Genomic DNA, 144,179 nt, shown 5'->3' on the forward strand with positions numbered 1-144,179 from the left:
GATAGATGATGTGGCGGCGTCCCGCAATTTGTACAACTTACCTACCGGTAGGTGCCTGTGTAGGCGTTGCGATTTGGGGGTGGTGGTCGGCAGTCTCTGATGGTATACAGCGGCAGGTTAGATGGCCGTTCTTGTTGTGCTGCAGCTACTGGTGCGGCTGTGCCCCGTGATGGTGGCACAGTTGGTCTTGTTTGTGCTGGCAGGGTGGGTCAGCGTGGTGGATGGAGCCTGGCTGGATGCGCAGGCTGCGGCAGGTCGGCGTCTCCGTGTTTGGGATGCGGGCCGGTACCTGCGTGTGTGCCACGTCGTGCAGCGGGACGGCCGGGTGAGGCTGTTCGGATGAGGGATGCCGTGTGTGCAGTGAACGCCGGCTCCTCGTGGTTCCTGCGGCTGTTGGCGCCCAATGTGGGGCGGGGACGGGGAGGCTGAGAGCCGGGCGTGTCACGGTCACAAGGCGGGGGTGCCGCTCGCCGGAGGTGCTGGCAGCTCCTTGTGATCAGCGGTCGCTGGGACAGCAGGGGGGTTCTTCAGCAGGAAAGGTTTCCAGGACGTGATGGTGGGTGTGTGTCTCCAACGCGTTTCGGCTGTGCCTTAATCATGGAGGTTACTGTTACATGGTGCAGCAGTGTTTTAAAGGTTGGTGTGGAGGTGGGTGTGTACGGAATTGGCCAATGGGGGGGAGGTGTGTGTGCACTGGGCGTGGTCAGGAGTTGATGGCAATCTGGAGGTGTTCTGTTGTTGGAGGCCAATGGGATATTGCCGGATGGAAAAGGGTAATGACAGGTGTGTGGGCGGGCTTAATGACGAGTGTGCAGGTCTGAGCGTCACCTCCCACAGACCTGCACACTCGTCATTAAGCCCGCCCACACACCTGTCATTACCCTTTTCCATCCGGCAATATCCCATTGGCCTCCAACAACAGAACACCTCCAGATTGCCATCAACTCCTGACCACGCCCAGTGCACACACACCTCCCCCCCCATTGGCCAATTCCGTACACACCCACCTCCACACCAACCTTTAAAACACTGCTGCACCATGTAACAGTAACCTCCATGATTAAGGCACAGCCAAAACGCGTTGGAGACACACACCCACCATCACGTCCTGGAAACCTTCTTTCCTGCTGAAGAACCCCCCTGCTGTCCCAGCGACCGCTGATCACAAGGAGCTGCCAGCACCTCCGACGAGCGGCACCCCCGCCTTGTGACCGTGACACGCCCGGCTCTCAGCCTCCCCGCCCCACATTGGGCGCCAACAGCCGCAGGAACCACGAGGAGCCGGCGTTCACTGCACACACACGGCATCCCTCATCCGAACAGCCTCACCCGGCCGTCCCGCTGCACGACGTGGCACACACGCAGGTACCGGCCCGCATCCCAAACACGGAGACGCCGACCTGCCGCAGCCTGCGCATCCAGCCAGGCTCCATCCACCACGCTGACCCACCCTGCCAGCGCAAACAAGACCAACTGTGCCACCATCACGGGGCACAGCCGCACCAGTAGCTGCAGCACAACAAGAACGGCCATCTAACCTGCCGCTGTATACCATCAGAGACTGCCGACCACCACCCCCAAATCGCAACGCCTACACAGGCACCTACCGGTAGGTAAGTTGTACAAATTGCGGGACGCCGCCACATCATCTATCCTTACCAGACTTCCACCTACACTGTGCCGGGCGTTAAGACTGTCGACCAAAGGTCCAGCAGGGACAACGTGCTGGTCCAGAACTGCACGGAAAAGGAGCCCCCTAAAAGGGTCTACCCACCTTCCCCCCCGTGCACCCATCCTGCTCTTCCCCCCCACTGCTCCTGGGTCAATTACCCTCTAGTAGCATTGTGCCTCCCTACCTTAAACCAATAAAATTACCTTGACCCAACACCACCGTCTACGTCTCTCTGTCATACAGATCACTCTTACCCAAGCACTTTACACACTGCCCCACCATATAGAGAGCGCGCCTTACCCAGCTTTTACCAGTTTTATAGCTTCTCTAACGAGCAAACCTGTTTTCAGCTGTGCTAACATAATTGCACAAGGGTTTTCTAATCATCCATTAGTCTTCTAACACGCTTAGCAAACACAGTGTACCATTAGAACACCGGAGTGATGATTGCTGGAAATGGGCCTCTATACACCTATGTAGATATTCCTTTAAAAACCAGATGTTTGCAGCTAGTATAGACATTTACCACATTAACAATGTATATAGTGTATTTCTGATTAATTTAATGTTATCTTCATTGAAAAAAAAGTGATTTTCTTTCAAAAATAAGGAAATTTCTAAGTGACCCCAAACTTTTGAACGGTAGTGTACATCAGATCGCATATGAGGCCACCAATAGGATCTTTTTGATAAGTTCCAAAGTCTTTTTGATGCCTGTATGGCCGGAGAACTTGGAGGCATGAGCCCATAGTAGTAGTGGTTTGCGAAGTTCTAAAGGAGTAGCAGCACACACAGTAGGGTTTAACATAGGATATATTTCGGGAACTTCAGATTAGTCCTCGGGATTCATGGACCGAGATAAGGCATCTGTCTTACAATTGGGAGAGCCAGGACGGAAAGAAATTTTAAAATCAAATCTGGAGAAGGACAATGCCCATCGGGCTTGTCTGGGCATGAGGTGTTGGGCAGTCTTTAGGAACAGAAGATTTTTGTGGTCGGTGAATACCGATATTGGGAAACGGACACCTTCGAGCAGGTAACTCCATTCTTCAAAGGCTAATTTGATGGCTAAAAGTTTTCTCACCAATGGGGTAATTTTTTCGGCAGGCAAGAATTATTTGGAGAAAAATCCATACGGCTGTAGTTTTTCTTCAGCTCTCTGTGATAACACTGCACCTACTCCTTCAGCGGATGCATTAGCCTCAAGAATTAAAGGTTGAGTGATGTCAGATTGGCAGAGTACTGGAGCAGAAATGAAAGACTGTTTTAATAGCTGGAAGGCTGACTTTGCTTCTGGAGACCATTGCGTTGGGTTGGCACCCTTACGGGTTAATGCAGAGATAGGAGCTGCCAAGGTAGAAAATCTTTTAATAAATTTCCTGTAGTAGTTTGCGAAACCCAGGAATCTTTGAATGGTTTTTAAGGAATTGGGTTCAGCCCAGGAAAGTACTGCATGAACCTTTTCAGGATCAATCTTGAGGCTGATACCTGAAATGATGTACCCTAGAAAACGAATGTCGGGTACTTCAAACACACATTTTTTTATCTTACAATAAAGCTGGTTAGTACGAAGTATTCGCTTTCACTTGGTCACGATGAGTAGCGAGGGCACTGGAAAATATAAGGATATCATCCAGGTATACAACCATTAAATGGTACAAGAGGTCACAAAAAATTAGATCACAAAATGTTGAAATACGGCTGGGGTGTGCTCAGACCAAAGGGCATGACGAGGTGTTCATAGTGCCCATCTCTAGTGTTGAATGCCGTTTTCCATTCGTCACCCAAGTGAATATGGATTAAATTGAAGGCACCCCTTATTCAATTTCATGAAGACAGTAGACCCCTTCATCTTATGAAAGAGCTCTGTGATCAGTGGTAATGGGTAGAGATTCTTGATGGTGATTTCATTAAGTCCTCTCTAATAAATACAGGGACTAAGTCCGCCATATTTTTTTCTTAATGAAGAAAAACCCTGCACCAGCAGGAGAAGATGATGGTCGAATAAATCCTTTGGCAAGATTCTCTTGGATGTACATGGTCATTGATTTTGTCTCTGCCACAGATAATGGATAAGTCTGACCCCAGGGAGGTGTTTTTCCAGGTAGTAACTCTATTGGACAATCCCATTCCCTATGGGGAGGCAGAATGTCAGCCCCCTGTTTGCTGAAAACGTCCAGATAAGAATGGTATTAGGACTGTAGTCTCCCAGCCAGGGTGGTATCATAGACCCGGATGGGGACCGCTTTCTCTTTATCCAGACATGCTTTAGCACAATTCTTACCCCAAAACAGGATATGTATGGTAGACCACTCGACCTGGGGGTTGTGCTTTCGTAGCCAAGGAAGTCCGAGTACAATAGCATGGGTAGCCTTAGAAACAATGAGAAATTACATTTCTTCAGAGTGAAATGCTCCTACCTGGAGTTTAACAGTTGATGTGCAGTCAGTGATGGAACCATGAAGAATCAGACTGCCATCCACAGCCGACAGTGAAATTGTATGGGACAAAGTCACAGTGGGAATATGATGCTTGATGACATAGCTTTGTGTTATAAAACTCTCAGCAGAACCAGAATCCAGGAAAGCAGAAAGAGAAGACGTTTATTGGCAAGAATAAGAGTCACAGGAATCAGAGTCAAGTGGTTGAGAAGAGGGATGTATTCCTCATAAACTTTTCCCTCTTTAAAAGATTAGGAGCGACCACTTCATATGTCCAACTTCACCACAATATAAACATAAATTCAACTGACATCGCCTTTGACGTTCTTCAGGCGAGAGACGGGACCTACCAATTTGCATGGGTTTTTGTATCAGATGTGGAATTTTTAACAGGAGGCGAAGAAAAACCCTTGTTTTTGCTTCTTACACCAGAACGCTCTTGGAGGTGTAAGTCAGTTTTGATGCACAAGGAAATAAGGCCCTCCGATTTAGATGGAAGATCGTGGGTTGCCAATTCATCCTTAATTCGGTCAGAAACTCCGTTCCAGAATGTGGCTTTAAGAGCTTCCTCGTTCCATTGCAATTCAGATGCCAAAGTCTGAAACTGAATCACATATTGACCCATAGATTTACTGCCCTGGTGTAGCTGCAATATGTCTCTAGATGCTGACGTAGATCTTCCAGGCTCGTCAAATATCTTGCAGAAGGTGATAGTAAAGTCAGTATAAACAGACAGTAGTGGGTCAGCTCGTTCCCATAATGAGGATACCCAATCCAGAGCTGGACCCAGGAGCAGGGATATGATATAAGCAATCTTGGCTTTGTCAGATGGAAATTTGGCAGGTTGCAAGGTAAAGTGCACATCACATTGGTTTAAGAACCCGCGACATAACTTGGGGTTTCCGTCAAATTTATTAGAAGTTGGTAGGTGAAGTCTGGGTGCAGGAGGTATAGTAGATGCAGGAGGGGCAGTAACTCCAGGTCCTGCAGTAGAATTTAGGATCATATCCTGACGAGTGGAGAGTTTCTGAAGACATTGCGCCAGCTGGCGACTTGTTACTTCCAGACCCTCCAGACGTCCCGCAATATTGCTAAGGAGGTCCGGTGTAAGACTAATTCCTTTGGCCGGATCCATGTGGCCAGTACAAACTGTTAGACTAGTACTTGTTTGTGAACCCAGTGTCTGATATTCGTCTATGTTGGTGTCTGGAGGTGTGTAATGAAAACTTGCCAGCCCAAGGAGACCTCCTGGCATGTAATGAAGAACTCTTCCCTGACCGGGAATCAAACCCGGGTACCGGCAGAGAGATGCCGGATCGTACCCACTAGACCACCAGGGATGTCGGTGTTGAAGACAAGTTATGTGCAAACAGAGGAGAGTGTGGCAGTAGACTGACCAGGCTGATACTGGATTAATACTGTAGATATATAATAAAACACTCTTCTTACTGTAACCGGAATGCTGGAGTGGTAGATCTTGGCAACGTATTCACCAGGCTGAAACTGGGTTGTCGCTGTAGTCCAGGTGTACTCAGATGGTAGCAGGACCGGATGCAGACAAAACACCAGAATGGGTAGTAGGTGATGATACCAGGAACCCTCACCATGTAGTGAGTATGGTATACACAGGTGAGTTGTAGGTTCAAATAACAGGAACAGGTAGGTATTCTCTGTGCAACTAGTGGGATAATTGCTTCAGGCATAGACAGAATCGGATTCAGACTGGACACCAGAATGAATAGTGGCTGATGACACCAGGAACGCTCACCATGCAATGAGAACGGTATACACAGGCGAGTGGCAGGTTCAGATATCAGGAACAGGTTGAGATTCTCTGTGCAACCAATGGGATAGCTGCCCCAGGTGTAGATCACTTGCAGGAATCCGTATAGCAGAAGGAAGCAAAACTGCACAAACTGGATACAAGTAAGCAACAAGAACTCTGTATAACTCAGTAGGAACTGATGTTAGACATACTGGAATTAGGTAGAGTCAGCAGCTGGGATATATACCCCCTGGGATAGGCTGAGCAGAGACAGGTGGTATGGAGAGGCTCAGGCTATCACTCGATTGGCCGCTACAGTCAGGTGATCGGGACTTGTCAATACAGTACTCTGTAAAAGGCTTGGATCTTGCTTGGGGCCTAGCAGGCCGAGAAACACTGAAGCCTGTGCATCTGGAATGTGACCGAGAACGCTGGCAGAATCTGTAAGTGACCCAGCGACAGGGGAAACAGACCCGGGTTGTGACACCCTGAAGCCAATCACGTCCAATTGGACAATCTATAGGGTACCTGTAATTTAAAAAAATCCATACTCCCCTCATCCTATGCATGGATCACGTCTTCGTTCCATGTAGCATCCCTGGGCTTGGCAAAAAAAAACCTGCAAATACACAGACCCATGACCATTAGTACTGTCCTCGAAGGACAGTACTACCCGAATGATGGCTTCGCAGCTGGATTGCACTATAGAAATCCCGGTGCGGAGCGCTCTTCGGCTGAGAGAAGCGAGCCTTCCGCCTCTCAGCCAATGAGCAGTTCTCATCATTGACTTCAATGGTGAGAACTGCGAAAGTAACTTAAGGTTACTTTCGTGCCCATTTCAAAAATTAGCATACAATTCTGTGAATTGGCAGCTCTACCATTTTGTGAGTGACAGCATTCTCACTCTGTGAGAGTGCTGAATCTGCTGTTAACCACAGGGTGTGATGGTATACCATATCTGTAGTGCGCAAGGAACAAGTTCGTTAAGGCGTCAGCAATCGGAATTGTTTTTTTTTTAAGATTGGCAGAAATTCAATAGGTTTGTGAAATTTCAGATCATGTCTAAGAATCCTTAATGGGACATGTGAAATCTTAACGTTTTTTGTCTATGGAAAATATATAACACACACACACACACACACACACACACACACACTTCAATAATTAAGGTAACGAGACCTCTCGCATTTACTGTTCTCTATTTCATTCTAATTTCCCGCCAGAGCAGGTAGCCCACTGCTTCCCCTCACGGCCATTAGCTGCGCCTCATATCAGTCATACTGTCCCCACATCGGCTGTGAGATTGCGGGGCTGGCGGATACATGGTCATACATTGAGGTGCGTAGTGTGATCAGATTTCTGTGTCTAAAGGACACATCAGTAGCTGAAATTCATCGGCAGCTTGTCCAGGTGTACGGCGGTGATAGCGTCATGTTACGGAAACAGGTTTTGGGCATTTCCTTTGATAACGACAGGACAGACGTACGTCCACCGCAGATGGCAATTTGTGCCTGTGGCCGGGTCCCAGTCCCGCCGCCAGCACCCCCCACCCTCCCCTCGTGGTAATGGCCGCCGTGGCACTGAAGGGGTTAAACCCCGTGCCCGGCACCATCTTGCTTTGTTGTAGGCGCTAGGCACCATGTGTTTGATGTTGCCGGCGCTACTGCCGGGTAGTTCTATGTAGCCGCCGCGGTCCAGGGACCACGGCAGCCTAGGCCTAGTGTGTGCCCTCTGCCCGCTGGGGGCCGGCTCTTAGCACCGCTGCTGCCAGAAACTGGCTCCGGCAGCCGTGGCGCTTAGCGTTAACCCCTGGTGTGCCACACCGGGGGGAGAACAAGGGAGCCACTCAGTGCTCCCAGCCGGAGACTGGGAGCTCCACTCCCGGTGCTCCGACTATATACGGGGGGGGGTTGGCCGCTGACTGCTGGGAATGGGAGCAGAGCTCCCGGCCCGCCAGCACTCCAGAGTGGCAGGACGCCTCTGCAGCCGGGTCAAGCTTCTCCTGGACTGCAAAGGTACCAGCCGTTGTGGCGGCACAGGGGCGCTTAACCCCTGGTGTGCCACACCGGGGAAGGGCAGGGGCATGGGAGATGCTCTGTGGCTCCAAGCTGGAGACCAGAAGCAGAGGCTCCTGGTGCTCCAGCCTCCCGGACAGATGCGGTGCGCTGACCCCTGGAGGCAGGGAACCTAGCTCCCGGCTCTCCAGCGACATCGGGCAGCGTGGCCAGCAGTTTAACCCTCGGTGCGCTGCACCGAGGGGGCGACTGAGGTAGCCGTGCACTGGGGGTCAGGAGCGCTGGGTCCTGGTGCCCAAGGGCGGCAAGAAGGGAGCAGCAGCTGAGCGCTGCTGAAATAGGTACAGCTGCATGGTCCCAGGCTGCAGAGCTAAGAGCTTTATTATATACATCATATATACCATGGGTGATGTATGTATAATACAGGCGGTGTAGTGTGATGTATATAATACAGGCGGTGTAGTATATATCATATATACCATGGGTGATGTATATATAATACAGGTGGTGTAGTGTGATGTATATAATGAAGACGGTGTAGTATATATCATATATACCATGGGTGATGTATATATAATACAGGCGGTGTAGTGTGATGTATATAATGAAGACGGTGTAGTATATATCATATATACCATGGGTGATGTATATATAATACAGGCGGTGTAGTGTGATGTATATAATGAAGACGGTGTAGTATATATCATATATACCATGGGTGATGTATATATATATATATAATACAGGCGGTGTAGTGTGTGATGTATATAATAGTGTGTAGTATGTATCATATATACCATGGGTGATGTATATATATATATATATATATATATATATATAATACAGGCGGTGTAGTGTGATGTATACAATGAAGACTGTGTAGTATATATCATATATGCCATGGGTGATGTATATATAATACAGGCGGTGTAGTGTATGATGTATATAATAAAGACTGTGTAGTATATATCATATATACCATGGGTGATGTATGTATAATACAGGCGGTGTAGTGTGTGATGTATATAATAAAGGCGGTGTAGTATATATCATATATACCATGGGTGATGTATATATAATACAGGCGGTGTAATGTATATAATAGAGTGTGTAGTATATATCATATATACCATGGGTGATGTATATATAATACAGGCGGTGTAATGTATATAATAGAGTGTGTAGTATGTATCATATATACCATGGGTGATGTGTGTGTGTGTGTGTGTGTATATATATATATATATATATATATATATATATATATATATATATATATATATATAGTCCAAATAGGTCCACACTCTCGTCTTCAATAATAAATTGCTGGGGTGACAGACCCATATGGGATCACAATAATCCTCTTCATGCAAAAGTAGAAATAAAGGGGGGGGGGGGTAGCACTCACCAGTCTTCTTAAAAACATTTCTTTATTACATCTCAGTAAAAATTTTACAGCATATCAAAATCCGATGTTTCGGTCCTGTGCATGGACCTTGACAAAGGTCCATGCACAGGACCGAAACATCGGATTTTGATATGCTGTAAAATTTTTACTGAGATGTAATAAAGAAATGTTTTTAAGAAGACTGGTGAGTGCTACCCCCCCCTTTTTTTCTGCTTATATATATATATAATACAGGCGGTGTAGTGTGATGTATACAATGAAGACTGTGTAGTATATATCATATATACCATGGGTGATGTATATATACAGGGGCGGATTGGGCCACCGGGACTGCGGGAAAGTTCCCGCTGGGCCGCTTTACACACACTGACTGGCCGGTGGCTCTAACTGCCGCTACCGCGATCGGAGCTCAGCTCCAAAAGCGCAGCGGTCATGAATGAGCTTCTGAGCATGTGCAGAAGCTCATTCAGTAGTGAGATGGTAGAGGGAGGGCTGCTGTGTACGCCATGCCGCAGCAGCTCCTCCCGTGGGGCATTGCGGAGCACGTGAGTGACACCTCACGGCTCCACCTCCAGCAGCCACCAGTCCAGCGCAGGAGCCAGGAAGAGGAGAAGGGGCAGCAGGAGTGGCTGGGTTGTTTGGACTGGAGCGAGCGGCCACGACTGGCAGTGACACTGTGAGTCTCTATTTATTCACATGATGTGACATATGGCTCCTTAACCACTTAACTGACAAATTCTTTTTCCAAAAACCGCTCCAAAATTGTCGGTTTCTTTTATGATTGAATTAGGTCACGAACATCATTTTAGACTTATCCATCACTATTTTATTTGAAAAAAATATTTTTTTAAAACACAGTATACCATAAAAATATAAATTTTTATATTATACTGTAGTGATGGCCATTGACGGCTGTACCTTCGATGGTTCAACCATCGTTAGAAGCCATCAATTGTTTTGCGATTGGTCGAGGAGATCTGTGTACACCACAACTGCCGATGTTTCCTAAACATCGATTGAGGGTTGCCATTGATGGTGCAACATTGATGGCCACCAGCCACGGCACACCACTTGTTTTCAGTCAGACCATCGATGGTTTACAAACCATCGATGGACAGTTGCCATCCCTAATCAGAGGCTGTGCGATATCCATCGATTGATTATATATATATATATATATATATTCTATATATAATCAATCGAACGAACATTATATATATATTTTATAATTGTTCAATAATATATTGCCCGATCACTGTGGCCAGCAGTGATCGGGCACATGGGGACGGGGAGGTGGAGCTGAGGCCGGAAAAGAGTGGGCGGGAGGGCCGAGGGAACATGGCAGCAGCCGCGGCTACCAGAGCGGCCGCTGCTGCGGCTCCTACACAGTGATCCCTGTAGTGCCGGAGCCGCAGCGGGACCGTCTCCCGCTGGCGGCCCGGATACATAGCGGCGGCGGCTGCCAGAGCCGCCGCTACTGCTGTTTGCTGAAGGTGGTGGAGATGGCTGCCCGATCACTGCTGCTTCTATGGGAGGGGGGCTGCCGATGGTGCCCGATCACTGCTGCTTCTATGGGGGGGGGGCTGCCGACGGTGCCCGATCACTGCTGCTTCTATGGGAGGGGGGCTGCCGACGGTGCCCGATCACTGCTGCTTCTATGGGAGGGGGGCTGCCGACGGTGCACGATCACTGCTGCTTCTATGGGAGGGGGGCTGCCGACGGTGCCCGATCACTGCTGCTTCTATGGGAGGGGGGCTGCTGACGGTGCCCGATCACTGCTGCTTCTATGGGAGGGGGGCTGCCGACGGTGCCCGATCACTGCTGCTTCTATGGGAGGGGGCTGCCGACGGTGCCCGATCACTGCTGCTTCTATGGGAGGGGGCTGCCGGTGGTGCCCGATCACTGCTGCTTCTATGGGAGGGGGCTGCCGGTGGTGCCCGATCACTGCTGCTTCTATGGGGGGGGGGGCTGCCGACGGTGCCCGATCACTGCTGCTTCTATGGGGGGGCTGCCGACGGTGCCCGATCACTGCTGCTTCTATGGGGGGGGGGCTGCCGACGGTGCCCGATCACTGCTGCTTCTATGGGAGGGGGGCTGCCGACGGTGCCCGATCACTGCTGCTTCTATGGGGGGGGCCTGCCGACTGTGCCCGATCACTGCTGCTTCTATGGGGGGGGCTGCCGACGGTGCCCGATCACTGTGGCCAGCAGTGATCGGTAAACACTGGAGAGGCGGCCATTCTTGCTGGGTGACCAGAAGGTCCCTCTGATGTAGGCGGCTGCGGGAAGATTAGCTTCCCACAGCCGCCTAGTGGCCATTTCTGACTGGTCGTATCAGATACCACCGCGCCAGGCAAGTGGTTAAATATATATATAATCACATGCTACAAGTTGTCATGATAGTTATTTAGGTGATGCCTAGGATGTGATATGATTATAATATTATGATCACAACATCCCAGGCATCACCTAAATAACTATCATAACTTGTGGGTTGGGATGTGAAATATATGTATTTAAGGTGTCCTATGTGTTTGTGTTACTTCAATATCATGCACTGACATTTATGTAGGTTGCACATGTAGTTAGTAATTAGTTATTTAGAGGTGATTATGCTATTTATAGAAAATGTGTGTGTGTAACTGTGTATAGATCTATCTGTCTATCTCATATCTATCTATCTATAGCCTATCTATCTCATATCATATCTATCTATCTCATATCTATCTAATATCATATCTATCTATCTAATATCATATCTATCTATCTAATATCATATCTATCTATCTCATATCATATCTATCTATCTCATATCTATCTAATATCATATCTATCTATCTAATATCATATCTATCTAATATCATATCTATCTAATATCATATCTATCTCATATTAGATCTATCTCATATCATATCTATCTAATTATCTATCTATCTCATATTAGATCTATCTAATATATCATATCATATCTATATCATATCATATCTATCTCATATATCTATCTATCTAATATCATATCTATCTATCTATCTATCTCATATCATATCTATCTCATATCATATCTATCTCATATTAGAACTATCTAATATCATATCATATCTATCTCATATTAGAACTATCTAATATCTATCTAATATCATATCTATCTATCTAATATCATATCTATCTAATATATCTATCTATCTCATATAATATCTATCTATCTCATATCATATCTATCTAATATCATCTATCTATCTCATATAATATCTATCTATCTAATATCATCTATCTATCTCATATCTATCTATCTCATATCATATCTATCTATCTAATATCATCTATCTATCTCATATCATATCATATCTATCTCATATATCTTTCTATATCATATCATATCTATATCATATCTATCTGTCTCTATCTATCTATCTATCTCATATCTATCTCATATATCATATCTCATATCATATCTATCTAATATCATCTATCTATCTCATATCATATCTATCTATCTCTATCTCATATCTATCTCATATATCATATCTCATATCATATCTATCTATCTAATATCATCTATCTATCTCATATCATATCTATCTATCTATCTTTCTCATCATATCTATCTAATATCATCTATCTCATATCTATCTAATATCATATCTGTCTATCTAATATCATATCTATCTATCTTTCTCATCATATCTATCTATCTAATATCATCTATCTCATATCTATCTAATATCATATCTGTCTATCTAATATCATATCTATATCTATCTATCTATCTATCTATCTATCTAATATAATATCTATCTATCTAATATAATATCTATCTATCTAATATCATATCTATCTCATATTAGATCTATCTAATATCATATCATATCTATCTCATATCATATCTATCTATCTCATATCATATCTATCTCATATCTATCTATCTAATATCATATCTATCTAATATCATATCTATCTCATATCTATCTATCTCATATCATATCTATCTATCTCATATCATATCTATCTATCTCATATCATATCTATCTATCTCATATCATATCTATCTATCTCATATATCTATCTATCTCATATATCTATCTATCTATCTCATATCATATCTATCTATCTCATATCATATCTATCTATCTCATATCATCTATCTATCTATCTCATATCATATCTATCTATCTATCTCATATCATATCTATCTATCTAATGTCATATCTATCTCATATCATATCTATCTATCTAATATATCTATCTATCTATCTCATATCATATCTATCTATCTCATATCATATCTATCTATCTAATATATCTATCTATCTCATATCTATCTCTGCCAAACAAATAGTGCGCTAATTTAGATCTGTAGCACCCTGGCTAACTATGGTAGAACTGTGGTGTAGAATGTTCAGCAGTCACCTGAATTCCGACTTAATTTCGAGGAAGTGCTGGTAGACAAGTACAGTATACGGGTTTATATTTGAATGGCAAAAAGGAAATTTATTCAGTATACTCTCCCTTGGGAATCAATTAATATTATGCAACAACAGTTCAGCAATTAATCACACCATTAAATACATCTATACAATACAGATACAATACAGATACAATACAGATACAATACAGATACAATACAGATACAATACAGATGCAATACAATGCAATACAGATGCAATACAATGCAATACAGATACAATACAGATACAATACAGATGCAATACAGATACAATACAGATGCAATACAGATGCAATACAGATGCAATACAGATACAATACAGATGCAATACAGATGCAATACAGATGCAATACAGATGCAATACAGATGCAATACAATGCAATACAGATACACACAGTAAAAGTACACGCAGGTCCCGGGGTAATTTTATTATATCTGGAACACTGGATTAACTTTGCACCCGACTAGAACTATGAAGGGAAAAGTTAGTGCATAGTCACAACATAACACAATACACAAAAGTAAAACACAAGTCCACTGTCCCTTTCTGGTCAATTGTTCTATATTACTGCATGGAAGTAATTGTTTTTAGGATTGCGCAATCTGGTACCGATGCCCGGGTTTAGTCAGAAGTACTAACGTTTAGACTTAGTAATAAGGCAAACGGAGGGAGAGTCTCCTTTCCTTAATGTTAAGGTCCCTGTGTCCTGCCACTTGTGTGGGTATTAGAGGTAAATGTAATTATTGTTATTGCGGAAGCTCCTGGATAGGGTAATCCTGAGTTCTTTCCTAACTCGAGCGATGGCTGATTTATTCCAGATAGGGAATTCGCTGATAACTTTCATAGCTTTCACTAATGACCTGGATAGCTGAAGGAACCTTACTGCAGCTAATGGGGTGGCTTCAGTCCCTGAGATGGCTGCAGATTATTCACTGTTTAGTCCTATACTTCCAGCACCGAGGACAGCGTTCCTCTTTCCAGACCAGCCCCCGGCTGTCAGTCACTCCGAAGGGGATGGCTTGTGGGCGGCCCCTGCTGACGCTGCTTCTCCCGACTGGGTCTCACAGCTTCCCGGCTGCACAGGTCCTGATGACGCCACCTCCTGCCAGGCTCTGGGCAGCTTATTCACTGCTCCGGTCCCAGCGTTCACTTCACCACAGCGGCTTCTCTCAGAGCGCAGGTCAATCCCGTCACTTTCTCCCTCAGACAGCTCTCTCCCAGCAGCCCCGGCGTGAGTCCTTTTTATAACAGTAGCGGTCGCGTGCGGGTCCGCTTCCCGCCGGCCGCACATACCGCTCCAGCCACTGGTCACCAATGCCTTCTTATCTGGGGATAGTTTTCCCCTCCATAGCAGCCGCTTAGTTCTGTCCTGTCCGTGCGCCCACCCGCCGGCACAGTCCTGGGACAGGCTACTCCACTTTCCCCTCTGTGAGGGGGTAGTACACAGCTCCCCCAACCCATGTTGTACATATATTAACTTAAGTAACATTTTTTTTTAACTATTTAAGCAGGGTAACCATATGGATGAATAAGTAAAACAATAAGATATATATGCAACAGGCCTCTAATACAGCATCAATGTAGAAATCAGTTTATCTGTATATAACATATCTGGATTGAAATAATCAACACTCTCTTTAGGGGTACTACAGATCCTTAACATGTAAGAATGGAGCAGGTCCCAGAAATGATTGCTTTAGGTGTGAACAACTCTCTACTTCAGTTGAAACCACCGTATCAGTCCTAGCATGGACCAAAGAATTTTGTGGCTGGCATCTTTCCCAGTAATTTATCCGAATCCAGTCGCCTCACGGGAACGTCGCTGCTCCAAGCGTGGCTTGGCGTTGTTGTGACGATCTCGTGAAGTGTTTGCCTGGAGAAGCCTGTTGATTTGACGGTGGTATCTCTGGTTGCCTACCCCTGACCCTAACCCTCCCACTAACACAGATTTCCCGCAGCCTAAACCTAACCCTACGTAGCCCCCTCCCCCAGTAGCATAACCCTAGCCCTCCCCCCGCAGCCTAACCCTTCCCCTAGTGCCTAACCCTTAAACCTAATACTTACCAATAGCAATACACAGGTAAACCTTGCGCAGAACCTTCAATGGGGAAATCACTAATGGTATGGTGATATATTTGTAACCACCACAGTAGTCAATAGGTCAAGTCTGAAAAAATGGATATTACTGTATGTTCATATCAACATAAAATTCATGCTTCTAAATCCTCTTAAAAATAAAACTGGTCTGCCCAAATCGTCGCACACGTCTCTTGTTGATTTCCTCACACCCACCGTGGTACCTCCTTGTTCCTCAAAGAAAAAAAGGGAGACAAAGGAGGGCCACAATAGTGTGATACAATTTATTCACTGACAATGTGTTTAAAATAATGATGCTGCGTACCAGACTTTGGGGTGTATAATAACACCATCAAGCATATAGAGTTGTTACAACCAGGTACCTCCTGGGCTCCACCCTCTCAGCTGAGGTCTGGAACAGCACTTCCTCGGAATAGTCACCAACGCGTTTCAGCTAGCAAAGCCTTTCTCAAGGTGTGTCTGGGCTAGACCACAAATCTCCCTTATATCCCCCCCAAAATGATTTGATTGGCTGGTTCTATTTTTCCATATCAGGTGGGGATATATTCTCCATTATAAATGTATTGTAGCGTAAATCGCTTCTTATATAAGGGTTCCTATATTTTATGTCTCCCACCTTTATTTATTGGATGTAGATAGCGCCTGCATGTTATTAAAAAGCAGGTCTGAGTCCGCGTGCGTTCCACCGCAATCTCTGCGTGGAACGCATACGCTCCCGGTTTTTACTTCCGGAAGTGCGCATGACTTCCTTGTTATGCGTTCCAGCGGCACTACTAGGTGGAACGCATATACTTCCGGCTTTCGCCGGGCGCGGTTTCTATGGTGACCGCCTTAGGGGAATGCTTGCTGTTTACATAGCTTCCACTTTTTTGTTATGTAGAGCGCATAATCAGTATTTACTTTCTTGAATTGTTATATTTATAGGATCCTTTCATAATCAAGGTTAGGAACCAAAAGACTGTAAAAATAATTCTGTTCATTTAAAAAATATAAGTTATATGGAGTCTAAAAAATGCTTGTCTATTATATCCAATTTAAAAGGGGACACATAATTACAAAAGATTAGGAATGCTTAATATAAATAGGTATCATTATTAGTTAAAATGTGCTGAGTTCATTAAAATTGAGGAACTTAAAAGGTACAGTGGGTTTGTGAATGTTAAAAACATGCATAAAACGCATTCTCTGATGAAATAATACAAATAAAATATGCCACTCATTACAATTGATACACAATAAATTAGGATAATCATCCTGTGATCTGAATAATCTCTGATGATATAAATCCTTATAAAATACACCATAGAGTTAAAAAGTACATCATGAAATTAAAGAAACCACTTCAATTCAAAATCCATATTCATCCCTTTTGGGTGAAGGGTTCCCATCTCGTAAATCATTCTCATTTCCGTTCTAGCTAGACTGTTGTCAATTTTCTTTTTCCTCCAGTGCCTTTCTACTATTTTTATACCTATCACTTTATTAATTCCCTGGATAGAGCTATTGTGATGTTCTTTAAAGTGATTGGATACTGAGTGTTTTTCAAACCCTTTTTTGATATTTCTTACATGCTCAGACCATCTTTCCTTTAGAGAACGGGTAGTGCGGCCTATGTACTGAAGGCCACATTTACACTCGGAGATATATACAGTTAGTACTGTTGCATGTAATGAATTGCGTAATATCATATACCAATCCATTATTTTTTGAGCAATATTCTAATTTGCTTGGTTGTGTGAGATGGTTCTTACACATCTGACACATCCCGCAACGATAGAATCCTTTTGATTTTATTCTATTTGCCCTTTTTATTGGGACCACACTTTTTACCAGTCTGTTCTTTAAGTTTCCAGCCTTTCTATATACAAAGGTAAGTTTATCTGGGATAAAAGGTTTTAAAATCAGATCTTTTTGTAGCAGGTACCAGTATTTTCTAATGAGTTTCTCAATGGTTTTGTATTGTCCATTGAAAGTTGTAATGAATGGTATTTTCAATCCTTCTTGATCCATATCTTTTCTTTTTGATACCAATAAGGACTCTCTATCAACTTGTTCCATTTCTTTAATAGGGATTTCAAACTCTTTACTGGAATAACCCTTGGCTAAAAATTTATTTTTCATAACATCTGCTTGTTCTAAAAATACTTTTTTTTTCCGTGCAATTACGTCTTATTCGCCTAATTTGGCCTTTTGGTATGTTTTTAAGCCATACTGGATGGTGGTTGCTCTTCATGCTTATGTATGAATTACTATCTGTTGGTTTCGTATGATTACTGGTATGGATATTGTTTTCCTTGATATAAATATTGAGATCTAAAAAAGTAATTTCTGTTCTACTATGGTTAAATACAAGATGAATGTTAAAATCATTCTGATTGAGTTTCTCGCAAAATGTTATTAATTCTTCTTCATCTCCCCTCCAGATAAATAAGATGTCATCTATGAATCTGTACCATAATTTTAGATTATCAATGTGTTCATTATTGGTCCATATATTCTTTTCTTCCCACAAACCCATGAAAAGGTTCGCATATGAGGGGGCAAAGTGAGTTCCCATAGCGGTCCCCCTTTGTTGTTCATAAAAAGTGCCATTGTGCCAAAAAAAGTTGTTGTTTAAAATAAATTGGATACTATCTAGAATAAAATCCATTTTGCTCTCATTCATATTACTCTGGCTTAAAAAGAATTTGGTAGCCTCTATACCCTTTGTATGTTCGATGATGGTATAGAGGCTACTTACATCAACAGTTACTAAAATGTAGTTCTCTTGCCATTCCAAAGCTTTAATTTTATCGGGAACATCAGTAGTGTCTTTAATGTAAGATTTTAATTTTATTACTTCTGGTTGTAAGTAAAAATCCATATAGTGTGATAAATTGGAAGTAACTGATTCTGTGCCGGCCACTATCGGTCTTCCTGGGGGATTTGTCTGATTTTTGTGAATTTTTGGGAGTATGTAAAAAACCGGGAGAGACGGATTGTCATTAATGATATATTTTGCCTCATTCTCTGTAATGGTATTGTTTTCTCTATATCTTTCCACTAATCTCCCTAATTCTTTCTCAATTCGGTCACTTGGGTTTGTTTTTAGCAGTTTGTAGGTAGTCTTATCATTTAGTTGGCGTAGGATCTCTTTTTCGTAGTTATTTGTATCCATAATAACGATACTTCCCCCTTTATCTGCAGGTTTTATTGTGATTGTTTCATTCTTTTCTAGACTCTCTATGGCTTCTCTTTCTTTTTTATTTAAATTATTTTTAATGTTTTTCCAAACTGGTTTAATTTCATCTAATTCTTCACAAATGGCTTTTTGGAAGCTCTCGATGAAACATCCATGATTAAACTTAGGATCAAAGCTTGATTTTGGTTTGAAAATGTCTCTTTTCTTATTTTCCACCTAATACTTACCATCTGGATTGTGGAGCTGGTATTATGAGCCTCGGCATCCTGACCCCCGGGATGTCAACTACATCCCCTCTGTATGAATCTGCTATACTAGTTGCTACTTCTTGTGCTTTGATTTTAGAATATATAATAGTTGCGTCCAACTCGGAATCAGGCCGTCAGAGGAGGAATCCCGCCCCCCTCGATAGTACCCGCCCCCTCATCAGACTACGCCCCAATAGGGCTGCTTCCATAAATTTCCCAGCTGGTTTTCCTACCCAATCCACCCCTGTATATATAATACATGCGGTGTAGTGTGTGATGTATATAATGAAGACGGTGTAGTGTGTGATGTGTATATAATGAAGACGGTGTAGTATATATCATATATATACCATGGGTGATGTGTGTGTATATATATATATATAATACAGGCGGTGTAGTGTGATTTATATAATAAAGACTGTGTAGTATATATCATATATACCATGGGTGATGTATATATATAATACAGGCGGTGTAGTGTGTGATGTATATAATAAAGACTGTGTAGTATATATCATATATACCATGGGTGATGTATATATAATACAGGCGGTGTAGTGTGTGATGTATATAATAAAGACTTTCAGGGGTATTCAATATGGAGCGAAAACTCAGTTTTTGCGATGTTTTCGCACTGATGACGTCATTATCGCAGATTTTGCTTTTACACCGTATTCAATTTCAAAGACTTTTCGCAGGTTCGAAAAGTCTTTGAAAAAAACGAGGATAACTTTTCACCACTGAATAGGTGGCGAAAAAAAGTGCAGATTTGGGGTTTAGGGGTGCAGGCTTAAAAAAAAATAGCCTGCACCCCTGGGAATGACATTTTAAAAATAACTGTCAAAATCAATGGAAAAAAAAAATAGGGACACCCCAAAAAATTCATTTTAAAATTGGGGTGAAAAAAAGAAAAAAAAGTTTAACTATAGGGAAATAGGTTCAGGGCTATTCTGCAAGTATGTGGCAAGTGTATTCTAGTATAGATTATTAGCGGCAGGTGTATTCTAGTATAGATTATTAGCGGCAGGTGTTTTCTAGAATAGATTATTAGCGGCAGGTGTATTCTAGAATAGGCTATTAGCGGCAGGTGTTTTCTAGACTAGGCTATTAGCGGCAGGTGTATTCTAGACTAGGCTATTAGCGGCAGGTGTATTCTAGACTAGGCTATTAGCGGCAGGTGTATTCTAGACTAGGCTATTAGCGGCAGGTGTATTCTAGACTAGGCTATTAGCGGCAGGTGTATTCTAGACTAGGCTATTAGCGGCAGGTGTATTCTAGACTAGGCTATTAGCGGCAGGTGTATTCTAGACTAGGCTATTAGCGGCAGGTGTATTCTAGACTAGGCTATTAGCGGCAGGTGTATTCTAGACTAGGCTATTAGCGGCAGGTGTATTCTAGACTAGGCTATTAGCGGCAGGTGTATTCTAGACTAGGCTATTAGCGGCAGGTGTATTCTAGACTAGGCTATTAGCGGCAGGTGTATTCTAGACTAGGCTATTAGCGGCAGGTGTATTCTAGACTAGGCTATTAGCGGCAGGTGTATTCTAGACTAGGCTATTAGCGGCAGGTGTATTCTAGACTAGGCTATTAGCGGCAGGTGTATTCTAGAATAGATTATTAGCGGCAGGTGTATTCTAGAATAGATTATTAGCGGCAGGTGTATTCTAGAATAGATTATTAGCGGCAGGTGTATTCTAGAATAGATTATTAGCGGCAGGTGTAATCTAGAATAGATTAGCGGCAGGTGCACAGTTGCAGAATTTAAAAAAAATTACTTTAGGGACATAAAAATTAGGGGTGAGCGGGTTCGGATTTCTGAAATCCGAACCCCCCCGATCCGAGGTAGATCCGAGTCAGGCTCGACTTTTCCCGCCTGACTCGGATCTGAAATCGAGGCAAAACGTCATCATCCCGCCTTCCGAGTCTCGCGGGTTTTGGAACCTATATAAGGTACCCACGTCGGTGCCATTTTCTCACTCGGCTGTGGACAGTGAAGAGGGAGGGTGGGAGTTAGGGCTGTGTAGTGTAGTGCAGAGTACTGTTGTGCTGTGCTGCGCTGTGCTGCTGTTGTCCACTACTTCAAAGTCCATAGGGGCTGGCTATGTTGTGCTGCTGTTGTTAATAGGGGCTGTGTCCACTACTTCAAAGTCCATAGGGGCTGGCTGGACTGTGTTGTGCAGTCAGTTCTCCATAGGGGCTGTGTCCACTCCAAAGTCCTGTGCAGTGTCCCAGTCCTAAAGAGGTGCTGTAGTGTTGTCCAGGGGGTGCTCTGTCCATCAGGGGTGCTCCCCCCAAGTGCTAAAAAAATAATATTTTTTGTGTGTTTGTGAATTGTGTGCGCAGTAGCCGCACGTGCATCAACAAAGTAGTGCCAAGCATGCGCCTGTGTCATAAGTAAAGGGCCGGCTGGCTTGACCGTTAAAGGGTGCTGTAACCCCCAAAGTACACTCCAAACCAAATAACAAAATATTTTTTCTGTGTTTGTGAATTGTGTGCGCAGTAGCCGCACGTGCATCAACAAAGGAGCAGCGCCAAGCGTACGCCTGTGTCCCATAAGTAAAGAGCCGACTGGCTCATTTCTTAAAGGATGGTGTAACCCACAAAGTGCACTACTCTCCAGCAAAAATTTAAAAAAATATTTTCTGTGTTTAGCCGCACCTATATATCAAATCGATATAACAGAAATGGAGGACCAAACTTTCTCCGATAAAAATAAAATAGAGAAAGATCAAGAACCACTTCCTCCTAGTGCTGAAGCTGCTGCCACTAGTCATGACATAGACGATAACATGCCATCAACGTCGTCTGCCAAAGCCGATGCCCAATGTCATAGTAGAGGGCACATACAATCCCAAATGACAAAGTTCAGGAAAATGACCTTGAAACAAACATTTAAATCAGCTGAAGAGAAACGTAAACTTGCCAATATGCCATTTACGACACGGAGTGGCAAGGAACGGCTAAGGTCGATCCCTAGTATGTTCATGACTAGTGGTTCAGCTTCACATGACGATGGAAGCCCTCCTCCCACTAAAAAAATCAAAAGAGTTAAGCTGGCAAAAGCACAGCAAAGAACTGTGCGTTCTAAGAAGATATCACAAATCCCCAAGGAGAGTCCAAGTGTGGTGGTGGTTGCGATGCCTGACCTTCCCAGCACTGGACGGGAAGAGGTGGCTCTTTCCACCATTTGCACGCCCCCTGCAAGTGCTGAAAGTAGCACCCACAGTCCACTTGCTGATATGCAAATTGAAGATGTCACTGTTGAAGTACAACAGGATGAGGATACTGGTGTAGCTGGCGCTGAGGAGGAAGTTGGCGAGGAGGATTCTGATGATGTGGTTTGTTTAAATCAGGCTCCGGGGGAGACAGTTGTTGTCCGTGGGATGAAAAAGCCCATCACTGTCATTCCTGGGCAGAAGACCAAACATTCCACCTCTTTGGTCTGGCAATATTTCTATCCAAATCCGGACAACAACTGTCTTGCCATATGTACCTTATGTAAAGGTGGAATAAGTAGGGGTAGGGATGTTAACCACCTAGGAACATCCTCCCTTATACGGCACCTGCAGCGCGTTCATAATAAGTTACTGTCAAGTTCAGAAACTTTGGCTAAGACCGTAAGCAGTCCAGGGACACCTAAATCCCGTTGTCCTGTTGTATCCAAGCGCCTGCAAACCACACCGTCAACTCCCTCCTCGTCAATTTCCTCCTTAGTCATGATCGGAAGTAGTCCTGCAGGCCATGTCACTGGCATGACTGACTCTCCTATCCGGGATTCCTCCGGAGGATCCTGCATTGCTATGCCTACTGCTGCTGTTGCTGCTGCTGGGAGTCGTTCATCATCCCAGAGAGGAAGTAGGAACACCACTACTTTTACTAAACAATTGACCCTCCAACAGTCCTTAGCGAGGAGGATGACGTACGACAGCAGTCATCCTGAAGCAAAACGTATAACTGAGGCCTTGACTGCTATGTTGGTGTTAGACGTGCGTCCGGTATCCGCCATTAGTGCAGTGGGATTTAGACAATTGATGGAGGTAGTGTGTCCCCGGTTCCAAATCCCGTCTAGATTCCACTTCACTAGGCAGGCGATACCGAGACTGTACAGAAACGTCAGAAAAAGTGTCCTCAGTGTCCTGAAAAATGCCGTTGTACACAATGTCCACTTAACCACGGACATGTGGACAAGTGGAACAGGGCAGACTAAGGACTATATGACTGTGACAGCCCACTGGGTAGATGTATCACCTTACGCAGCAACAGCAGCAGCGTCACCAGTAGCAGCATCTCAGAAACGCCAGCTCGTTCCAAGGCAGGCTACGCTGTGTATCACCGGTTTCAGGAAGAGGCACACCGCCGACAACCTCTTAGAGAAACTGAGGGAAATCATCGCCTAGTGGCTTACCCCACAGACTCTCCTGGGGATTTGTGATATCTGACGCCACCAATATTGTGCGGGCATTACATCTGGGCAAATTCCAGCATGTCCCATGTTTTGCTCACACAATAAACTTGGTGGTGCAGAATTTTCTGAAAAGCGACAGGGGCGTGCAGGAGACGCTTTGGGTGGCCCGAAAAATTTCGGGCCACTTTCGCCATTCAGCGACTGCGTGCCGAAGACTGGAGCGCCAGCAAACACTCTTGAACCTGCCCCGCCATCATCCGAAGCAAGAGGTTGTGACGCGGTGGAACTCAACCCTCTATATGCTTCAGAGGATGGAGGAGCAGCAAAAGGCCATACAAGCCTATACATCCACCTATGACATAGGCAAAGGAGGGGGTATGCACCTGACTCAAGCGCAGTGGAGAATGATTTCCGTGTTGTGCAAGGTTCTCCAGCCCTTCGAACTTGCCACACGTGAAGTCAGTTCAGACACTGCCAGCTTGAGTCAGGTCATTCCCCTCATCAGGCTTTTGCAGAAGCAGCTGGAGAAAGTGAAGGAGGAGCTAAGACGGAGCGATTCCGCTCGGCATGTGGGACTTGTGGATGAAGCCCTTCATTCGCTTTGCCAGGATTCCAGGGTGGTCAATCTGTTGAAATCAGACCACTACATTTTGGCCACCGTGCTCGATCCTAGGTTTAAAGCCTATGTGGTGTCTCTCTTTCCGGCCGACACAAGCCTGCAGAGGTGCAAAGACCTGCTGGTGAACACACTGTCAGCTGAAGCGGAACGTAACACGTCAACAGCTCCTTCATTTTCTCCCACAACTGGGGCTGCCAGGAAAAAACTTAGGTATCCTAAGCAACCCGCTGGCGGTGATGCAGGGCAGGCAGGACCAAGTTTGGACATCTGGTCCGGACTGAAGGACCTGGCAACAATTTCTGACATGTCTACTGTGACTACATATGATACTGTCCCCATTGACAGAATGGTGGAGGATTACATCGGTGACAGCATCCAAGTAGGCATGTCAGACAGTCCATACCTGTACTGGCAGGAAAAAGAGGCAATTTGGAGGCCCCTGTACAAACTGGCTCTATTTTACCTGAGTTGCCCCCCCTCCAGTGTGTACTCCGAAAGAGTGTTTAGTGCAGCCGGGAACCTTGTCAGCGAAAGGCGTAGGAGGTTGCTTCCACAGAATGTGGAGAAGATGATGTTCATCAAAATGAATTATCAGCTCTTCCAGGGAGACCAGCCTCCAGAACGTACAGAGGGACCTGTGGTGGTGGATTCCAGTGGGGACGAGTTAATACTCTGTGAGGATGAGGATGTACACACTGAAGAGGGTGAGGAATCGGTGGATGAGGAGGATGAGGATGACATCTTGCCTCCGTAGAGCCAGTTTGTGCAGGGACACATTAATTGAAAGCTTGTTTTGTGGGGGCCCAAACGAACCAATCATTTCAGCCACAGTTGTGTGGCAGACCCTGGCGCTGAAATGATTGGTTTGTTAAAGTGTGCATGTCCTGTTTATACAACATAAGGGTGGGTGGGAGGGCCCAAGGACAATTCCATCTTGCACTTCTTTTTATCCTTTGCACTATGTACAGTTTGGGGCCTAGTTTTTCAAACTGCCATCCTGTCTGCCACTGCAGTTTCACGCCTAGATGGGTCACGTGTTTGTGCCGCCCACTCGTGTCGCTTAGCATAGTCATCCAGCTACCTCGGTGCAACCTTTTGGACATAAAAACACTATTGTGAGGTGTGAGGTGTTCAGAATAGACTGGAAATGAAGGTTATTGAGGTTAATAATAGCATAGGAGCAGAAAAACCTACAAATTCTGTGATTTTAGCTGTTTTTATGCTTTTTAAAAAAAAAAAAATACAGATCCAAAACACAAAACCCAAAACACGGAAGGGTGGTTTTGGCAAAACCAATCCAGATCCAAAACACGAAGAAAGATCCAGATCCAAAACCAAAACACGAAAAGTGGCCGGTGCACACCCCTAATAAAAATATATTAGTACCCATTTTCATGTACCCCAAATTTGATGGGACCACTTAAAAAAAATAAAAAAAATAACCTAAGTGCTCTTCTGCATCACTTCTTCAATGTCGGGAAAAAAACACCTGCTGCGGCTATTTAAAACCCCGACTTTCATTTGCGGGCTAAAACGGGGGTACCCATAGTGATCCCCCATGTATTTACAACTTAAGGGGGGTTCTACAATTTATTCCAGGAAAATTTAGTTTTTTTTTGCCGATCCTACATCGCCGGCTCCCGTTTTCGTAGCTTTCATATTGAAAACGGGATAAGCGGGGGCGCGCGCGATACTTTTTCGCAGGCAGAAGCTCCGATGTGCAGCGTAAACTTCGACAGCGAGGTTTACGTTTCATATTGAATGCCCCTCTTTGTAGTATATATCATATATACCATGGGTGATGTATATATATAATACAGGCGGTGTAGTGTGTGATGTATATAATAAAGACGGTGTAGTATATATCATATATACCATGGGTGATGTATATATATAATACAGGCGGTGTAGTGTGTGATGTATATAATAAAGACGGTGTAGTATATATCATATATACCATGGGTGATGTATATATATAATACAGGCAGTGTAGTGTGTGATGTATATAATAAAGACGGTGTAGTATATATCATATATACCATGGGTGATGTATATATATAATACAGGTGGTGTAGAGCAGAACATTATATAATATACATGATATTAGATTATAGGAGCTGAGGAGACAGACGCTGCGCAAAGTCCGTATGTTTGTAGCCATCTCAGTGTCAGACATCAGAGGGAAAACTGTGTATTACACAGGGCATCACATTCTGGCACGAATGCCTCGGACGCCATTTTGCCTATGACGATACCTTTTTAGTTATACAGAGAAGCTCTAGGCTCCAGTACAATGGCGGCGGCTAAGAAGGGCCGAGTCAGGAGTTGGCCTCTAGTGGGCACATTGTACCGTCACGCTATTCTGGAAAGTGAGTTACGCTGTTTGCGGAGTGGGGCTGAAGGTGAAGTTTAGTCCCGGTAATGGCGGCTGTTCTCGGTTCCCGGAGCTCCAGGCTCGCGTTATCCGTGCTGGGGACTCGGGCCCTGCACAGGACACAGGGAAACCCCGCAGCTAGGGTGGCAGTGGTGTGTATATAACGTTTCCATATAATAACATGGGACAAGAGATGCAGTGACTGTTCCCAGGAGCTGACTATCTAATGTATATAGCTATATTATCATCATATATATATATTATAAGATATATAAACACATGTAATCTGTAGCTGTACATCATGTGATCGGTGACATCACTCCCATAATCTATAGCTGTACATCATGTGATCAGTGACATCACTCCTATAATCTATAGCTGTACATCATGTGATCAGTGACATCACTCCTGTAATCTGTAGCTGTACATCATGTGATCGGTGACATCACTCCTGTAATCTATAGCTGTATAACAGGTGATTGGTGACATCACTCCTGTAATCTATAGCTGTATAACAGGTGATTGGTGACATCACTCCTGTAATCTATAGCTGTATAACAGGTGATTGGTGACATCACTCCTGTAATCTATAGCTGTATAACAGGTGATCAGTGACATCACTCCTGTAAACTATAGCTGTACATCATGTGATCAGTGACATCACTCCTGTAATCTATAGCTGTACATCATGTGATCAGTGACATCACTCCTGTAATCTATAGCTGTACATCATGTGATCAGTGACATCACTCCTGTAAACTATAGCTGTACATCATGTGATCAGTGACATCACTCCTGTAATCTATAGCTGTACATCATGTGATCGGTGACATCACTCCTGTAATCTATAGCTGTACATCATGTGATCGGTGACATCACTCCTGTAATCTGTAGCTGTATAACAGGTGATCGGTGACATCACTCCTGTAATCTGTAGCTGTATAACAGGTGATCGGTGACATCACTCCCATAATCTATAGCTGTACATCAGGTGATCGGTGACATCACTCCTGTAATCTATAGCTGTACATCATGTGATCAGTGACATCACTCCTGTAATCTATAGCTGTACATCATGTGATCGGTGACATCACTCCTGTAATCTATAGCTGTACATCATGTGATCGGTGACATCACTCCTGTAATCTATAGCTGTACATCATGTGATCGGTGACATCACTCCTGTAATCTATAGCTGTACATCATGTGATCAGTGACATCACTCCTGTAATCTGTAGCTGTACATCATGTGATCAGTGACATCACTCCTGTAATCTGTAGCTGTACATCATGTGATCGGTGACATCACTCCTGTAATCTATAGCTGTACATCATGTGATCGGTGACATCACTCCTGTAATCTATAGCTGTATAACAGGTGATTGGTGACATCACTCCTGTAATCTATAGCTGTATAACAGGTGATTGGTGACATCACTCCTGTAATCTGTAGCTGTATAACAGGTGATCAGTGACATCACTCCTGTAAACTATAGCTGTACATCATGTGATCAGTGACATCACTCCTGTAATCTATAGCTGTACATCATGTGATCGGTGACATCACTCCTGTAATCTGTAGCTGTATAACAGGTGATCGGTGACATCACTCCTGTAATCTGTAGCTGTACATCATGTGATCGGTGACATCACTCCCATAATCTATAGCTGTACATCAGGTGATCGGTGACATCACTCCTGTAATCTATAGCTGTACATCATGTGATCAGTGACATCACTCCTGTAATCTATAGCTGTACATCATGTGATCGGTGACATCACTCCTGTAATCTATAGCTGTACATCATGTGATCGGTGACATCACTCCTGTAATCTATAGCTGTACATCATGTGATCGGTGACATCACTCCTGTAATCTATAGCTGTACATCATGTGATCGGTGACATCACTCCTGTAATCTATAGCTGTACATCAGGTGATCAGTGACATCACTCCTGTAATCTATAGCTGTACATCAGGTGATCAGTGACATATAACCTGTTATACAGCTATATATACAGGATTAAAGAGGTAGAGTAACGAAAAAGGAAAATGAGGCGGACGGCAGTGTTTAGAATAGACTGGAGAGGGGCGAGGTGAGCGTTGGGAAGATCAGAGAGGACAGATCTCAGTAATGAAGGAGAGAAATGATTAGAGCTTTGTAGTAGCTTAAAAGTCCCTGATTGTAGAAATATTGAGGAAGAGGACACGACAGCACTATGTAAGGTAACTGTTGTACCATCCAGGACAGAGAAAGAGAGTTCAGCAGAGGTAAATATGTGTATTGTTGGCATAGAGGTAGTGTCTAAGGCCAAAGAAACGGAATCGGTATGAAATACCGGCTGACGCATGGCCTGCAGTTCGATTCCCGGCACCGTCAGTCCGACAGATGCAGAGATCCCAGCAGCGGCAGCTCGACAGCGCTGGAAATCCCGATCGTTCCTAGGTAAGTACAAACTAACCTAACCCCCCGAACCCTAACCCTCCTTTGGGGTGCCTAACCCTAACCTCCACCCCCCCCCCTGTGCCTAACCCCCCCTCTCCCGCTGCCTACACCAAAGTCCCCCAGGGGGGTAACCCTCCCATGGGGGTGCCTAACCCTAGGTCCCCCCCCGGGTGCCCTAAACCTAACCCTCCCCCCCCGCGGCGCCTGGCATCCCGATCGAAGGAAAAATGACAGGCATCTAGATTTAGACGCCTGTCATTTAACCCTCGCCGGGATAAAGTAATCAGGCTTACATCAGCCGGTTTCCTGATTGTATACCAATGAAAATGATATGCTCCCTGAGAAAGGAAGAGTAGAGGGAGAAGAGAAGGAAGAAGGTGAGGGAGTGGGTGAGGAGGAAAGAGGTGAGGCAGGAGGTATGGAGGAAGAAGGTGAGGAGGGAGGAGGTGAGGCAGGAGGTGAGGGTGTGGAGGAAGAAGGTGAGGGAGTGGGTGAGGAGGAAGGAGCTGAGGCAGGAGGTAGGAGGTGAGGCAGGAGTGTGGAGGGAATGGGTGTGGAGGAAGGAGATGAGGGAGGAGGTGAGGAAGAAGGGGAGGAGTTGAGGGAGGAGGTGAGGCAGGAGGTGAGGTAGTGGGTGTGGAGGAAGAAGGTGAGGTGGGAGTGGGTGTGGAGGAAGAAGGTGAGGTGGGAGTGGGTGTGGAGGAAGAAGGTGAGGTGGGAGTGGGTGTGGAGGCAGGAGGTGAGGAGGGAGTGGGTGAGGAAGTGAGGAAAAAGGGGAGGAGGGAGAGGGTGAGGAGGAAGGAGATGATGAAGAAGGGGAGGAGGGAGTGGGTGAGGAGGAAGGAGATGAAGAAGGGGAGGTGGGAGTGGGTGAGGAGGAAGGAGATGAAGAAGGGGAGGAGGTGAGGAGGGAGTGGGTGAGGAGGAAGGAGATGATGATGATGAAGAAGGTGAGGAGGGAGTGGGTGAGGAGGAAGATGATGATGATGAAGAAGGGGAGGAGGTGAGGAGGGAGTGGGTGAGGAGGAAGGAGATGATGAAGAAGGGGAGGAGGTGAGGAGGGAGTGGGTGTGGAGGAAGGAGGTGAGGAGGGAGTGGGTGTGGAGGAAGGAGATGATGAAGAAGGGGAGGAGGTGAGGGAGTGGGTGAGGAGGAGGAAGAAGATGATGAAGAAGGGGAGGAGGGAGTGGGTGGGCAGGAAGGAGATGATGAAGAAGGGGAGGAGGTGAGGAAGGAGTGGGTGTGGAGGAAGGAGGTGAGGAGGGAGTGGGTGTGGAGGAAGGAGATGATGAAGAAGGTGAGGAGGAAGTAGATGATGATGAAGAAGGGGAGGGAGGTGAGGAGGGAGTGGGTGAGGAGGAAGGAGATGATGAAGAAGGGGAGGAGGGAGTGGGTGAGGAGGAAGGAGATGATGAAGAAGGGGAGGAGGGAGTGGGTGAGGAGGAAGGAGATGATGAAGGGTAGGAGGGAGTGGGTGAGGAGGAAGGAGATGATGAAGAAGGCGAGGAGGGAGTGGGTGTGGAGGAAGGAGGTGAGGAGGAAGGAGATGATGAAGAAGGTGAGGGAGTCGGTGAGGAGGGAGTGGGAGTGGAGGAAGGAGGTGAGGAGGGAGTGGGTGAGGAGGAAGGAGATGATGAAGAAGGTGAGGAGGGAGTGGGTGTGGAGTAAGGAGGTGAGGGAGGGAGTGGGTGTGGAGGAAGAAGGTGAGGTGGTTGTACATTGCTCATCTTGATGGAGTGCAGTGCAGGGGATGGTTATTAGATCGTAGTGATGGGAATACGATGTGTACGCAGGGGTACAAGGATCCAGCATAGAGAAAGCCCTACTAGGAGTATTGCTATATTGGTACAGATGTGTCCTCATAACATCTAGCCTCCTTGCGCACTATTCAGCCCTTCTAGTTGCGGCGGTAACACTGTAACATAGCATTATGCATGCAGATACATCCGCAGACGCACAGAACAAAGGCATGCTGCATATCATTTTACTCAGCAGAAGCTGCTTGTGTTATCTATTCACATCGCTGTGCGAATAAGACACATTTGAAGGTAAAAAGTCGCACGAAAAGACGCTTGGCGCTACCAAGTCACACAGAGTTATGGGCTTGACGGACATTGCGCTCCTCGGCCCTTCACGGACATTGTGCTCCTCGGTCCTTCGCGGACATTCTGTTACTCTGTGCTTCCCTATCCCACTGTTCTGAAGCTGGTACGCCTGTTCCTGAAGATATCGCAGTGCTTTCTTACAGGTCGGTTATACTCAGGCAGGGGTGGGCAACAAGCGGCCCTTCAGCTGTTGTTGCATGCCTTGCAACAGTTTTAACATGGTCAAAAAGCAAAAAATGTGGCAGGTCATGCTGGGATGTGTAGTTCTACAACAGCTGGGGGGTCGCTTACTGCTCACCCTTAGGTTAGAGTGAGGTGGCACTGGGACCGGTTGAGTTGTCAATTACTCAACAAGTAAAGATTCCTAAGCAGCATCTAATAAGCCCCACACCCTCGGCACTTACATTAAGCTGGCGTGGGATATAGGGGAGGAGCTCTGAACAAGTGTTATATTCAATTTCAAATGGAGGACACAGACAATAGAAGTATAAAAATCATATTCTATAATATGTTTTTCCAGGTTCTTTCTGGATGTGGTGTTTATGATGGAACCGAAATCCATGAGGCTTCAGCGTACGTCTGATCCAGCACTTCATCTTTCTTTGAAGGCAATGTTCCTTGACCCTTCCCTGACCTTTTGTTCCTTGGCCCTTCCTGGGCTTCTGTTCCTCAGACCTTCCTGACATTCTGTTACTCTGAGCTTCCCTTACTCTCTGTACTGTTGCCCTTGGCGGACATTGCGCTCCTCGGCCCTTGGCGGACATTGCGCTCCTCGGCCCTTGGCGGACATTGCGCTCCTCGGCCCTTGGCGGACATTGCGCTCCTCGGCCCTTGGCGGACATTGCGCTCCTCGGCCCTTGGCGGACATTGCGCTCCTCGGCCCTTGGCGGACATTGCGCTCCTCGGCCCTTGGCGGACATTGCGCTCCTCGGCCCTTGGCGGACATTGCGCTCCTCGGCCCTTGGCGGACATTGCGCTCCTCGGCCCTTGGCGGACATTGCGCTCCTCGGACCTTCCCTAACCTTCTGCTCCTCCAGGGTGTGGATTGATAGGCCTACATTAAGGAGTTAGACAGTCAATAGATCTATAAGGTTAAAAGGTCGATACATGATATATTTTTTTTATTTTAACCAAATCCTAAAAATCATGAAAGACCAATTATCCTTTCGACCTTTTAACTCTGTCGACCTATTGACTACCTTTTTAGTGTAGACCTACCATCCAGGTACCGCTCCTCTGCCTTTTCTGACCTCTTGTTTCTTGATTTTTTTCTTTGACCACTTGCATACCTACCCCCTGACACATTGTCCTCTGAGACCACTCCCACTGACAGTCCATCCGCTTTGTCATCTATGGCAAACTGTATACTTTGCCTCCTTGCTTTCTTTTCGCTCTCTCCCTCTCTCTCTCGACACCTTGCATTTGTGATATTTCCTCTTCCATATTGATAGGTGTTCTCATCTTGTGACTTGTCCTATGACTGATGTGAAGGCTCTCTCACTTTATTTTAGGATCCTCGTCCATCTGAGCCGTGCAGGAGCTGAAGTAAAGATGTTTGCCCCCGATATTGCACAGATGCATGTTATTGATCACAGTAAAGGAGAAGCGTCTCAGGAGAGCAGGTATGACACAGCATGAAAACAATCCATACTTATATTTAGCATTTTAGTAGTTATTTTTAGGGCTCTGTATTTTTCTGGTGATGAGGCTCTTTACTGCTGTATTGTTAGGTCTGTTAGATCCTCCTGATGGATAGGCTTCTATTCCTGTATCTATATGTCTGTACGGTGCTCCTGGTAGAGAGACTTTTTTTTCTTGCATTGTTAGATCTGTAGAGACCTACTGCTGCAGAGGCTCTCTCTGCTCCTGCCATTGATAAACCTATAGGTCCTCCTGCTAAAGAGTCCTTCTGCTCTAGTATTTATAGATCTGTAGGGTCTTCCTGGTAGTCCTTCTGCTCCTGTATTGATAGATCTTTAGGGTGGTACTGGTGGAGAGCCTCTCTGCTCTAGTGTTGATAGATCTGTAAGATCGTCCTGGTAGAGAGTCTCTCTGGTCTAGTTTTTAAGATATCTGTAGAGTTGTCCTTGTGGAGAGCCCTTTGCTCCTGTATTTATAGATCTGTAGTGTGGTCCTGATAGAGAGTCTCTCTGCTCCTCTATTTAGAGGTCTGTAGGATGGTCCTGGTGGAGACCCTCTCTGCTCCTGTAAATATAGATCTGTAGGGTGGTCCTGGTGGAGAGCCTCTCTGCTCCTGTAAATATAGATCTGTAGGATGGTCCTGGTGGAGAGTCTGCTCCTGTATTTATAGATCTGTAGAGTGGTCCTGGTGGAGAGCCTCTCTGCTCCTGTATTTAGAGATCTGTAGGGTCTCTCTGCTCCTGTATTTATAGTACTGTAGAGTGGTCCTGGTGGAGAGTCTGCTCCTGTGTTTATAGATCTGTAACGTGGTCCTGGTGGAGACCCTCTCTGCTCTGTATTTATAGATCTGTAGGGTCTCTGCTCCTGTAATTCTAGATCTGTGGGGTGGTCCTGGTGGAGAGCCTCTCTGCTCCTGTATTTATAGATCTGTAGTTGTCCTGGAGGAGAGCCTCCATGCTCCTGTTTTTATAGATCTGTAGAGTTATCCTGGAGGAGAGTCTCTCTGCTCCTTATAGATCTGTCGGGTGGTCCTGGTGAAGAGCCTCTCTGCTCCTGTATTTATAGATCTGTAGGATGGTCCAATATTCCAATATTTATAGATCTGTAGGGATGTTCTGGTGGAGAGTCTCTTTGCTCCTGTATTTATAGATCTCTAGGGTGGTACTGGTGGAGAGTCTCTCTGCTCCTTATAGATCTGTCGGGTGGTCCTGGTGAAGAACCTCTCTGCTCCTGTATTAATAGATCTGTAGGATGGTCCAGGTGGAGAGTCATCATCTCCTTATGGATCTGTAGGGTGGTCCTGGTGAAGAGTCTCTGCTCCTGTATTTATAGATCTGTGGGGTGGTCCTGGTGGAGAGTCTCTATGCTCCTGTGTTATAGATCTGTGGGGTGGTCCTGGTGGAGAGCCTCTCTGCTCCTGTGTTATAGATCTGTAGGGTGGTCGTGGTGGAGAGCCTCTCTGCTCCTGTGTTATAGATCTGTAGGGTGGTCCTGGTGGAGAGCCTCTCTGCTCCTGTGTTTATAGATCTGTAGGGTGGTCCTGGTGGAGAGCCTCTCTGTTCCTGTGTTTATAAATCTTTAGGGTGGTCCTGGTGGAGAGCCTCCATGCTCATGTATTTTTCTCCTTCATCCACTAGGGGACACTGGAGCTTCATGACAGTGGGGCATAGACGGTGGGTTGAGTTGAGCCTGGCACTTTAAAAATCTACAAGTGTGACTGGCTCCTCCCCCTCTATGCCCCATCAACCCCAGTTTTTAGAATGTGCCCGAGTAGAGCCGGTGCACAGGGGCTGTCTCCAGCCCTTATATTAATTTTTATATGATTTGTAAAAGAATCAAGCAAGAGGACAGGCAGACTGTTAGCTGTGACAGTCTGCCTGCATCGTGGGAGCCGCCAGAGAGGGGACCACACGGCTACTGCAGCCTGTGTCCGGTCACCCTATGGAGGGGAGGCTGCTTTAGGCAGTTAGGAGTCATCAGACTCAGCGGGGCCCCGCCACAGCTACCACTGGCTTGTGTCCGGGTCCCCGCTCTCCCCTCACTGCCCAGCGCTCTGGCCGCAGCAGCTCGGTGAGTAGCACACCTCTCCTGACTAGCAGGAGAGGTGAAAGTAACTGCTGGGTCTGAAAACAGCGCGCGGCTGTCAGCCCCGCTGTCAGTTGCCACGCTGGTGTTGTGATAGAACACCGGCGCTGGCTGTTAGGTAGGCGCGCTCACAGCGGTCCTGCCTCTGCGTGCCGGTGCTTGTGTAAAAGGCACCGGCACGGTTATCACTGGGGCGGTCGTGCCGCTTGCCCCCGCTGTTAGTGCGGGGACAGAACGTCCCACTGTATAAGTGTATGCCGCGCGCATACAAAGCGGCGGCCATTAGGGGAGGAGCTTATGGGTCCCTCCTCCTCTTCCTCCTTCACTGCCTGGGCTAGTTTGGCGCGCTCTGAACGGGAGTGGCGCCTCAGACTGCAGGCACTGAGCGGAGGGGGAGAGGAGCAGATGAGAGCATCTACAGGGGGTCTGTAAATACAGAGGGTGGTTTTAACTACTTTCTGGTCCTATTGATTGCTCCTCCCTTATATGCCTGTCTGCCCCTGTTACTGAGTTGCATTTTCTTGAAATTCTGCTCCTCTTATACTGCTCTGCATGCAATTTGAGTAGCATTATTATTGAAATTCTGCTCCTCCCTTATTGCTCTGTCTGCTCCCATACTTGAGTAGCATTATTATTGTAATTCTGCTTCTCCCTATACTTCTTCTGCATTCCTGAATTGTATGTGGTGCTTGTCTGTGAGTACATGATGACATCCAGGACAGAAAAAACTGCATCACAAAAGCTGTTTGCCTGCACTAAGTGCAGGAAGAAGTTTACCCATGCTCGCTCCGAAGGGTCTTCCCTGTGCGAGACATGTGAAGCAGACAGTGCTAACACGCAGTCTGTCACTCCCTCCTTCATAAATAGTTTGGCCGGGGTCATGGCGGACCTTTCTTCTGAATTAGCCGCTTCCCGTAGGGAACGGGAGTCTGCCAGAGATCTACCTGGCACATCTCACCCTTCTTTTCTAGCAGAACCAGCGTGGGCTCAGAATTTAGTCCGCTCGGTGAATAGCCTTGCTCAAGCGATGGGTTCTGCGTCTAAAGCTCCTGAAGCTACGGTAAGTCGCTCATCTAAAAAGAGGGCTCTTCCGGCGGTTCTCCAGTCGGATGAGGATTCGGCAGCGGATCACTCGTCTCAGGAGGAAGGGGAGATGCTGGACGAATCAGACGTAGAGACTTACTCACAAGAACCTGAGGCATTGCAAGGTATTGACGCACTCATTCTAGCGGTAAGGGAAGTTCTTAAGATTTCTGGCCAGGAAGCTCCAGAATCGTTAGAAGACTCCTTATTTGCCAGGTCACAGAAGATGGCCGTCACATTCCCTGTTTCTCTCCAGTTGGATGAACAGATGACGGCAGCCTGGCAGAATCCGGACCGTAAATTCCAGATTCCTAAGCGTTTCTTCTCTCTTTACCCATTTCCTGCGGAAAATAGGAAGAGGTGGGAGACCCCGCCACCTGTGGATTCTTCGGTTTCTCGGTTGTCAAAGAAGACCACGTTACCTGTTCCAGGAGCTACTACATTGAAGGAAACCTCAGAGCGGAGATTAGAAACCACTTTGAAATCCATTTATACGGCCGCAGGTGCACTTCTCCGCCCAGCCTTGGTAGGATCTTGGGTCAACAAGGCTGTGGAAAAGTGGGCGGAACAATTGACTGAGGGTCTTAGATCCAGCACTCCGCGAGCAGATCTGATTACCTTGGCAGAACATATTCAGGAGTCTGCTGTATACTTAGGAGACGCCTCCAGAGATATCGGCCAGGTAGGCGCTAGGATTTCTGCTTCGGCGGTCTCTGCTCGCCGGGCACTTTGGCTTCGTGCCTGGCAAGCGGATGCGGAGTCAAAAAGAGCAGTGGAAGCTCTTCCTTTCACAGGCGATATTTTATTTGGTCCAGAGCTGGACAAATGGATTTCGCTGGCCACTGGAGGTAAGAGTACTTTTCTACCTTCATCAGCACCTCCTCCGCGTCGCTCGTTTAGGGGACCTTCCTTTCGTTCCTTTCGAGCATCGGCAAGATTTCAGGGACGATCGCGAGGTTCGTCTTCAGCGGGGCGAGGAGGCCGTACTAGAGGACGTCAAGCAAATATTGGCCGCCGTCCAGATCCCAAGCCAGCAGACAAGCCTGTGGCATGACGGGCTCCCATCCCATCTCGGAAATCCGAAGGTGGGGGCACGCCTCCAGCGTTTCTCGGAGGTTTGGAGACGGACTTCTCCAGACACTTGGGTTCGAAATCTGGTATCTCAGGGGTACAAGATCGAGTTCGCTTTCACTCCTCCTCGGCGTTATTTTACAACAGGTTTGCCCGTCGATCCCTTGAAGCAACTAATTTTGCGTCAAGCGATCGAGAAACTTTTGCTGGCCGAGGTCCTTGTGGCGGTTCCCACTGCACAAAGGCAACAAGGGTTTTACTCAAACCTTTTTGTGGTTCCGAAACCAGATGGGTCAGTCAGACCCATTTTGAATCTGAAATCATTGAACCAGTATCTTTCATTTCACAGGTTCAAGATGGAATCTCTCCATTCTGTCATTGCAGGACTAGAGGCAGAAGAGTTTCTGGTGTCGATAGATATCAAGGACGCCTATCTGCATGTCCCAATTTGGGTTCCTCACCAGGCTTTCCTCAGATTTGCCATCAGGGAAGCTCATTTCCAGTTTCAGGCCCTGCCATTCGGTCTCTCGTCAGCTCCCAGGGTATTCACCAAAGTGATGGCCGTCATGGTGTCTCACTTGCGCTCTCGGGGGGTGACGATAGTTCCGTACCTAGACGATTTACTCATCAAGGCTCCGACGGCAGAAGTCCTTTTACACCAAGTGTCCCTTACACATCAGATTCTCATTCAACATGGATGGATTGTGAACTTCCAGAAGTCTCAGTTGATGCCGTCCCAGAGACTTCAGTTCCTAGGAATGATTCTAGACACTGTTCTGCTTCGTATATTCTTGCCAAGGGACAAGGCCATAGCCATACAGGAGCTGGTTCGTCTAGTGCTCAGACCCAGGAAAGTATCTGTGCATCTTTGCATACGTCTCCTGGGGAAAATGGTGGCTTCCTTCGAGGCCATCCAATTCGGCAGATTTCACTCCAGAATATTTCAACTGGATCTTCTGTCTCAGTGGTCCGGGTCCCACCTACAGATGCATCGGCTGGTGCGTCTGTCTCCCCGGACCCGCATATCCTTGCTCTGGTGGCTTCGGACGGAGCATCTGTTAGCGGGTCGCCGCTTCGGAATTTGGAATTGGACCTTGGTCACCACGGACGCCAGCCTCCGCGGATGGGGAGCGGTGGTTCTGGACAATCACTTCCAGGGGCTTTGGTCGCAGCAGGAGTCCCTCTTACCAATCAATGTTCTCGAACTGCGGGCAGTCTACAGAGCTTTGATACAGGCTGCTCCTCTGTTACGAGGACTTCCGGTTCGGATACAATCAGACAACGCCACGGCAGTGGCATACATAAATCGCCAAGGGGGAACCCGCAGTCGGATGGCAATGAGAGAAGCCAGTCGCATCCTTCTGTGGGCAGAAAGACACGTAGAGGTCATTTCAGCAGTGTTTATTCCGGGGGTCGACAACTGGGAAGCGGACTACCTCAGTCGTCAGGATCTTCATCCCGGGGAGTGGTCCCTTCATCCCGAGGTCTTTCATCAACTGGTTTGCAGATGGGGGAAGCCACAGATAGACCTGATGGCATCTCGGATAAATCATCAACTACCCCTTTACTGCTCCAGGACCATGGATCCGGCAGCGGTGGGAGCGGATGCTTTACTGATCCCTTGGCCGTACAGCCTTGTGTACCTGTTCCCACCGTTTCCGCTCCTCCCTCGGATTCTCAAGCGGATCAAACGAGAGTCGTCCACCGTCATCCTAGTGGCTCCGGATTGGCCTCGTCGGGTTTGGTACTCCGATCTTTTATTCCTTCTGGCAGACGAACCTTGGCATCTTCCGCTACGATCGGACCTTCTACAACAGGGTCCATGTGTGTACCCGGATTTACGGCGGCTTCGTTTAACGGCGTGGCTATTGAGACCGCCATCCTAAGAAGCCATGGAGTTCCTAGGTCGGTCATTCCTACCATGCTTAGGGCTAGAAAACCGGTAACATCAGCGCATTATCATCGCATTTGGAGGGCTTATATCTCCTGGTGTGAAGGTCGTGGATCCTCCACTTCCTCTTTTCATTTACCACGTCTTCTTCTTTTTCTTCAAAAAGGCCTCGATGCGGGGTTACGCTTGGGATCGCTTAAAGTGCAGATTTCTGCTCTTTCTATTTTTTTCCAGCGTCGCCTAGCTCTGATTCCGGAGGTTCAGACCTTTTTTCAAGGGGTTCTTAGAATTCAGCCCCCCTTTGTGCCACCCACGGCTCCTTGGGACCTGAATCTTGTTTTATCTTTTCTTCAGTCATCCACCTTTGAGCCTTTGCAGGAGGTGGAATTGAAGTATTTGACTTGGAAGATGATCCTTTTATTGGCCCTGGCTTCGGCCAGACGTGTGTCGGAACTTGGAGCCTTGTCCTGCCGTTCCCCTTACTTGATTTTTCACGAAGATCGGGCGGAACTTCGTACCCGGCCTTCCTTTTTGCCCAAGGTGGTCTCGGGTTTTCATCTGAATCAGCCGATTGTAGTGCCAGCGTTGTCGGACTCTTCTGGGGATTCTCACTCCTTGGATGTGGTTCGGGCACTTCGCATTTATGTGTCCCTACGTAAATCAGAGGCTCTATTCGTCCTTTATGATGCTAATCGGCGTGGCTGGCCGGCGTCTAAACAAACTTTGGCCAGGTGGATTCGTCTGACTATTCGTCAGGCATATGTTGCTTCTGCTCGACCACCGCCGGTATCCATTTCTGCGCATTCTACGCGCTCTGTGGGTACTTCTTGGGCGGCACGTAGAGGTGTCTCGGCTTCACAGCTTTGTAGGGCAGCGACGTGGTCTTCGGTTCATACTTTTGTACGTTTCTACAGATTTGACACTTTTGCGGCTTCTGCTTCAAATTTTGGTCGTAGTGTCTTGCAGGGCGTTCAGCACTCTCCCCCCCAGGAGGGTAGCTTTGGGACGTCCCCACTGTCATGAAGCTCCAGTGTCCCCTAGTGGATGAAGGAGAAAACAGGATTTTGGTACTTACCGTTAAATCCATTTCTCCGATTCCACAGGGGACACTGGACGCCCACCCAGTGCTTCTTGCCTGTTCTCAGTTGTTTGTTCTGCTTCAGTTCTGTTGCAGTTTTGTCTGTTTTATTGTGTGACTGTTTATCACTGCAGCCTGCTGTGTTCTTGCAGTGTGTCAGTATGTTGGATGTTTCTTTTCCTGTTCTCCTTCTCTGTTCTTCAGTCTGTTCTCCGTCTCCTCTCGGGCTCAGTTCTTTAAAACTGGGGTTGATGGGGCATAGAGGGGGAGGAGCCAGTCACACTTGTAGATTTTTAAAGTGCCAGGCTCAACTCAACCCACCGTCTATACCCCACTGTCATGAAGCTCCAGTGTCCCCTGTGGAATCGGAGAAATGGATTTAACGGTAAGTACCAAAATCCTGTTATATCTGTAGGATGGTCCTGGTGGAGAGTCTCTCTGCTCCTGTATTTATAGATGTTTAGGGTGGTTCTGGTGGAGTCTCTCTGCTCCTGTATTTATAGATATGTAGGGTGGTCCTGGTGGAGAGCCCCTCTGCTCCTGTGTTTATAGATCTGTAGGGTGGTCCTGGTGGAGAGCCTCTCTGCTCCTGTGTTTATAGATCTGTAGGGTGGTCCTGGTGGAGAGCCCCTCTGCTCCTGTGTTTATAGATCTGTAGGGTGGTCCTGGTGGAGAGCCTCTCTGCTCCTGTGTTTATAGATCTATGAGGTGTTCCTGGTGGAGAGTCTCTCTGCCCCTGTGTTATAGATCTGTAGGGTGGTCCTGGTGGAGAGCCTCTCTGCTCCTGGATTTAGAGATCTGTAGGGTGGTCCTGATGGAGAGCCTCTCTGCTCCTGTGATAGATCTGTAGGTTGGTCCTGGTGAAGAGCCTTTCCGCTTCTGTGTTCTAGATCTGTGGGGTGGTCCTGGTGGAGAGGCTCTCCGCTTCTGTGTTATAGATCTGTGGGGTGGTCCTGGTGGAGAGCCTCTCTGTTCCTGTGTTATAGATCTGTGGGGTGGTCCTAGTGGAGAGCCTCTCTGCTCCTGTGTTATAGATCTGTAGGGTCTCTGCTCCTGTAATTATATATCTGTGGGGTGGTCCTGGTGGAGAGCCTCTCTGCTCCTGTGTTATAGATCTGTGGGGTGGTCCTAGTGGAGAGTCTCTCTGCTCTTGTGTTATAGATCTGTAGGTTGGTCCTGGTGGAGAGCCTTTTTCGCTTCTGTGTTATAGATCTGTAGGGTAGTCCTGGTGGAGAGCCTCTCTGTTCCTGTGTTAATAGATCTGTGGGCTGGTCCTAGTGGAGAGGCTCTCCACTTCTGTGTTATAGATCTGTGGGGTGTTCCTGGTGGAGAGTCTCTCTGCTCTTGTGTTATAGATCTGTAGGTTGGTCCTGGTGGAGAGGCTCTCCGCTTCTGTGTTATAGATCTGTAGGGTGGTCCTAGTGGAGAGCCTCTCTGCTCCTGTGTTATAGATCTGTGGGGTGGTCCTGGTGGAGAGCCTCTCTGCTCGTGTTACAGATATGTAGGGTGGTCCTGGTGGAGAGCCTCTCTGCTCTGTATTTATAGATCTGTAGGGTCTCTGCTCCTGTAATTATAGATCTGTAGGGTGGTCCTGGTGGAGAGCGCCTCTGCTCCTGTGTTATAGATCTGTGGGGTGGTCCTGGTGGAGAGCCTCTCTGCTCCTGTGTTATAGATCTGTGGGGTGGTCCTAGTGGAGAGCCTCTCTGCTCCTGTGTTATAGATCTGTGGGGTGGTCCTGGTGGAGAGCCTCTCTGCTCCTGTGTTATAGATCTGTGGGGTGGTCCTGGTGGAGTCTCTCTGCTCCTGTGTTATAGATCTGTAGGTTGGTCCTGGTGGAGAGCTTCTCTGTTCCTGTGTTATAGATCTGTGGGGTGGTCCTAGTGGAGATTCTCTCTGCTCCTGTGTTATAGATCTGTAGGTTGGTCCTGGTGGAGAGCCTCTCTGCTCCTGTGTTTATAGATCTGTAGGTTGGTCCTGGTGGAGAGCCTCTCTGCTCCTGTGTTTATAGATCTGTAGGTTGGTCCTGGTGGAGAGCCTCTCTGGTCCTGTGTTATAGATCTGTAGGGTGGTCCTGGTGGAGAGTCTCTCTGCTCCTGTATTGGTAGAATTTGAATTGGGGTTTCTTTTCTGGGTGTGCGCTGCCCAAATGAGGGGTTTATAGTTATTAATCAGTCAATAGCTTTTAATTTCTCCATCTCATACTATATGTCTGCACGCTGGTAGAATGAGGTAGTATCTGGGGGGCAGAGAATTGATAGAGCACAGATCAATTCTATATATGGAAATAACAGACCAATTACAGCTGAGGATCTAATTGGCAGAAATTGCTGATGACTGGGTGATGCTCAGTGAACGCCTTGGTGGAGCAGTATCATTATGTCAGATTTATTAATACGTCTCTTTATTAGATACTTTTAAATTTAATACAATATAAAACTTTCTATAGACAGATATGTAGTATAAAAACATTGTTATTTAATTAATCTACTGCAATTACATCTCAAATGGTTAAGCTTAAAAGAACTCAAGGTGAAAATATAGTCTGGTATATCAAAAAAACACTGTAATTCATCAATATTGTCTAATTCAATGACTGTGATTGTCACACTGTAAGACGCTGTCTTCTGTAGAACTAATGTCTCCAGAACATCCGTAGTGGGTCCAGCAGACCTGTCACATGTAACCAGCGTACAATAGTTCAGTACATGGGGAGACTTTAGCGGCAGGAGAACCGGAAGAGCAGGGGGTATAAGGACAAATTGTGCTGTGTCCAGCAGACCTCTCACATGTAACCAGCGCACAATAGTACAGTACATGGGGAGACATTAGCGGCAGGAGAACAGGAAGAGCAGGGGTATAAGGACAAATTGTGCTGTGTCCAGCAGACCTCTCACATGTAACCAGCGTACAATAGTACAGTACATGGGGGAGACATTAGCGGCAGGAGAGCCGGAAGAGCAGGGGGTATAAGGACAAATTGTGCTGTGTCCAGCAGACCTCTCACATGTAATCAGCGTACAATAGTACAGTACATGGGGGAGACGTTAGCGGCAGGAGAACAGGAAGAGCGGGGTATAAGGACAAATTGTGCTGTGTCCAGCAGACCTCTCACATGTAACCAGCGTACAATAGTACAGTACATGGGGAGACATTAGCGGCAGGAGAACAGGAAGAGCAGGGGTATAAGGACAAATTGTGCTGTGTCCAGCAGACCTCTCACATGTAACCAGCGTACAATAGTACAGTACATGGGGGAGACATTAGTGGCAGGAGAGCCGGAAGAGCAGGGGGTATAAGGACAAATTGTGCTGTGTCCAGCAGACCTCTCACATGTAACCAGCGTACAATAGTACAGTACATGGGGGAGACATTAGCGGCAGGAGAGCCGGAAGAGCAGGGGGTATAAGGACAAATTGTGCTGTGTCCAGCAGACCTCTCACATGTAACCAGCGTACAATAGTACAGTACATGGGGGAGACGTTAGCGGCAGGAGAACAGGAAGAGCAGGGGGTATAAGGACAAATTGTGCTGTGTCCAGCAGACCTGTCACATGTAACCAGCGTACAATAGTACAGTACATGGGGAGACATTAGCGGCAGGAGAACAGGAAGAGCAGGGGTATAAGGACAAATTGTGCTGTGTCCAGCAGACCTCTCACATGTAACCTGCGCCCAATAGTACAGTACATGGGGGAGACGTTAGCGGCAGGAGAACCGGAAGAGCAGGGGTATAAGGACAAATTGTGCTGTGTCCAGCAGACCTCTCACATGTAACCAGCGTACAATAGTACAGTACATGGGGGAGACGATAGCGGCAGGAGAACCGGAAGAGTAGGGGTATAAGGACAAATTGTGCTGTGTCCAGCAGACCTCTCACCTGTAACCAGCGTACATTAGTACAGTACATGGGGGAGAGGTTAGCGGCAGGAGAACCGGAAGAGCAGGGGGTATAAGGACAAATTGTGCTGTGTCCAGCAGACCTCTCACATGTAACCAGCGTACATTAGTACAGTACATGGGGGAGAGGTTAGCGGCAGGAGAACAGGAAGAGCAGGGGGTATAAGGACAAATTGTGCTGTGTCCAGCAGACCTCTCACATGTAACCAGCGTACAATAGTACAGTACATGGGGGAGACGATAGCGGCAGGAGAACAGGAAGAGTAGGGGTATAAGGACAAATTGTGCTGTGTCCAGCAGACCTGTCACATATAACCAGCGTACAATAGTACAGTACATGGGGGAGACATTAGCGGCAGGAGAACAGGAAGAGCAGGGGGTATAAGGACAAATTGTGCTGTGTCCAGCAGACCTCTCACCTGTAACCAGCGTACAATAGTACAGTACATGGGGGAGACATTAGCGGCAGGAGAACCGGAAGAGCAGGGGGTATAAGGACAAATTGTGCTGTGTCCAGCAGACCTCTCACATGTAACCAGCGTACATTAGTACAGTACATGGGGGAGAGGTTAGCGGCAGGAGAACAGGAAGAGCAGGGGGTATAAGGACAAATTGTGCTGTGTCCAGCAGACCTGTCACATGTAACCTGCGCACAATAGTACAGTACATGGGGGAGACGTTAGCGGCAGGAGAACAGGAAGAGCAGGGGGTATAAGGACAAATTGTGCTGTGTCCAGCAGACCTGTCACATGTAACCAGCGTACAATAGTACAGTACATGGGGAGACATTAGCGGCAGGAGAACAGGAAGAGCAGGGGTATAAGGACAAATTGTGCTGTGTCCAGCAGTCCTGTCACATGTAACCTGCGCACAATAGTACAGTACATGGGTGAGACATTAGCGGCAGGAGAACAGGAAGAGCTGGGGTATAAGGACAAATTGTGCTGTGTCCAGCAGACCTGTCACATGTAACCAGCGTACAATAGTACAGTACATGGGGAGACATTAGCGGCAGGAGAACAGGAAGAGCGGGGTATAAGGACAAATTGTGCTGTGTCCAGCAGACCTGTCACATGTAACCAGCGTACAATAGTACAGTACATGGGGGAGACGTTAGCGGCAGGAGAACAGGAAGAGCGGGGTATAAGGACAAATTGTGCTGTGTCCAGCAGACCTCTCACATGTAACCAGCGTACAATAGTACAGTACATGGGGGAGACATTAGCGGCAGGAGAACAGGAAGAGCGGGGTATAAGGACAAATTGTGCTGTGTCCAGCAGACCTGTCACATGTAACCAGCGTACAATAGTACAGTACATGTTGAGACATTAGCGGCAGGAGAACAGGAAGAGCAGGGGGAATAAGGACGGGAGGCAATCGGGAAGCCGACTGCCTAAATACCGGCAGCCGGCTTCCCGACTGTCTTATCCCGGCATGGGTGAAATGCCGGGCGTCTAGATATAGACGCCCGCATTTCCCCGACGCTGGGAGACCGGCGCCCGGCATCACGATCGTACTGATGCCGGGCGCCGCGAGCGGACCGCCGCGGGGGGGAGGGTTAGGTTTAGGGCTCCCGGGGGGGACTTAGGGTTAGGCACCCCCCGGGAGGGTTAGGGTTAGGCTAGGGGGAGGGAGGGTTAGGGTTAGGCACCCCCGGGGGGGACTTAGGTTCAGGCACCCCCCTGGGGGACTTAGGTTCAGGCAGCGGGGAAGGGGGTGGTCAGGGTTAGGCACTTGGGGGGGATTAGGGTTATGCACTTGGGGGGGAAGTTAGGGTTAGGCACCCCTAAGGAGGGTTAGGGTTAGGGGGGTTAGGTTAGGTTAGTGGATACTTACCTATCCACGATCGGGATTTCCAGCGCTGTCGGCCTTCCGCTGCGTCGCACTCTGCTTCTGTCGGGCTGCCGCTGACGGGAATCGAACCGCCGGCCATGCGGCTGACGGTATTTCATACCAATTCCATAAGGACAAATTGTGCTGTGTCCAGCAGACCTGTCACATGTAACCAGCGTACAATAGTACAGTACATGGGGGAGACATTAGCGGCAGGAGAACAGGAAGAGCAGGGGTATAAGGACAAATTGTGCTGTGTCCAGCAGACCTCTCACATATAACCAGCGTACAATAGTACAGTACATGGGGAGACATTAGCGGCAGGAGAACAGGAAGAGCAGGGGTATAAGGACAAATTGTGCTGTGTCCAGCAGACCTCTCACATGTAACCAGCGTACAATAGTACAGTACATGGGGGAGACATTAGCGGCAGGAGAACCAGAAGAGCAGGGGTATAAGGACAAATTGTCCTGTGTCCAGCCCCCTGGGGGTCAGTGATGCTTGTCTGACATAACGATCTCTCCACCAGGAACGTGTTGGTGGAGTCGGCACGACTTGCACGTGGCGATATTGCTGCCTTGTCGCACTTGAAGGCTCAGGATCATGATGCGGTGATATTCCCAGGAGGCTTTGGGGCAGCTAAGAACCTGTGAGTATATCTGGCTGAGTAAGAGGTGGGGTAATGTGGAGGTGTATATGATGTGAGTATATCTGGCTGAGTAAGAGGTGGGGTAATGTGGAGGTGTATATGATGTGAGTATATCTGGCTGAGTAAGAGGTGGGGTAATGTGGAGGTGTATATGATGTGAGTATATCTGGCTCAGTAAGAGGTGGGGTAATGTGGAGGTGTATATGATGTGAGTATATCTGGCTCAGTAAGAGGTGGGGTAATGTGGAGGTGTATATGATGTGAGTATATCTGGCTCTGTAAGAGGTGGGGTAATGTGGAGGTGTATATGATGTGAGTATATCTGGCTGAGTAAGAGGTGGGGTAATGTGGAGGTGTATATGATGTGAGTATATCTGGCTCAGTAAGAGGTGGGGTAATGTGGAGGTGTATATGATGTGAGTATATCTGACTCAGTAAGAGGTGGGGTAATGTGGAGGTGTATATGATGTGAGTATATCTGGCTCAGTAAGAGGTGGGGTCATGTGGAGGTGTATATGATGTGAGTATATCTGGCTCTGTAAGAGGTGGGGTAATGTGGAGGTGTATATGATGTGAGTATATCTGGCTCAGTAAGAGGTGGGGTAATGTGGAGGTGTATATGATGTGAGTATATCTGGCTGAGTAAGAGCTGGGGTAATGTGGAGGTGTATATGATGTGAGTATATCTGGCTGAGTAAGAGGTGGGGTAATGTGGAGGTGTATATGATGTGAGTATATCTGGCTGAGTAAGAGCTGGGGTAATGTGGAGGTGTATATGATGTGAGTATATCTGGCTGAGTAAGAGGTGGGGTAATGTGGAGGTGTATATGATGTGAGTATATCTGGCTGAGTAAGAGGTGGGGTAATGTGGAGGTGTATATGATGTGAGTATATCTGACTCAGTAAGAGGTGGGGTAATGTGGAGGTGTATATGATGTGAGTATATCTGGCTCAGTAAGAGGTGGGGTCATGTGGAGGTGTATATGATGTGAGTATATCTGGCTCAGTAAGAGGTGGGGTAATGTGTAGGTGTATATGATGTGAGTATATCTGGCTGAGTAAGAGGTGGGGTAATGTGGAGGTGTATATGATGTGAGTATATCTGACTCAGTAAGAGGTGGGGTAATGTGGAGGTGTATATGATGTGAGTATATCTGGCTCAGTAAGAGGTGGGGTCATGTGGAGGTGTATATGATGTGAGTATATCTGGCTCAGTAAGAGGTGGGGTCATGTGGAGGTGTATATGATGTGAGTATATCTGACTCAGTAAGAGGTGGGGTAATGTGGAGGTGTATATGATGTGAGTATATCTGACTCAGTAAGAGGTGGGGTAATGTGGAGGTGTATATGATGTGAGTATATCTGGCTCAGTAAGAGGTGGGGTCATGTGGAGGTGTATATGATGTGAGTATATCTGGCTCAGTAAGAGGTGGGGTCATGTGGAGGTGTATATGATGTGAGTATATCTGACTCAGTAAGAGGTGGGGTAATGTGGAGGTGTATATGATGTGAGTATATCTGACTCAGTATGAGGTGGGGTAATGTGGAGGTGTATATGATGTGAGTATATCTGGCTCAGTAAGAGGTGGGGTCATGTGGAGGTGTATATGATGTGAGTATATCTGGCTCTGTAAGAGGTGGGGTAATGTGGAGGTGTATATGATGTGAGTATATCTGGCTCAGTAAGAGGTGGGGTAATGTGGAGGTGTATATGATGTGAGTATATCTGGCTGAGTAAGAGCTGGGGTAATGTGGAGGTGTATATGATGTGAGTATATCTGGCTGAGTAAGAGGTGGGGTAATGTGGAGGTGTATATGATGTGAGTATATCTGGCTGAGTAAGAGCTGGGGTAATGTGGAGGTGTATATGATGTGAGTATATCTGGCTGAGTAAGAGGTGGGGTAATGTGGAGGTGTATATGATGTGAGTATATCTGGCTGAGTAAGAGGTGGGGTAATGTGGAGGTGTATATGATGTGAGTATATCTGGCTCAGTAAGAGGTGGGGTAATGTGGAGGTGTATATGATGTGAGTATATCTGGCTCAGTAAGAGGTGGGGTAATGTGGAGGTGTATATGATGTGAGTATATCTGGCTGAGTAAGAGGTGGGGTAATGTGGAGGTGTATATGATGTGAGTATATCTGGCTGAGTAAGAGGTGGGGTAATGTGGAGGTGTATATGATGTGAGTATATCTGGCTGAGTAAGAGGTGGGGTAATGTGGAGGTGTATATGATGTGAGTATATCTGACTCAGTAAGAGGTGGGGTAATGTGGAGGTGTATATGATGTGAGTATATCTGGCTCTGTAAGAGGTGGGGTAATGTGGAGGTGTATATGATGTGAGTATATCTGGCTGAGTAAGAGGTGGGGTAATGTGGAGGTGTATATGATGTGAGTATATCTGGCTCAGTAAGAGGTGGGGTAATGTGGAGGTGTATATGATGTGAGTATATCTGGCTGAGTAAGAGGTGGGGTAATGTGGAGGTGTATATGATGTGAGTATATCTGGCTGAGTAAGAGGTGGGGTAATGTGGAGGTGTATATGATGTGAGTATATCTGGCTCAGTAAGAGGTGGGGTAATGTTTCTGTGAGTTACAGAGAGAATAGTCCAGGGCTAAACGTGCTCATGGACCTGATGCCTGGATGAACTTATCACTACATCTTAATATGATAAAGTAAAAGACCACACGATTCTAATTAGACATTACAGAGGCTGCACAGAAACACAACTGACCTGATCACAGCTCCAGCATAACTCTCACTTTCTTTGTGGACATCCAGTCAGGTGCGATTTGGGTCCTGCGAGCCGTTCTCACCGTGAACACACAACGCAAATTTCAGTTGCAATTAAATTCCAAACGCGCATTGTTTTTTTATTAGAGAAAATTTTCTTTTTTTGTGTCCAGCCCCCTGAGCAGGTGAAAAGGTGGGGGCAATCTTTATTTTAAGGTAAAATATTGGGACACAGTGAAGAACCTCTGGTACATCCCTCCCAATGAATATTCATACTCTTGGAGGGATTTAACTAACTTCATTTGGCCTATAAAGACATGTCCGTTTTTAGTTGAAATTCCAAAAAATGTGGAGGTGTAAATGATGGGGGACAGGTATGTGGAGGTGTATATGATGGGGGACAGGTATGTGGAGGTGTATATGATGGGGGACAGGTATGGGGAGGTGTATATTATGGGGGACAGGTATGGGGAGGTGTATATTATGGGGGACAGGTATGGGGAGGTGTATATTATGGGGGACAGGTTTGTGGAGGTGTAAATGATGGGGGACAGGTATGTGGAGGTGTAAATGATGGGGGACAGGTATGTAGAGGTGTAAATGATGGGGGACAGGTATGTGGAGGTGTAAATGATGGGGGACAGGTATGTGGAGGTGTAAATAATGAGGGACAGGTATGTGGAGGTGTAAATGATGGGGGACAGGTATGTTGAGGTGTATATGATGGGGGACAGGTATGTGGTGGTGTATATGATGGGGGACTGGTATGTGGAGGTGTAAATGATGGGGGACAGGTATGTGGAGGTGTAAATGATGGGGGACAGGTATGTGGAGGTGTAAATGATGGGGGACAGGTATGTAGTGGTGTAAATGATGGGGGAAAGGTATGTGGAGGTGTAAATGATGGGGGAAAGGTATGTGGAGGTGTAAATGATGGGGGACAGGTATGTGGAGGTGTAAATGATGGGGGACAGGTATGTGGTGGTGTAAATGATGTGGGACAGGTATGTGGAGGTGTAAATGATGGGGGACTGGTATGTAGTGGTGTAAATGATGTGGGACAGGTATGGGGAGGTGTAAATGCTGTGGGACAGGTATGTGGAGGTGTAAATGATGGGGGACTGGTATGTAGTGGTGTAAATGATGTGGGACAGGTATGGGGAGGTGTAAATGATGGGGGACAGGTATGTAGTGGTGTAAATGATGGGGGACAGGTATGTGGAGGTGTAAATGATGTTGGACAGGTATGTGGAGGTGTAAATGATGGGAGACAGGTATGTGGAGGTGTAAATGATGGGGGACAGGTATGTGGAGGTGTAAATGATGTGAGTATATCTGGCTCAGTAAGAGGTGGGGTAATGTGGAGGTGTATATGATGTGAGTATATCTGGCTCAGTAAGAGGTGGGGTAATGTGGAGGTGTATATGATGTGAGTATATCTGGCTCTGTAAGAGGTGGGGTAATGTGGAGGTGTATATGATGTGAGTATATCTGGCTGAGTAAGAGGTGGGGTAATGTGGAGGTGTATATGATGTGAGTATATCTGGCTGAGTAAGAGGTGGGGTAATGTGGAGGTGTATATGATGTGAGTATATCTGGCTGAGTAAGAGCTGGGGTAATGTGGAGGTGTATATGATGTGAGTATATCTGGCTGAGTAAGAGGTGGGGTAATGTGGAGGTGTATATGATGTGAGTATATCTGGCTGAGTAAGAGGTGGGGTAATGTGGAGGTGTATATGATGTGAGTATATCTGGCTGAGTAAGAGCTGGGGTAATGTGGAGGTGTATATGATGTGAGTATATCTGGCTGAGTAAGAGGTGGGGTAATGTGGAGGTGTATATGATGTGAGTATATCTGGCTGAGTAAGAGGTGGGGTAATGTGGAGGTGTATATGATGTGAGTATATCTGACTCAGTAAGAGGTGGGGTAATGTGGAGGTGTATATGATGTGAGTATATCTGGCTCAGTAAGAGGTGGGGTCATGTGGAGGTGTATATGATGTGAGTATATCTGGCTCAGTAAGAGGTGGGGTAATGTGTAGGTGTATATGATGTGAGTATATCTGGCTGAGTAAGAGGTGGGGTAATGTGGAGGTGTATATGATGTGAGTATATCTGACTCAGTAAGAGGTGGGGTAATGTGGAGGTGTATATGATGTGAGTATATCTGGCTCAGTAAGAGGTGGGGTCATGTGGAGGTGTATATGATGTGAGTATATCTGGCTCAGTAAGAGGTGGGGTCATGTGGAGGTGTATATGATGTGAGTATATCTGACTCAGTAAGAGGTGGGGTAATGTGGAGGTGTATATGATGTGAGTATATCTGACTCAGTATGAGGTGGGGTAATGTGGAGGTGTATATGATGTGAGTATATCTGGCTCAGTAAGAGGTGGGGTCATGTGGAGGTGTATATGATGTGAGTATATCTGGCTCTGTAAGAGGTGGGGTAATGTGGAGGTGTATATGATGTGAGTATATCTGGCTCAGTAAGAGGTGGGGTAATGTGGAGGTGTATATGATGTGAGTATATCTGGCTGAGTAAGAGCTGGGGTAATGTGGAGGTGTATATGATGTGAGTATATCTGGCTGAGTAAGAGCTGGGGTAATGTGGAGGTGTATATGATGTGAGTATATCTGGCTGAGTAAGAGGTGGGGTAATGTGGAGGTGTATATGATGTGAGTATATCTGGCTGAGTAAGAGGTGGGGTAATGTGGAGGTGTATATGATGTGAGTATATCTGGCTCAGTAAGAGGTGGGGTAATGTGGAGGTGTATATGATGTGAGTATATCTGGCTCAGTAAGAGGTGGGGTAATGTGGAGGTGTATATGATGTGAGTATATCTGGCTGAGTAAGAGGTGGGGTAATGTGGAGGTGTATATGATGTGAGTATATCTGGCTGAGTAAGAGGTGGGGTAATGTGGAGGTGTATATGATGTGAGTATATCTGGCTGAGTAAGAGGTGGGGTAATGTGGAGGTGTATATGATGTGAGTATATCTGGCTCAGTAAGAGGTGGGGTAATGTGGAGGTGTATATGATGTGAGTATATCTGGCTCAGTAAGAGGTGGGGTAATGTGGAGGTGTATATGATGTGAGTATATCTGGCTCTGTAAGAGGTGGGGTAATGTGGAGGTGTATATGATGTGAGTATATCTGGCTGAGTAAGAGGTGGGGTAATGTGGAGGTGTATATGATGTGAGTATATCTGGCTCAGTAAGAGGTGAGGTAATGTGGAGGTGTATATGATGTGAGTATATCTGGCTGAGTAAGAGGTGGGGTAATGTGGAGGTGTATATGATGTGAGTATATCTGGCTGAGTAAGAGGTGGGGTAATGTGGAGGTGTATATGATGTGAGTATATCTGGCTGAGTAAGAGGTGGGGTAATGTGGAGGTGTATATGATGTGAGTATATCTGGCTGAGTAAGAGGTGGGGTAATGTGGAGGTGTATATGATGTGAGTATATCTGGCTCAGTAAGAGGTGGGGTCATGTGGAGGTGTATATGATGTGAGTATATCTGGCTCAGTAAGAGGTGGGGTAATGTTTCTGTGAGTTACAGAGAGAATAGTCCAGGGCTAAACGTGCTCATGGACCTGATGCCTGGATGAACTTATCACTACATCTTAATATGATAAAGTAAAAGACCACACGATTCTAATTAGACATTACAGAGGCTGCACAGAAACACAACTGACCTGATCACAGCTCCAGCATAACTCTCACTTTCTTTGTGGACATCCAGTCAGGTGCGATTTGGGTCCTGCGAGCCGTTCTCACCGTGAACACACAACGCAAATTTCAGTTGCAATTAAATTCCAAACGCGCATTGTTTTTTTATTAGAGAAAATTTTCTTTTTTTGTGTCCAGCCCCCTGAGCAGGTGAAAAGGTGGGGGCAATCTTTATTTTAAGGTAAAATATTGGGACACAGTGAAGAACCTCTGGTACATCCCTCCCAATGAATATTCATACTCTTGGAGGGATTTAACTAACTTCATTTGGCCTATAAAGACATGTCCGTTTTTAGTTGAAATTCCAAAAAATGTGGAGGTGTAAATGATGGGGGACAGGTATGTGGAGGTGTATATGATGGGGGACAGGTATGGGGAGGTGTATATTATGGGGGACAGGTATGGGGAGGTGTATATTATGGGGGACAGGTATGGGGAGGTGTATATTATGGGGGACAGGTTTGTGGAGGTGTAAATGATGGGGGACAGGTATGTGGAGGTGTAAATGATGGGGGACAGGTATGTGGAGGTGTAAATGATGGGGGACAGGTATGTGGAGGTGTAAATGATGGGGGACAGGTATGTGGAGGTGTAAATAATGAGGGACAGGTATGTGGAGGTGTAAATGATGGGGGACAGGTATGTTGAGGTGTATATGATGGGGGACAGGTATGTGGTGGTGTATATGATGGGGGACTGGTATGTGGAGGTGTAAATGATGGGGGACAGGTATGTGGAGGTGTAAATGATGGGGGACAGGTATGTGGAGGTGTAAATGATGGGGGACAGGTATGTAGTGGTGTAAATGATGGGGGAAAGGTATGTGGAGGTGTAAATGATGGGGGAAAGGTATGTGGAGGTGTAAATGATGGGGGACAGGTATGTGGAGGTGTAAATGATGGGGGACAGGTATGTGGTGGTGTAAATGATGTGGGACAGGTATGTGGAGGTGTAAATGATGGGGGACTGGTATGTAGTGGTGTAAATGATGTGGGACAGGTATGTGGAGGTGTAAATGCTGTGGGACAGGTATGTGGAGGTGTAAATGATGGGGGACTGGTATGTAGTGGTGTAAATGATGTGGGACAGGTATGGGGAGGTGTAAATGATGGGGGACAGGTATGTAGTGGTGTAAATGATGGGGGACAGGTATGTGGAGGTGTAAATGATGTGGGACAGGTATGTGGAGGTGTAAATGATGGGAGACAGGTATGTGGAGGTGTAAATGATGGGGGACAGGTATGTGGAGGTGTAAATGATGGGGGACAGGTATGTGGTGGTGTAAATGATGGGGACAGGTATGTGGAGGTGTAAATGATGTGGGACAGGTATATGGAGGTGTAAATGATGTGGGACAGGTATGTGGAGGTGTAAATGATGTGGTACAGGTAATGTATGTGGAGGTGTAAATGATGTGGGACAGGTATGTGGAGGTGTAAATGCTGTGGGACAGGTATGTGGAGGTGAAAATGATGTAGGACAGGTATGTGGAGGTGTAAATGATGGGGTACAGGTATGTGGAGGTGTAAATGATGGGGGACAGGTATGTGGTGGTGTTAATGATGTGGGACAGGTATGTGGAGGTGTATATTATGGGGGACAGGTATGTGGTGGTGTAAATGATGGGGACAGGTATGTGGAGGTGTAATTGATTTGGGACAGGTAATGTATGTGGAGGTGTAATTGATTTGGGACAGGTAATGTATGTTGTATGTGGAGGTGTAAATGATGTGGGGCAGGTATCATGAGGTGTAAATGATGTGGGACAGGTATGTGGAGGTGTATATATTGGGTGACAGGTATGTGGAGGTGTTAATAATGGGGAAAGGTATGTGGAGGTGTAAATGATGTGGGACAGGTATGTGGAGGTGTAAATGATGGGGGACAGGTATGTGGAGGTGTAAATGACGGGGGACAGGTGTGTGGAGGTGTAAATGATGGGGGACAGGTATGTGGAGGTGTAAATGACGGGGGCTAGGTATGTGGAGGTGTAAATGATATGGAGGTGTATTAATGGGAGAAGATGGGAGCTAAAAACGTTCTGACTTTTATAAACGTGTGTAAAAACACTGGAAAAATCACAGTAACTTTTCTAACATTATTAATAACTGAAAAAAACAGATATTTAACACCGTTTTAGAACCTCCAGCACTTGACCTATGGCCACTATCTGCCTTCTATATTGTCCTGCTATCTCAGTTATCACTAACAGCCTTCTATATGGTCCTGCTATCTCAGTTATCACTAACAGCCTTCTATATGGTCCTGCTATCTCAGTTATCACTAACAGCCTTCTATATGGTCCTGCTATCTCAGTTATCACTAACAGCCTCTATATGGTCCTGCTATCTCAGTTATCACTAACAGCCTTCTATATGGTCCTGCTAGCTCTGTTATCACTAACAGCCTCTATATGGTCCTGCTATCTCAGTTATCACTAACAGCCTTCTATATGGTCCTGCTATCTCAGTTATCACTAACAGCCTTCTATATGGTCCTGCTATCTCAGTTATCACTAACAGCCTTCTATATGGTCCTGCTATCTCAGTTATCACTAACAGCCTCTATATGGTCCTGCTATCTCAGTTATCACTAACAGCCTTCTATATGGTCCTGCTAGCTCTGTTATCACTAACAGCCTTCTATATGGTCCTGCTAGCTCTGTTATCACTAACAGCCTTCTATATGGTCCTGCTATCTCAGTTATCACTAACAGCCTCTATATGGTCCTGCTATCTCAGTTACCACTATCAGCATCTATATGGTCCTGCTGTCTCCGTTATCACTAACAGCCTTCCATATGGTCCTGCTATCTCAGTTATCACTATCAGCATCTATATGGTACTGCTATCTCAGTTATCACTAACACCATCTATATGGTCCTACTATCTCAGTTATCACTATCAGCATCTATATGGTCCTGCTATCTCAGTTATCACTAACAGCCTTCTATATGGTCCTCCTATCTCAGTTATCACTATCTGCCTTCTATATGGTCCTGCTATCTCAGTTATCACTAACAGCCTTTTATATGGTCCTGCTATCTCAGTTATCACTATCTGCCTTCTATATGGTCCTGCTATCTCAGTTATCACTAACAGCATCTATATGGTCCTGCTATCTCAATTATCACTAACAGCATCTGTATGGTCCTGCTATCTCAGTTATCACTAACAGCCTTCTATATGGTTCTGCTATCTGTTATCACTAACAGCCTACTAAATGGTCCTGCTGTCTCAGTTATCACTAACCGCCTTCTATATGGTCCTGCTATCTCCGTTATCACTAACAGCCTTCTATATGGTCCTGCTATCTCCGTTATCACTAACAGCCTTCTATATGGTCCTGCTATCTCAGTTATCACTAACAGCCTTCTATATGGTCCTGCTATCTCACTTATCACTAACAGCCTACTATATGGTCCTGCTATGTCAGTTATCACTAACAGCCTCTATATGGTCCTGCTATCTCAGTTATCACTAACAGCCTTCTATATGGTCCTGCTATCTCAGTTATCACTAACAGCCTTCTATATGGTCCTGCTATCTGTTATCATTAACAGCCTTCTATATGGTCCTGCTATCTCAGTTATCACTAACAGCCTTCTATATGGTCCTGCTCTCTCAGTTATCACTAACAGCATCTATATGGTCCTGCTATCTCAGTTATCACTAACAGCCTCTATATGGTCCTACTATTTCTGTTTCCAATATTTGGGGGTCCAGGATGGTTTCCCCACTCTATCATGCTCTTCTCCCACTTCGCTTTTTCTTCAAAATTTTGGCAATATTGCCGCAATTGGCACAAATTGGCCCTTCTAATTGGATCTCGCGTTTCACTGGAATACGCATTAGTGTGAATTTCATGAAACAAACCCGCATTTGCAAACTTGCACCTAATTGGATTGAGCCGTATTATTTTCTCAAAATGATTGTGTAAAATAGAAAAGATACACATATGGCGCACGTGTGGGAGACTCCTCCGCCATATAAGTGAAGACTTCTTTCTCATGCAGATAAATACTATAATAATAGGATGTTGCTCTATGCACCGAGCAGCCGGTCTGCACGACAATGTCTCAATAAATAGGCATCACCATACCTGATTATATAAGCAAAGAATAAATACAGAATTGGCGCTATGTTGGTATATACTGTATCGCGAGAATTGGCGCTATGTTGGTATATACTGTATCGCGAAAAATAATGAATAATATGCATATACACAATATATTATAGTATATTACAGTAAGTCCCTTATTAAGTATACAGAATTGGAGCATACTTTATTTTTGGAAAACAATATACTGAATGCCAATGAATATATGGTGGATGCAATTACGCATCCCTGGGTAAAGATACCTTTACGTGAAAGAATACATCCGGCACATTGTGAGTGGGGGTACGCCTATCCATTAGAGATTGAAGTGATTGTTCCTATAAAATCCTTTATACATCTATTTATATCTCTTTATGTGAGCGAGTTACGTAAATCCATCTATAAACGGCTGGGTGATGGCCCAAGTGCTTCATAAATTGTAGCGGCTATAAAGAAACCTTTATGTTCACGTACAGCGGTGTTATATTGAGTGGGGTACGCCTATACACATTAACATTACATCAAACCTCACCACATATGGAATTTCATTCTTTTTATTATGAAATGACGACACATTGGACTTTATCTCTTTCATATTATCTGCATTGGAGCAGAGTGATTCATCACTAATACAAGGAGAAGAACAACCTAAGGACTGTAATATATTGTGTATATACATATTATTCATTATTTTTCGAGATATATATACCAACATAGCGCCAATTCTGTAGGGGCATTCTCTATTATTTATTCCATGCAGATAAATAAACAGGGTGGTGCACTTGTAAGCACTGTGTAAAATGATTGCTCTTACACGGAAGACCCTTGTTTTTGTCTTTATTATATTTAAATTGTATTAACTATAGGTACTTTGGCAGATAAGGCAAAGTCATTAGCTACAGTAGCGACCTGTGCCTTGTGCCGCAGAGCGAGAGGTGTACTCCTTACTATTTAGCATGTATTAGTTTTGTGCCTCATGTTCCAGCCTCCACCAGTGAGAATTCCTGAGACAGTTCGGTTGTAGAGAAACATATACATGTAAGTGCTGTACGGATGGATTTCTATCCATTCAGTGGCGGCTCCAGCCCATCGGAAGCTCCGCCATTGTTACTGTCATTGCTTCTTTGTGTAATATGTGCACCACCCTCGCCATCTACAACTCATCCCTCCCCTGGGGCCACTCTTTCCTCCCTGCCCCCCACGTTATCCAGAGACTGAGCGCACACCGTTAATTCCCTGCACATGACACACACACTGAGAATACAATTGGTGTTGGTTTCCATGTAGTATTGGATTCTGGATGCGTGAAGCTGTGTATGAGCCCAGAGTGTGTCTGCTTTATCCACAAGAGCAGTAAAATGCTGTGTAGCCATGGGCGTCTGACTGCATTAGTACCTGACCAACGGAACGTCAGAGGTCGGAGGTCATTGTCGGACATGTTTTATTTACAAACAGTGAGCGATTGTCCTCTCATCTCATTCTGCCAGCTCCTCCTTTGCGGTGGACGGGGTGTCATGCGGGGTTCACAGTGACGTGGAACGGGTTCTGCAGGATTTTAGTAAAGCAAAGAAGCCGATTGGGTGAGTCTTTAATATCTGCTGGCTTATGTCTAATATCTGCTGGCCCATCCCTATGTCATGTACCATGTCCAGACAGCACCCTACGCCCTCTAGTACCCGCTGGCACTGACAGTAACACCCCAGTGTCTGGGCAGAAAAATGTACTCGTTTTTACTGGAACAAAAGATGATCTGCCGTTTTTCATGTCTGTTCCCTAACCTCTTTATAGCACCCATCACGTTAACCAGTTTTCTTCCGTTATACACAGAGTGAGACATCTGCATTCATTCACTCACATTGTGACCTGCATGTAGACTAGAGCATAGGTGGCTCATCCACATTGGCCTCTGGGCTCCTGGTCGCTGGCGTTACTTGTGGAAGTGACAGCCCTATAGTTGGGGTAAGGAGTCAACAATCCTCTGCTGGTTTTGTGTAGCTGCTGGTCTTCTCCTTTCCAGGATGTGCTGTATTGCTCCAGTCCTAGCTGCTAAGGTCATCCCTGGGGTGGAGGTGACTGTGGGCCAAGAAGAAGAACAAGGAGGCAAGTGGCCGCATGCCGGGACCGCGAAAGCCATCTGTGCGCTGGGAGGCAAACACTGTGCCAAGGAGGTGCATATATCCTTTCCAGTAACTGTATATATAGCTGTACCTCCTCACTGGCAGCCGCTGTGTGTATGTGTGTTCCTCGTTACCTGTGTAACATAAGACGTGGTGTGGAGGGTCTGCGTTCAATGATGCGTGTTTTAAGCAGTATGGCCTGTATTGCCAGTGACCACGGACCATTATCTATAATATTATAAGCGAGAAAGTGTGTGTGTGTGTGTGTGTGTGTCCTTTATACACGGCCAGAGATTTGGACCTAGCTCCACTGAATTTGGCATGGTGATGTAGTTTGACCAGGATTAGGTTTTTGGCTATGTGTGAAGTAAGTCCGGGCCATGGAGATCTACATGGTGCCCACCAAGTAGGCTGTGGAGTCTCTGATGTGAAATTTTGGTTTAAGCAAGTACGCTCAGGATGTCTTCCAGTGCCTAAAACTGCCCTGATCTTGAAGGCACAGGCTGATATGTACCAATAGGGGATAGGCAGAGCTCTAACGGAAGATCAGTGAGTCAGAGGTTCAACTATCACACTGCACCTGCACTAAAGTTGCCCACACACATAGCGATGTAGTTTCAATCCCACGATGTGTACGATTTCCCCTGAACTCTCCGCAGGCAGCTCCCCGGCAGTCGTAGTCACGATTTAGAGTAAAAAATGTCCAATCTGACTTAAGATCTATTGTGCATCCAGTGCATTGTGTCCCAGATTAGCAAATCTGCCCTACAGTAGAAACTCATGATTTGGGCATATTTTACACGATTTGTCCTCAGGGTTCGTCGAAATCGGGTAAAAAATTGCTGTGTGTGTTGCCAGCTTTACAGTTATTAATGTCCTCCAACTGTCACACAGCACCTGCACTGACAGTTACTAATGTCCTCCAACTGTCACACTGCACCTGCACTAACAGTTACTAATGTCCTCCAACTGTCACACTGCACCTGCACTGACAGTTACTCATTCCTCCAGCCACACTGTCATATGGTCTTCAATACTGGTCTGCAATGTAACAAATGAGGGCTGCAGATGTACTTCTTCAACCCAGGCAAAGCCGGGTATCCCAGCTAGTTTGTTATACTCTACAACTATGAGCCCCAAACATGGACATTTCTCACCCTCTGGGGTTTATATTTAACCACAGTACTCGCATGTTGTAATTTTTTTATTGAAAAAAAAAAAAAAAAAAATCACCCTACATCCCAAAACCAGCAATTTCATACTTATCAAATCCTAATGTGGGCTCCACTTCGTTCCAAGCAGGCATTTAATGGTCTTGATGAAATAACAAATCGAGCGTGACCCCAAAGGCAAACACGGTGTACAAATAACAGGTCACTAATGGACCCTGCCACTGTAATAAATGGGGAAGCGCTGATTGGCTGAGAGAGGACACTGCCATAGCAACAGTTTCCACGCGCTCATTTCCGGGGACACTCTCTCCTCCTGCTCAGACATGCTAAGACTTGCAGGGAGCAGTAACCACCAGCATTGTAGAGATGTGCGGTTCGGTTCTACTCTATTCTTTTTGCCAAATTAGCTCAAGTTCGGATTTATCTTATTGGCTATCCAAAACTTGTGAGAGCCAGATAGCCAATAAGATGCAGTTTTTCAGATCCAAATGGAACCGAGTAGAATCAAACTGTACATCTCAACAGGATAGTGGAACTGACGGCAGTGATTCCAATGGCAATGAGGTTTTCAGACCATGAGAAATAGCCAGGACAGTAGGGATGAGCCAGCTTGCACCGAAGGCTCAAAGTCTGGAACCAGGAGACAGTGTAGCTGTGGATCAAATTCTGGATACACAATACCCTGGTGATTCACTGCCAGGAGTCATGTCAGATGCCCTCGTGATAAGGGGAAAATCGCTAAAGTTAGAAGAGGGTGCAGTGAGGTATTAGCAATCACCATGCTTGGAGTACGTCATTGATTTCTATTCCAAAAGATATTGTGATCTTATTCAGGGTGTTGGGCTGTGACATTTCCCTCCTACCTACAAGTAGACTGGCAGGCCATCTGGGTTCGTTTGGTGTAAGGTAGCACTCAAGTTCCCTGGAGCATTCATCAAGGCTGTAGTTACCTACTGAAGTGTCCCCTTGGACTGATATGAATCCAGAATGTATTCTAGCTGGCCTTGAATGTTGGCAGGCAGAGAGGAACATGGCTGTGATATTATGGCCTGGACAGCTGGCTTCAGGAGGGATATATGAAGGACCAGGAGGATGAGCCACATGGAGAGTGGCAACTTGGAGATGAGAAGGAAGCTGTGATAAGAAATGGACGGACCAACATACCTTCTGCCGTTTCCCAGGTGAGGAGGAGATTCCAGGTACATTTGATAGGTACTGAGTGAACCCAAGTGCTGCTTGGATCTGTTGAGTACCTCATAGGGACTTCTCTACCTTTGTTCCAAGTGGTCCTGTGAGGGTACATGGTGACTGGTAACCGTTATATTTTATTGATGGCTCACAAAGCTCAGGATGTTTTATTTCAGGTTCTAAGTGACACATTCAGTTTGAGCCTTGGGTTGTGGCTGGTGTGAAACCTAGAAGTCATTTGCAGATCCTAATGGAAAGCTCTACAGGAACTAGAGATGTACTGGTGCCCTTGTCACCTATGTTGGTTTCTGGACGTCCATGCATCTGAGTGATTTGCTGGATAAGCATCCAGGCACTTTTGAAGCTGAGAGAAGGTCTGTGCGCGGAATGTAATCTCTTTGTTATGTCCAGCAATCTACTGTGTTAGCGCCTCTCCAAGAAGTAGCCTTGTGGGTAGGAGCATTTTGGTCTTATAGAGGAGACTTACGTGGTAATTAGCGAAGCTAGGAATAGCGTTTCTACTAGTACAGCGAGAAGGTATCCATTACTTATATCCTTTGTAAAGGCTGCTGAAGGCTACAGTGCCCCATGGAGGGAGGATGCATTTGGGTGGATTAGTCTAGAGGGTCTTCAGAGTAAAGAGACAGTGTATCTTCTCAGGTGTTCTGAGGCTCAGGCTGATAGACACAATTAGAAGCGGAAGCTGCCTGAATGGGTGAGGAAGGCAGATGGTGCTCGCATTCTATGAATGTGCGCACAGAATCCCTACCCTTCAACATGACCCGTTCCATTAGGTACAGAATGCTCTGCTCCTGGACTTCCCTCTTAATTTATGATTACAGACACCTGTGCTGTACTAGGTAATTGATAAGACAGGTGTTATAACACAGGTGGCTGCAATCATAAATTAAGAAGGAAGTCCAGGAGTAAAGTGTTCTGTACCTAACCAAATGGGTCATGTTGGAGAGTCTGCAGAATCTGACTACCAGGACCCCAAAGAGTGCATGTTATCCAGGTCTCCTCACAGTGAAATAATTAGCTCCAACTGTATTTCTTTTAAAATGTGTCAGTGACTAAAGACTACACCTGTGCACCTGCTATGTGACCTGGGAAATGTGTCAGTGAGTAATGATTACACCTGTGCACCTGCTAAACGTCATCTTACATGGACGAACATCATCATTCCTGGACTTTTGTCCAGGAATGATGATGTTCGTCCATGTAAGATGACGTTTAGCCTCTTTCTGAGTTCCGTTTTTTTGGAGGGAAAAATCCGAAATCAACGTGCAAACTCGAACCTATCCGAGCCTGCACATCCCTAGTAAAAACAGGATGGTATATATAAAAATTTGAACACAGTTTATTACAAAGTTTTCACAATAATCAACAAATATCAAAGGACACAATAAAAAGACAAACAGAGTAGGAAATAAATGCACAGCAGTAATATAGTAATAAGGCACCTCCTAGTGACCGGTAGTGCTAGCTAGCAAGGAAAATCTCACCATAGGTATAAATAATGTACAGCAGTAATATAGTAATAAGGCACCTCCTAGTGACCGGTAGTGCTAGCTAGCAAGGAAAATCTCACCATAGGTATAAATAATGTACAGCAGTAATATAGTAATAAGGCACCTCCTAGTGACCTGTAGTGCTAGCTAGCAAGGAAAACATCACCATAGGTATAAATAATGTACAGCAGTAATATAGTAATAAGACACCTCCTAGTGACCGGTAGTGCTAGCTAGCAAGGAAAACATCACCATAGGTATAAATAATGTACAGCAGTAATATAGTAATAAGGCACCTCCTAGTGACCTGTAGTGCTAGCTAGCAAGGAAAACATCACCATAGGTATAAATAATGTACAGCAGTAATATAGTAATAAGGCACCTCCTAGTGACCGGTAGTGCTAGCTAGCAAGGAAAACAACACCATAGGTATAAATAATGTACAGCAGTAATATAGTAATAATGCACCTCCTAGTGACCGGTAGTGCTAGCTAGCAAGGAAAATCTCACCATAGGTATAAATAATGTACAGCAGTAATATAGTAATAAGGCACCTCCTAGTGACCTGTAGTGCTAGCTAGCAAGGAAAACATCACCATAGGTATAAATAATGTACAGCAGTAATATAGTAATAAGGCACCTCCTAGTGACCGGTAGTGCTAGCTAGCAAGGAAAACATCACCATAGGTATAAATAATGTACAGCAGTAATATAGTAATAAGACACCTCCTAGTGACCGGTAGTGCTAGCTAGCAAGGAAAACATCACTATAGGTATAAATAATGTACAGCAGTAATATAGTAATAAGACACCTCCTAGTGACCGGTAGTGCTAGCTAGCAAGGAAAACATCACTATAGGTATAAATAATGTACAGCAGTAATATAGTAATAAGGCACCTCCTAGTGACCGGTAGTGCTAGCTAGCAAGGAAAACCTCACCATAGGTATAAATAAATATACAGCAGTAATATAGTAATAAGGCACCTCCTAGTGACCGGTAGTGCTCGCTAGCAAGGAAAACATCACCATAGGTATAAATAATGTACAGCAGTAATATAGTAATAAGGCACCTCCTAGTGACCGGTAGTGCTAGCTAGCAAGGAAAACCTCACCATAGGTATAAATAATGTACAGCAGTAATATAGTAATAAGACACCTCCTAGTGACCGGTAGTGCTAGCTAGCAAGGAAAACCTCACCATAGGTATAAATAATGTACAGCAGTAATATAGTAATAAGGCACCTCCTAGTGACCGGTACTGCTAGCTAGCAAGGAAAACATCACCATAGGTATAAATAATGTACAGCAGTAATATAGTAATAAGGCACCTCCTAGTGACCGGTAGTGCTAGCTAGCAAGGAAAACATCACCATAGGTATAAATAATGTACAGCAGTAATATAGTAATAAGGCACCTCCTAGTGACCGGTAGTGCTAGCTAGCATGGAAAACCTCACCATAGGTATAAATAATGTACAGCAGTAATATAGTAATAAGGCACCGTAGGTAGAAATAATGTACAGCAGTAATATAGTAATAAGGCACCTCCTAGTGACCGGTAGTGCTAGCTAGCAAGGAAAACCTCACCATAGGTATAAATAATGTACAGCAGTAATATAGTAATAATACACCTCCTAGTGACCGGTACTGCTAGCTAGCAAGGAAAACATCACCATAGGTATAAATAATGTACAGCAGTAATATAGTAATAATACACCTCCTAGTGACCGGTACTGCTAGCTAGCAAGGAAAACATCACCATAGGTATAAATAATGTACAGCAGTAATATAGTAATAAGGCACCTCCTAGTGACCGGTAGTGCTAGCTAGCAAGGAAAACATCACCATAGGTATAAATAATGTACAGCAGTAATATAGTAATAAGACACCTCCTAGTGACCGGTAGTGCTAGCTAGCAAGGAAAACCTCACCATAGGTATAAATAATGTACAGCAGTAATATAGTAATAATACACCTCCTAGTGACCGGTAGTGCTAGCTAGCAAGGAAAACATCACCATAGGTATAAATAAATGTACAGCAGTAATATAGTAATAAGGCACCTCCTAGTGACCGGTAGTGCTAGCTAGCAAGGAAAACCTCACCATAGGTATAAATAAATGTACAGCAGTAATATAGTAATAAGGCACCTCCTAGTGACCGGTAGTGCTAGCTAGCAAGGAAAACATCACCATAGGTATAAATAATGTACAGCAGTAATATAGTAATAAGGCACCTCCTAGTGACCGGTAGTGCTAGCTAGCAAGGAAAACATCACCATAGGTATAAATAATGTACAGCAGTAATATAGTAATAAGGCACCTCCTAGTGACCGGTAGTGCTAGCTAGCATGGAAAACCTCACCATAGGTATAAATAATGTACAGCAGTAATATAGTAATAAGGCACCGTAGGTAGAAATAATGTACAGCAGTAATATAGTAATAAGGCACCTCCTAGTGACCGGTAGTGCTAGCTAGCAAGGAAAACCTCACCATAGGTATAAATAATGTACAGCAGTAATATAGTAATAAGGCACCTCCTAGTGACCGGTAGTGCTAGCTAGCAAGGAAAACATCATCATAGGTATAAATAATGTACAGCAGTAATATAGTAATAAGGCACCTCCTAGTGACCGGTAGTGCTAGCTAGCAAGGAAAACATCACCATAGGTATAAATAATGTACAGCAGTAATATAGTAATAAGACACCTCCTAGTGACCTGTAGTGCTAGCTAGCAAGGAATACCTCACCATAGGTATAAATAATGTAAAGCAGTAATATAGTAATAAGGCACCTCCTAGTGACCGGTAGTGCTAGCTAGCAAGGACTACCTCACCATAGGTATAAATAATGTACAGCAGTAATATAGTAATAAGGCACCTCCTAGTGACCGGTAGTGCTAGCTAGCAAGGAATACCTCACCATAGGTATAAATAATGTAAAGCAGTAATATAGTAATAAGGCACCTCCTAGTGACCGGTAGTGCTAGCTAGCAAGGAAAACCTCACCATAGGTATAAATAATGTACAGCAGTAATATAGTAATAAGGCACCTCCTAGTGACCGGTAGTGCTAGCTAGCAAGGAAAACATCACCATAGGTATAAATAATGTACAGCAGTAATATAGTAATAAGACACCTCCTAGTGACCGGTAGTGCTAGCTAGCAAGGAAAACATCACCATAGGTATAAATAATGTACAGCAGTAATATAGTAATAAGACACCTCCTAGTGACCTGTAGTGCTAGCTAGCAAGGAATACCTCACCATAGGTATAAATAATGTAAAGCAGTAATATAGTAATAAGGCACCTCCTAGTGACCGGTAGTGCTAGCTAGCAAGGAAAACCTCACCATAGGTATAAATAATGTACAGCAGTAATATAGTAATAAGGCACCTCCTAGTGACCGGTAGTGCTAGCTAGCAAGGAAAACATCACCATAGGTATAAATAATGTACAGCAGTAATATAGTAATAAGACACCTCCTAGTGACCGGTAGTGCTAGCTAGCAAGGAAAACATCACCATAGGTATAAATAATGTACAGCAGTAATATAGTAATAAGACACCTCCTAGTGACCGGTAGTGCTAGCTAGCAAGGAAAACATCACCATAGGTATAAATAATGTACAGCAGTAATATAATAATAAGACACCTCCTAGTGACCGGTAGTGCTAGCTAGCAAGGAATACATCACCATAGGTATAAATAATGTACAGCAGTTATATAGTAATAAGACACCTCCTAGTGACCTGTAGTGCTAGCTAGCAAGGAATACCTCACCATAGGTATAAATAATGTAAAGCAGTAATATAGTAATAAGGCACCTCCTAGTGACCGGTAGTGCTAGCTAGCAAGGACTACCTCACCATAGGTATAAATAATGTACAGCAGTAATATAGTAATAACGCACCTCCTAGTGACCGGTAGTGCTAGCTAGCAAGGAAAATATCACCATAGGTATAAATAATGTACAGCAGTAATATAGTAATAAGGCACCTCCTAGTGACCTGTAGTGCTAGCTAGCAAGGAAAATATCACCATAGGTATAAATAATGTACAGCAGTAATATAGTAATAAGGCACCTCCTAGTGACCGGTAGTGCTAGCTAGCAAGGAAAACATCACCATAGGTATAAATAAATATACAGCAGTAATATACTAATAAGGCACCTCCTAGTGACCGGTAGTGCTAGCTAGCAAGGAAAACCTCACCATAGGTATAAATAATGTACAGCAGTAATATAGTAATAAGGCACCTCCTAGTGACCGGTAGTGCTAGCTAGCAAGGAAAACCTCACCATAGGTATAAATAATGTACAGCAGTAATATAGTAATAAGACACCTCCTAGTGACCGGTAGTGCTAGCTAGAAAGGAAAATATCACCATAGGTATAAATAATGTACAGCAGTAATATAGTAATAAGGCACCTCCTAGTGACCGGTAGTGCTAGCTAGCAAGGAAAACATCACCATAGATATAAATAATGTACAGCAGTAATATAGTAATAAGGCACCTCCTAGTTGACCGGTAGTGCTAGCTAGCAAGGAAAATATCACCATAGGTATAAATAATGTACAGCAGTAATATAGTAATAAGGCACCTCCTAGTGACCGGTAGTGCTAGCTAGCAAGGAAATCCTCACCATAGGTATAAATAAATGTACAGCAGTAATATAGTAATAAGGCACCTCCTAGTGACCGGTAGTGCTAGCTAGCAAGGAAAACATCAGCATAGGTATAAATAATGTACAGCAGTAATATAGTAATAAGGCACCTCCTAGTGACCGGTAGTGCTAGCTAGCAAGGAAAACATCACCATAGGTATAAATAATGTACAGCAGTAATATAGTAATAATACACCTCCTAGTGACCGGTAGTGCTAGCTAGCAAGGAAAACCTCACCATAGGTATAAATAATGTACAGCAGTAATATAGTAATAAGGCACCTCCTAGTGACCGGTAGTGCTAGCTAGCAAGGAAAACATCACCATAGGTATAAATAATGTACAGCAGTAATATAGTAATAAGGCACCTCCTAGTGACCGGTAGTGCTAGCTAGCAAGGAAAACATCACCATAGGTATAAATAATGTACAGCAGTAATATAGTAATAAGGCACCTCCTAGTGACCGGTAGTGCTAGCTAGCAAGGAAAACATCACCATAGGTATAAATAATGTACAGCAGTAATATAGTAATAAGACACCTCCTAGTGACCGGTAGTGCTAGCTAGCAAGGAAAACATCACCATAGGTATAAATAATGTACAGCAGTAATATAGTAATAAGACACCTCCTAGTGACCGGTAGTGCTAGCTAGCAAGGAAAACATCACCATAGGTATAAATAATGTACAGCAGTAATATAGTAATAAGGCACCTCCTAGTGACCGGTAGTGCTAGCTAGCAAGGAAAACATCACCATAGGTATAAATAATGTACAGCAGTAATATAGTAATAAGGCACCTCCTAGTGACCGGTAGTGCTAGCTAGCAAGGAAAACATCACCATAGGTATAAATAAATGTACAGCAGTAATATAGTAATAATGCACCTCCTAGTGACCGGTAGTGCTAGCTAGCAAGGGAAACATCACCATAGGTATAAATAAATATACAGCAGTAATATAGTAATAAGGCACCTCCTAGTGACCGGTAGTGCTAGCTAGCAAGGAAAACATCACCATAGGTATAAATAATGTACAGCAGTAATATAGTAATAAGACACCTCCTAGTGACCGGTAGTGCTAGCTAGCAAGGAAAGCATCACCATAGGTATAAATAAATGTACAGCAGTAATATAGTAATAAGGCACCTCCTAGTGACCGGTAGTGCTAGCTAGCAAGGAAAGCATCACCATAGGTATAAATAATGTACAGCAGTAATATAGTAATAATACACCTCCTAGTGACCGGTAGTGCTAGCTAGCAAGGAAAGCATCACCATAGGTATAAATAATGTACAGCAGTAATATAGTAATAATACACCTCCTAGTGACCGGTAGTGCTAGCTAGCAAGGAAAACATCACCATAGGTATAAATAATGTACAGCAGTAATATAGTAATAAGGCACCTCCTAGTGACCGGTAGTGCTAGCTAGCAAGGAAAACATCACCATAGGTATAAATAATGTACAGCAGTAATATAGTAAGAAGACACCTCCTAGTGACCGGTAGTGCTAGCTAGCAAGGAAAACCTCACCATAGGTATAAATAATGTACAGCAGTAATATAGTAATAAGGCACCTCCTAGTGACCGGTAGTGCTAGCTAGCAAGGAAAACATCACCATAGGTATAAATAATGTACAGCAGTAATATAGTAATAAGGCACCTCCTAGTGACCGGTAGTGCTAGCTAGCAAGGAAAACCTCACCATAGGTATAAATAATGTACAGCAGTAATATAGTAATAAGGCACCTCCTAGTGACCGGTAGTGCTAGCTAGCAAGGAAAACATCACCATAGGTATAAATAATGTACAGCAGTAATATAGTAATAATACACCTCCTAGTGACCGGTAGTGCTCGCTAGCAAGGAAAACATCACCATAGCTATAAATAATGTACAGCAGTAATATAGTAATAAGACACCTCCTAGTGACCGGTAGTGCTCGCTAGCAAGGAAAACATCACCATAGGTATAAATAATGTACAGCTGTAATATAGTAATAAGACACCTCCTAGTGACCGGTAGTGCTAGCTAGCAAGGAAAACATCACCATAGGTATAAATAATGTACAGCAGTAATATAGTAATAAGACACCTCCTAGTGACCGGTAGTGCTAGCTTGCAAGGAAAACCTCACCATAGGTATAAATAAATGTACAGCAGTAATATAGTAATAATGCACCTCCTAGTGACCGGTAGTGCTAGCTAGCAAGGAAAACATCACCATAGGTATAAATAATGTACAGCAGTAATATAGTAATAAGGCACTTCCTAGTGACCGGTAGTGCTAGCTAGCAAGGAAAACCTCACCATAGGTATAAATAATGTACAGCAGTAATATAGTAATAAGGCACTTCCTAGTGACCGGTAGTGCTAGCTAGCAAGGAAAACATCACCATAGGTATAAATAATGTACAGCAGTAATATAGTAATAAGGCACTTCCTAGTGACCGGTAGTGCTAGCTAGCAAGGAAAACATCACCATAGGTATAAATAATGTACAGCAGTAATATAGTAATAAGACACCTCCTAGTGACCGGTAGTGCTAGCTAGCAAGGAAAACCTCACCATAGGTATAAATAATGTACAGCAGTTATATAGTAATAAGACACCTCCTAGTGACCGGTAGTGCTAGCTAGCAAGGAAAACATCACCATAGCTATAAATAATGTACAGCAGTAATATAGTAATAAGACACCTCCTAGTGACCGGTAGTGCTAGCTAGCAAGGAAAACATCACCATAGGTATAAATAATGTACAGCAGTAATATAGTAATAAGACACCTCCTAGTGACCTGTAGTGCTAGCTAGCAAGGAAAATATCACCATAGGTATAAATAATGTACAGCAGTAATATAGTAATAAGGCACCTCCTAGTGACCGGTAGTGCTAGCTAGCAAGGAAAACATCACCATAGGTATAAATAATGTACAGCAGTAATATAGTAATAAGGCACCTCCTAGTGACCGGTAGTGCTCGCTAGCAAGGAAAACATCACCATAGGTATAAATAATGTACAGCAGTAATATAGTAATAAGGCACCTCCTAGTGACCGGTAGTGCTAGCTAGCAAGGAAAACATCACTATAGGTATAAATAATGTACAGCAGTAATATAGTAATAAGGCACCTCCTAGTTGACCGGTAGTGCTAGCTAGCAAGGAAAACATCACCATAGGTATAAATAAATATACAGCAGTAATATAGTAATAAGGCACTTCCTAGTGACCGGTAGTGCTAGCTAGCAAGGAAAACATCACCATAGGTATAAATAATGTACAGCAGTAATATAGTAATAATACACCTCCTAGTGACCGGTAGTGCTAGCTAGCAAGGAAAACATCACCATAGGTATAAATAAATATACAGCAGTAATATAGTAATAAGGCACCTCCTAGTGACCGGTAGTGCTAGCTAGCAAGGAAAACATCACCATAGGTATAAATAAATATACAGCAGTAATATAGTAATAAGGCACCTCCTAGTGACCGGTAGTGCTAGCTAGCAAGGAAAACATCACCATAGGTATAAATAAATGTACAGCAGTAATATAGTAATAAGGCACCTCCTAGTGACCGGTAGTGCTAGCTAGCAAGGGAAACATCACCATAGGTATAAATAAATATACAGCAGTAATATAGTAATAAGGCACCTCCTAGTGACCGGTAGTGCTAGCTAGCAAGGAAAACATCACCATAGGTATAAATAAATGTACAGCAGTAATATAGTAATAAGGCACCTCCTAGTGACCGGTAGTGCTAGCTAGCAAGGAAAACCTCACCATAGGTATAAATAATGTACAGCAGTAATATAGTAATAAGGCACCTCCTAGTGACCGGTACTGCTAGCTAGCAAGGAAAACATCACCATAGGTATAAATAATGTACAGCAGTAATATAGTAATAAGGCACCTCCTAGTGACCGGTAGTACTAGCTAGCAAGGAAAACATCACCATAGGTATAAATAATGTACAGCAGTAATATAGTAATAAGGCACCTCCTAGTGACCGGTAGTGCTAGCTAGCAAGGAAAACATCACCATAGGTATAAATAATGTACAGCAGTAATATAGTAATAAGACACCTCCTAGTGACCGGTAGTGCTAGCTAGCAAGGAAAACATCACCATAGGTATAAATAATGTACAGCAGTAATATAGTAATAAGGCACCTCCTAGTGACCGGTAGTGCTAGCTAGCAAGGAAAACCTCACCATAGGTATAAATAAATGTACAGCAGTAATATAGTAATAATACACGTCCTAGTGACCGATAGTGCTAGCTAGCAAGGAAAACATCACCATAGGTATAAATAATGTACAGCAGTAATATAGTAATAAGGCACCTCCTAGTGACCGGTAGTGCTAGCTAGCAAGGAAAACATCACCATAGGTATAAATAATGTACAGCAGTAATATAGTAATAAGGCACCTCCTAGTGACCGGTAGTGCTAGCTAGCAAGGACTACCTCACCATAGGTATAAATAATGTACAGCTGTAATATAGTAATAAGGCACTTCCTAGTGACCGGTAGTGCTAGCTAGCAAGGAAAACATCACCATAGCTATAAATAATGTACAGCAGTAATATAGTAATAAGGCACCTCCTAGTGACCGGTAGTGCTAGCTAGCAAGGAAAACATCACCATAGGTATAAATAATGTACAGCAGTAATATAGTAATAAGACACCTCCTAGTGACCGGTAGTGCTAGCTAGCAAGGGAAACATCACCATAGGTATAAATAAATGTACAGCAGTAATATAGTAATAATGCACCTCCTAGTGACCGGTAGTGCTAGCTAGCAAGGAAAACATCACCATAGCTATAAATAATGTACAGCAGTAATATAGTAATAATACACCTCCTAGTGACCGGTAGTGCTAGCTAGCAAGGAAAACCTCACCATAGGTATAAATAATGTACAGCAGTAATATAGTAGTAATGCACCTCCTAGTGACCGGTAGTGCTAGCTAGCAAGGAAAACCTCACCATAGGTATAAATAATGTACAGCAGTAATATAGTAATAATACACCTCCTAGTGACCGGTAGTGCTAGCTAGCAAGGAAAACATCACCATAGGTATAAATAATGTACAGCAGTAATATAGTAATAATACACCTCCTAGTGACCGGTAGTGCTAGCTAGCATGGAAAACCTCACCATAGGTATAAATAAATATACAGCAGTAATATAGTAATAATGCACCTCCTAGTGACCGGTAGTGCTAGCTAGCAAGGAAAACATCACCATAGGTATAAATAATGTACAGCAGTAATATAGTAATAAGGCACCTCCTAGTGACCGGTAGTGCTAGCTAGCAAGGAAAACCTCACCATAGGTATAAATAATGTACAGCAGTAATATAGTAATAAGGCACCTCCTAGTGACCGGTAGTGCTAGCTAGCAAGGAAAACATCACCATAGGTATAAATAATGTACAGCAGTAATATAGTAATAAGACACCTCCTAGTGACCTGTAGTGCTAGCTAGCAAGGAATACCTCACCATAGGTATAAATAATGTAAAGCAGTAATATAGTAATAAGGCACCTCCTAGTGACCGGTAGTGCTAGCTAGCAAGGACTACCTCACCATAGGTATAAATAATGTACAGCAGTAATATAGTAATAACGCACCTCCTAGTGACCGGTAGTGCTAGCTAGCATGGAAAACATCACCATAGGCATAAATAATGTACAGCAGTAATATAGTAATAAGGCACCTCCTAGTGACCTGTAGTGCTAGCTAGCAAGGAAAATATCACCATAGGTATAAATAATGTACAGCAGTAATATAGTAATAAGGCACCTCCTAGTGACCGGTAGTGCTAGCTAGCAAGGAAAACATCACCATAGGTATAAATAAATATACAGCAGTAATATACTAATAAGGCACCTCCTAGTGACCGGTAGTGCTAGCTAGCAAGGAAAACCTCACCATAGGTATAAATAATGTACAGCAGTAATATAGTAATAAGGCACCTCCTAGTGACCGGTAGTGCTAGCTAGCAAGGAAAACCTCACCATAGGTATAAATAATGTACAGCAGTAATATAGTAATAAGACACCTCCTAGTGACCTGTAGTGCTAGCTAGCAAGGAAAACATCACCATAGATATAAATAATGTACAGCAGTAATATAGTAATAAGGCACCTCCTAGTGACCGGTAGTGCTAGCTAGCAAGGAAAACATCACCATAGGTATAAATAAATATACAGCAGTAATATAGTAATAAGGCACCTCCTAGTGACCGGTAGTGCTAGCTAGCAAGGAAAACATCACCATAGATATAAATAATGTACAGCAGTAATATAGTAATAAGGCACCTCCTAGTTGACCGGTAGTGCTAGCTAGCAAGGAAAATATCACCATAGGTATAAATAATGTACAGCAGTAATATAGTAATAAGGCACCTCCTAGTTGACCGGTAGTGCTAGCTAGCAAGGAAAATATCACCATAGGTATAAATAAATGTACAGCAGTAATATAGTAATAAGGCACCTCCTAGTTGACCGGTAGTGCTAGCTAGCAAGGAAAATATCACCATAGGTATAAATAATGTACAGCAGTAATATAGTAATAAGGCACCTCCTAGTGACCGGTAGTGCTAGCTAGCAAGGAAAATATCACCATAGGTATAAATAATGTACAGCAGTAATATAGTAATAAGGCACCTCCTAGTTGACCGGTAGTGCTAGCTAGCAAGGAAAACATCATCATAGGTATAAATAATGTACAGCAGTAATATAGTAATAATACACCTCCTAGTGACCGGTAGTGCTAGCTAGCAAGGAAAACCTCACCATAGGTATAAATAATGTACAGCAGTAATATAGTAATAAGGCACCTCCTAGTGACCGGTAGTGCTAGCTAGCAAGGAAAACCTCACCATAGGTATAAATAATGTACAGCAGTAATATAGTAATAAGGCACCTCCTAGTGACCGGTAGTGCTAGCTAGCAAGGAAAATATCACCATAGGTATAAATAATGTACAGCAGTAATATAGTAATAAGGCACCTCCTAGTGACCGGTAGTGCTAGCTAGCAAGGAAAACATCACCATAGGTATAAATAATGTACAGCAGTAATATAGTAATAAGGCACCTCCTAGTTGAACGGTAGTGCTAGCTAGCAAGGAAAACATCATCATAGGTATAAATAATGTACAGCAGTAATATAGTAATAATACACCTCCTAGTGACCGGTAGTGCTAGCTAGCAAGGAAATCCTCACCTTAGGTATAAATAATGTACAGCAGTAATATAGTAATAAGGCACCTCCTAGTGACCGGTAGTGCTAGCTAGCAAGGAAAACCTCACCTTAGGTATAAATAAATATACAGCAGTAATATAGTAATAAGGCACCTCCTAGTGACCGGTAGTGCTAGCTAGCAAGGAAAACATCACCATAGGTATAAATAAATATACAGCAGTAATATAGTAATAAGGCACCTCCTAGTGACCGGTAGTGCTAGCTAGCAAGGAAAACATCACCATAGGTATAAATAATGTACAGCAGTAATATAGTAATAATACACCTCCTAGTGACCGGTAGTGCTAGCTAGCAAGGAAAACCTCACCATAGGTATAAATAATGTACAGCAGTAATATAGTAATAAGGCACCTCCTAGTGACCGGTAGTGCTAGCTAGCAAGGAAAACATCACCATAGGTATAAATAATGTACAGCAGTAATATAGTAATAAGGCACCTCCTAGTGACCGGTAGTGCTAGCTAGCAAGGAAAACATCACCATAGGTATAAATAATGTACAGCAGTAATATAGTAATAAGACACCTCCTAGTGACCGGTAGTGCTAGCTAGCAAGGAAAACATCACCATAGGTATAAATAATGTACAGCAGTAATATAGTAATAAGACACCTCCTAGTGACCGGTAGTGCTAGCTAGCAAGGAAAACATCACCATAGGTATAAATAATGTACAGCAGTAATATAGTAATAAGGCACCTCCTAGTGACCGGTAGTGCTAGCTAGCAAGGAAAACATCACCATAGGTATAAATAAATGTACAGCAGTAATATAGTAATAATGCACCTCCTAGTGACCGGTAGTGCTAGCTAGCAAGGGAAACATCACCATAGGTATAAATAAATATACAGCAGTAATATAGTAATAAGGCACCTCCTAGTGACCGGTAGTGCTAGCTAGCAAGGAAAGCATCACCATAGGTATAAATAAATATACAGCAGTAATATAGTAATAAGGCACCTCCTAGTGACCGGTAGTGCTAGCTAGCAAGGAAAGCATCACCATAGGTATAAATAAATGTACAGCAGTAATATAGTAATAAGGCACCTCCTAGTGACCGGTAGTGCTAGCTAGCAAGGAAAACATCACTATAGGTATAAATAAATGTACAGCAGTAATATAGTAATAAGGCACCTCCTAGTGACCGGTAGTGCTAGCTAGCAAGGAAAACATCACCATAGCTATAAATAATGTACAGCAGTAATATAGTAATAAGACACCTCCTAGTGACCGGTAGTGCTAGCTAGCAAGGAAAACATCACCATAGGTATAAATAATGTACAGCAGTAATATAGTAATAATACACCTCCTAGTGACCGGTAGTGCTAGCTAGCAAGGAAAACATCACCATAGGTATAAATAAATGTACAGCAGTAATATAGTAATAAGGCACCTCCTAGTGACCGGTAGTGCTAGCTAGCAAGGAAAACATCACCATAGGTATAAATAAATGTACAGCAGTAATATAGTAATAAGGCACCTCCTAGTGACCGGTAGTGCTAGCTAGCAAGGAAAACATCACCATAGGTATAAATAATGTACAGCAGTAATATAGTAATAAGACACCTCCTAGTGACCGGTAGTGCTAGCTAGCAAGGAAAACATCACCATAGGTATAAATAATGTACAGCAGTAATATAGTAATAAGGCACCTCCTAGTGACCGGTAGTGCTAGCTAGCAAGGAAAACATCACCATAGGTATAAATAATGTACAGCAGTAATATAGTAATAAGACACCTCCTAGTGACCGGTAGTGCTAGCTAGCAAGGAAAACCTCACCATAGGTATAAATAATGTACAGCAGTAATATAGTAATAAGGCACCTCCTAGTGACCGGTAGTGCTAGCTAGCAAGGAAAACATCACCATAGGTATAAATAATGTACAGCAGTAATATAGTAATAATACACCTCCTAGTGACCGGTAGTGCTAGCTAGCAAGGAAAACCTCACCATAGGTATAAATAATGTACAGCAGTAATATAGTAATAAGGCACCTCCTAGTGACCGGTAGTGCTAGCTAGCAAGGAAAACCTCACCATAGGTATAAATAATGTACAGCAGTAATATAGTAATAAGGCACCTCCTAGTGACCGGTAGTGCTAGCTAGCAAGGAAAACATCACCATAGGTATAAATAATGTACAGCAGTAATATAGTAATAAGACACCTCCTAGTGACCGGTAGTGCTAGCTAGCAAGGAAAACCTCACCATAGGTATAAATAAATGTACAGCAGTAATATAGTAATAATGCACCTCCTAGTGACCGGTAGTACTAGCTAGCAAGGAAAACATCACCATAGGTATAAATAATGTACAGCAGTAATATAGTAATAAGGCACCTCCTAGTGACCGGTAGTGCTAGCTAGCAAGGAAAACATCACCATAGGTATAAATAATGTACAGCAGTAATATAGTAATAAGACACCTCCTAGTGACCGGTAGTGCTAGCTAGCAAGGAAAACCTCACCATAGGTATAAATAATGTACAGCAGTAATATAGTAATAAGGCACCTCCTAGTGACCGGTAGTGCTAGCTAGCAAGGAAAACATCACCATAGGTATAAATAATGTACAGCAGTAATATAGTAATAATACACCTCCTAGTGACCGGTAGTGCTAGCTAGCAAGGAAAACCTCACCATAGGTATAAATAATGTACAGCAGTAATATAGTAATAAGGCACCTCCTAGTGACCGGTAGTGCTAGCTAGCAAGGAAAACCTCACCATAGGTATAAATAATGTACAGCAGTAATATAGTAATAAGGCACCTCCTAGTGACCGGTAGTGCTAGCTAGCAAGGAAAACATCACCATAGGTATAAATAATGTACAGCAGTAATATAGTAATAAGACACCTCCTAGTGACCGGTAGTGCTAGCTAGCAAGGAAAACCTCACCATAGGTATAAATAAATGTACAGCAGTAATATAGTAATAATGCACCTCCTAGTGACCGGTAGTACTAGCTAGCAAGGAAAACATCACCATAGGTATAAATAATGTACAGCAGTAATATAGTAATAAGGCACCTCCTAGTGACCGGTAGTGCTAGCTAGCAAGGAAAACATCACCATAGGTATAAATAATGTACAGCAGTAATATAGTAATAAGACACCTCCTAGTGACCGGTAGTGCTAGCTTGCAAGGAAAACCTCACCATAGGTATAAATAAATGTACAGCAGTAATATAGTAATAAGGCACCTCCTAGTGACCGGTAGTGCTAGCTAGCAAGGAAAACCTCACCATAGGTATAAATAAATGTACAGCAGTAATATAGTAATAATACACGTCCTAGTGACCGGTAGTGCTAGCTAGCAAGGAAAACATCACCATAGGTATAAATAATGTACAGCAGTAATATAGTAATAAGGCACCTCCTAGTGACCGGTAGTGCTAGCTAGCAAGGAAAACCTCACCATAGGTATAAATAATGTACAGCAGTAATATAGTAATAAGGCACCTCCTAGTGACCGGTAGTGCTAGCTAGCAAGGAAAATATCACCATAGGTATAAATAATGTACAGCAGTAATATAGTAATAAGGCACCTCCTAGTGACCTGTAGTGCTAGCTAGCAAGGAAAATATCACCATAGGTATAAATAATGTACAGCAGTAATATAGTAATAAGGCACCTCCTAGTGACCGGTAGTGCTAGCTAGCAAGGAAAACATCACCATAGGTATAAATAAATATACAGCAGTAATATACTAATAAGGCACCTCCTAGTGACCGGTAGTGCTAGCTAGCAAGGAAAACCTCACCATAGGTATAAATAATGTACAGCAGTAATATAGTAATAAGGCACCTCCTAGTGACCGGTAGTGCTAGCTAGCAAGGAAAACCTCACCATAGGTATAAATAATGTACAGCAGTAATATAGTAATAAGACACCTCCTAGTGACCGGTAGTGCTAGCTAGAAAGGAAAATATCACCATAGGTATAAATAATGTACAGCAGTAATATAGTAATAAGGCACCTCCTAGTGACCGGTAGTGCTAGCTAGCAAGGAAAACATCACCATAGGTATAAATAATGTACAGCAGTAATATAGTAATAAGGCACCTCCTAGTGACCGGTAGTGCTAGCTAGCAAGGAAAACATCACCATAGGTATAAATAATGTACAGCAGTAATATAGTAATAAGACACCTCCTAGTGACCGGTAGTGCTAGCTAGCAAGGAAAACATCACCATAGGTATAAATAATGTACAGCAGTAATATAGTAATAAGACACCTCCTAGTGACCGGTAGTGCTAGCTAGCAAGGAAAACATCACCATAGGTATAAATAATGTACAGCAGTAATATAGTAATAAGGCACCTCCTAGTGACCGGTAGTGCTAGCTAGCAAGGAAAACATCACCATAGGTATAAATAATGTACAGCAGTAATATAGTAATAAGGCACCTCCTAGTGACCGGTAGTGCTAGCTAGCAAGGAAAACATCACCATAGGTATAAATAAATGTACAGCAGTAATATAGTAATAATGCACCTCCTAGTGACCGGTAGTGCTAGCTAGCAAGGGAAACATCACCATAGGTATAAATAAATATACAGCAGTAATATAGTAATAAGGCACCTCCTAGTGACCGGTAGTGCTAGCTAGCAAGGAAAACATCACCATAGGTATAAATAATGTACAGCAGTAATATAGTAATAAGACACCTCCTAGTGACCGGTAGTGCTAGCTAGCAAGGAAAGCATCACCATAGGTATAAATAAATGTACAGCAGTAATATAGTAATAAGGCACCTCCTAGTGACCGGTAGTGCTAGCTAGCAAGGAAAGCATCACCATAGGTATAAATAATGTACAGCAGTAATATAGTAATAATACACCTCCTAGTGACCGGTAGTGCTAGCTAGCAAGGAAAGCATCACCATAGGTATAAATAATGTACAGCAGTAATATAGTAATAATACACCTCCTAGTGACCGGTAGTGCTAGCTAGCAAGGAAAACATCACCATAGGTATAAATAATGTACAGCAGTAATATAGTAATAAGGCACCTCCTAGTGACCGGTAGTGCTAGCTAGCAAGGAAAACATCACCATAGGTATAAATAATGTACAGCAGTAATATAGTAAGAAGACACCTCCTAGTGACCGGTAGTGCTAGCTAGCAAGGAAAACCTCACCATAGGTATAAATAATGTACAGCAGTAATATAGTAATAAGGCACCTCCTAGTGACCGGTAGTGCTAGCTAGCAAGGAAAACATCACCATAGGTATAAATAATGTACAGCAGTAATATAGTAATAAGGCACCTCCTAGTGACCGGTAGTGCTAGCTAGCAAGGAAAACCTCACCATAGGTATAAATAATGTACAGCAGTAATATAGTAATAAGGCACCTCCTAGTGACCGGTAGTGCTAGCTAGCAAGGAAAACATCACCATAGGTATAAATAATGTACAGCAGTAATATAGTAATAATACACCTCCTAGTGACCGGTAGTGCTCGCTAGCAAGGAAAACATCACCATAGCTATAAATAATGTACAGCAGTAATATAGTAATAAGACACCTCCTAGTGACCGGTAGTGCTCGCTAGCAAGGAAAACATCACCATAGGTATAAATAATGTACAGCTGTAATATAGTAATAAGACACCTCCTAGTGACCGGTAGTGCTAGCTAGCAAGGAAAACATCACCATAGGTATAAATAATGTACAGCAGTAATATAGTAATAAGACACCTCCTAGTGACCGGTAGTGCTAGCTTGCAAGGAAAACCTCACCATAGGTATAAATAAATGTACAGCAGTAATATAGTAATAATGCACCTCCTAGTGACCGGTAGTGCTAGCTAGCAAGGAAAACATCACCATAGGTATAAATAATGTACAGCAGTAATATAGTAATAAGGCACTTCCTAGTGACCGGTAGTGCTAGCTAGCAAGGAAAACCTCACCATAGGTATAAATAATGTACAGCAGTAATATAGTAATAAGGCACTTCCTAGTGACCGGTAGTGCTAGCTAGCAAGGAAAACATCACCATAGGTATAAATAATGTACAGCAGTAATATAGTAATAAGGCACTTCCTAGTGACCGGTAGTGCTAGCTAGCAAGGAAAACATCACCATAGGTATAAATAATGTACAGCAGTAATATAGTAATAAGGCACTTCCTAGTGACCGGTAGTGCTAGCTAGCAAGGAAAACATCACCATAGGTATAAATAATGTACAGCAGTAATATAGTAATAAGACACCTCCTAGTGACCGGTAGTGCTAGCTAGCAAGGAAAACCTCACCATAGGTATAAATAATGTACAGCAGTAATATAGTAATAAGACACCTCCTAGTGACCGGTAGTGCTAGCTAGCAAGGAAAACATCACCATAGCCATAAATAATGTACAGCAGTAATATAGTAATAAGACACCTCCTAGTGACCGGTAGTGCTAGCTAGCAAGGAAAACATCACCATAGGTATAAATAATGTACAGCAGTAATATAGTAATAAGACACCTCCTAGTGACCTGTAGTGCTAGCTAGCAAGGAAAATATCACCATAGGTATAAATAATGTACAGCAGTAATATAGTAATAAGGCACCTCCTAGTGACCGGTAGTGCTAGCTAGCAAGGAAAACATCACCATAGGTATAAATAATGTACAGCAGTAATATAGTAATAAGGCACCTCCTAGTGACCGGTAGTGCTCGCTAGCAAGGAAAACATCACCATAGGTATAAATAATGTACAGCAGTAATATAGTAATAAGGCACCTCCTAGTGACCGGTAGTGCTAGCTAGCAAGGAAAACATCACTATAGGTATAAATAATGTACAGCAGTAATATAGTAATAAGGCACCTCCTAGTTGACCGGTAGTGCTAGCTAGCAAGGAAAACATCACCATAGGTATAAATAAATATACAGCAGTAATATAGTAATAAGGCACTTCCTAGTGACCGGTAGTGCTAGCTAGCAAGGAAAACATCACCATAGGTATAAATAATGTACAGCAGTAATATAGTAATAATACACCTCCTAGTGACCGGTAGTGCTAGCTAGCAAGGAAAACATCACCATAGGTATAAATAAATATACAGCAGTAATATAGTAATAAGGCACCTCCTAGTGACCGGTAGTGCTAGCTAGCAAGGAAAACATCACCATAGGTATAAATAAATATACAGCAGTAATATAGTAATAAGGCACCTCCTAGTGACCGGTAGTGCTAGCTAGCAAGGAAAACATCACCATAGGTATAAATAAATGTACAGCAGTAATATAGTAATAAGGCACCTCCTAGTGACCGGTAGTGCTAGCTAGCAAGGGAAACATCACCATAGGTATAAATAAATATACAGCAGTAATATAGTAATAAGGCACCTCCTAGTGACCGGTAGTGCTAGCTAGCAAGGAAAACATCACCATAGGTATAAATAAATGTACAGCAGTAATATAGTAATAAGGCACCTCCTAGTGACCGGTAGTGCTAGCTAGCAAGGAAAACCTCACCATAGGTATAAATAAATATACAGCAGTAATATAGTAATAAGGCACCTCCTAGTGACCGGTAGTGCTAGCTAGCAAGGAAAACATCACCATAGGTATAAATAATGTACAGCAGTAATATAGTAATAAGGCACCTCCTAGTGACCGGTAGTGCTAGCTAGCAAGGAAAATCTCACCATAGGTATAAATAATGTACAGCAGTAATATAGTAATAAGGCACCTCCTAGTGACCGGTAGTGCTAGCTAGCAAGGAAAACATCACCATAGGTATAAATAATGTACAGCAGTAATATAGTAATAAGGCACCTCCTAGTGACCGGTAGTGCTAGCTAGCAAGGAAAACCTCACCATAGGTATAAATAATGTACAGCAGTAATATAGTAATAAGGCACCTCCTAGTGACCGGTACTGCTAGCTAGCAAGGAAAACATCACCATAGGTATAAATAATGTACAGCAGTAATATAGTAATAAGGCACCTCCTAGTGACCGGTAGTACTAGCTAGCAAGGAAAACATCACCATAGGTATAAATAATGTACAGCAGTAATATAGTAATAAGGCACCTCCTAGTGACCGGTAGTGCTAGCTAGCAAGGAAAACATCACCATAGGTATAAATAATGTACAGCAGTAATATAGTAATAAGACACCTCCTAGTGACCGGTAGTGCTAGCTAGCAAGGAAAACATCACCATAGGTATAAATAATGTACAGCAGTAATATAGTAATAAGGCACCTCCTAGTGACCGGTAGTGCTAGCTAGCAAGGAAAACCTCACCATAGGTATAAATAAATGTACAGCAGTAATATAGTAATAATACACGTCCTAGTGACCGATAGTGCTAGCTAGCAAGGAAAACATCACCATAGGTATAAATAATGTACAGCAGTAATATAGTAATAAGGCACCTCCTAGTGACCGGTAGTGCTAGCTAGCAAGGAAAATCTCACCATAGGTATAAATAATGTACAGCAGTAATATAGTAATAAGGCACCTCCTAGTGACCGGTAGTGCTAGCTAGCAAGGAAAACATCACCATAGGTATAAATAATGTACAGCAGTAATATAGTAATAAGGCACCTCCTAGTGACCGGTAGTGCTAGCTAGCAAGGACTACCTCACCATAGGTATAAATAATGTACAGCTGTAATATAGTAATAAGGCACTTCCTAGTGACCGGTAGTGCTAGCTAGCAAGGAAAACATCACCATAGCTATAAATAATGTACAGCAGTAATATAGTAATAAGGCACCTCCTAGTGACCGGTAGTGCTAGCTAGCAAGGAAAACATCACCATAGGTATAAATAATGTACAGCAGTAATATAGTAATAAGACACCTCCTAGTGACCGGTAGTGCTAGCTAGCAAGGGAAACATCACCATAGGTATAAATAAATGTACAGCAGTAATATAGTAATAATGCACCTCCTAGTGACCGGTAGTGCTAGCTAGCAAGGAAAACATCACCATAGCTATAAATAATGTACAGCAGTAATATAGTAATAATACACCTCCTAGTGACCGGTAGTGCTAGCTAGCAAGGAAAACCTCACCATAGGTATAAATAATGTACAGCAGTAATATAGTAGTAATGCACCTCCTAGTGACCGGTAGTGCTAGCTAGCAAGGAAAACCTCACCATAGGTATAAATAATGTACAGCAGTAATATAGTAATAATACACCTCCTAGTGACCGGTAGTGCTAGCTAGCAAGGAAAACATCACCATAGGTATAAATAATGTACAGCAGTAATATAGTAATAATACACCTCCTAGTGACCGGTAGTGCTAGCTAGCATGGAAAACCTCACCATAGGTATAAATAAATATACAGCAGTAATATAGTAATAATGCACCTCCTAGTGACCGGTAGTGCTAGCTAGCAAGGAAAACATCACCATAGGTATAAATAATGTACAGCAGTAATATAGTAATAAGGCACCTCCTAGTGACCGGTAGTGCTAGCTAGCAAGGAAAACCTCACCATAGGTATAAATAATGTACAGCAGTAATATAGTAATAAGGCACCTCCTAGTGACCGGTAGTGCTAGCTAGCAAGGAAAACATCACCATAGGTATAAATAATGTACAGCAGTAATATAGTAATAAGACACCTCCTAGTGACCTGTAGTGCTAGCTAGCAAGGAATACCTCACCATAGGTATAAATAATGTAAAGCAGTAATATAGTAATAAGGCACCTCCTAGTGACCGGTAGTGCTAGCTAGCAAGGACTACCTCACCATAGGTATAAATAATGTACAGCAGTAATATAGTAATAACGCACCTCCTAGTGACCGGTAGTGCTAGCTAGCATGGAAAACATCACCATAGGCATAAATAATGTACAGCAGTAATATAGTAATAAGGCACCTCCTAGTGACCTGTAGTGCTAGCTAGCAAGGAAAATATCACCATAGGTATAAATAATGTACAGCAGTAATATAGTAATAAGGCACCTCCTAGTGACCGGTAGTGCTAGCTAGCAAGGAAAACATCACCATAGGTATAAATAAATATACAGCAGTAATATACTAATAAGGCACCTCCTAGTGACCGGTAGTGCTAGCTAGCAAGGAAAACCTCACCATAGGTATAAATAATGTACAGCAGTAATATAGTAATAAGGCACCTCCTAGTGACCGGTAGTGCTAGCTAGCAAGGAAAACCTCACCATAGGTATAAATAATGTACAGCAGTAATATAGTAATAAGACACCTCCTAGTGACCTGTAGTGCTAGCTAGCAAGGAAAACATCACCATAGATATAAATAATGTACAGCAGTAATATAGTAATAAGGCACCTCCTAGTGACCGGTAGTGCTAGCTAGCAAGGAAAACATCACCATAGGTATAAATAAATATACAGCAGTAATATAGTAATAAGGCACCTCCTAGTGACCGGTAGTGCTAGCTAGCAAGGAAAACATCACCATAGATATAAATAATGTACAGCAGTAATATAGTAATAAGGCACCTCCTAGTTGACCGGTAGTGCTAGCTAGCAAGGAAAATATCACCATAGGTATAAATAATGTACAGCAGTAATATAGTAATAAGGCACCTCCTAGTTGACCGGTAGTGCTAGCTAGCAAGGAAAATATCACCATAGGTATAAATAAATGTACAGCAGTAATATAGTAATAAGGCACCTCCTAGTTGACCGGTAGTGCTAGCTAGCAAGGAAAATATCACCATAGGTATAAATAATGTACAGCAGTAATATAGTAATAAGGCACCTCCTAGTGACCGGTAGTGCTAGCTAGCAAGGAAAATATCACCATAGGTATAAATAATGTACAGCAGTAATATAGTAATAAGGCACCTCCTAGTTGACCGGTAGTGCTAGCTAGCAAGGAAAACATCATCATAGGTATAAATAATGTACAGCAGTAATATAGTAATAATACACCTCCTAGTGACCGGTAGTGCTAGCTAGCAAGGAAAACCTCACCATAGGTATAAATAATGTACAGCAGTAATATAGTAATAAGGCACCTCCTAGTGACCGGTAGTGCTAGCTAGCAAGGAAAATATCACCATAGGTATAAATAATGTACAGCAGTAATATAGTAATAAGGCACCTCCTAGTGACCGGTAGTGCTAGCTAGCAAGGAAAACATCACCATAGGTATAAATAATGTACAGCAGTAATATAGTAATAAGGCACCTCCTAGTTGAACGGTAGTGCTAGCTAGCAAGGAAAACATCATCATAGGTATAAATAATGTACAGCAGTAATATAGTAATAATACACCTCCTAGTGACCGGTAGTGCTAGCTAGCAAGGAAATCCTCACCTTAGGTATAAATAATGTACAGCAGTAATATAGTAATAAGGCACCTCCTAGTGACCGGTAGTGCTAGCTAGCAAGGAAAACCTCACCTTAGGTATAAATAAATATACAGCAGTAATATAGTAATAAGGCACCTCCTAGTGACCGGTAGTGCTAGCTAGCAAGGAAAACATCACCATAGGTATAAATAAATATACAGCAGTAATATAGTAATAAGGCACCTCCTAGTGACCGGTAGTGCTAGCTAGCAAGGAAAACATCACCATAGGTATAAATAATGTACAGCAGTAATATAGTAATAATACACCTCCTAGTGACCGGTAGTGCTAGCTAGCAAGGAAAACCTCACCATAGGTATAAATAATGTACAGCAGTAATATAGTAATAAGGCACCTCCTAGTGACCGGTAGTGCTAGCTAGCAAGGAAAACATCACCATAGGTATAAATAATGTACAGCAGTAATATAGTAATAAGGCACCTCCTAGTGACCGGTAGTGCTAGCTAGCAAGGAAAACATCACCATAGGTATAAATAATGTACAGCAGTAATATAGTAATAAGACACCTCCTAGTGACCGGTAGTGCTAGCTAGCAAGGAAAACATCACCATAGGTATAAATAATGTACAGCAGTAATATAGTAATAAGACACCTCCTAGTGACCGGTAGTGCTAGCTAGCAAGGAAAACATCACCATAGGTATAAATAATGTACAGCAGTAATATAGTAATAAGGCACCTCCTAGTGACCGGTAGTGCTAGCTAGCAAGGAAAACATCACCATAGGTATAAATAAATGTACAGCAGTAATATAGTAATAATGCACCTCCTAGTGACCGGTAGTGCTAGCTAGCAAGGGAAACATCACCATAGGTATAAATAAATATACAGCAGTAATATAGTAATAAGGCACCTCCTAGTGACCGGTAGTGCTAGCTAGCAAGGAAAGCATCACCATAGGTATAAATAAATATACAGCAGTAATATAGTAATAAGGCACCTCCTAGTGACCGGTAGTGCTAGCTAGCAAGGAAAGCATCACCATAGGTATAAATAAATGTACAGCAGTAATATAGTAATAAGGCACCTCCTAGTGACCGGTAGTGCTAGCTAGCAAGGAAAACATCACTATAGGTATAAATAAATGTACAGCAGTAATATAGTAATAAGGCACCTCCTAGTGACCGGTAGTGCTAGCTAGCAAGGAAAACATCACCATAGCTATAAATAATGTACAGCAGTAATATAGTAATAAGACACCTCCTAGTGACCGGTAGTGCTAGCTAGCAAGGAAAACATCACCATAGGTATAAATAATGTACAGCAGTAATATAGTAATAATACACCTCCTAGTGACCGGTAGTGCTAGCTAGCAAGGAAAACATCACCATAGGTATAAATAAATGTACAGCAGTAATATAGTAATAAGGCACCTCCTAGTGACCGGTAGTGCTAGCTAGCAAGGAAAACATCACCATAGGTATAAATAAATGTACAGCAGTAATATAGTAATAAGGCACCTCCTAGTGACCGGTACTGCTAGCTAGCAAGGAAAACATCACCATAGGTATAAATAATGTACAGCAGTAATATAGTAATAAGACACCTCCTAGTGACCGGTAGTGCTAGCTAGCAAGGAAAACATCACCATAGGTATAAATAATGTACAGCAGTAATATAGTAATAAGGCACCTCCTAGTGACCGGTAGTGCTAGCTAGCAAGGAAAACATCACCATAGGTATAAATAATGTACAGCAGTAATATAGTAATAAGACACCTCCTAGTGACCGGTAGTGCTAGCTAGCAAGGAAAACCTCACCATAGGTATAAATAATGTACAGCAGTAATATAGTAATAAGGCACCTCCTAGTGACCGGTAGTGCTAGCTAGCAAGGAAAACATCACCATAGGTATAAATAATGTACAGCAGTAATATAGTAATAATACACCTCCTAGTGACCGGTAGTGCTAGCTAGCAAGGAAAACCTCACCATAGGTATAAATAATGTACAGCAGTAATATAGTAATAAGGCACCTCCTAGTGACCGGTAGTGCTAGCTAGCAAGGAAAACCTCACCATAGGTATAAATAATGTACAGCAGTAATATAGTAATAAGGCACCTCCTAGTGACCGGTAGTGCTAGCTAGCAAGGAAAACATCACCATAGGTATAAATAATGTACAGCAGTAATATAGTAATAAGACACCTCCTAGTGACCGGTAGTGCTAGCTAGCAAGGAAAACCTCACCATAGGTATAAATAAATGTACAGCAGTAATATAGTAATAATGCACCTCCTAGTGACCGGTAGTACTAGCTAGCAAGGAAAACCTCACCATAGGTATAAATAATGTACAGCAGTAATATAGTAATAAGGCACCTCCTAGTGACCGGTAGTGCTAGCTAGCAAGGAAAACATCACCATAGGTATAAATAATGTACAGCAGTAATATAGTAATAAGACACCTCCTAGTGACCGGTAGTGCTAGCTTGCAAGGAAAACCTCACCATAGGTATAAATAAATGTACAGCAGTAATATAGTAATAAGGCACCTCCTAGTGACCGGTAGTGCTAGCTAGCAAGGAAAACCTCACCATAGGTATAAATAAATGTACAGCAGTAATATAGTAATAATACACGTCCTAGTGACCGGTAGTGCTAGCTAGCAAGGAAAACATCACCATAGGTATAAATAATGTACAGCAGTAATATAGTAATAAGGCACCTCCTAGTGACCGGTAGTGCTAGCTAGCAAGGAAAACATCACCATAGGTATAAATAATGTACAGCAGTAATATAGTAATAAGACACCTCCTAGTGACCGGTAGTGCTAGCTAGCAAGGAAAACCTCACCATAGGTATAAATAAATGTACAGCAGTAATATAGTAATAAGGCACCTCCTAGTGACCGGTAGTGCTAGCTAGCAAGGAAAACATCACCATAGGTATAAATAATGTACAGCAGTAATATAGTAATAAGGCACTTCCTAGTGACCGGTAGTGCTAGCTAGCAAGGATAACATCACCATAGGTATAAATAATGTACAGCAGTAATATAGTAATAAGGCACTTCCTAGTGACCGGTAGTGCTAGCTAGCAAGGAAAACATCACCATAGGTATAAATAATGTACAGCAGTAATATAGTAATAAGACACCTCCTAGTGACCGGTAGTGCTAGCTAGCAAGGGAAACATCACCATAGGTATAAATAAATGTACAGCAGTAATATAGTAATAATGCACCTCCTAGTGACCGGTAGTGCTAGCTAGCAAGGAAAACCTCACCATAGGTATAAATAATGTACAGCAGCAATATAGTAATAAGACACCTCCTAGTGACCGGTAGTGCTAGCTAGCAAGGAAAACATCACCATAGGTATAAATAATGTACAGCAGTAATATAGTAATAAGACACCTCCTAGTGACCGGTAGTGCTAGCTAGCAAGGAAAACCTCACCATAGGTATAAATAATGTACAGCAGTAATATAGTAATAATACACCTCCTAGTGACCGGTAGTGCTAGCTAGCAAGGAAAACATCACCATAGGTATAAATAATGTACAGCAGTAATATAGTAATAATACACCTCCTAGTGACCGGTAGTGCTAGCTAGCATGGAAAACCTCACCATAGGTATAAATAATGTACAGCAGTAATATAGTAATAAGGCACCGTAGGTAGAAATAATGTACAGCAGTAATATAGTAATAAGGCACCTCCTAGTGACCGGTAGTGCTAGCTAGCAAGGAAAACATCACCATAGGTATAAATAATGTACAGCAGTAATATAGTAATAAGACACCTCCTAGTGACCTGTAGTGCTAGCTAGCAAGGAATACCTCACCATAGGTATAAATAATGTAAAGCAGTAATATAGTAATAAGGCACCTCCTAGTGACCGGTAGTGCTAGCTAGCAAGGACTACCTCACCATAGGTATAAATAATGTACAGCAGTAATATAGTAATAACGCACCTCCTAGTGACCGGTAGTGCTAGCTAGCATGGAAAACATCACCATAGGCATAAATAATGTACAGCAGTAATATAGTAATAAGGCACCTCCTAGTGACCTGTAGTGCTAGCTAGCAAGGAAAATATCACCATAGGTATAAATAATGTACAGCAGTAATATAGTAATAAGGCACCTCCTAGTGACCGGTAGTGCTAGCTAGCAAGGAAAACATCACCATAGGTATAAATAAATATACAGCAGTAATATACTAATAAGGCACCTCCTAGTGACCGGTAGTGCTAGCTAGCAAGGAAAACCTCACCATAGGTATAAATAATGTACAGCAGTAATATAGTAATAAGGCACCTCCTAGTGACCGGTAGTGCTAGCTAGCAAGGAAAACATCACCATAGGTATAAATAAATATACAGCAGTAATATAGTAATAAGGCACCTCCTAGTGACCGGTAGTGCTAGCTAGCAAGGAAAACATCACCATAGGTATAAATAATGTACAGCAGTAATATAGTAATAATACACCTCCTAGTGACCGGTAGTGCTAGCTAGCAAGGAAAACCTCACCATAGGTATAAATAATGTACAGCAGTAATATAGTAATAAGGCACCTCCTAGTGACCGGTAGTGCTAGCTAGCAAGGAAAACATCACCATAGGTATAAATAATGTACAGCAGTAATATAGTAATAAGGCACCTCCTAGTGACCGGTAGTGCTAGCTAGCAAGGAAAACATCACCATAGGTATAAATAATGTACAGCAGTAATATAGTAATAAGACACCTCCTAGTGACCGGTAGTGCTAGCTAGCAAGGAAAACATCACCATAGGTATAAATAAATATACAGCAGTAATATAGTAATAAGGCACCTCCTAGTGACCGGTAGTGCTAGCTAGCAAGGAAAACATCACCATAGGTATAAATAAATGTACAGCAGTAATATAGTAATAATGCACCTCCTAGTGACCGGTAGTGCTAGCTAGCAAGGGAAACATCACCATAGGTATAAATAAATATACAGCAGTAATATAGTAATAAGGCACCTCCTAGTGACCGGTAGTGCTAGCTAGCAAGGAAAGCATCACCATAGGTATAAATAAATATACAGCAGTAATATAGTAATAAGGCACCTCCTAGTGACCGGTAGTGCTAGCTAGCAAGGAAAGCATCACCATAGGTATAAATAAATGTACAGCAGTAATATAGTAATAAGGCACCTCCTAGTGACCGGTAGTGCTAGCTAGCAAGGAAAACATCACTATAGGTATAAATAAATGTACAGCAGTAATATAGTAATAAGGCACCTCCTAGTGACCGGTAGTGCTAGCTAGCAAGGAAAACATCACCATAGCTATAAATAATGTACAGCAGTAATATAGTAATAAGACACCTCCTAGTGACCGGTAGTGCTAGCTAGCAAGGAAAACATCACCATAGGTATAAATAATGTACAGCAGTAATATAGTAATAAGGCACCTCCTAGTGACCGGTAGTGCTAGCTAGCAAGGAAAACCTCACCATAGGTATAAATAATGTACAGCAGTAATATAGTAATAAGGCACCTCCTAGTGACCGGTAGTGCTAGCTAGCAAGGAAAACATCACCATAGGTATAAATAATGTACAGCAGTAATATAGTAATAAGACACCTCCTAGTGACCGGTAGTGCTAGCTAGCAAGGAAAACCTCACCATAGGTATAAATAAATGTACAGCAGTAATATAGTAATAATGCACCTCCTAGTGACCGGTAGTACTAGCTAGCAAGGAAAACATCACCATAGGTATAAATAATGTACAGCAGTAATATAGTAATAATGCACCTCCTAGTGACCGGTAGTACTAGCTAGCAAGGAAAACCTCACCATAGGTATAAATAATGTACAGCAGTAATATAGTAATAATACACCTCCTAGTGACCGGTAGTGCTAGCTAGCAAGGAAAACATCACCATAGGTATAAATAATGTACAGCAGTAATATAGTAATAAGACACCTCCTAGTGACCGGTAGTGCTAGCTAGCAAGGAAAACCTCACCATAGGTATAAATAATGTACAGCAGTAATATAGTAATAAGGCACCTCCTAGTGACCGGTAGTGCTAGCTAGCAAGGAAAACATCACCATAGGTATAAATAATGTACAGCAGTAATATAGTAATAAGGCACCTCCTAGTGACCGGTAGTGCTAGCTAGCAAGGAAAACCTCACCATAGGTATAAATAATGTACAGCAGTAATATAGTAATAAGGCACCTCCTAGTGACCGGTAGTGCTAGCTAGCAAGGAAAACATCACCATAGGTATAAATAATGTACAGCAGTAATATAGTAATAATACACCTCCTAGTGACCGGTAGTGCTCGCTAGCAAGGAAAACATCACCATAGCTATAAATAATGTACAGCAGTAATATAGTAATAAGACACCTCCTAGTGACCGGTAGTGCTAGCTAGCAAGGAAAACCTCACCATAGGTATAAATAAATGTACAGCAGTAATATAGTAATAATGCACCTCCTAGTGACCGGTAGTGCTAGCTAGCAAGGAAAACATCACCATAGGTATAAATAATGTACAGCTGTAATATAGTAATAAGACACCTCCTAGTGACCGGTAGTGCTAGCTAGCAAGGAAAACATCACCATAGGTATAAATAATGTACAGCAGTAATATAGTAATAAGACACCTCCTAGTGACCGGTAGTGCTAGCTTGCAAGGAAAACCTCACCATAGGTATAAATAATGTACAGCTGTAATATAGTAATAAGACACCTCCTAGTGACCGGTAGTGCTAGCTAGCAAGGAAAACATCACCATAGGTATAAATAATGTACAGCAGTAATATAGTAATAAGACACCTCCTAGTGACCGGTAGTGCTAGCTTGCAAGGAAAACCTCACCATAGGTATAAATAAATGTACAGCAGTAATATAGTAATAATGCACCTCCTAGTGACCGGTAGTGCTAGCTAGCAAGGAAAACCTCACCATAGGTATAAATAATGTACAGCAGTAATATAGTAATAAGGCACTTCCTAGTGACCGGTAGTGCTAGCTAGCAAGGAAAACATCACCATAGGTATAAATAATGTACAGCAGTAATATAGTAATAAGACACCTCCTAGTGACCGGTAGTGCTAGCTAGCAAGGAAAACCTCACCATAGGTATAAATAATGTACAGCAGTAATATAGTAATAAGACACCTCCTAGTGACCGGTAGTGCTAGCTAGCAAGGAAAACATCACCATAGGTATAAATAATGTACAGCAGTAATATAGTAATAAGGCACCTCCTAGTGACCGGTAGTGCTAGCTAGCAAGGAAAATATCACCATAGGTATAAATAATGTACAGCAGTAATATAGTAATAAGGCACCTCCTAGTGACCGGTAGTGCTAGCTAGCAAGGAAAACCTCACCTTAGGTATAAATAATGTACAGCTGTAATATAGTAATAGACACCTCCTTGTGACCGGTAGTGCTAGCTAGCAAGGAAAACCTCAGGGTATAAATAATGTACAGCAGATATATAGTAATAAGGCACCTCCTAGTGACCGGTAGTGCTAGCTAGCAAGGAAAACATCACCATAGGTATAAATAATGTACAGCAGTAATATAGTAATAAGGCACCTCCTAGTGACCGGTAGTGCTAGCTAGCAAGGAAAACATCACCATAGGTATAAATAAATGTACAGCAGTAATATAGTAATAATGCACCTCCTAGTGACCGGTAGTGCTAGCTAGCAAGGGAAACATCACCATAGGTATAAATAAATATACAGCAGTAATATAGTAATAAGGCACCTCCTAGTGACCGGTAGTGCTAGCTAGCAAGGAAAGCATCACCATAGGTATAAATAAATATACAGCAGTAATATAGTAATAAGGCACCTCCTAGTGACCGGTAGTGCTAGCTAGCAAGGAAAGCATCACCATAGGTATAAATAAATGTACAGCAGTAATATAGTAATAAGGCACCTCCTAGTGACCGGTAGTGCTAGCTAGCAAGGAAAACATCACTATAGGTATAAATAAATGTACAGCAGTAATATAGTAATAAGGCACCTCCTAGTGACCGGTAGTGCTAGCTAGCAAGGAAAACATCACCATAGCTATAAATAATGTACAGCAGTAATATAGTAATAAGACACCTCCTAGTGACCGGTAGTGCTAGCTAGCAAGGAAAACATCACCATAGGTATAAATAATGTACAGCAGTAATATAGTAATAATACACCTCCTAGTGACCGGTAGTGCTAGCTAGCAAGGAAAACATCACCATAGGTATAAATAAATGTACAGCAGTAATATAGTAATAAGGCACCTCCTAGTGACCGGTAGTGCTAGCTAGCAAGGAAAACATCACCATAGGTATAAATAAATGTACAGCAGTAATATAGTAATAAGGCACCTCCTAGTGACCGGTACTGCTAGCTAGCAAGGAAAACATCACCATAGGTATAAATAATGTACAGCAGTAATATAGTAATAAGACACCTCCTAGTGACCGGTAGTGCTAGCTAGCAAGGAAAACATCACCATAGGTATAAATAATGTACAGCAGTAATATAGTAATAAGGCACCTCCTAGTGACCGGTAGTGCTAGCTAGCAAGGAAAACATCACCATAGGTATAAATAATGTACAGCAGTAATATAGTAATAAGACACCTCCTAGTGACCGGTAGTGCTAGCTAGCAAGGAAAACCTCACCATAGGTATAAATAATGTACAGCAGTAATATAGTAATAAGGCACCTCCTAGTGACCGGTAGTGCTAGCTAGCAAGGAAAACATCACCATAGGTATAAATAATGTACAGCAGTAATATAGTAATAATACACCTCCTAGTGACCGGTAGTGCTAGCTAGCAAGGAAAACCTCACCATAGGTATAAATAATGTACAGCAGTAATATAGTAATAAGGCACCTCCTAGTGACCGGTAGTGCTAGCTAGCAAGGAAAACCTCACCATAGGTATAAATAATGTACAGCAGTAATATAGTAATAAGGCACCTCCTAGTGACCGGTAGTGCTAGCTAGCAAGGAAAACATCACCATAGGTATAAATAATGTACAGCAGTAATATAGTAATAAGACACCTCCTAGTGACCGGTAGTGCTAGCTAGCAAGGAAAACCTCACCATAGGTATAAATAAATGTACAGCAGTAATATAGTAATAATGCACCTCCTAGTGACCGGTAGTACTAGCTAGCAAGGAAAACATCACCATAGGTATAAATAATGTACAGCAGTAATATAGTAATAAGGCACCTCCTAGTGACCGGTAGTGCTAGCTAGCAAGGAAAACATCACCATAGGTATAAATAATGTACAGCAGTAATATAGTAATAAGACACCTCCTAGTGACCGGTAGTGCTAGCTTGCAAGGAAAACCTCACCATAGGTATAAATAAATGTACAGCAGTAATATAGTAATAAGGCACCTCCTAGTGACCGGTAGTGCTAGCTAGCAAGGAAAACCTCACCATAGGTATAAATAAATGTACAGCAGTAATATAGTAATAAGGCACCTCCTAGTGACCGGTAGTGCTAGCTAGCAAGGAAAACATCACCATAGGTATAAATAATGTACAGCAGTAATATAGTAATAAGGCACCTCCTAGTGACCGGTAGTGCTAGCTAGCAAGGAAAACATCACCATAGGTATAAATAATGTACAGCAGTAATATAGTAATAAGACACCTCCTAGTGACCGGTAGTGCTAGCTAGCAAGGAAAACCTCACCATAGGTATAAATAAATGTACAGCAGTAATATAGTAATAAGGCACCTCCTAGTGACCGGTAGTGCTAGCTAGCAAGGAAAACATCACCATAGGTATAAATAATGTACAGCAGTAATATAGTAATAAGGCACTTCCTAGTGACCGGTAGTGCTAGCTAGCAAGGATAACATCACCATAGGTATAAATAATGTACAGCAGTAATATAGTAATAAGGCACTTCCTAGTGACCGGTAGTGCTAGCTAGCAAGGAAAACATCACCATAGGTATAAATAATGTACAGCAGTAATATAGTAATAAGACACCTCCTAGTGACCGGTAGTGCTAGCTAGCAAGGGAAACATCACCATAGGTATAAATAAATGTACAGCAGTAATATAGTAATAATGCACCTCCTAGTGACCGGTAGTGCTAGCTAGCAAGGAAAACCTCACCATAGGTATAAATAATGTACAGCAGCAATATAGTAATAAGACACCTCCTAGTGACCGGTAGTGCTAGCTAGCAAGGAAAACATCACCATAGGTATAAATAATGTACAGCAGTAATATAGTAATAAGACACCTCCTAGTGACCGGTAGTGCTAGCTAGCAAGGAAAACCTCACCATAGGTATAAATAATGTACAGCAGTAATATAGTAATAATACACCTCCTAGTGACCGGTAGTGCTAGCTAGCAAGGAAAACATCACCATAGGTATAAATAATGTACAGCAGTAATATAGTAATAATACACCTCCTAGTGACCGGTAGTGCTAGCTAGCATGGAAAACCTCACCATAGGTATAAATAATGTACAGCAGTAATATAGTAATAAGGCACCGTAGGTAGAAATAATGTACAGCAGTAATATAGTAATAAGGCACCTCCTAGTGACCGGTAGTGCTAGCTAGCAAGGAAAACATCACCATAGGTATAAATAATGTACAGCAGTAATATAGTAATAAGACACCTCCTAGTGACCTGTAGTGCTAGCTAGCAAGGAATACCTCACCATAGGTATAAATAATGTAAAGCAGTAATATAGTAATAAGGCACCTCCTAGTGACCGGTAGTGCTAGCTAGCAAGGACTACCTCACCATAGGTATAAATAATGTACAGCAGTAATATAGTAATAACGCACCTCCTAGTGACCGGTAGTGCTAGCTAGCATGGAAAACATCACCATAGGCATAAATAATGTACAGCAGTAATATAGTAATAAGGCACCTCCTAGTGACCTGTAGTGCTAGCTAGCAAGGAAAATATCACCATAGGTATAAATAATGTACAGCAGTAATATAGTAATAAGGCACCTCCTAGTGACCGGTAGTGCTAGCTAGCAAGGAAAACATCACCATAGGTATAAATAAATATACAGCAGTAATATACTAATAAGGCACCTCCTAGTGACCGGTAGTGCTAGCTAGCAAGGAAAACCTCACCATAGGTATAAATAATGTACAGCAGTAATATAGTAATAAGGCACCTCCTAGTGACCGGTAGTGCTAGCTAGCAAGGAAAACATCACCATAGGTATAAATAAATATACAGCAGTAATATAGTAATAAGGCACCTCCTAGTGACCGGTAGTGCTAGCTAGCAAGGAAAACATCACCATAGGTATAAATAATGTACAGCAGTAATATAGTAATAATACACCTCCTAGTGACCGGTAGTGCTAGCTAGCAAGGAAAACCTCACCATAGGTATAAATAATGTACAGCAGTAATATAGTAATAAGGCACCTCCTAGTGACCGGTAGTGCTAGCTAGCAAGGAAAACATCACCATAGGTATAAATAATGTACAGCAGTAATATAGTAATAAGGCACCTCCTAGTGACCGGTAGTGCTAGCTAGCAAGGAAAACATCACCATAGGTATAAATAATGTACAGCAGTAATATAGTAATAAGACACCTCCTAGTGACCGGTAGTGCTAGCTAGCAAGGAAAACATCACCATAGGTATAAATAATGTACAGCAGTAATATAGTAATAAGGCACCTCCTAGTGACCGGTAGTGCTAGCTAGCAAGGAAAACATCACCATAGGTATAAATAATGTACAGCAGTAATATAGTAATAAGGCACCTCCTAGTGACCGGTAGTGCTAGCTAGCAAGGAAAACATCACCATAGGTATAAATAAATATACAGCAGTAATATAGTAATAAGGCACCTCCTAGTGACCGGTAGTGCTAGCTAGCAAGGAAAACATCACCATAGGTATAAATAAATGTACAGCAGTAATATAGTAATAATGCACCTCCTAGTGACCGGTAGTGCTAGCTAGCAAGGGAAACATCACCATAGGTATAAATAAATATACAGCAGTAATATAGTAATAAGGCACCTCCTAGTGACCGGTAGTGCTAGCTAGCAAGGAAAGCATCACCATAGGTATAAATAAATATACAGCAGTAATATAGTAATAAGGCACCTCCTAGTGACCGGTAGTGCTAGCTAGCAAGGAAAGCATCACCATAGGTATAAATAAATGTACAGCAGTAATATAGTAATAAGGCACCTCCTAGTGACCGGTAGTGCTAGCTAGCAAGGAAAACATCACTATAGGTATAAATAAATGTACAGCAGTAATATAGTAATAAGGCACCTCCTAGTGACCGGTAGTGCTAGCTAGCAAGGAAAACATCACCATAGCTATAAATAATGTACAGCAGTAATATAGTAATAAGACACCTCCTAGTGACCGGTAGTGCTAGCTAGCAAGGAAAACATCACCATAGGTATAAATAATGTACAGCAGTAATATAGTAATAAGGCACCTCCTAGTGACCGGTAGTGCTAGCTAGCAAGGAAAACCTCACCATAGGTATAAATAATGTACAGCAGTAATATAGTAATAAGGCACCTCCTAGTGACCGGTAGTGCTAGCTAGCAAGGAAAACATCACCATAGGTATAAATAATGTACAGCAGTAATATAGTAATAAGACACCTCCTAGTGACCGGTAGTGCTAGCTAGCAAGGAAAACCTCACCATAGGTATAAATAATGTACAGCAGTAATATAGTAATAATACACCTCCTAGTGACCGGTAGTGCTAGCTAGCAAGGAAAACATCACCATAGGTATAAATAATGTACAGCAGTAATATAGTAATAATACACCTCCTAGTGACCGGTAGTGCTAGCTAGCATGGAAAACCTCACCATAGGTATAAATAATGTACAGCAGTAATATAGTAATAAGGCACCGTAGGTAGAAATAATGTACAGCAGTAATATAGTAATAAGGCACCTCCTAGTGACCGGTAGTGCTAGCTAGCAAGGAAAACATCACCATAGGTATAAATAATGTACAGCAGTAATATAGTAATAAGACACCTCCTAGTGACCTGTAGTGCTAGCTAGCAAGGAATACCTCACCATAGGTATAAATAATGTAAAGCAGTAATATAGTAATAAGGCACCTCCTAGTGACCGGTAGTGCTAGCTAGCAAGGACTACCTCACCATAGGTATAAATAATGTACAGCAGTAATATAGTAATAACGCACCTCCTAGTGACCGGTAGTGCTAGCTAGCATGGAAAACATCACCATAGGCATAAATAATGTACAGCAGTAATATAGTAATAAGGCACCTCCTAGTGACCTGTAGTGCTAGCTAGCAAGGAAAATATCACCATAGGTATAAATAATGTACAGCAGTAATATAGTAATAAGGCACCTCCTAGTGACCGGTAGTGCTAGCTAGCAAGGAAAACATCACCATAGGTATAAATAAATATACAGCAGTAATATACTAATAAGGCACCTCCTAGTGACCGGTAGTGCTAGCTAGCAAGGAAAACCTCACCATAGGTATAAATAATGTACAGCAGTAATATAGTAATAAGGCACCTCCTAGTGACCGGTAGTGCTAGCTAGCAAGGAAAACATCACCATAGGTATAAATAAATATACAGCAGTAATATAGTAATAAGGCACCTCCTAGTGACCGGTAGTGCTAGCTAGCAAGGAAAACATCACCATAGGTATAAATAATGTACAGCAGTAATATAGTAATAATACACCTCCTAGTGACCGGTAGTGCTAGCTAGCAAGGAAAACCTCACCATAGGTATAAATAATGTACAGCAGTAATATAGTAATAAGGCACCTCCTAGTGACCGGTAGTGCTAGCTAGCAAGGAAAACATCACCATAGGTATAAATAATGTACAGCAGTAATATAGTAATAAGGCACCTCCTAGTGACCGGTAGTGCTAGCTAGCAAGGAAAACATCACCATAGGTATAAATAATGTACAGCAGTAATATAGTAATAAGACACCTCCTAGTGACCGGTAGTGCTAGCTAGCAAGGAAAACATCACCATAGGTATAAATAATGTACAGCAGTAATATAGTAATAAGGCACCTCCTAGTGACCGGTAGTGCTAGCTAGCAAGGAAAACATCACCATAGGTATAAATAATGTACAGCAGTAATATAGTAATAAGGCACCTCCTAGTGACCGGTAGTGCTAGCTAGCAAGGAAAACATCACCATAGGTATAAATAAATATACAGCAGTAATATAGTAATAAGGCACCTCCTAGTGACCGGTAGTGCTAGCTAGCAAGGAAAACATCACCATAGGTATAAATAAATGTACAGCAGTAATATAGTAATAATGCACCTCCTAGTGACCGGTAGTGCTAGCTAGCAAGGGAAACATCACCATAGGTATAAATAAATATACAGCAGTAATATAGTAATAAGGCACCTCCTAGTGACCGGTAGTGCTAGCTAGCAAGGAAAGCATCACCATAGGTATAAATAAATATACAGCAGTAATATAGTAATAAGGCACCTCCTAGTGACCGGTAGTGCTAGCTAGCAAGGAAAGCATCACCATAGGTATAAATAAATATACAGCAGTAATATAGTAATAAGGCACCTCCTAGTGACCGGTAGTGCTAGCTAGCAAGGAAAGCATCACCATAGGTATAAATAAATGTACAGCAGTAATATAGTAATAAGGCACCTCCTAGTGACCGGTAGTGCTAGCTAGCAAGGAAAACATCACTATAGGTATAAATAAATGTACAGCAGTAATATAGTAATAAGGCACCTCCTAGTGACCGGTAGTGCTAGCTAGCAAGGAAAACATCACCATAGCTATAAATAATGTACAGCAGTAATATAGTAATAAGACACCTCCTAGTGACCGGTAGTGCTAGCTAGCAAGGAAAACATCACCATAGGTATAAATAATGTACAGCAGTAATATAGTAATAAGGCACCTCCTAGTGACCGGTAGTGCTAGCTAGCAAGGAAAACCTCACCATAGGTATAAATAATGTACAGCAGTAATATAGTAATAAGGCACCTCCTAGTGACCGGTAGTGCTAGCTAGCAAGGAAAACATCACCATAGGTATAAATAATGTACAGCAGTAATATAGTAATAAGACACCTCCTAGTGACCGGTAGTGCTAGCTAGCAAGGAAAACCTCACCATAGGTATAAATAAATGTACAGCAGTAATATAGTAATAATGCACCTCCTAGTGACCGGTAGTACTAGCTAGCAAGGAAAACATCACCATAGGTATAAATAATGTACAGCAGTAATATAGTAATAATGCACCTCCTAGTGACCGGTAGTACTAGCTAGCAAGGAAAACCTCACCATAGGTATAAATAATGTACAGCAGTAATATAGTAATAATACACCTCCTAGTGACCGGTAGTGCTAGCTAGCAAGGAAAACATCACCATAGGTATAAATAATGTACAGCAGTAATATAGTAATAAGACACCTCCTAGTGACCGGTAGTGCTAGCTAGCAAGGAAAACCTCACCATAGGTATAAATAATGTACAGCAGTAATATAGTAATAAGGCACCTCCTAGTGACCGGTAGTGCTAGCTAGCAAGGAAAACATCACCATAGGTATAAATAATGTACAGCAGTAATATAGTAATAAGGCACCTCCTAGTGACCGGTAGTGCTAGCTAGCAAGGAAAACCTCACCATAGGTATAAATAATGTACAGCAGTAATATAGTAATAAGGCACCTCCTAGTGACCGGTAGTGCTAGCTAGCAAGGAAAACATCACCATAGGTATAAATAATGTACAGCAGTAATATAGTAATAATACACCTCCTAGTGACCGGTAGTGCTCGCTAGCAAGGAAAACATCACCATAGCTATAAATAATGTACAGCAGTAATATAGTAATAAGACACCTCCTAGTGACCGGTAGTGCTAGCTAGCAAGGAAAACCTCACCATAGGTATAAATAAATGTACAGCAGTAATATAGTAATAATGCACCTCCTAGTGACCGGTAGTGCTAGCTAGCAAGGAAAACATCACCATAGGTATAAATAATGTACAGCTGTAATATAGTAATAAGACACCTCCTAGTGACCGGTAGTGCTAGCTAGCAAGGAAAACATCACCATAGGTATAAATAATGTACAGCAGTAATATAGTAATAAGACACCTCCTAGTGACCGGTAGTGCTAGCTTGCAAGGAAAACCTCACCATAGGTATAAATAATGTACAGCTGTAATATAGTAATAAGACACCTCCTAGTGACCGGTAGTGCTAGCTAGCAAGGAAAACATCACCATAGGTATAAATAATGTACAGCAGTAATATAGTAATAAGACACCTCCTAGTGACCGGTAGTGCTAGCTTGCAAGGAAAACCTCACCATAGGTATAAATAAATGTACAGCAGTAATATAGTAATAATGCACCTCCTAGTGACCGGTAGTGCTAGCTAGCAAGGAAAACCTCACCATAGGTATAAATAATGTACAGCAGTAATATAGTAATAAGGCACTTCCTAGTGACCGGTAGTGCTAGCTAGCAAGGAAAACATCACCATAGGTATAAATAATGTACAGCAGTAATATAGTAATAAGACACCTCCTAGTGACCGGTAGTGCTAGCTAGCAAGGAAAACCTCACCATAGGTATAAATAATGTACAGCAGTAATATAGTAATAAGACACCTCCTAGTGACCGGTAGTGCTAGCTAGCAAGGAAAACATCACCATAGGTATAAATAATGTACAGCAGTAATATAGTAATAAGGCACCTCCTAGTGACCGGTAGTGCTAGCTAGCAAGGAAAATATCACCATAGGTATAAATAATGTACAGCAGTAATATAGTAATAAGGCACCTCCTAGTGACCGGTAGTGCTAGCTAGCAAGGAAAACCTCACCTTAGGTATAAATAATGTACAGCTGTAATATAGTAATAGACACCTCCTTGTGACCGGTAGTGCTAGCTAGCAAGGAAAACCTCAGGGTATAAATAATGTACAGCAGATATATAGTAATAAGGCACCTCCTAGTGACCGGTAGTGCTAGCTAGCAAAGAAAACCTCACCATAGGTATAAATAATGTACAGCAGTAATATAGTAATAAGACACCTCCTAGTGACCGGTAGTGCTAGCTAGCAAGGAAAACATCACCATAGGTATAAATAATGTACAGCAGTAATATAGTAATAAGACACCTCCTAGTGACCGGTAGTGCTAGCTAGCAAGGAAAACCTCACCATAGGTATAAATAATGTACAGCAGTAATATAGTAATAAGACACCTCCTAGTGACCGGTAGTGCTAGCTAGCAAGGAAAACATCACCATAGGTATAAATAATGTACAGCAGTAATATAGTAATAAGGCACCTCCTAGTGACCGGTAGTGCTAGCTAGCAAGGAAAATATCACCATAGGTATAAATAATGTACAGCAGTAATATAGTAATAAGGCACCTCCTAGTGACCGGTAGTGCTAGCTAGCAAGGAAAACCTCACCTTAGGTATAAATAATGTACAGCTGTAATATAGTAATAGACACCTCCTTGTGACCGGTAGTGCTAGCTAGCAAGGAAAACCTCAGGGTATAAATAATGTACAGCAGATATATAGTAATAAGGCACCTCCTAGTGACCGGTAGTGCTAGCTAGCAAAGAAAACCTCACCATAGGTATAAATAATGTACAGCAGTAATATAGTAATAAGACACCTCCTAGTGACCGGTAGTGCTAGCTAGCAAGGAAAACCTCACCATAGGTATAAATAAATGTACAGCAGTAATATAGTAATAAGGCACCTCCAAGTGACCGGTAGTGCTAGCTAGCAAGGAAAACATCACCATAGGTATAAATAATGTACAGCAGTAATATAGTAATAAGGCACCTCCAAGTGACCGGTAGTGCTAGCTAGCAAAGAAAACCTCTCCATAGTTATAAATAATGTACAGCAGTAATATAGTAATAAGGCATCTCCTAGTGACCGGTAGTGCTAGCTAGCAAAGAAAACATCACTATAGGTATAAATAATGTACAGCAGTAATATAGTAATAAGACACCTCCTAGTGACCGTTAGTGCTCGCTAGCAAGGAAAACATCACCATAGGTATAAATAATGTACAGCAGTAATATAGTAATAAGGCACCTCCTAGTGACCGGTAGTACTAGCTAGCAAGGAAAACATCACCATAGGTATAAATAATGTACAGCAGTAATATAGTAATAAGGCACCTCCTAGTGACCGGTAGTGCTAGCTAGCAAGGAAAACATCACCATAGGTATAAATAATGTACAGCAGTAATATAGTAATAAGGCACCTCCTAGTGACCGGTAGTGCTAGCTAGCAAAGAAAACATCACTATAGGTATAAATAATGTACAGCAGTAATATAGTAATAAGGCACCTCCTAGTGACCGGTAGTGCTAGCTAGCAAAGAAAACATCACCATAGGTATAAATAAATGTACAGCAGTAATATAGTAATAAGGCACCTCCTAGTGACCGGTAGTGCTAGCTAGCAAGGAAAACCTCACCATAGGTATAGATAATATACAGCAGTAATATAGTAATAATACACCTCCTAGTGACCGGTAGTGCTAGCTAGCAAGGAAAATCTCACCATAGGTATAAATAATGTACAGCAGTAATATAGTAATAAGGCACCTCCTAGTGACCGGTAGTGCTAGCTAGCAAGGAAAATCTCACCATAGGTATAAATAATGTACAGCAGTAATATAGTAATAAGACACCTCCTAGTGACCGGTAGTGCTAGCTAGCAAGGAAAACCTCACCATAGGTATAAATAATGTACAGCAGTAATATAGTAATAAGGCACCTCCTAGTGACCGGTAGTGCTAGCTAGCAAGGAAAACATCACCGTAGGTATAAATAATGTACAGCAGTAATATAGTAATAATACACCTCCTAGTGACCGGTAGTGCTAGCTAGCAAGGAAAACCTCACCGTAGGTATAAATAATGTACAGCAGTAATATAGTAATAAGGCACTTCCTAGTGACCGGTAGTGCTAGCTAGCAAGGAAAACCTCACCATAGGTATAAATAATGTACAGCAGTAATATAGTAATAAGACACCTCCTAGTGACCGGTAGTGCTAGCTAGCAAGGAAAACATCACCATAGGTATAAATAAATGTACAGCAGTAATATAGTAATAAGGCACCTCCTAGTGACCGGTAGTGCTAGCTAGCAAGGAAAACATCACTATAGGTATAAATAATGTACAGCTGTAATATAGTAATAAGGCACCTCCTAGTGACCGGTAGTGCTAGCTAGCAAAGAAAACATCACCATAGGTATAAATAATGTACAGCAGTAATATAGTAATAAGGCACCTCCTAGTGACCGGTAGTGCTAGCTAGCAAGGACTACCTCACCATAGGTATAAATAATGTACAGCAGTAATATAGTAATAAGGCACTTCCTATTGACCGGTAGTGCTAGCTAGCAAGGAAAACCTCACCATAGGTATAAATAATGTACAGCAGTAATATAGTAATAAGGCACTTCCTAGTGACCGGTAGTGCTAGCTAGCAAGGAAAACATCACCATAGGTATAAATAATGTACAGCAGTAATATAGTAATAAGACACCTCCTAGTGACCGGTAGTGCTAGCTAGCAAGGAAAACCTCACCATAGGTATAAATAATGTACAGCAGTAATATAGTAATAATACACCTCCTAGTGACCGGTAGTGCTAGCTAGCAAGGAAAACATCACCATAGCTATAGATAAATATACAGCAGTAGTATAGTAATAATACACCTCCTAGTTACCTGTAGTAAATAATGTACAGCAGTAATATAGTAATAAGGCACCTCCTAGTGACCGGTAGTGCTAGCTAGCAAGGAAAACCTCACCATAGGTATAAATAAATATACAGCAGTAGTATAGTAATAATACACCTCCTAGTTACCTGTAGTAAATAATGTACAGCAGTAATATAGTAATAAGGCACCTCCTAGTGACCGGTAGTGCTAGCTAGCAAGGAAAACCTCACCATAGGTATAAATAATGTACAGCAGTAATATATTAATAAGGCACCTCCTAGTGACCGGTAGTGCTAGCTAGGAAAGAAAACCTCACCATAGCTATAAATAATGTACAGCAGTAATATAGTAATAAGGTACCTCCTAGTGACCGGTAGTGCTAGCTAGCAAGGAAAACATCACCATAGCTATAAATAATGTACAGCAGTAATATAGTAATAAGACACCTCCTAGTGACCGGTAGTGCTAGCTAGCAAGGAAAACATCACCATAGCTATAAATAATGTACAGCAGTAATATAGTAATAAGACACCTCCTAGTGACCTGTAGTGCTAGCTAGCAAGGAAAACATCACCATAGGTAGAAATAATGTACAGCAGTAATATAGTAATAAGGCACCTCCTAGTGACCGGTAGTGCTAGCTAGCAAGGAAAAGCTCACCATAGGTATAAATAATGTACAGCAGTAATATAGTAATAAGGCACCTCCTAGTGACCGGTAGTGCTAGCTAGCAAGGAAAACATCACCATAGGTATAAATAATGTACAGCAGTAATATAGTAATAAGGCACCTCCTAGTGACCGGTAGTGCTAGCTAGCAAGGAAAACCTCACCATAGGTATAAATAATGTACAGCAGTAATATAGTAATAATGCACCTCCTAGTGACCGGTAGTGCTAGCTAGCAAGGAAAACATCACCATAGGTATAAATAATGTACAGCAGTAATATAGTAATAAGACACCTCCTAGTGACCGGTAGTGCTAGCTAGCAAGGAAAACATCACCATAGGTATAAATAATGTACAGCAGTAATATAGTAATAAGGCACCTCCTAGTGACCGGTAGTGCTAGCTAGCAAGGAAAAGCTCACCATAGGTATTAATAATGTACAGCAGTAATATAGTAATAAGGCACCTCCTAGTGACCGGTAGTGCTAGCTAGCAAGGAAAAGCTCACCATAGGTATAAATAATGTACAGCAGTAATATAGTAATAATACACCTCCTAGTGACCGGTAGTGCTAGCTAGCAAGGAAAACCTCACCATAGGTATAAATAATGTACAGCAGTAATATAGTAATAAGGCACCTCCTAGTGACCGGTAGTGCTAGCTAGCAAGGAAAACCTCACCATAGGTATAAATAATGTACAGCTGTAATATAGTAATAAGGCACCTCCTAGTGACCGGTAGTGCTAGCTAGCAAGGAAAACATCACCATAGGTATAAATAATGTACAGCAGTAATATAGGAATAAGACACCTCCTAGTGACCGGTAGTGCTAGCTAGCAAGGAAAACCTCACCATAGGTATAAATAATGTACAGCAGTAATATAGTAATAAGGCACCTCCTAGTGACCGGTAGTGCTAGCTAGCAAGGAAAACATCACCATAGGTATAAATAAAATTACAGCAGTAATATAGTAATAAGGCACCTCCTAGTGACCGGTAGTGCTAGCTAGCAAGGAAAACATCACCATAGGTATAAATTATGTACAGCAGTAATATAGTAATAAGGCACCTCCTAGTGACCGGTAGTGCTAGCTAGCAAGGAAAACCTCACCATAGGTATAAATAAATGATAATAATAATAGGGGCGAATTGTCTTTGGCCACAAGGACCTTGGTCACATGGGTATAATAATCATATATAATTTCGACTGCTGTGTTCCAAGTAGGTAACAAGTAGTAACACACAATGTATCTAATGTTTTCAAACGGTAACATCCGATATGGAGACAATGACAGATACGGTCAGTTTGGGGGAGAAAAGTCCCAGCACTGGTAATCAGAGCGCGTTTGTATGATCATAAAAAAGAGGAAAGGAGTATTATTTTCACCAAAAATCGATTCCTGTGCTGAATTACATCCAGGTCCGGCTAGTGTATGCAATGCCTGACCCTTGATGCCGGTATCGGTGTGGAAAACGTGACCTGTGTGGGCTTCTGAGGACAGAGTTTGAGATCTACTGTCCTACCGTCCCTGGCTGAAGATGGCGCCAATGGGTTGAACTCCACGAGGCATCTCATGGTTGTTTTAAATTGAGATGTAAGTCAGTGAGCCTTATGGTCGGGATAAAGCTTTATAGTGCCTCCCAGTAATGCATTAATCCACACTGGCACCACAATGTAAAGGTTTTATAGTAAGTAAAAAAGAAACTTCCTTTCGTTACTGTGTATGTGAAGAGCATACACAGTGCAGCACCAATAGCTCGCTAGTGTGTGTGTGATAGTATTGTAGGCAGTGTACACGGTGTATCACTAATAGCTCGCTAGTGTGGGTGATACTATTGTAGGCAGTGTACACAGTGCAGCACCAATAGCTCACTAGTGTGTGTGATACTATTGTAGGCAGTGTACACGGTGTATCACTAATAGCTCGCTAGTGTGGGTGAACAGCATACATGGTACTGCACTAATAGCTCACTAGTGTGGGATATACTGATGTGAACAGCATACATGGTACAGCACTAATAGCTCACTAGTGTGGGATATACTGATGTGAACAGCATACATGGTACAGCACTAATAGCTCACTAGTGTGGGATATACTGATGTGAACAGCATACATGGTACAGCACTAATAGCTCACTAGTGTGATATACTGATGTGACCAGCATACATGGTACAGCACTAATAGCTCACTAGTGTGTGATATACTGCTGCGAGCAGCATACATGGTACGGCACTAATAGCTCACTAGTGTGTGATATACTGATGTGAGCAGCATACATGGTACAGCACTAATAGCTCACTAGTGTGATATACTGATGTGAGCAGCATACATGGTACAGCACTAATAGCTCACTAGTGTGTGATATAGCATACATGGTACAGCACTAATAGATCCCTAGTGTGTGATATAGCATACATGGTACAGCACTAATAGCTCACTAGTGTGTGATATACTGATGTGAACAGCATACATGGTACTGCACTAATAGCTCACTAGTGTGTGATATACTGATGTGAACAGCATACATGGTACAGCACTAATAGCTCACTAGTGTGTGATATACTGATGTGAACAGCATACATGGTACAGCACTAATAGCTCACTAGTGTGGGATATACTGATGTGAACAGCATACATGGTACAGCACTAATAGCTCACTAGTGTGGGATATACTGATGTGAACAGCATACATGGTACTGCACTAATAGCTCACTAGTGTGATATACTGATGTGAACAGCATACATGGTACAGCACTAATAGCTCACTAGTGTGATATACTGATGTGAACAGCATACCTGGTACGGCACTAATAGCTCACTAGTGTGTGATATACTGATGTGAACAGCATACATGGTACAGCACTAATAGCTCACTAGTGTGGGATATACTGATGTGAACAGCATACATGGTACAGCACTAATAGCTCACTAGTGTGGGATATACTGATGTGAACAGCATACATGGTACAGCACTAATAGCTCACTAGTGTGGGATATACTGATGTGAACAGCATACATGGTACAGCACTAATAGCTCACTAGTGTGGGATATACTGATGTGAACAGCATACATGGTACAGCACTAATAGCTCACTAGTGTGGGATATACTGATGTGAACAGCATACATGGTACAGCACTAATAGCTCACTAGTGTGGGATATACTGATGTGAACAGCATACATGGTACAGCACTAATAGCTCACTAGTGTGATATACTGATGTGACCAGCATACATGGTACAGCACTAATAGCTCACTAGTGTGTGATATACTGCTGCGAGCAGCATACATGGTACGGCACTAATAGCTCACTAGTGTGTGATATACTGATGTGAGCAGCATACATGGTACAGCACTAATAGCTCACTAGTGTGTGATATAGCATACATGGTACAGCACTAATAGATCACTAGTGTGTGATATAGCATACATGGTGCAGCTCTAATAGCTCACTAGTGTGTGATATACTGATGTGAACAGCATACATGGTACAGCACTAATAGCTCACTAGTGTGATATACTGATGTGAACAGCATACATGGTACAGCACTAATAGCTCACTAGTGTGTGATATACTGCTGTGAGCAGCATACATGGTACTGCACTAATAGCTCACTAGTGTGTGATATACTGATGTGAACAGCATACATGGTACAGCACTAATAGCTCACTAGTGTGTGATATACTGATGTGAACAGCATACATGGTACAGCACTAATAACTCACTAGTGTGTGATATACTGATGTGAACAGCATACATGGTACAGCACTAATAACTCACTAGTGTGTGATATACTGATGTGAACAGCATACATGGTACAGCACTAATAGCTCACTAGTGTGTGATATACTGATGTGAACAGCATACATGGTACAGCACTAATAGCTCACTAGTGTGTGATATACTGATGTGAACAGCATACATGGTACAGCACTAATAACTCACTAGTGTGTGATATACTGATGTGAACAGCATACATGGTACAGCACTAATAGCTCACTAGTGTGTGATATACTGATGTGAACAGCATACATGGTACAGCACTAATAACTCACTAGTGTGTGATATACTGATGTGAACAGCATACATGGTACAGCACTAATAGCTCACTAGTGTGATATACTGATGTGAGCAGCATACATGGTACAGCACTAATAGCTCACTAGTGTGTGATCTAGCATACATGGTACAGCACTAATAGATCACTAGTGTGTGATACAGCATACATGGTACAGCACTAATAGCTCACTAGTGTGTGATATACTGATGTGAACAGGATGTAGTTATAATCCCGGTGCTCGGGATGCTGCGCTGAGAATGACGGCGCTGTAATACCAACACCAGTCAGAATCCTGGCGCAAGCATCCTGATGGAAAGTTTTGAGGTTAGGGGGAGGGTTGGACTGCAGGGGGGGGGGGGGGAGGGTTGAGGCTGCAGGGGGTGAAGGTTAGGGTTAGGCTGTGGGGAGGGAGGGTTACATTTAGGGTACGTACCAGGTAGCTGTCGGGATTCTATCCCAGTGGGTTGGAGTGCTGCAGATGTTGAGCCATCTGAGTGGACACTTCATGAGTGCAGTGTGTGTGGATTCAGTATAGGATAGATGTGATGCATTTTATTAAATTGCATCAGAATTGTTTCTTCTCCTTAACTCTTCATGTTCCACGAGGTGCACGTGGATAAGACACACAGCGTGGTCACCACCCCAGCCTTCATGGGCCAAGCTCCGCTCCACAGAATATTTGACGGTATTGGAGCAATGGTCTCTGCGGTGATAAAACTGACTGGGAAGTAATGATTGTCTTAGGATTTCTAGTGACCTATCACAGCCATCCGTGACCATCACTGACACCCGATGTGGTGCGTCCAGGCATAAGTGTATTATCACTATTAGCGTGTGTTACCCAAACACGTTCTCTGAGCTCTGATTCCAGGCAACAATAACCTGCAATAAATTGTCCTTACATTCATGTGTCCTGGCATCTCTTCCACACAGCACAATGGCAAATCCATATACTAGAAGTATTCTAATATCAGGCTATAATAGCATAGTCAGAGGATAGGAAGGCAGATAGATACGTTACAGAAGCACAGACTGAGATAAACGTTATACAGTAGTAGCACAGACTGAGAACTGACATTACAGTAACACAGACTGAGATAACGGACGTTACAGTAGCACAGACTGAGATAACGGACGTTACAGTAGCACAGACTGAGATAACGGACGTTACAGTAGCACAGACTGAGATAACGGACGTTACAGTAGCACAGACTGAGATAACGGACGTTACAGTAGCACAGGGTAACACACAAATTAAAGTGCTTCTACTTTACTTTGTACATCTCTCATGTAAATAACACAAACAATCTATTTTCTATCATAGAGATAGATGTATGAATGACTTAATTTTTACATAGCATCAGGTCATCTTATACACAAACATTCCGCAGCACATATCCTAACCCACTGCTCCATGCTCCTTCTTCACTATCTACCCCTCTGTGTCTCCCCTGTCTGTCTGCCCTTCCTTTTAGAATGTAAGCTCTCACGAGCAGGGCCCTCATCCTCACGTGTTTCTCCTCCCCCTACTTATAGTATCATTTACTCCTAACTCCCCACAACGGCACCTAACACCTGGTTGCTCATGTCCTGCTGCTTGTGTTTTGCAGCTGAGTTTATAACCTTGTCCTTGTCCTGCATTGTTTTGTATTACTATTAACTGTTTTTCTTGTGTGCTCATTTATGTACTGTGTAAGGCGCTGTGGAACCTTTGTGGCGCCATATAAATAAAGGATAATAATAATAACAGGGTGAGATAACGGACGTTACAGTAGCACAGGGTGAGATAACGGACGTTACAGTAGCACAGACTGAGATAAACGTTATACAGTAGTAGCAAAGGCTGAGATAATAGCGTCACAGTAGCATAGACCGAGATAATGGACGTTACACTAGCACAGACTGAGATAACGGACGTTACAGTAGCGCAGGCTGAGATAACGGACGTTACAGTAGCGCAGACTGAGATAACGGACGTTACAGTAGCGCAGGCTGAGATAACGGACGTTACAGTAGCGCAGGCTGAGATAACGGACGTTACAGTAGCGCAGGCTGAGATAACGGACGTTACAGTAGCGCAGGCTGAGATAACGGACGTTACAGTAGCGCAGGCTGAGATAACGGACGTTACAGTAGCGCAGGCTGACATAACGGACGTTACAGTAGCACAGGCTGAGAATGGACGTTACAGTAGCACAGGGTGAGATAACGGACGTTACAGTAGCGCAGGCTGACATAACGGACGTTACAGTAGCACAGGCTGAGAATGGACGTTACAGTAGCACAGGGTGAGATAACGGACGTTACAGTAGCACAGACTGAGATAAACGTTATACAGTAGTAGCAAAGGCTGAGATAATAGCGTCACAGTAGCATAGACCGAGATAATGGACGTTACAGTAGCGCAGACCGAGATAATGGACGTTACAGTAGCGCAGGCTGAGATAACGGACGTTACAGTAGCGCAGGCTGAGATAACGGACGTTACAGTAGCGCAGGCTGAGATAACGGACGTTACAGAAGCGCAGGCTGAGATAACGGACGTTACAGTAGCGCAGGCTGAGATAACGGACGTTACAGTAGCGCAGGCTGAGATAACGGACGTTACAGAAGCGCAGGCTGAGATAACGGACGTTACAGTAGCGCAGGCTGAGATAAACGTTATACAGTAGTAGCAAAGGCTGAGATAATAGCGTCACAGTAGCATAGACCGAGATAATGGACGTTACAGTAGCGCAGACCGAGATAACGGACGTTACAGTAGCGCAGACTGAGATAACGGACGTTACAGTAGCGCAGGCTGAGATAACGGACGTTACAGTAGCGCAGGCTGAGATAACGGACGTTACAGTAGCGCAGGCTGAGATAACGGACGTTACAGTAGCGCAGGCTGAGATAACGGACGTTACAGTAGCGCAGGCTGAGATAACGGACGTTACAGTAGCGCAGGCTGAGATAACGGACGTTACAGTAGCGCAGGCTGAGATAACGGACGTTACAGTAGCGCAGGCTGAGATAACGGACGTTACAGTAGCGCAGGCTGAGATAACGGACGTTACAGTAGCGCAGGCTGAGATAACGGACGTTACAGTAGCACAGACTGAGATAATGGACGTTAACAGCACAGACTGACATAATGGACGTTCTAGTAGCACAGGCTGAGATAACGGACGTTACAGTAACAGACTGAGATAATAGATGTTATAGTAGCACAGACTGAGATAATAGATGTTATAGTAGCACAGACTGAGATAAACGTTATACAGTAGTAGCAGCCTGAGATAATGGACATTACAATAACACAGACTGAGATAATGGAAGTTACAGAGACTGAAGAAGAGGAGGTAAAAAGTCAGGGAGCAAGACCAAAATTAAGAAAACAATAAAGCCAGAGGGCATTTTCAACTTAAGTAAGCATCTGTTAACAGAAGTAGAAATTAGACTTCTTTGCAAAGGCCTTATATTTGCCCCGAGCATGGGCCTCAATAAATTTAATACCTAAATAGATTTACACAGATACATTAGGAAACTAAATGTCAAATAAAAAGGAAAACACTAAAACTGATGAAATTTCAGAGTTCAAATACACATATCTGAAACCCAAATCAAAATTCTATACGGCCCATATGAAGGGCCCTTTTGTGGAGACATTTCTAAAATTGGTGGAAGAGGATATCAATAGGATACAGGAGTACAAAAACAGCAAAAAAAAACCCAGAACCTCTCTAACACATAAACTAGAACCCTAAAAGAACTCCAAATGAACAATAGTATTGTTATTAAGCCAACAGATGACGATGGCTAGTTATCCCGGACCACAAGATCTACATGGAGGTAGCCACAAAAATGCTCACGGATATAAACACTGATGAAACATTGAGTAAAGATCCCACTACAGCATACAAAAAAATAGACATACTGTTGAAGAAAGTAGCAGAAAGAGGGATACTATCCAAAAATGAGTACCTGTAACTATATAACCAAAATCCCATGATACCTGTACTTGCCAAAGATCCACAAGTGCCTAGAAAAACCTCCCAGTAGACCTATAGTGGTGGGTATCGACTCCATCACCTCAAACATCTCTGAATACATTGATATTTTCCTACAGCCGATGGCAAAGAAACAAAAAAGCTATATCAAGGACACAACACAGATACTCAACATTCTTAGTGAACTAGAGTGGAGAGAGGACTTTACCCTTATGACATGTGACATCACCTCACTTAATTCGGTTATCCCACATGATAAAGGATGTGCGGAGCAGAAAAACATGCTGGCACAGGAGTCCGGAACTCCATAGCGATCAAAGGAATTTCATCTTGGATGATATTACTTTCATTTTACAACATAACTACTTCATCTTTAACGAGACATACAGTACTACCAGCAAATTAAAGGAACCGCAATGGGCACGAAACTCGCACCGGGGTACGTTGCGACATGGGAAGATGACAATATCTGGGACAACAACCCATATGCAGGAGAGGTCCTTTTATGGGCAGGATTCATAGACGACATCTACAGACTGGAAGCCTTCATTGAACACATAAATAAGAACACTTTCAACTTAGAATTTACTGCAAAGACAAGTAAAAACAAGGTAGAATTCCTAGTCCTGGAAATCTACATAGAGGAAAACCATATCAAGACGAAACCCTTTATAAAACTGGTGGATTGTAACAATTTTATTCCAGCCAGTAGCAACCATGATGGCTTTCCAACATCCCTAAAGGACAATTTAAAAGAAAACGTCGAAACTGCACAGAGGTTCAGGTGTATAGAACACAAGCAACGAGTCTGAAAGAACGATTTCTGGAAAGAAAATATGATGCCACCAATGTGAATAAAGCTTTTGAGGAAGTGGAGGCTTTGGACAGGAAAACATTGGAACAAAAGGAGACTACAGCAAAAACAAAAGAAAAAGGAAATGAAAAATAATGTTCATTACGCAATTCGAACAATCAAAAGCATTGGAGAAAATAAGATGAGAAACTGAAACCGATATTGCCCCCAAACCCTGCCTGATCTACAAAAGAGCTCAGAATCTAAGGAATAAATTGTTCCCGAGCACCCTTAGAGGGATAAAGAACCACGACTACAACAAAAAAAGTAGAAAAGAGGCTTTAAACCCTGCTTAAGATGTAAAATTTGTAAAAACACAGAAACAATAACTACATTTGAGTCTACAACGACAAGTATTTGAAATTCATGAAGAAATAACATGCGACACCATAGGGGCAGTGTACCTCTTACAATGTCCATGCAGTTTAAGTAGGACGCACCATTAGAAAACTAAGCACTAGTTGGTCCGAACACATACGCAACATTAAAAACCGTGTTCAAACACATAGGACCAAATGTAATAGGGTTCGAGTTATAGTAAAAATCCAACTAGGAACCTTCTTGCATTTTTCGAAGGGGCGAGTTGGTGCTGGGACGCGCAAATGTAATAGCCTGTGAACTTTTGAGCTCGAGGCTACTAGGCTATGCGAATCTCTGTGAGTATTACCCTATGTAAACTCACACCTGTTAACGCAACTAGCATTAAAAGGTCCGAGTTATACAGAAGCCTTCACAGATCAGTGAGATCCGTGAAGGCTTCTGTCTGTGTCCCCAGAGGCATAACCAGCCCCGGGCTCTGTACAGCCTGTGCTAGTTGGGGCCAAAATGTGTAGGTGGCCCCTGTATTTTAAGACCCAGCATCGGGCTATTTAAAGCCTGTCCTGGTTCTAAAAATGCAGGGGCCAAAATGCGTAGGGGGCCTTTGTATTTTAAGCACCAGCACAGGGCTTTTCTGAGCCGGTCCTGGTTGTGGAAATACAATGGTCAGAATGAGCAGGGATCCCCTGTAATTTCCATAACCAGCACCGGATTCTTTCTAGCGGGGGGGAAGGGGGGCTAATGCCACAGCCAGGGAAACCCTTTCACTGGGTTCCCCCGACCATGGCATTACCCTTGACCGCTAGACAGCCTAGGCCGGGGATCCCTGGGGAGGTGGGACCACCCCAATAAAGGGGGTCCCCCACTCCATGGCACCCCAGGCATAGGCTGAGCCCGGGGCTATCCCCGACACCCCTGGCCAGTGGGTGCTGGGTTGATAGTGTAGTGTCTTGTAAAAACTAGAAAATATTATCTTTTGCTGTGGGACCACAAGTACCAGCATGTGGGGCATTACAGGCCTGCTGGTACCTGTAGTTCCACAGCAAAATAAAAAAAAAAAAAACAGAACACACCGTGACAGTAAAAAGTTTATTAAAACATACATGTGCACACACAAATGAGGTGAACCTTGCGGTTACATCATTGGATACAATGTAACAGTTACCACAATAGACTTCTATGGAGATTTCACACCATTGAAGTCTATGGAGGAGACAGGTTGACCGCACACGGCCAATCAGCTGGCAGCTCCAACAGAGACGCCGCTGATTGGCTGGAGGCTTCTGCAATGACTGGGTGCATGTGGGCCTCAGTCATTCGCGCGGAGGAAAGGTATCTGTAAACTCCGGCCAGGGGTGCTGGGGATAGCCCAGAGCTATCTGCCTAGGCCTGGGGTGTCCTGGAGAGAGGGACCCCTTTTTTTTGGGGGGGGGGCCCCACCTCCCCAGGAATCCCCGGCCTGGGCTGACTAGTGGTCAGGGGTAATGCTTTGGCTGGGGAACCCGGTGAAAGGATTACCCTGGCTGTGGCATTGCATCCTGCTAGAAAGAGTCTGATGCTGGTTATGGAAATTACAGGGGACCAATACTTGTTTGGTCCCTTGTATTTCCACAACCAGGACCATATCAGAAAAGCCCTGTACTGGTACTTAGAATACAGGGGGCCTTCTACGCATTTTGGCCCCTGTATTTTTAGAACCAGGACAGGCTGTACAGAGCCCGGGGCTGGTTATGCTTCTGGGGAGATGGTACATATTTTATATTTTCCTATTATTATTTTGTATCTTGTGTATGTGCATGTTTCCGTGTTACTCTGACCTGCTCAGGATAAACTCGCTGGCCTGAAGCTGGTCTATTGATTTTGTGATTTCTCAGGCAGTAATATGTGTGCCAGGTCTCAGGCAGTAATATATGCCAGGTCTCAGGCAGTAATATGTGCCAGGTCTCAGGCAGTAATATGTGCCAGGTCTCAGGCAGTAATATGTGCCAGGTCTCAGGCAGTAATATGTGCCAGGTCTCAGGCAGTAATATGTGCCAGGTCTCAGGCAGTGATATGTGCCAGGTCTCAGGCAGTGATATGTGCCAGGTCTCAGGCCGTAATATATGTGAGTGAAGCTCTCACACTCTATCACATTGCCCGAGTTCTATCTAGAGGATGGGGAAACATCTGTATGCAAGATGCTTTTTTGCGAGTCATAGTAAAGCCTGTAAAATGCGAGTTTTAATATAGTCACTGCCTATTACATTGGCGAGTGTCACAAACCACCGAAATGCGTCCTCAGAATGAGGTGAACGCCGGATGAATGTTCACTGAAACTCCTCCTACCTCCTGTCCGTCATGCTGGGATTGACCTTCATTGGTTCCTGTCTCTATTTCCTCCTGGTGTGAATGCTGCTCCGATGCCGGTTATAGCGTCTCTCGTGTTTCCGGTTCTGGCATTGTCTCCTGTATTCAGTCGAGTTCCCAGTATTCAGTCAGCTTTATTGTCCCTGCCGATTGCGTCATCTAGGCGGCATTGTCCGCATTTATACTGCCTGCGTCTCGTGTCATCTCGGCGGCACAGTCTGCATTACTGCCCTCTGGCGTTTGTGTCACCCAGGCGGCACAGATTGCTCCCAGTGTCCAGAGTGCGCAAACCAGCGTTCAGCGGCTTGTGTTAACCCGGCAGCACTTAGCGCACCTCAGCGTCCTGTGTACACAATCTTGTGTACTGCCGCTAGTGTCATCCCGGCAGCACTTAGCGCACCTCAGTGTCCTGTGTACGCAATCTTGTGTACTGCTGCTAGTGTCATCCTGGCAGCACTTAGCGCACCTCAGCGTCCTGTGTACACAATCTTGTGTACTGCCGCTAGTGTCATCCCGGCAGCACTTAGCGCACCTCAGTGTCCTGTGTACGCAATCTTGTGTACTGCTGCTAGTGTCATCCTGGCAGCACTTAGCGCACCTCAGCGTCCTGTGTACACAATCTTGTGTACTGCCGCTAGTGTCATCCCGGCAGCACTTAGCGCACCTCAGTGTCCTGTGTACGCAATCTTGTGTACTGCTGCTAGTGTCATCCCGGCAGCACTTAGCGCACCTCAGTGTCCTGTGTACACAATCTTGTGTACTGCTACTAGTGTCATCCCGGCTGCAATTAGCGCACCTCAGTGTCCTGTGTACTGCTGCTAGTGTCATCCCGGCAGCACTTAGCGCACCTCAGTGTCCCGTGTACGCAATCTTGTGTACTGCTGCTAGTGTCATCCCGGCTGCACTTAGCGCACCTCAGTGTCCTGTGTACACAATCTTGTGTACTGCTGCTAGTGTCATCCCGGCGGCACTTAGTGCACCTCAGTGTCCTGTGTACGCAATCTTGTGTACTGCTGCTAGTGTCATCCCGGCTGCACTTAGCGCACCTCAGTGTCCTGTGTATGCAATCTTGTGTACTGCTGCTAGTGTCATCCCGGCGGCACTTAGTGCACCTCAGTGTCCTGTGTACGCAATCTTGTGTACTGCTGCTAGTGTCATCCCGGCTGTACTTAGCGCACCTCAGTGTCCTGTGTACGCAATCTTGTGTACTGCTGCTAGTGTCATCCCGGCGGCACTTAGTGCACCTCAGTGTCCTGTGTACGCAATCTTGTGTACTGCTGCTAGTGTCATCCCGGCAGCACTTAGCGCACCTCAGTGTCCTGTGTACAGAATCTTGTGTACTGCTGCTAGTGTCATCCCGGCTGCACTTAGCGCACCTCAGTGTCCTGTGTACACAATCTTGTGTACTGCTGCTAGTGTCATCCCGGCTGCACTTAGCGCACCTCAGCGTCCTGTGTACACAATCTTGTGTACTGCTGCTAGTGTCATCCCGGCTGCACTTAGCGCACCTCAGCGTCCTGTGTACACAATCTTGTGTACTGCTGCTAGTGTCATCCCGGCTGCACTTAGCGCACCTCAGCGTCCTGTGTACACAATCTTGTGTACTGCTGCTAGTGTCATCCCGGCTGCACTTAGCGCACCTCAGTGTCCTGTGTACACAATCTTGTGTACTGCTGCTAGTGTCATCCCGGCAGCACTTAGCGCACCTCAGCGTCCTGTGTACAGAATCTTGTGCACTGCTGCTAGTGTCATCCCGGCTGCACTTAGCGCACCTCAGTGTCTTGTGTACACAATCTTGTGTACTGCTGCTAGTGTCATCCCGGCTGCACTTAGCGCACCTCAGTGTCCTGTGTACACAATCTTGTGTACTGCTGCTAGTGTCATCCCGGCGGCACTTAGTGCACCTCAGTGTCCTGTGTACGCAATCTTGTGTACTGCTGCTAGTGTCATCCCGGCTGCACTTAGCGCACCTCAGTGTCCTGTGTATGCAATCTTGTGTACTGCTGCTAGTGTCATCCCGGCGGCACTTAGCGCACCTCAGTGTCCTGTGTACGCAATCTTGTGTACTGCTGCTAGTGTCATCCCGGCTGTACTTAGCGCACCTCAGTGTCCTGTGTACGCAATCTTGTGTACTGCTGCTAGTGTCATCCCGGCGGCACTTAGTGCACCTCAGTGTCCTGTGTACACAATCTTGTGTACTGCTGCTAGTGTCATCCCGGCAGCACTTAGCGCACCTCAGCGTCCTGTGTACACAATCTTGTGTACTGCTGCTAGTGTCATCCCGGCTGCACTTAGCGCACCTCAGTGTCCTGTGTACAGAATCTTGTGTACTGCTGCTAGTGTCATCCCGGCTGCACTTAGCGCACCTCAGTGTCCTGTGTACACAATCTTGTGTACTGCTGCTAGTGTCATCCCGGCTGCACTTAGTGCACCTCAGCGTCCTGTGTACACAATCTTGTGTACTGCTGCTAGTGTCATCCCGGCTGCACTTAGCGCACCTCAGTGTCCTGTGTACAGAATCTTGTGTACTGCTGCTAGTGTCATCCCGGCTGCACTTAGCGCACCTCAGCGTCCTGTGTACACAATCTTGTGTACTGCTGCTAGTGTCATCCCGGCTGCACTTAGCGCACCTCAGTGTCCTGTGTACACAATCTTGTGTACTGCTGCTAGTGTCATCCCGGCAGCACTTAGCGCACCTCAGCGTCCTGTGTACAGAATCTTGTGCACTGCTGCTAGTGTCATCCCGGCTGCACTTAGCGCACCTCAGTGTCTTGTGTACACAATCTTGTGTACTGCTGCTAGTGTCATCCCGGCTGCACTTAGCGCACCTCAGTGTCCTGTGTACACAATCTTGTGTACTGCTGCTAATGGCATCCCGGCGGCAATTAGCGCACCTCAGTGTCCTGTGTACACAATCTTGTGTACTGCTGCTAATGGCATCCCGGCGGCACTTAGCGCACCTCAGTGTCCTGTGTACACAATCTTGTGTACTGCCGCTAGTGTCATCCCGGCTGTACTTAGTGCACCTCGGTGTCCTGTGTACACAATCTTGTGTACTGCTGCTAGTGTCATCCCGGCAGCACTTAGCGCACCTGAGCACCATTTTGCCAAGTCTATCATCCCTCAAGGTTGCTACTCAGCCCAAAGGCCGCATCTATCCAAGGTTACCAGCTCTCAAGGTTGCTACTCAGCCCAGATGCTGTCACACAGCTCTTAGACTGTTACGCCGCCCAAAGGCTGCTTCTCGTCATTTGGCCGCAGGCTATTTTCCTTGTTATAACATCTCCGCCTTGAAGACTGTGCTGGACTAGGCTCTTGAGTAATTATCCCTACAAGTCCTAACAGCGAGTCAGTAAAAAATGCATTTTTAACAAATTCGCAGCCTATTACATTTTGCCCATAGTGTCTCAAAACATTTTGCAGAAAAGCACAATGGGGACCCCACATTTCTGAAATGTATTGGTATAGAGAAAGTACCCAAACATTGGAGAGGGGGTAATTACTTTCATTTTACAACATAACTATTTCATCTTTAACGAGACATACAGTACTACCAGCAAATTAAAGGAACCGCAATGGGCACGAAACTCGCACCGGGGTACGTTGCGACATGGGAAGATGACAATATCTGGGACAACAACCCATATGCAGGAGAGGTCCTTTTATGGGCAGGATTCATAGACGACATCTACAGACTGGAAACCTTCATTGAACACATAAATAAGAACACTTTCAACTTAGAATTTACTGCAAAGACAAGTAAAAACAAGGTAGAATTCCTAGTCCTGGAAATCTACATAGAGGAAAACCATATCAAGATGAAAACCTTTATAAAACTGGTGGATTGTAACAATTTTATTCCAGCCAGTAGCAACCATGATGGCTTTCCAACATCCCTAAAGGACAATTTGAAAGAAAACGTTGAAACTGCACAGAGGTTCAGGTGTATAGAACACAAGCAACGAGTCTGAAAGAACGATTTCTGGAAAGAAAATATGATGCCACCAATGTGAATAAAGCTTTTGAGGAAGTGGAGGCTTTGGACAGGAAAACATTGGAACAAAAGGAGACTACAGCAAAAACAAAAGAAAAAGGAAATGAAAAATAATGTTCATTACGCAATTCGAACAATCAAAAGCATTGGAGAAAATAATAAGATGAAAAACTGAAACCGATATTGCCCCCAAGCCCTGCCTGATCTACAAAAGAGCTCAGAATCTAAGGAATAAATTGTTCCCGAGCACCCTTAGAGGGATAAAGAACCACGACTACAACAAAAAAAGTAGAAAAGAGGCTTTAAACCCTGCTTAAGATGTCAAATTTGTAAAAACACAGAAACAATAACTACATTTGAGTCCACAACGACAAGTATTTGAAATTCATGAAGAAATAACATGCGACACCATACGGGCAGTGTACCTCTTACAATGTCCATGCATTTAAGTAGGATGTACCATTAGAAATCTAAGGACTAGATGGTCTGAACACATATGCAACATTAAAAAACATGTTCAAACACATAGGGCCAAATGTAATAGGGTTTGAGTTATAGTAAAAATCCAACTAGGCACCTTCTTGCATTTTTTGAAGGTGCGAGTTGGTGCCGGGATGCGCAAATGTAATAGCCTGTGAACATTTGAGCTCGAGGCTACTAGGCTATGCGAATCTCTGTAAGTATTACCCTATGTAAACTCACACCTGTTAACGCAACTAGCATTAAAAGGTGCGAGTTATACAGAAGCCTTCACAGAATAGTGAGATCCGTGAATGTTTCTATCTGTGTCCCCAGATGCATTACCAGCCCCGGGCTCTGTACAGCCTGTGCTAGTTGGGGCCAAAATGTGTAGGTGGCCCCTGTATTTTAAAAATCAGCACCGGGCTATATTTTTAGAACCAGGACAGGCTGTACAGAGCCCGGGGCTGGTTATGCTTCTGGGGAGATGGTACATATTTTATTTTCCTATTATTATTTTGTATCTCGTGCATGTGCATGTTTCCGTGTTACTCTGACCTGCTCAGGATAAACTCGCTATCCTGAAGCTGGTCTATTGTTTTTGTGATTTCTCAGGCAGTAATATATGTGAGTGAAGCTCTCACACTCTATCACATTGCCCGAGTTCTATCTAGAGGATGGGGAAACATCTGTATACGAGATACTTTTTTGCGAGTCATAGTAAAGCCTGTAAAATGCGAGTTTTAATATAGTTGCAGCCTATTACATTTGTGAGTGTCACAAGCCGCCGAAATGCGTCCTCAGGATGAGGTGAACGCCGGATGAATGTTCACTGAAACTCCTCCTACCTCCTGTCCGTCATGCTGGGATTGACCCTCATTGGTTCCTGTCTCTATTTCCTCCTGGTGTGAACACTGCTCCGATGCCGGTGATAGCGTCTCTCGTGTTTCCGGTTCTGGCATTGTCTCCTGTATTCAGTCGAGTTCCCAGTATCCAGTCAGCTTTATTGTCCCTGCCGTTTGCGTCAACTAGGCTGCACTTTCTGCATTTATACTTCCTGTGTCTCGTGTCATCTTGGCGGCACGGTCTGCATTACTACCTTCTGCTGTTTGTGTCATCCAGGCGGCACAGATTGCTCTCAGTGTCCAGAGTCCATTGGCTTGTGTCAACCTGGTGGCACTTAGCGCACCTCAGTGTCCTCTGTACGCAATCTTGTGTACTGCCGCTAGTGTCATCCCGGCGGCACTTAGCGCACCTCAGTGTCCTGTGTACACAATCTTGTGTACTGCCGCTAGTGTCACTCCAGCGGCACTTAGTGCACCTCAGCATCCTGTGTACACAATCTTGTGTATTGCCGCTAGTGTCGTCCCGGCAGCACTTAGCGCACCTCAGCGTCATCTTGCCAAGTCTATCAGCCCTCAAGGCTGTTACACAGCCCAATGGCTGCTCCTTGGCCCAAATGCCACATCAAGCCAAGTCTATCAGCCCTCATGGCTGGATTTCGGCCCAAAGGCTGCATCTAGCCAAGGTTACCAGCCCCCAAGGCTGCTACTCAGCCCAGAGGCTGCCACACAGCTCTTAGACTGTTACGCAGCCCAAGGGCTGCATCTCATCATTTGGCCACAGGCCATTTTCTTGTTATAACATCTCAGCCCTCAAGACTGTGCTGGACTAGGATCTTAGTAATTATCCCTACAAATCCTAACATTATCACCGACCCAAAAAATTTATTGTGATTTGTCATGGAACTTGGGCAGAATCCTGTACAAATTCTGGAAGCCCAGATTCCGGTGCTCACCCAAAAAGTGCAGGAACTTTCCCTCAAAGTTGAGGAGACTCTGGCTGCACCTGCCCATCCCACTGTCCATGAACCAAATTGAACTTGCCCGACCGATTTACAGGTTGTAAGCTTTACTTTAAACTCAGATTTCTATCTTCAGGTTCCGAACTTCAGCGAGTCGGGATTGTGATCTCTCTTTTACAGGGAGACCCCCAAACTTGGGCCTTTGGTCTTCCTCTTCAACAGCCCTGCAGACCATGGATTCTTTTTTCTACTTCAGGGTCCACAGGGTTGACCTTGGGGTATAGCTGGATCTGGATCCACGGGCACCGCGCAGTTAAAGCTTTGCTGCTCCCAGGATGCACTTGGGTCCGTCCTCCTCTATACTACGCCCCCGAGCCACAGCACCTCAGTTTTAGCTGGTGCCCGGCCGGAGTCGGGTCACCCTGGAGCAGTGGGGCTGCATAAGCAGCCCCTAAGCTTTATTTTATTTTTATTTTTTTAAAAGAAGATTTTATTATTTTATTTTTTACTATCTTCAGAGCAGCAGCATAAGACTGTCCATCTGGACGTCCATGCTGCCACTCCAACAAGCCCCGCTGGCGCTGCGACGCCGGTACTGATCCGGGGATCGCCGCGGGACCCCGGAGTCAGTGCTAGAGTGGCTCCGGGACCTCCCACAGACTGCTGCCGGACTCAAGGGGCCAGGTAAGCCGAGTGCAGTGCTGTCAGCACCGCGCGGGGGAAGTTATGCAGTCTTGTAGCCGCCGGTCTCTGGGGACAGACCGGCGGTGCTAGTAGCGGCGGCGGGCTCCCCCCTCTGTGGATTACCCCGCGTGACCGCTGGACCACCAGGGTGTAAGGCCGGCAGGGACGGCGTCCCTGGGGTTCCATACTAGCAGGGGAGGCAGCCTTCCCTGCTTGAGCAGCTCCTCCCCTTAGCCCAGCGCGCCTTCTCTCATGCGTGCTGGCATCGCTGGGCTGTGCTCTCTCGGCCACTCCTCCTCAGAGCTCTCCGGCGGCCATCTTCCCAGGCAGCAACGCAGAGCTCCCAGGCAGGCTTCCAGTGGACCGGTCCCCCTGCGTACCTCTCCCCTGATCAGGACAGTGTTCGCAGCTCTATAGCCCTCCCAGACACTGAATCTGGGAGGTTGATTGTAGTGGAAGGTGCAGTGAGTATATCTTCCTGCATGGTATGTGACTATTGCTAGTGCTGCTGTCTGTGCTTTTTCTACTTACTGTCAGCATTTTACCTATCCCTTTCCTTCTCCTACGGCCCGCAGGTGCGTGGGGGAGGGGTGTTCTTTCTGTGTACCTCACTTATATAGATCTACGTATTTGTGAGGTCCGTCACATACTGCGGTGTGCTACTCAGTACCAGATTGTGGGCTGTTTGTGTTGCATACTTGGGAGTGCGCAGGTGTTATACGCCTTACCTCGTTTCGGTGAGACACTTTTATTGCAAAAAAAAAAAGTTTGTGTCATGTCTGATGAGGAGAATGAGCGCTCCGTGGCTCCTGTGTTGATTTCCTGCCGACGCTGATTGGCAGGAGTTGACGGGGCAGATTTGTCTCAGGACAGTCTGTGTGGGCGGTGCCAGTTGGTACCTGGACCTTCTAAACCCCCGGTGGCACAGGATACTCCGTGGGCGATGTTTACGCAAGTGCTGGAGTCGATCGCGGACCGACTTGCGGTCCCGACTGCGGCCCCTTCTAGGGCGTTGCCCCAGCCTACCATCCCCCATTCCCCGGGTGTGACGCGTCTGGTACAGTCTCCTCCCGGGTCTCAGACTGTGGGTCCTTATGCGGGTTTGCCGGTCTACGTGCAATCCCCCACGGTGCCGCAGCAGTCGATGGTACCTTTTCAGGGCTATCCTCAGGCAGTACCCCCGCCTTGGGTGGACGTCCTCTCCAGCTCTGTTCAGAGCCTGGCGGCTTCGTCATCGGCTTTTCAATCTATGTTGCACAGTGATTTGCCCCCTCGGGCATCCAAGCGTTCCGTTCCGGCTTCACTGGCGGCTCAGTTCACGGACACGGATGTTTCTTCGGATGACGGGGAGATCCATGAAGACTCTGACTCGGATGCCGGGGCCCAGGAGGTGGAGGCTAAGTCTTCCATTAATGTGCCGGCATTGGTTAGGGCGGTGCGGGCCATCCTTCACATTGAGGAGGATGTGCCGGCCCCCTGGTCAAAGTACCCAAATTTTAAAAAGGCCAAAGTAGCTTCGACGGTTTTTCACCTGTCCGATCAGTTGACGGATCATATGGCAGGGGCCTGGCAGTTGCCCAGCAAGAGGTTCCAACCGCAGAAGTGGTTGGCTTCGAACTATCCATTTCCGGAGGCTCATTGCAGGAAGTGGGAAACTCCTCCCGCGGTGGATTCCCACGTTACCCGATTAAATAAAAGTGCTACGCTGCCTTTGCCGTCAATCTCCTCCCTGAAAGATCCCACAGACAGGAAGGTGGAGACTTGTTTGAAGTCTATCTACTCTCTCTCGGGGACGGTGGCCCGTCCATCCATGGCCATCTCTTGGGTGGCTAAGGCCATCGAGAGCTGGGCCAATGCTTTGGAGGATACCTTTCCGGAAGATGCTCCGGAGATCCAGAGAGCGTTAATAGGTCAAATGAGGGATGCGGCTTCCTACATTGGGGAAGCATCGTTAGATGCAAGCCTGCTGACCTCTCGGGTGTCGGCTGCAGCTGTGTCGGCGCGTCGGTCCTTGTGGCTGAGGTCTTGGAGAGCTGACGCTGACTCCAAAAAGGGGCTGGAGGCCTTACCTTTTAATGGGGAGTTGCTTTTTGGTCCAGACTTGGACAAGATTGTGGACACTCTGGCTAAATCTAATTCAGCCTTCCTCCCTTCGGCTTCTGCACCTACCAAGGTTCGGAGCTCTGCTTTTCGGTCCTTTCGGGTTCAGGGCAAGGCCAAAGGTCAGTCCTTCCCGAGGCAGTCGATGACCAAGGCCGCTTCTAAGCCCAAGAAACAGGCGCCCTTCTTCCAAGCAGGAAGATAAACCTTCTGCCTGATGGGACGGGCCTCCCTCTGGGGGACCCCAGAGTGGGAGGCCGACTTCTTCTATTTGCCCAGTGCTGGCACAATACCACCACAGATGCCTGGGTTCGAGAAGTGGTCTCCCAGGGGTACACCCTGTCTTTTCGGCACAGACCGCCCAACCAGTTTTTCTGCACGAGTCCTTCTCAGGATACGACCAAGTCCTTACAGATTCAGGAAGCTATAGAGTCCTTGCTGACAGCAGGGGTCATTGTTCCCGTTCCTCAATTACAACGAGGGACGGGGTACTATTCTTCTCTGTTTTTGGTGCGGAAACCCAATGGTTCTCATTGCCCTATCCTCAACTTGAAGTCTCTGAACAAATTCCTCAGAGTTCCCAAGTTCAGGATGGAAGCGTTACGTTCCATCATTCTGGCGATGGAACCGGGGGATTATATGGTGTCCCTGGATATCCAGGACACTTACCTCCATGTTCCGATAGCACCTTCGCACCAGCGGTATCTGAGGTTCGCTATCCTTCAACACCACTATCAGTTCCGGGCGCTACCCTTTGGTCTCTCCACGGCACCGAGGGTGTTCACGAAGATTATGGCGGTCATGGCCGCACATCTTCGGAACCAGAATGTACGGCTGCTGCCGTATCTGGATGACCTCCTGTTGCTGGCGAGCTCCCCGGAGGTACTGCTTCAACATCTCCACCTGACGATCGCTTGCCTGCAAGCGCACGGGTGGCTGATAAATTGGAAAAAGTCCTCCCTGATTCCATCTCAGCGGATGGTTCATTTGGGAGCCCTGCTGGATTCTCATCAGCAAAGGATCTTCCTGACCCCGGAGAAGGTCTCCTCCCTGCAGCTGAGGATACACAGTTGCCTGAGCAGTTGCCGCCTGTCGGTCCATTTGGCTATGAGAGTTCTGGGCTCCATGGTGTCGACATTCGACATGGTGGAATTTGCCCAGTTCCATTCCCGGCCCCTGCAGGGGCTGATTCTATCGGAATGGAACGGGTTACCTCACCGGATCCGCTCTCAGTTGCTGGTGTTGTCCCCGGAGGTTCGGCAGTCTTTGGCTTGGTGGCTTCAAACAGCTCATCTGGTTGAGGGGCGCCCCTTTTGGATCCCGGACTGGGTCCTGCTCACGACGGATGCCAGTCTTCGGGGTTGGGGGGCAGTGACTGGCTCGTTGTCACTTCAGGGTCGTTGGTCTGCGGAAGAAGCTCTTCTTCCCATCAACATTCTGGAACTGCGGGCAGTATACCGGGCCCTGCAGTCATCCGGTCCCGCTCTACACGGAAGGGCGGTTCAGGTGCAGTCCGACAACGCCACCACGGTGGCGTATATCAACCACCAAGGAGGAACTCGCAGTCGGGCAGCGATGTCGGAGGTGTCTCGCATCCTTGCTTGGGTGGAGTGTCACATTCCAGCGATCTCGGCAGTCTTCATTCCCGGAGTCCTCAATTGGGAGGCGGACTTCCTCAGCCGTCACGACGTGCATCCCGGGGAATGGTCGCTTCACCCAGAGGTGTTTCAGCTACTCGTGGACAGGTGGGGGCTGCCGGAGCTGGACTTGATGGCCTCCCGTCACAATCACAAGTTGCCCGTTTACGGGTCAAGGACAAGAGACGCAGGCGCCAGTCTGGTAGACGCGCTGTCGGTGAAATGGACGTTTCACCTGGCGTATCTGTTTCCTCCAATATCCTTACTTCCTCGGGTTCTGCGGAAATTCAAGCAGGACGGCGGCACGCTCGTGCTGGTGGCTCCGGCGTGGCCCAGACGTCCTTGGTACTCCGATCTGAGGTGTCTCTCCATCAACGCTCCGTACCTTCTTCCTCAGCGTCGGGACCTGTTGTCTCAAGGGCCCTGCCTTTACCCGGATCTGGGTCGGCTGTCTTTGACGGCATGGCTCTTGAGACAGCCGTCTTGAGGTCTCGGGGCTTCTCCAGTTCGGTTATTGGTACCATGCTCAGGGCACGCAAGCCTGCTTCAGCACGGATTTATCACAGGGTGTGGCACACTTACTTTCAGTGGTGTGAGTCCAGACATTATGATCCTCAGGTGTTCCGAGTTTCTAGGATCTTGGAATTTCTTCAATCAGGATTGGACCTCGGCTTACGCCTTGCATCTCTGAAGGTTCATGTGTCCGCCTTGTCCGTGTGGTTTCAACGGCGGATTGCAATACTGCTGGATGTTCACACCTTTTTCCAAGGTGTTCTCAGGATCCAGCCTCCCTTTGTGCCTCCTGTGGTCCCTTGGGAGTTGGCGGTGGTTCTGCGGGTCCTGCAGGGTCCTCCGTTTGAGCCTCTTGAGTCGGTGGAGCTCAAGTGGCTGACGTTCAGAGGGTGTCAGAGTTGGGGGCACTTTCCTGTCGCCCCCCTTTTCTGATTTTTCACCAGGACAGAGCAGTGCTCCGCACTCGTCCTGAGTTTTTGCCCAAAGTGGTTTCCAAGTTCCACATTAATCAGGAGCTTGTCGTGCCAGTTTTTCAGTCACCTAATCTTTCCGCTGGTGAGGCTTCCTTAGATGTATTACGGGCACTTAGAATCTACGTGGACCGGACTGCTTTGGTTAGGAAGTCGGATTCTTTGTTTGTCCTCTTCGGTTTTCACAAGAGGGGTTGGCCTGCCAACAAGCAGATGTTAGCCCGTTGGCTTCGTTCAGTTATTTGTGAGGCTTATGCACAGGAGGGTTTACCTGTGCCAGCCTCTGTTAAGGCTCATTCCACTCGTTCTGTGGGTCCCTCTTGGGCTGCTAGACATGGCGCCTCCGCTGTTCAGCTGTGTAAGGCGGCCACTTGGTCTTCCATTCAAAAGTTTTTGAGGTTCTATGCGTTTGACACCTTCGCCTCTCAGGATGCATCCTTCGGGCGGCGGGTACTCCTTTCAGCACAGGTGCGTCCCCGCCCTTAGTTGAACTGCTTTGGGACATCCCCAAGGTCAACCCTGTGGACCCCCTATGGACCCTGAAGTAGAAAACAAGAGATATGGTAAGAACTTACCTTTGTTATCTCTGTTTCTACGAAGTCCATAGGGTCCACAGGGCGCCCGCCCTGACGCACCTGGCTTCATATGGGCTGTGTGGCTGGTCACCGGTTTTCCGTCTCCCATTTCTGTGAGTATGGTTTCTTGTGTGTTCCAGTCTTCCTTCTCTCTGTTTAGTCTCCTCCTCCGGCCTTGGCTGCTTACCAACTGAGGTGCTGTGGCTCGGGGGCGGGGTATAGATGAGGACGGACCCAAGTGCATCCTAGGAGCAGCAAAGCTTTAACTGCGTGGTGCCCGTGGATCCAGATCCAGCTATACCCCAAGGTCAACCCTGTGGACCCTATGGACTTCGTAGAAACAGAGATAACAAAGGTAAGTTCTTACCATATCTCTTGTTTTCTCTGCTCTGGGGTTGCTTTATGATGGCCCGGACAAGGCAGCCAAGGCAGAGGCTAGCCTTCGATCTCTTAAACAAGAGAACAGGGCAGCAGAGGATTATTGTACAGAGTTCCAGAAGTGGGCCGTAGACTCGGGATGGAACGATTCTGCTCTTCAAAGTCAGTTTCGATGGGGCCTATCAGATCAGATTAAGGACATCCTGGTCCAACATCCTTCTGCAGACGCACTGGATGACCTTATGAGTCTGACTGTCTGCGTCGATCGACGTCTCCGAGAGCGCAGGTTGGAGAAGAATCTGCCTCCACAAACTCCTCGTTCTCCTCTTTGGATACCTGCTGGTGAACAGGAGGAACCTGTGCAACTGGGGGCTTTCCGTCTCCCTACTGAAGAGAGAGGAAGAAAACGCACACTGGGACTGTGCAGGTATTGTGTGGGTAAAGGTCTTATGGCCCAACTTTGTCCCGTCAAGTCGGGAAAAGGTGAGGTCTAGATACTAGTGGAGAGTTGCATCTAGGCCTTGCATCCATCTCTCCTAGAAATTCACCACCATACTCAAGTCTTCTTTTGGCCAGGTCTCTGTGTCGGCCTTCATTGATAGCGGAGCCACAGAGAACTTCATGGACTTGTCATTTTTTGAGACCTTGGGACTTTCTCCAGAACCATTGTGTAGCCCAGTCACAGTCATAGGACTGGATGGCAAGGATCTTTCTTCAGTTCCCATTTCCTATTGGACGCTTCCTATACAGTTGACCATTGCAGCTCTTCATCGGGAAGAACGTTCCTTTCTCCTCCTGCAATGTCCATTGGCTACCATGGTACTGGGTTTGCCGTGGTTGAAGCATAGCCCCGTTATCCATTGGCAAACTGGGGAGATTCTACAATGGGGATCCTCCTGTCTCGTTCATTGTCTGTCTCGTCCAGTTCATCTTGCTGCAGTCATTCTGTCTGGGACTTCCGTGGTCACCGCACCACCTGCCACATCGGTCCTTCGATTGTTCCATCGACTTGATACCTGATGCCAGACTACCCAAAGGTAGGCTATACGCCTTGTCAGTTCCCGAGAATAAGGCGATGCAGGAATATATCCAAGACGCTCTTCAGAAAGGATTTATTCAGCCATCCAAGTCTCTGGTAGGTGCCGGCTTCTTTTTTGTTCAGAAAAAAGATGTCTCTCTCCGACCCTGCATCGATTTTAGTGGACTGAACAAAATCACTGTAAAAAATGCCTAACCCTTACCTTACCGCTCATCTCAGTCCTGTTCGATCAGCTACGGAAGGTCTCTATATTTTCAAAGATTGATTTACGCGGTGCTTATAACCTTATCCACATCTGGAAAAGAGACAAATGGAAGACTGCTTTTAACACCCACTCGGGGCATTTCAAATATCTGGTTATGCCCTTCTGTCTCTCCAATGCCCCAGCCCTCTTCCAGGACTTTACCAATGAGGTCTTGAGGGATTTTCTGGGGGTCTTTGTTGTCTATTTGGATGACATTCTTATTATTTCCAAATCCGACAACATCGACAACACGTGAGGCTGGTATTGCAAAGACTCCTGCATAATAGCTTTTATGCCAAGTTGGAGAAATGCGATTTCGAGGTAAAAGAGATCTACTTCTTGGGATACATAATCTCTCGTGGATTCTTCATGGTTCGAGTAAGGTGATGGCTGTCCTTGATTGGGAACAACCCACATCGTTAAAGGCAATTCAGTGGTTCTTAGGATTTTTTAATTATTACCGCCGATTCATCAAATAATTTTCCACTACATCGTGGACCTGACCAAGAAAGGGGCGGATGTCTGTAATTGGTCTCCCAGAGTCGTTCATGCTTTCAATCTGCTCCTGTCCTTCGACATCCTAATCCCGACCTTCTCTTTGTGGTGGAAGTGGACGCCTCTGACGGAGTAGGGGCCATTCTTTCCCAGAGAGATTTGGAGGACAATAAATTACATCCTGGCACCTTTGTGTCTCGGAAATTTCAGTCAGCAGAGAGAAATTATGATGTGGGCAACCGAGAGCTTATGGCCTTAAAGTGGGCGTTTGAGGATTGGCGACACTGGTTAGAGTGGGCTAACCATGTTGTTTCTGTGCTGATGAATCATATAAATCTGGCCTGTATTGAGTGTACCAAAAGACCTATTGCTAGACAGGCACGATGGGTCCTGTTCTTCACACGCTTTAACTTTACCATCTCCTTTCAGCCTGGGACTAAGAATGTGAAGGCGGATGCCCTTTCCTGTAGTTTTTATCTTGACCATGGTCCTGTTGTTGGAGAAGAAACGGTCATCCTTTCTTCTCGGATTCATTTGGCCTTGACAAGAACCTTGGCTTACTCCCAGAAGCGATGACAATCTGTAGCTCCTCCTGAGATGCCTCCATGATGAATTTTTCCAGAGAAGTCTCGTAAGGCAGTCCTTAAGGAGTTCCACTCATCCAAGGCTGTTGGGCACCCAGGCATTTTCAAGACTCTTGAACTGTTTTCTCTCTCTGTCTGGTGGCAGTCCATGTTTCGTGTTGTTCATGAGTTTGTGGCAGCTTGTGAGGTCTGCTCTAGAAACAAGATGCTCCGTACCACTCCTTCTGGTCTGTTGTGTCCATTACCAACTCCTCTCAGACCTTGGACACATCGCAATGGATTTTGTGGTAGATCTTCCGTCATCTTCCTGCTGCACGGTCATCTGGACCATTGTGGACCGTTTCTCAAAGATGGTACATTTTTTTCCTCTCAGCAAGTTGCCTTCAGCCAAAGAACTGCAAGTTCTTTTTGTCCAACATATTTTTAGACCTCATGGACTTCCTGTAGACATAGTCTCTGACCGTGGTACTTAATTCGTTGCTCGGTTCTGGAGGTGCTTTTGTGCTGATCTGGGCATTAATGTCAGACTGTCATCAGGATATCACCCACAGTCCAATGGACAGACGGAGCAGGCCAATCAAACTCTGGAGCAGTACCTCCGTTGCTTTATTTCCAAGTGCCAAAACAACTGGTTGTCTGTTGCTGTTCGCTGAGTTTGCCTACAACAACTCCTGCCACTCCACCTCCTCAGTGTCTCTGTTCTTCTGCAACTCCTGGATTCATCCGAGGAGTAATTCCTTTGAGACTTTGGCTTCCACCGCTCCTTCTCCTTTGTCTGTTGCTAGGTTACGTTTAGTTTGGAAGAAAGTGCATCAGTCCCTTCTTCAAGCTTCTGGTCGTTCCAAGATCTGGGCAGATAGACATCGTAGGCCCTGTGGTCTCAAAGTGGGGGATTTGGTCTGGCTGTTCACCAGAAACATTAACCTACGTCAGAGGTCACAAAAGTTAGGACCCAAGTTCATCGACCCATTTACCCCTCAGTTACCCCTCAGTTTCTTATGCATTAGATAGGGTATGGACCAGAGGAATGTTCTTGGAATCCTGAAAGGTCATTACATGCTCCTACCCCGAAGAGAAAATTCTTTGAGGACTTTCCTTACAAACCAGGGTCTAGAGGTTTTTTAACCCCTAGTCAAGGGGGGGTGGGGTACTGTCACAAGCCTCCAAACTGCGTCCACAGGATGAGGTGAATGCCGGATGAATGTTCACTGAAACTCCTCCCACCTCCTGTCCTTCATGCTGGGATTGACCTTCATTGGTTCCTGTCTCTATTTCCTCCTGGTGTGAATGCTGCTCCGATGCCGGTGATGGCGTCTCTCGTGTTTCCGGTTCTGGCATTGTCCCCTGTATTCAGTTGAGTTCCCAGTATCCAGTCATTGTTCCTGCCGTTTGTGTTATCTTGGCGGCACAGTCTGCATTACTACTGCATTACCTCTTCCGTTTGTGTCAACCCGGTGGCACAGGTCGCACACCAGTGTACGTGATTGTGTGTACTGCCGCTAGTGTCATCCCGGCGACATTTAGCGCGCCTCAGGGTCCTGTGTACAGAATCTTGTGTATTGCCGTTAGTGTCATCCCGGCGGCACTTAGCGCACCTCAGTGTCCTGTGTACGCTATCTTGTGTACTGCTGCTAGTGTCATCCCGGCTGCACTTAGAGCACCTCAGTGTCCTGTGTACACAATCTTGTGTACTGCTGCTAGTGTCATCCCGGCTGCACTTAGAGCACCTCAGTGTCCTGTGTACACAATCTTGTGTACTGCTGCTAGTGTCATCCCGGCGGCACTTAGAGCACCTCAGTGTCCTGTGTACACAATCTTGTGTACTGCTGCTAGTGTCATCCCGGCAGCACTTAGCGCACCTCAGCGTCCTGTGTACAGAATCTTGTGTTCTTCTTCTAGTGTCATCCCGGCTGCACTTAGCGCACCTCAGTGTCCTGTGTACACAATCTTGTGTACTGCCGCTAGTGTCATCCCGGCTGCACTTAGCGCACCTCAGTGTCCTGTGTACAGAATCTTGTGTAATGCTGCTAGTGTCATCCCGGCTGCACTTAGCGCACCTCAGTGTCCTGTGTACGCAATCTTGTGTACTGCTGCTAGTGTCATCCCGGCAGCACTTAGCGCACCTCAGTGTCCTGTGTACACAATCTTGTGTACTGCTGCTAGTGTCATCCCGGCTGCACTTAGAGCACCTCAGTGTCCTGTGTACACAATCTTGTGTACTGCTGCTAGTGTCATCCCGGCTGCACTTAGCGCACCTCAGTGTCCTGTGTACACAATCTTGTGTACTGCTGCTAGTGTCATCCCGGCAGCACTTAGAGCACCTCAGTGTCCTGTGTACGCAATCTTGTGTACTGCCGCTAGTGTCATCCCGGCTGCACTTAGCGCACCTCAGTGTCCTGTGTACAGAATCTTGTGTACTGCTGCTAGTGTCATCCCGGCTGCACTTAGAGCACCTCAGTGTCCTGTGTACAGAATCTTGTGTACTGCCGCTAGTGTCATCCCGGCTGTACTTAGCGCACCTCAGTGTCCTGTGTACACAATCTTGTGTACTGCTGCTAGTGTCATCCTGGCTGCACTTAGCGCACCTCAGCATCCTGTGTACACAATCTTGTGTACTGCCGCTAGTGTCATCCCGGCTGCACTTAGCGCACCTCAGCGTCCTGTGTACACAATCTTGTGTACTGCTGCTAGTGTCATCCCGGCAGCACTTAGCGCACCTGAGCACCATTTTGCCAAGTCTATCATCCCTCAAGGTTGCTACTCAGCCCAAAGGCCGCATCTAGCCAAGGTTACCAGCTCTCAAGGTTGCTACTCAGCCCAGATGCTGTCACACAGCTCTTAGACTGTTACGCCGCCCAAAGGCTGCATCTCGTCATTTGGCCGCAGGCTATTTTCCTTGTTATAACATCTCCGCCTTCAAGACTGTGCTGGACTAGGCTCTTGAGTAATTATCCCTACAAGTCCTCACAGCGAGTCAGTAAAAAATGCATTTTTAACAAATTCGCAGCCTATTACATTTTGCCCATAGTGTCTCAAAACATTTTGCAGAAAAGCACAATGGGGACCCCACATTTCTGAAATGTATTGGTATAGGGAAAGTACCCAAACATTGGAGAGGGGGGATTACATAGCTCAGATCGCCCAGGAATCTTAAAACCCTGAATCCGGAAGGTCTGAATCTAGATTTTCATCTAAGGTATTTTCTACAACTTTGACATAGGAAAAATGAGACACGCACACATCTCCATTCCTATTAGTTTATATCCGCACTACCATAATATGGTTATGTTAGACGCCTTTCATGTCAGATTAGGGACATACATACGTATACTAGAGGGGGCAACTTTCATGTCAGATAGGGGACATACGTACGTATACTAGAGGGGGCAACTTTCATGTCAGATAGGGGACATACATACGTATACTAGAGGGGGCAACTTTCATGTCAGATAAGGGACATACATACGTATACTAGAGGGGACAACTTTCATGTCAGATAGGGGACATACATACGTATACTAGAGGGGACAACTTTCATGTCAGATAAGGGACATACGTACGTATACTAGAGGGGGCAACTTTCATGTCAGATAGGGGACATACGTACGTATACTAGAGGGGGCAACTTTCATGTCAGATAAGGGACATACGTACGTATACTAGAGGGGGCAACTTTCATGTCAGATAGGGGACATACGTACGTATACTAGAGGGGGCAACTTTCATGTCAGATAGGGGACATACGTACGTATACTAGAGGGGACAACTTTCATGTCAGATAAGGGACATACATACGTATACTAGAGGGGACAACTTTCATGTCAGATAGGGGACATACGTACGTATACTAGAGGGGACAACTTTCATGTCAGATAAGGGACATACATACGTATACTAGAGGGGACAACTTTCATGTCAGATAGGGGACATACATACGTATACTAGAGGGGACAACTTTCATGTCAGATAAGGGACATACGTACGTATACTAGAGGGGGCAACTTTCATGTCAGATAAGGGACATACATACGTATACTAGAGGGGGCAACTTTCATGTCAGATAAGGGACATACATACATATACTAGAGGGGGCAACTTTCATGTCAGATAAGGAACATACATACATATACTAGAGGGGACAACTTTCATGTCAGATAGGGGACATACATACGTATACTAGAGGGGACAACTTTCATGTCAGATAAGGGACATACATACGTATACTAGAGGGGGCAACTTTCATGTCAGATAAGGGACATACATACGTATACTAGAGGGGACAACTTTCATGTCAGATAGGGGACATACATACGTATACTAGAGGGGACAACTTTTTTATGTCAGATAGGGGACATACATACGTATACTAGAGGGGACAACTTTCATGTCAGATAAGGGACATACGTACGTATACTAGAGGGGACAACTTTCATGTCAGATAGGGGACATACATACGTATACTAGAGGGGACAACTTTCATGTCAGATAGGGGACATACATACGTATACTAGAGGGGACAACTTTCATGTCAGATAGGGGACATACATACGTATACTAGAGGGGACAACTTTCATGTCAGATAAGGGACATACGTACGTATACTAGAGGGGACAACTTTCATGTCAGATAAGGGACATACGTACGTATACTAGAGGGGACAACTTTCATGTTAGATAAGGGACATACATACGTATACTTTAGGGGACAACTTTCATGTCAGATAGGGGACATACATACGTATACTAGAGGGGACAACTTTCATGTCAGATAAGGGACATACGTATGTATACTAGAGGGGGCAACTTTCATGTCAGATAAGGGACATACGTACGTATAGTAGAGGGGGCAACTTTCATGTCAGATAGGGGACATACGTACGTATACTAGAGGGGGCAACTTTCATGTCAGATAGGGGACATACGTACGTATACTAGAGGGGACAACTTTCATGTCAGATAAGGGACATACATACGTATACTAGAGGGGACAACATTCATGTCAGATAAGGGACATACGTACGTATACTAGAGGGGGCAACTTTCATGTCAGATAAGGGACATACATACATGTACTAGAGGGGGCAACTTTCATGTCAGATAAGGGACATACATACATATACTAGAGGGGGCAACTTTCATGTCAGATAGGGGACATACGTACGTATACTAGAGGGGGCAACTTTCATGTCAGATAAGGGACATACATACGTATACTAGAGGGGGCAACTTTCATGTCAGATAAGGGACATACATACATATACTAGAGGGGGCAACTTTCATGTCAGATAGGGGACATACGTACGTATACTAGAGGGGACAACTTTCATGTAAGATAAGGGACATACGTACGTATACTAGAGGGGGCAACTTTCATGTCAGATAGGGGACATACGTATACTAGAGGGGGCAACTTTCATGTCAGATAGGGGACATACGTACGTACACTAGAGGGGACCACTTTCATGTCAGATAAGGGACATACATACGTATACTAGAGGGGACAACTTTCATGTCAGATAGGGGACATACATACGTATACTAGAGGGGACAACTTTCATGTCAGATAAGGGACATACGTACGTATACTAGAGGGGACAACTTTCATGTCAGATAAGGGACATACATACGTATACTAGAGGGGACAACTTTCATGTCAGATAGGGGACATACATACGTATACTAGAGGGGACAACTTTCATGTCAGATAAGGGACATACGTACGTATACTAGAGGGGGCAACTTTCATGTCAGATAAGGGACATACATACATATACTAGAGGGGACAACTTTCATGTCAGATAAGGGACATATGTACGTATTCTAAGGGGGCAACTTTCATGTCATCTAAGGGACATACGTATACTAGAGGGAGCAACTTTCATGTCAAATAAGGGACATACATACGTATACTAGAGGGGACAACTTTCATGTCAGATAAGGGACATACGTACGTATACTAAAGGGGCAACTTTCATGTCATATAAGGGACATACATACATATATAAGAGGGGACAACTTTCATGTCAGATAAGGGACATACGTACGTATACTAGAGGGGGCAACTTTCATGTCAGATAAGAGACATACATACGTACATATACTAGAGGGGGCAACTTTCATGTCAGATAAGGGACATACATACATATACTAGAGGGGACAACTTTCATGTCAGATAAGAGACATACGTATACTAGAGGGGGCAACTTTCATGTCAGATAAGGGACATACGTACGTATACTAGATGGGACAACTTTCATGTCAGATAAGGGACATACGTACGTATACTAGAGGGGGCAGCTTTCATGTCAGATAAGGGACATACATACGTATCCTAGAGGGGGCAACTTTCATGTCAGATAAGAGACATACATACGTACATATACTAGAGGGGGCAACTTTCATGTCAGATAAGGGACATACATACATATACTAGAGGGGACAACTTTTATGTCAGATAAGAGACATACGTATACTAGAGGGGGCAACTTTCATGTCAGATAAGGGACATACGTACGTATACTAGATGGGACAACTTTCATGTCAGATAAGGGACATACGTACGTATACTAGAGGGGGCAGCTTTCATGTCAGATAAGGGACATACATACGTATACTAGAGGGGGCAACTTTCATGTCAGATAAGGGACATACATATACTAGAGGGGGCAACTTTCATGTCAGATTAGGGACATACATACGTATACTAGAGGGGGCAACTTTCATGCCAGATAAGGGACATACGTATACTAGAGGGGGCAACTTTCATGTCAGATAAGGGGCATACGTATGTATACTAGAGGGGGCAACTTTCATGTCAGATAAGGGACATACATACGTATACTAGAGGGGGCAACTTTCATGTCAGATAGGGGACATACGTACGTATACTAGAGGGGGCAACTTTCATGTCAGATAAGGGACATACGTACGTATAGTAGAGGGGGCAACTTTCATGTCAGATAGGGGACATACGTACGTATACTAGAGGGGGCAACTTTCATGTCAGATAGGGGACATACGTACGTATACTAGAGGGGACAACTTTCATGTCAGATAAGGGACATACATACGTATACTAGAGGGGACAACTTTCATGTCAGATAAGGGACATACGTACCTATACTAGAGGGGGCAACATTCATGTCAGATAAGGGACATACATACATGTACTAGAGGGGGCAACTTTCATGTCAGATAAGGGACATACATACATATACTAGAGGGGGCAACTTTCATGTCAGATAGGGGACATACGTATGTATACTAGAGGGGGCAACTTTCATGTCAGATAAGGGACATACATACGTATACTAGAGGGGGCAACTTTCATGTCAGATAAGGGACATACGTACGTATACTAGAGGGGGCAACTTTCATGTCAGATAAGGGACATACGTACGTATTCTAAGGGGGCAACTTTCATGTCAGATAAGGGACATACGTATTCTAGAGGGGGCAACTTTCATGTCAGATAAGGGACATACATACGTATACTAGAGGGGACAACTTTCATGTCAGATAAGGGACATAGGTACGTATACTAAGGGGTCAACTTTCATGTCATATAAGGGACATACGTACGTATACTAGAGGGGGCAACTTTCATGTCAGATAAGGGACATACGTACGTATTCTAAGGGGGCAACTTTCATGTCATCTAAGGGACATACGTATTCTAGAGGGGGCAACTTTCATGTCAGATAAGGGACATACATACGTATACTAGAGGGGACAACTTTCATGTCAGATAAGGGACATACGTACGTATACTAAGGGGTCAACTTTCATGTCATATAAGGGACATACGTACGTATACTAGAGGGGACAAACTTTCATGTCAGATAAGGGACATACGTACGTATACTAGAGGGGGCAACTTTCATGCCAGATAAGGCACATACGTACGTATACTAAGGGGGCAACTTTCATGTCAGTTAAGGGACATACATACGTATACTAGAGGGGGCAACTTTCATGTCAGATAAGGGACATACATACATATACTAGAGGGGACAACTTTCATGTCAGATAGGGGACATACATACGTATACTAGAGGGGACAACTTTCATGTCAGATAAGGGACATACATACGTATACTAGAGGGGACAACTTTCATGTCAGATAGGGGACATACGTACGTATACTAGAGGGGACAACTTTCATGTCAGATAAGGGACATACATACGTATACTAGAGGGGGCAACTTTCATGTCAGATAGGGGACATACGTACGTATACTAGAGGGGACAACTTTCATGTCAGATAAGGGACATACATACGTATACTAGAGGGGACAACTTTCATGTCAGATAGGGGACATACATACGTATACTAGAGGGGACAACTTTCATGTCAGATAAGGGACATACATACGTATACTAGAGGCGACAACTTTCATGTCAGATAAGGGACATACATACGTATACTAGAGGGGACAACTTTCATGTCAGATAAGGGACATACGTTCGTATACTAGAGGGGACAACTTTCATGTCAGATAAGGGACATACATACGTATACTAGAGGGGACAACTTTCATGTCAGATAGGGGACATACATACGTATACTAGAGGGGACAACTTTCATGTCAGATAAGGGACATACGTACGTATACTAGAGGGGGCAACTTTCATGTCAGATAAGAGACATACATACATATACTAGAGGGGGCAACTTTCATGTCAGATAAGGGACAGACGTATACTAGAGGGGGCAACTTTCATGTCAGATAAAGGAATTACATACGTATACTAGAGGGGACAACTTTCATGTCAGATAAGAGACATACATACGTATACTGGAGGGGACAACTTTCTTGTCAGATAAGGGACATACATATACTAGAGGGGGCAACTTTCATGTCAGATAAGGGACATACATATACTAGAGGGGCCAACTTTCATGTCAGATAAGGGACATACATGTACTAGAGGGGACAACTTTCATGTTAGATAAGAGACATACGTATACTAGAGGGGGCAACTTTCATGTCAGATAAGAGACATACATATGTACATATACTAGAGGGGGCAACTTTCATGTCAGATAAGGGACATACATACATATACTAGAGGGGACAACTTTCATGTCAGATAAGAGACATACGTATACTAGAGGGGGCAACTTTCATGTCAGATAAGGGACATACGTACGTATACTAGATGGGACAACTTTCATGTCAGATAAGGGACATACGTACGTATACTAGAGGGGGCAGCTTTCATGTCAGATAAGGGACATACATACGTATACTAGAGGGGGCAACTTTCATGTCAGATAAGGGACATACATATACTAGAGGGGGCAACTTTCATGTCAGATTAGGGACATACATACGTATACTAGAGGGGGCAACTTTCATGTCAGATAAGGGGCATACGTACGTATACTAGAGGGGGCAACTTTCTTGCCAGATAAGGGACATACGTACGTATACTAGAGGGGGCAACTTTCATGTCAGATAAGGGACATACATACGTATACTAGAGGGGGCAACTTTCATGCCAGATAAGGGACATACATACGTATACTAGAGGGGGCAACTTTCATGTCAGATAAGGGGCATATGTACGTATACTAGAGGGGGCAACTTTCATGCCAGATAAGGGACATACGTACGTATACTAGAGGGGGCAACTTTCATGCCAGATAAGGGACATACGTACGTATACTAGAGGGGGCAACTTTCATGCTAGATAAGGCAGATACGTACGTATACTAGAGGGGGCAAATTTCATGTCAGATTAGGGACATACATACGTATACTAGAGGGGGCAACTTTCATGTCAGATTAGGGACATACATACGTATACTAAGGGGGCAACTTTCATGTCATATAAGGGACATACATACGTATAGAAGAGGGGACAACTTTCATGTCAGATAAGGGACATACGTACGTATTCTAAGGGGGCAACTTTCATGTCATCTAAGGGACATACGTATACTAGAGGGGGCAACTTTCATGTCAGATAAGGGACATACATACGTATACTAGAGGGGACAACTTTCATGTCAGATAAGGGACATACGTATGTATACTAAGGGGGCAACTTTCATGTCATATAAGGGACATACATACGTATACAAGAGGGGACAACTTTCATGTCAGATAAGGGACATACGTACGTATACTAGAGGGGGCAACTTTCATGTCAGATAAGGGACATACGTACGTATTCTAAGTGGGCAACTTTCATGTCATCTAAGGGACATACGTATTCTAGAGGGGGCAACTTTCATGTCAGATAAGGGACATACATACGTATACTAGAGGGGACAACTTTCATGTCAGATAAGGGACATACATACATTTACTAGAGGGGTCAAACTTTCATGTCAGATAAGGGACATACGTACGTATACTAGAGGGGGCAACTTTCATGCCAGATAAGGCACATACGTACGTATACTAAGGGGGCAACTTTCATGTCAAATAAGGGACATACATACGTATACTAGAGGGGACAACTTTCATGTCAGATAAGGGACATACATACGTATACTAGAGGGGACAACTTTCATGTCAGATAAGGGACATACATACGTATACTAGAGGGGACAACTTTCATGTCAGATAGGGGACATACGTACGTATACTAGAGGGGAAAACTTTCATGTCAGATAAGGGACATACATACGTATACTAGAGGGGGCAACTTTCATGTCAGATAGGGGACATACGTACGTATACTAGAGGGGACAACTTTCATGTCAGATAAGGGACATACATACGTATACTAGAGGGGACAACTTTCATGTCAGATAGGGGACATACATACGTATACTAGAGGGGACAACTTTCATGTCAGATAAGGGACATACGTATACTAGAGGGGGCAACTTTCATGTCAGATAAAGGAATTACATACGTATACTAGAGGGGACAACTTTCATGTCAGATAAGAGACATACATACGTATACTGGAGGGGACAACTTTCTTGTCAGATAAGGGACATACATATACTAGAGGGGGCAACTTTCATGTCAGATAAGGGACATACATATACTAGAGGGGC

At 44.2% G+C, this 144,179-nt stretch overlaps 1 protein-coding gene across 1 annotated transcript; it reads left to right on the forward strand.

The window, feature by feature from the left end:
- The first annotated feature begins 26,656 nt into the window (after positions 1–26,656).
- On the forward strand, positions 26,657–111,582 carry LOC148443401 (glutamine amidotransferase-like class 1 domain-containing protein 3, mitochondrial). The gene is made up of 7 exons (XM_088462880.1): positions 26,657–26,821; positions 31,742–31,794; positions 32,733–32,843; positions 46,329–46,448; positions 58,500–58,592; positions 59,030–59,186; positions 111,279–111,582. Exons 1-7 carry the CDS (start codon positions 26,717–26,719, stop codon positions 111,405–111,407), a joined length of 768 nt encoding a protein of 255 aa, XP_088319006.1. The 5' UTR covers positions 26,657–26,716; the 3' UTR covers positions 111,408–111,582.
- The last annotated feature ends 32,597 nt before the right edge of the window (positions 111,583–144,179 follow it).

This window comes from Taudactylus pleione, unplaced genomic scaffold (genome assembly GCF_031769625.1).
Source record: "Taudactylus pleione unplaced genomic scaffold, aTauple2 ptg001280l, whole genome shotgun sequence".
Taxonomy (NCBI): domain Eukaryota; kingdom Metazoa; phylum Chordata; class Amphibia; order Anura; family Myobatrachidae; genus Taudactylus; species Taudactylus pleione.

What these genes read in the sequence shown, in the direction of transcription:
- LOC148443401 (XM_088462880.1), top strand. Translation starts at nt 26,717, where the DNA reads ATGGCGGCTGTTCTCGGTTCCCGGAGCTCCAGGCTCGCGTTATCCGTG. An exon ending in CCGCAGCTAGGGTGGCAGTG is followed by an intron (nt 26,822 to 31,741) that starts GTGTGTATATAA and finishes ATGTTTTTCCAG; the next exon opens with GTTCTTTCTGGATGTGGTGT. An exon ending in TTTGGGGCAGCTAAGAACCT is followed by an intron (nt 46,449 to 58,499) that starts GTGAGTATATCT and finishes TCATTCTGCCAG; the next exon opens with CTCCTCCTTTGCGGTGGACG.